Here is a 139,003-nt window from a genome sequence, read left to right as displayed (position 1 = left end):
GACGTCGATTTGGGCGGATGTAGGACCTGCATCACTAAAAGTATGGTGGGGTGCTTTCAAATAAAAATCTAACTCGCTTACCGATCCCATTGAGGTGTGCCTTAAGCTTGAGCCTGTGCCGTAGCCGTATAAGTCGGCTAATTGTGATTGAGCATCGGGGTCATCATAAGCAAAACCAAAACCGGTTTTCTGACACGAACCGGCGGTTAACCGTCCGTTTTCAGACCTACGCCTGCAACCCTACGAACCTACCGGCGAACGGCTACATATTCCCGGTTAACCGGCGGGCCAGTTCCGGTTGCTTATTTTTGAACCGTAACCGGCCCGTAACCGTAACCGTAACCGGATTTCGAACCGGAATCGTCGTCCGGTTCCGGTTCCGGTTCCGAACCACCGGTTGGAAAACGGCGGTTAACCGGCGGTCCGGTTTGGTTTGGCCACCTCTATCGAAAACCATGGGGAATCGACCGGAGTTGGAACGGGGGCGCATCAGGAGCCTCTACCAGCCGGCGGCAACGTGAGGGGCATCGGGAATCTGGCAGAATGGACGGAAATAAGAGGCGGCGCGTCTAAAGGAAGTAAAGGGTTTGGATTAAATCCAAACCCTAATTTAGAATGTTTGTTTTTAAAATTTCCCCCCCCCCAGAAGTATGTGAAATATAAAAAAAACCCCACTCTCCTTATATCTGCCCCCCCCCCCCCCAAAAAAAAACTTACCGAAAATTCGAAAAGGACCCCTATCTCTCCAAAAATCCGAGAATTACCCCAATTTTGAGTCAGAAAATAAATTTGCACCCCTACAAAAATTTTCCGTTGCATTTCATGTTTGTGATGTTACTAATAAAAATTCGAAGGGCTGGATATTTGACTGTGGGGCAACTGATACCATGACTCCAGATAAAAATGATTTTCTTGATTATAGTGAAGTTACTAGATCTTATATTCGAACTGTAAATGGGGATTTGATTACTGTTATGGGTCTGGCACTATTGAGATTTCACCTACACTCCGGCTTAAGAACTGTCTATATGTGCCTACGTTGTCACAAAGATTGATGTCCATAAGTCATGTGACGAAGGAGTTAAATTGCACACTTCTAATGCATCCCGACTTTTGTATTCTGCAGGATATTCAGACGAGGAGGATTCTTGGGCGTGGCACTGAGAAGCAAGGGCTCTACTACGTGGATGAGATAGCCCAACATGGAAATGCGATGATGGCTCACGGATCCACGAAACAGGAAACTTGGCTCTGGCACCGAAGACTAGGACACCCCTCTCCTGATTGCTTTATCCGAACCTTTCTATTTCCTCTGATTTTTCTTGTGAGACTTATGTTTTGGCCAAGACCCATAGACGGACTTTTAAACCCACGAATACTCGTATGCAATCTATGTTTTCTTTAGTGCACTCTGATGTTTGATGTTTGGGGCCCTGCGCCTTTTATTGGTAGAAATGGCTATCGATATTTTGTGATATTTGTTGATGATTGTATTAGGATGACATGTATTTATTTTTTGAAACACAAGTCGGAAGTCTTTGATAGATTTGCATCCTTTTTTAAATTAATCCAGACACAATTTCATACCACTATCCAAACCCTTAGGTCCGATAATGAGAGGGAATTCGTTAACAGTGCTATGACCCAGTTTTGTAAAAATAATGGAGTGATTCATCACACTTCTTGTGCCTATACACCTGGACAGAATGGCGTAGCCGAAAGAAATAATAGAGTTATTTTAGAAATGACCAGAGCCCTTATGATTGAATCCAAAGTTCCCAAACATTTTTGGCCCGAAGCTGTTGCTACATCCATTTTTCTCATCAATCGCCTTCCAACCAAAATCCTAAACATGAAAACCCCCCTCGATATTTTATCCAACAAGCCAAAATTCCAGAATACCTTAATCTTCCTCCGAAAGTCTTCGGTTGTACCGTTTACACTCATATACCTAAACATGAAAGAACAAAACTCTCACTGTGTGCAACCAAATGTGTTTTTGTGGGGTATGGGGTAAACCAAAAAGAGTACAGATGCTTTGATCCCAACACCAAAAAGATCACCACCATTATGAACTGTAATTTTTTGGAAACCGAATTTTTCTACCACACCCATCTTAGTAGTTAGGGGGAGAGTGATCCAGGTAGTTCTACGGACTATATAAGTTGGGTGGTGCCAGTTCCAAGCTCCTCGATTGAGGAACCAACAGATCCAGTTGTCACTTATGTCGGGCAGGTCTCACCACAAGAGCCATCTCACCCAAGTCCTTGTAATCCTTCTCCAATGATATCCAAGGTAATCTCTGAACCAAGTAGGGTTGAGATTCCAGTTACCACTGACACAGTTGAAACAAAACCTCTTGTGGAAGAAAACACAATTGATGGAGACACAGGAAGGTATGCACTTTCTTTTTGGAGTACGAGAGGAATTCCGCCAAAAAGATACTCCCCAGAGAAGATTGGGAAGAAGAGTCGATATGGGGTGGCGAATTTTGTGCAAGGAAACCTAACAAAAATGGCTCGAGCTTTTGAAGCTGCGCTGTATGAAGAAGAAGAGATCCCACGGTCAGCCGAAGAAGCAATGAAGCATAAGAAATGGAGGGAAGCAATGTTTGTCGAGATGAAGGCATTGATGAAAAACAACATGTGGGTACGAGGCAAGTTACCCGAAGGGGTGAAGACAGTTGGTTGCAGATGGGTGTTCACAATAAAAAGGAGACCGGATGGTACGATAGAGAGATACAAGGCTCGTCTCGTGGCGAAAGGATTCACCCAGACTTATGGTGTAGATTATGACGAGACTTTCTCACCAGTGGCGACACTGTCAGAGTGTTGTGCTCAATTGCCTCCAATAAGGAGTGACCACTTCATCAGTTTGATGTGACCAACGCATTCCTACATGGAGAGTTGCTGATAAGGCTAATTTCATGCATCGGTAATGTACAAAAAAATGTTATAAATTGCTGGGTCTAACATGTTTCCTAAGCCAGGTGTGTGAAGAAAATCGCTAGATCAATGAAGTAATGAAGGAGATGGTCTAGCGAGAGAAAGGACGAAATGAGCAGGATTTACAAGGAAAATTGGCGTGACGGGGGAGTCTACAGCTGAGGGCAACAAAGTCATTATCAATACCTCGCTGGACCCACTAAAGCGCCTATAAATAGAGAGGAGCATGCAGCGTAATAGATATAGTTTTTACTCTTCTTAGCTCATACATTTTACACACACACTTGGGAAAAATTCTGGGGATAATCGTGATAGGGGGGTACTTTCTTAAGATTTCGAGTTTGGTAACACCGTCCTAGTGAGGGCGAAGATACAATTGTTTTTAATTTCAGCTGTTTTTGCTAGTTTCCACCGTCGAACTTCACTTTTGGGAGTCGACTTTGATGTTGATGATGTTTAAATGCTTATCGCTCATGGATCTGAGTTTAGCTGTTTAATTTCAAGTTATTTTGCTTAGATCTCTCTGCTGTTAGCGTAATTCTTAAAATTGCTATGTCGATCTCTGTTTATTTTGTTATTGAGGAGTTTGATGTGGAATTTGGTGACAGATCTGTGGTTGATTGAGTGATCGGAGCTTAAATTTGTAAATCTGACGTGATGGAGAATTTCTTCTATTTCGAGTCCGTGTCGGACGCTTGGATCCGGAGTGGATTTAGCGTCTGAAGTTGGTTTTGGCGTGTGAAAGAAACAGTAGCTGATAGACTTGTTTTATTTCCTTTGTTTTCTATTTCACTTCGTCTAGGTATGCAGATCTGTTAAGTTCTTCGTTATTTATGCATAGATTTGATTTCAAGTTAGTAGCCCTGTTTTTTATTTGCTTATGTGTTTTCTCAAGAAGTTTTATGAGAATTTGGTTGTAGAAGACGATGTCACTGTCAGTTAGTACGAGAGTTAGTTATTCTGCCACTTTCCAGTCGTACTCTGCTTTTTCTTAGATGTGGGACCGTAGAATTATCTCCTAGGTCTAGCTGTTAGGTTAAGTTCTTTCTAATATTCCCAAGTCAAGTTAATTTTAATTTTCCTCAACCCAAGAAAATGCGTGGCAGCAGCCAACACCAAAAATACTCCCAAATCCCTGATTACGAGTCTTACGCATCCTTCTCTGTGGGATCGATCCCTACTTCCCTATACTAGGTTTAGTAAAGTGGTTGAGGGTTTTTGAAGCGGGGAAGTACTTGTGTGTCCGACGACCGGGATTCCGCACAACCTAAGAGTTCCTAGACCAAGTGATCTAGTGGACTTGCTGGATCTGGGGAACCTGCCTTATTTGAATTTCGCAACACTGCACACACACTACACTTGTACTATCACATCCCGACCAGCTTCAAGTGGCGCCGTTGCCGGGGATGGATGGCGTTTGCTGTATTAAGGATTTGGTGTAAATATCCTAATTTTTTTTGTATTTTCTTTCTCCCTGACAGTTTATGAAAGCGGGCTTCCAATCTGGAAGTTGGGCAAGTTCCTCTGGATCAGGGAGTGGCCAGTACGAGTGGCGAATCAAGCAATCTACATCTACCATCACTACTAGATCAGGATTGAGAACGGAAGATCCATTCCCGTTCGAGTCAGAAAGTGAAAAGGAGTGGAATTCATCGACAGAGGAGAATCCAGGGACATCAACCGAGCCAGAGCATTCCGAGACCGAGGAGGAGAAGGACCCAGATATGGCTCATCTACTAGACCCCGATCCGGAAATAAGGTCGCTCACCCCACATCTTGACGGTGAACCCGCTCATGCTATAGTCTCGAATCCACGACGGAGGTCGATCGACATCAAGACAAATGTGCTTGGAGTTCTACCTACTTTCTCTGGGCGCAGGAATGAATGCCCTTATGAATTTCTGAACGAGTTCAGTAAACTATGCAGCATTCAGAAGCGACCCGACGAGGCAACAGAAGAGGACTACCGTCTTCGAGCAATTCCGTTTGCTCTCAAAGGGGAGGCGAACACTTGGCTGCTGAGGCTTCCACCGGACTCGATCAACACGTGGAAGGATTTTAAACTGGAATTTTTGGATTACTTTTTTCCATCTAATAAGACGAATGCCTTGAAGAAGGAGATTCAGGAGTGCAAACAAGAATACGATGAGTCCCTAAGTTCTTATTGGTCCCGCTTCAAGGGGCTGCTGGATGCTTGTCCAAACCACAGGATGATAGAAGCGGAGACTTACTATTTGTTCTATGTAGGTGCAAACCCTGAGTCAAAGGACTTGATGAACTCCTTGAGCGTGGGAAATTTTACTAAGAACAAAGCAAGTGAAGCCAGGGAAACGCTGGGGAGATTGATTGAGGCAAAGAAGGCCTATGATAACCTGCGAAGCATATTGAGGAGAGGATCAGCTAATGCAGTGATGGATCAAGAAGACAAGAAGTTAGAAGATAGGATTGATAAACTGGAAAAGGCCTTGCTAAGTGCGATCGAGAAATGCAATCCGCATGCTCCAGTGGAAAATGAGAAATCCCTTGGTCAAGAGGAAAGGCAACTGTAACCATACTACAGTCAACCCTACGAAGGAGAGTGCCACGCTCAAGCAAGTTCGATGGGAAGTTGGAATCCCGATGGAAGTTGGAATCAAGGGAGACAGAGGGACACTCCATGGAGACTCACCCAAACTTCAGATGGACTGACCATGATCAAAGGCAGCCACCTCCCTTGCAGCTCACGAATTTTGCACACCCTCCGGAGAGGCAGTCCAATTGGCCAGGGAAGGGACAAGAAGGACAATTGCAGCTGGGATACAGGAATCAGGATCAAGCTAATTGGGGAAACAAAAATCAAAACAACCCAGGAAACTCTTATGTGCCACCTCACCAAAGGAATAACCAAGGCAATTTTCAGAATTCCCAACAGAACCATCAAGGGAATCAAGGGTCTGGTGGCCAGTACAACAATCAAGGGTCGAGTAACCAATACAACAATCATCAAGGAAATTTTCGACAGAACCAAGGTTAAGGACAAAATTTTGGTCAATTCAACTTCAGACCACAACGGAGTTTGGATGACATGGTCCATGATTTGGTAAATTCACAGCAGTTCATGCAAGGTAACCTACATTCCAACAATGACATGGTGCACAAGTTACAAGATGCTCAGTCAGAGCAAAAAGCCGCCATGGACATGATGGCAAAACAACTTTCCCAGATCGCAGTATCCTTGAACGAGATGCGAGGGAATGAAGGTAAACTTTCTGCTACCGTCAAACCGCCAGATCGGGCAAATATTAGTCAAATCACTTTGAGATCTGGGCGGGGTTACGAAGGGCCAACGTTGGGAGCTGATGAGGAAGCGCCTATGCAAGCCAAAGAAGGGAAACAGAGTCAGAAACAGCAAGAAGGAGGCGCTGAACCAAAGGAGATCATTGTTCAGAGAGACCCCCAGAAGGAAGATTTAGGGGGATCTCTACCTCGACCAAGGGACCCGTTCTTCCTAGACCCCGAACCTGAGGAAGTAAGTAAGGAAGGAAACAAGGGAGTTGATGAAACCCAGGCTGGGACTTCCACAAATGCAGTAAAGCGAGCAAAACCATTTCCATATCGAGGGGAGGCGAAGAAGAAAAAGGATGATACAGAGGATCTCATGGAGATTTTCAGCAAGTTGGAAATCAACTTGCCATTTTTGCAAGCCTTGAAAATGCCCACCTTCAGTAAGTTCATCAAGGAGTTTATTGCAGGGAAAACCAAACTAGATGGGAAGATTGTGATTGGAGAAATTGTGTCTGCTGTGATACAAAAAAGAAGGATGCCCTCAAAATGCACAGACCCAGGTATGTTTACATTACCCATTTCCTTAGGGGATATCAAGGTTGAGCATGCCATGTGTGATCTAGGGGCGTCAATAAATGTTTTGCCTCTTTCAATCTATAAAAGGTTAACTGGGGTAAGAATGGTTGATACCAAAGTAGTAATCCAGTTAGCAGATAGAACTTGCATTTGCCCGGAAGGAGTATTGGAAAATATTATAGTCAAAGTGCATGAGTTTCTATATCCTGCTGATTTTTACGTGATCAAAATGAATGATAATGAGTCTGCTGAGTCCAGTGGGGTACTTTTGGGGAGGCCGTTTTTGCGTACGGCTAAGACCATTATCGATGTGTTTGATGGAACAATTTGCTTGGACTATAATGGAGAAAAATATACCTTTAGCATAGATGAGGGGATGAAAAGACCTTTAGATGTTGAGAATATCTATGCTATTGATGTTATTAACCCTTTAGTCCAAGAATATCTTGAAACAAAATTGATACAGGAACAGATTGATAACTCGGAGTTGAGCCATTCGATTGACAAAGAAGTTGTGGGATGGTGTGCAGCAGTGAACACAGAGGAATTGACAGATGAAAAGCTCATGGAAGCCATTATGGAATTCTGCAGGAACCCGGAATCAGCTAGGTCCAAGGGATCGGCTTATGTGGCCAGTTTGGAAAAATCTCCTGGGTTAGGGAAAGAGACTTCACCAGAAAATTCAGAAAAAAATCCCTTGCCCCAGGAGACGAATGGAACGAAAAAAGAACTGAAAACACTTCCACCAGGCCTTAAGTACGCTTACTTGGAGAAGGACGAGACATTTCCAGTAATAGTCAACAGCAACTTGACCAAGGAACAGGAGAAAGAGTTGTTAGAGGTCATCAAAAGGAACAAGAAAGCAATAGGATGGACTCTCTCAGATTTGGTGGGAATAAGTCCAGATCTTTGCATGCACCACATCCGTCTGGAAGAAAGTGCAAAGGCTCATCGAGATGCACAACGGAAGCTGAACCCAAACATGCGAGAGGAAGTCTTGAAGGAGGTATTGAAGTTGCTTGCTCTAGGAATCATTTACTCCATTCCTGACAGTGAGTGGGTCAGTCCTGTCCATATGGTGCCAAAGAAGTCTGGGATACAAGTCATCAAAAATGAGAAGAATGAATTGGTACCCACCAGATTAGTGACAGGGTGGAGGATGTGCATCGACTACAGGAAGTTGAATGAAGCCACAAAGAAGGACCATTTTCCTTTGCCTTTCATTGATCAGATGCTGGAAAGATTGGCAGGCAAACAGTATTTTTGTTTCCTTGACGGATACAGCGGATATTTCCAAATCTACGTTAATCCGGAGGATCAAGAGAAGACCACTTTCACGTGCCCTTTTGGTACATATGCATACCGAAGAATGCCGTTTGGATTGTGTAATGCACCGGGGACTTTTCAACGATGTATGATGAGCATTTTTTCGGATCTGTTGGAAGTATGCATTGAGATATTCATGGACGATTTCACCGTCTATGGGAACTCATTTGATGCTTGTTTAGCCAGCCTGGATCTAGTGTTGCAGAGATGTCAGGAAAAGCATTTAGTGTTGAACTTCGAGAAGTGCCACTTCATGGTGACTGAAGGCATTGTCCTAGGTCACGTGGTTTCTGAGAGGGGTATCCAGGTAGACAAGACAAAGGTGGATGTGATATCAAAATTACCATACCCTACAAATCAAAAAGAGGTGAGAGGTTTCCTAGGCCATGCAGGGTTCTATAGGAGGTTCATAAGGGATTTTGCAAAAATCGTGCAACCACTCACTCGGTTGTTACAAAATGATGTTGAATTCGTCTTTGACGAAGGATGTGAGAGGGCGTTCCAGCTGCTTAAGGACAAGTTAATATCAGCACCAATAATCAGGGCACCAGACTGGAACCATCCCTTCGAGATAATGTGTGATGCGAGCGATTTCGCTGTGGGAGCTGTCTTAGGACAAAAAATTGATGGAAAAAGCTATGTGATCTTCTATGCTTCCAAAACACTAAATCAAGCTCAGAAGAATTATGACACCACGGAGAAGGAAATGTTAGCCATCGTGTATGCCTTTGAAAAATTCCGACCCTATCTTCTTGAGTCAAGGGTTATAGTTTTCACGGATCACGCAGCAATAAAGTACTTACTGGCTAAGAAGGAGTCGAAGCCAAGGTTAATTCGTTGGGTGTTACTTTTACAAGAATTTGATTGGGAAGTACGAGATAAAAGAGGAACGGAGAATAGGGTAGCAAATCATTTGAGCAGAATCTTCCAAGGAGAAACAGAAGAGGCTATACTCGATGCCTTTCCCGAGGAACATTTGTACCTTTTGGAGAAATTTCCTAGACCACCTGACTGGGAAGCAGTTTTGGCTCTGGCCGGTCTAGGGGAATCAGATAAAGGGAAGCGCACGCTGAATGCAGAACCATGGTTTGCTGATCTAGCCAACTACTTGGTCACAGGAGAGATGCCGGTTTCAGAAGAAGTTTCCCGGGCCCAGAGGATGAAGATTAGAAGCGAATCCAAATTTTATTTTTGGGATGATCCTTACCTGTGGAAAATGTGCTCAGATCAAGTGATTAGGCGCTGCATTCCCGAATGGGAACAAAGAGATGTGTTAAATCATTGCCACGCGTTAGCATGTGGAGGCCACTTTGGGCCAAGGAAAACAGCAAGGAAGGTTCTAGACAGCGGATTTTATTGGCCAACATTGAATAAGGATGCTTTCGAATTCTGCCAGTGTTGTGAGAGATGCCAACAGACAGGGGGAATTTCAAGGAGAGATGAAATGCCTCTGATCCCAGTGATCGTGTGCGAAATTTTTGATGTGTGGGGAATGGACTTTATGGGACCGTTTCCGTCATCCTGTGGGAATACCTACATATTGGTTGCAGTGGATTATGTATCTAAGTGGATAGAAGCCAAGGCCACCACAACTTGCGAAGCAAAGGAGGTGGCGAAATTTCTCAAGGATAACATTTTCAACAGATACGGAGTTCCTAGAGCCATCATCTCAGACCAAGGAACACATTTCTGTAATCGCACCATCGAGGCTTTGATGAAGAAATATGATGTACACCATCGAGTGTCAACTCCTTACCATCCTCAGTCTAATGGCCAAGCAGAGATTTCTAATCGCGAGATCAAGGCGATACTAGAAAAAACAGTTAATCCGTCAAGGAAAGACTGGAGCAAAAGACTCGGGGACGCATTGTGGGCCTACAGAACTGCTTTTAAAACACCTATTGGAATGTCACCCTACAGACTTGTGTTTGGTAAGATGTGTCACTTGCCTGTAGGAATTGAATACAAGGCATACTGGGCAGTGAAGGAAATGAACATGAAGCCGATAGCATGCGAAGAAGAGAGGAAGTTGCAACTGCGAGAGTTGGAGGAACTTCGGCTGGAGTCGTTTGAATCTGCCATGTGGTACAAAGAAAGAACGAAGTTATGGCACGATAAAAACCTCCGGGTCAAGGAACTTCATGTGGGACAGAAAGTGCTCCTTTTTCAGTCTCGGCTTAAACTCATGCCAGGGAAACTGAAGTCTAAATGGATTGGCCCATACACCATCGTTGGCATCCGAGCAAATGGAGCAGTAGAGATCCAGGGAAGTGCTCCAAACTCTGTTCCTTTCCTTGTAAACGGTCATAGAGTGAAAGTCTATATGGATAATTCTGAGTTGTGTGTTGTGGACGAGATTCCACTGCACACACTCCCTATTATTGCCTAAAAGGACGAGGGTAATTTCCGATGAATTCATGGGTCAAGGGGTAAGCTGATAATTTTGAAAATTCACAACTGAACCAGGGAATCTCGGAAATACAACATGTAAATAGTTTAATTTTTTCTCTAAAAAAAATAAAAAAAAATAATAAAAAAAAATTAATAAATGAAAAAATAAAATAAAAATATAAATAATAATAAGAATAATGCGCCTTATGTGTATATAATTTCGAAGCATCAGAATCCTAGGGAAACCCGTATTTTATGCCCTAACCTTGACCCAGGGGTCTGGAATCTTCAAATTTTATTTTGTAGGGCATGGTCGAGGGGATTCGCCAGGAGAGAGCCTGAAGGAAGGAGTCAAGGAGGGAAAGGATATTTTGAATTTCAAATTATGGCCGATAATTATGGGAGATGTACGGTTGCTTACATCACGCCTGCAACCGCACCATCTTTTCACCAGAAAAGGCAACCGTCGTCCTTCTCTCTCCATCATTCCTCACTAGACAAAAAAATTGTGTTTGCTCTTCCTTCTCTCTTCATTCACTCTCTTTCTAAAAGACAGACGAAACCCTAACAACAAAATCGCTCAGTTCTTTTCGTTTTCTTTCAGATCTATACCGATGGATTCGACCAAGGGAACTGAGTATGACCCCACTTTGTTGGCCGAATTAACACAGAAGGTGGGAAGCATAGAGAAAGCGAAGGAGGTGTACGCCCTATTCACCGCCAGTCTGATGCCGTCTGCGCCGACTGTACCATCACTGCCAATTCCGGCGGATTCGGCCGCAACACCGGCAAATCTCTCTGAAACAAGATCGCAAGTGGCGGAACTACCTCATGCAAGGGGCGTTTCGCAAATGGCGGAGTCTGAGGACGGTGAACAGACGCATGACGACACCTTGAAAGAGACAAAAGGTAATGTACTGGAGAACCCTAATCTTGAGGGTAGGGAAATGTATGAGGGGGAAACCCCTGCTGCTGATGAAATTCTAGAGGGGGAAACCCCTATTGTTGTTGAGATATGTGAGGGGGAAACCCCTGTTGTGTTTGAAGTTCGTGAGGGGGAAACCCCTGTTGTGCTTGAAGTTCGTGAGGGGGAAACCCCAGTTTCTGTTGAAATTGCTGAGGGGGAGACCCCTGTGTTTGAGAAGGCTGTTGAGGGGGAAACCCCTATGTTTGAAACAACTACTAAGGGGGAGAACCCCATCTATATCGAGGGGGAAACCCCGATGATGGTTGAAGAGGGGGAAACCCCAGAAAAGCTGTTGGCGGAGTCAGATCTACATTCGACGGCGGAACCGGAGCCCGAGGAAAGGCTAAAATTGATCGTGGACCTGGTTGATGACCAGGAAACAAGTGAGCCCAAGATTGATGAAAGGGCCGAAAGGAGGCGCACCAGGAGAAGCCTCCTTGACGAAGTTGATGACTTCATGCCTGAAGCGACAGAGACAGAGGCGCGCTTGGCCAAGGAGAAAGCAAGAAAAGGAAAGGCGTCGGCGACTGCATCCACCCGGTCAAGGAAAGCTCCCTCCGTCCAGGAGGTCGAGGAGACCCTTTCCCCTGAGACCGAGGAAACCCTTGTCGACGAGCACGAGGAGCCCATCCCTGAGCCAAGCTATAACTCTGAGGAGGTTGAGGAAGAGCCAATTCCCGGACGCCCCGTGATTTGGCTGACTAAGAGCTTGCTGGAGGAGATGACAGTTTGACGACCAGAAAAGAATCGCGGTGTACAAGGAACGATGCAGCGCAGGAAAGATGGCCAAGTCGGGAAAACAGTATAGCAAGAGGGAGCTCAAGATGATTGCATGTGACAAAGAATTCCGCGCCTATATCCAGGGAATAGGGTTTGAGTGGCTGTTGCAGCACAGCCAAGAGAGGGTACCAGTGGATTTGGCAAGGGAGTTTTTCTCCACTTTTCGTTTGAAGAATACCTCAGACCTGGATGCGGATTCCATCACATTCAGACTCTTCAATCAGGAACACGAGTTGAGCATTAGGGAGTGGTCCCTACGGATGGGGTTGTTCACTAAGGAGGAAGATGAAGAGGGGGCTTGGAACGACAGGATGGTGGGGATGCCAAAGAACACACCTGGGTTCAAAGTCCAGACAGCATGGGAACTGGTCACGCACTCTAAATCAGGGGCGTTTAAATCCAGCTACTCCAAGGCCTCCCACATCGAAGATCGGATCCTCCGTTTTGCTCAAACATTTATCAGTTACAATTTGATGGGCAGTGCGAATTCAGCCCTCACTACTACCGATCTCTACTTCACTTGGTGCATGGTAGAAGGTGTTAAGGTGCACCTCGGATATTGGATGGCGTAGGCGTGCCACCAGATGACGAGCAACCCAGGACGTCATATGTACACCTGCCACCTCATCGGCGCTTACCTCCAGAGGAATATAGAAATGAGGATTGCCAAGGCTGCTCCACTTGTAGTTATGTGCGACCCCCCAGAGGTGTTCAGTGTTGATTATTTCTTCAACAAAGGGTTGTTGCAGACTCAAGGCACCAAAACTCTCTTCTATTCTTTAGGAGACAAGGTGAAGGCGGAGCCGGAGGAAGCAGAAGAGGCCACGCTAAGTGAAGAGATCGAGGAGCTGCGGAAGGAAGTCCAGAACATGAAAAAGGAGATGCAGATAATGCGGAAGGATATGTTGAAGGAACTCGGTGGGATAAGGAACGAATTGATGGGGAATCGGGAGGCAGTGCAGACCCTGAGGGGAAATATTGCTGATTTGGCAGTGAAATGTGCCAAACAGAATGATAGGATGACGGAAGCGGTGGAGCTTTCAATGAAAATGTTGAAGTGGATGCAGCAGACGCTCCCCTTGACCCAGTTGAGGACAACTCCTGGGTCCAGCAGTGAAGTCAGGCAGCCCACCCATAGCAGTCCCTCCGTCAAGCGACCACAGCAGTCGCTTCAGATGATCTCCCCGGCCATTCTCGTGCAAGTTCCAGCCCCACCAAAATCAAAATTGATCGTGAGAAAGTCAGTACCGGAAATCCCAGAGCAGAAGGAAGAAGAGCTGGAGCAGCCAGCTAGGAAGAGGGTGAAAGTGACCCGCCCCGGAGTCCCACCCCAGTCTGGCTCCCGAGGGAGCCAGCCCCAGAAATGATCAAACATCTCTTGACCAAGTAACTTTTATTTTTCGTTCTTTTCTTTTTTTTATGGTCTACCTGTTATATATGTGTTTATCCCTTGTTATATCTTCTCCCATTTAGCCCACTGCGTGGTCTAAGTGTGAGAAGTTCGTGTTTTCTGTTGTTTTATTTGTTTTTCTATGTTTTTCTGTGTCTTTCTCACACTTAGCCCATTGCTTGGTCTAAGTGTGAGAAGTTTTATGATTTTAGTTTTGCATTGATCTCTTTGTTCCCCCGTTCACGACGATGGCTTAGAGACAAGCTTGAGTGAAGTGGGAGGGGGAGATGAGTCAATGCATTACCCGTATTATATGTTAAGAGTCTGTTAGTTTTAAGTATTGTCACATGAGCCAGTGGATTTAATACGGCATGATTCCCTTAGTGAAAGTAATTGAAGATAGGAGGCATTTCAACTTAGAAGCTTTTTCCTCAAACTTACTTAGTTGTGAAGCCCTACTATATAGTGAGTTATAAACCTCAGATAACTTTGAGCTAACAAATGTTTAAGGGTCACCACTAAATGCTTAGGGAAGAAGAGCTATAAAGGAGAAAAAAAAAAAAAAAAAAAAAGGGGGAATTGGGTTATGAAGGCATAAGCTGGACGAAGTCCAGGGTAAGGCGGTATAAGCTGGATGAAGTCCAGGAGAAAAAAATGGAGGAACAAGCTGGACAAAGTCCAGATATAAAAAAAAAAAAAAAAAAGAGAAAGAGAGAAGAAAATGAAAAAAAAAAGGGAGGAATAAGCTGGACGAAGTCCAGAGGGGGGAATGGTCTAAAACAGGAATAATGATAGCCTAACCCAGGAAGGAGAAAACTCTCATAACCCAACGCTTCAGTGGTGTAGCATTAACTTAAGAGAGAATCGATCCTAACATCCCTCGTAAGGAATGAGTGATCGAGTGAACCTAACAATTGGGTAAAGAGCTATCTTGACAAGCTGACAGATTGGCTAGGTAAAGGAAGGGAAATGGCCTATTTGGAGGAGTGCAAACTATTGGAATGACCTTAATCTTGTGGGGACAGATGCCTAAAATTGAAACTAGCTCATGTATATATGTGTTTTGCGTGTTTGTGTGGTTTTCTTATATTTCTTAGTTTTTTTTTCTTGTGTCTAGGTCTAGGAGTCGGTCAAGAGATAACCTTGCTTGAAATTTGCCTTATTCTTTTTCTTTTCTTGTCTTTATACTTGAGGACAAGTATGGTTTAAGTGTGAGCAGTTTGATAAGGCTAATTTCATGCATCGGTAATGTACAAAAAAATGTTATAAATTGTTGGGTCTAACATGTTTCCTAAGCCAGGTGTGTGAAGAAAATCGCTAGATCAAGGAAGTAATGAAGGAGATGGTCTAGCGAGAGAAAGGACGAAATGAGCAGGATTTACAAGGAAAATTGGCGTGACGGGGGAGTCTACAGCTGAGGGCAACAAAGTCATTATCAATACCTCGCTGGACCCACTAAAGCGCCTATAAATAGAGAGGAGCATGCAGCGTAATAGATATAGTTTTTACTCTTCTTAGCTCATACATTTTACACACACACTTGGGAAAAATTCTGGGGATAATCGTGATAGGGGGGGTACTTTCTTAAGATTTCGAGTTTGGTAACACCGTCCTAGTGAGGGCGAAGATACAATTGTTTTTAATTTCAGCTGTTTTTGCTAGTTTCCACCGTCGAACTTCACTTTTGGGAGTCGACTTTGATGTTGATGATGTTTAACTGCTTATCGCTCATGGATCTGAGTTTAGCTGTTTAATTTCAAGTTATTTTGCTTAGATCTCTCTGCTGTTAGCGTAATTCTTAAATTGCTATGTCGATCTCTGTTTATTTTGTTATTGAGGAGTTTGATGTGGAATTTGGTGACAGATCTGTGGTTGATTGAGTGATCGGAGCTTAAATTTGTAAATCTGACGTGATGGAGAATTTCTTCTGTTTCGAGTCCGTGTCGGACGCTTGGATCCGGAGTGGATTTAGCGTCTGAAGTTGGTTTTGGCGTGTGAAAGAAACAGTAGCTGATAGACTTGTTTTATTTCCTTTGTTTTCTATTTCACTTCGTCTAGGTATGCAGATCTGTTAAGTTCTTCGTTATTTATGCATAGATTTGATTTCAAGTTAGTAGCCCTGTTTTTGATTTGCTTATGTGTTTTCTCAAGAAGTTTTATGCAAATTTGGTTGTAGAAGACGATGTCACTGTCAGTTAGTACGAGAGTTAGTTATTCTGCCACTTTCCAGTCGTACTCTGCTTTTTCTTAGATGTGGTCCCACCGTAGAATTATCTCCTAGGTCTAGCTGTTAGGTTAAGTTCTTTCTAATATTCCCAAGTCAAGTTAATTTTAATTTTCCTCAACCCAAGAAAATGCGTGGCAGCAGCCAACACCAAAAATACTCCCAAATCCCTGATTACGAGTCTTACGCATCCTTCTCTGTGGGATCGATCCCTACTTCCCTATACTAGGTTTAGTAAAGTGGTTGAGGGTTTTTGAAGCGGGGAAGTACTTGTGTGTCCGACGACCGGGATTCCGCACAACCTAAGAGTTCCTAGACCAAGTGATCTAGTGGACTTGCTGGATTTGGGGAACCTGCCTTATTTGAAATTCGCAACACTGCACACACACTACACTTGTACTATCACATCCCGACCAGCTTCAAGTGGCGTCGTTGCCGGGGATGGATGGCGTTTGCTGTATTAAGGATTTGGTGTAAATATCCTAATTTTTTTTGTATTTTCTTTCTCCCTGACAGTTTATGAAAGCGGGCTTCCAATCTGGAAGTTGGGCAAGTTCCTCTGGATCAGGGAGTGGCCAGTACGAGTGGCGAATCAAGCAATCTACATCTACCATCACTACTAGATCAGGATTGAGAACGGAAGATCCATTCCCGTTCGAGTCAGAAAGTGAAAAGGAGTGGAATTCATCGACAGAGGAGAATCCAGGGACATCAACCGAGCCAGAGCATTCCGAGACCGAGGAGGAGAAGGACCCAGATATGGCTCATCTACTAGACCCCGATCTGGAAATAAGGTCGCTCACCGCACATCTTGACGGTGAACCCGCTCATGCTATAGTCTCGAATCCACGACGGAGGTCGATCGACATCAAGACAAATGTGCTTGGAGTTCTACTTACTTTCTCTGGGCGCAGGAATGAATGCCCTTATGAATTTCTGAACGAGTTCAGTAAACTATGCAGCATTCAGAAGCGACCCGACGAGGCAACAGAAAAGGACTACCGTCTTCGAGCAATTCCGTTTGCTCTCAAAGGGGAGGCGAACACTTGGCTGCTGAGGCTTCCACCGGACTCGATCAACACGTGGAAGGATTTTAAACTGGAATTTTTGGATTACTTTTTTCCATCTAATAAGACGAATGCCTTGAAGAAGGAGATTCAGGAGTGCAAACAAGAATACGATGAGTCCCTAAGTTCTTATTGGTCCCGCTTCAAGGGGCTGCTGGATGCTTGTCCAAACCACAGGATGATAGAAGCGGAGACTTACTATTTGTTCTATGAAGGTGCAAACCCTGAGTCAAAGGACTTGATGAACTCCTTGAGCGGGGGAAATTTTACTAAGAACAAAGCAAGTGAAGCCAGGGAAACGCTGGGGAGATTGATTGAGGCAAAGAAGGCCTATGATAACCCGCGAAGCATATTGAGGAGAGAATCAGCTAATGCAGTGATGGATCAAGAAGACAAGAAGGTGGAAGATAGGATTGAAATGAAGGATCTTGGTCTTCTCAAATATTTCTTGGGAATTGAAGTGCTAAGGTCAAAAAAGGGGATTTTCATAAATCAAAAGAAGTATGTCCTTGATCTATTGGCAGAAGTTGGGATGATCGACTGCAAACCCGTGGACACCCCGATGGTGCAAAATCATGGACTACAGATAAAAGAAGGGGCAAGACAGACCGACAGGGGGAGATACCAGAGATTGGTCGGGCAGTTTATTTATCTATCTCACACAAGACCAGATATTGCATACGCAGTAGGAGTGGTGAGCCAATTCATGCATGCACCTTAACAAGAACATTGGGAAGCAGTCTTAAGAATTGTCTGATACTTGAAGGGAACGGCAGAACACAGACTTATGTTTGAAAAACACGGACACATGGAAATACATGGCTTCACCGATGCTGACTGGGCGGGGAACCCCAATGACAGAAAATCAACTGCCGGGTATTTCACCTTTGTAGGAGGGAACCTTGTAACGTGGAGAAGCAAGAAGCAGAAGGTAGTGGCGCTTTCCAGCGCAGAAGCAGAGTTCAGAGGAATCAAAAGTGGACTAACAGAGATACTGTGGTTGCGAAGACTAATGACGGAATGGGACCTCCGACCGGCCCTTCCTTGCAGACTCTTTTGTGACCACAAGGCGGCTATTAGTATATCCGAAAATCCGGTGCAACATGATAGAACCAAACATGTAGACAGTGGCGTAGCCACATTGGAACAAGGGGGTACAACTGTACCCCCAAATTAGAATACTAATACCATGTATTGAGATTTATTTATTAAAAGGATTCTTTGGCCAAGTGGTTGTGATCCCCATTTCCAAAGCACAAATTCTGAGTTCGACTCTTCTCGGTTGCCCTTAACTCATTCCTTTTTGTTTTGATTTCTATACCTTTTTTTTTCTCAATTCTTTTAGTCTAACAATTAAAGTTTCTATATCATTTTAATTTCAAATCTTTTTCTGTTTTGTTTTGTTAATACAATTTGTTTACTTTTTTCATGTTTTATTTTATTCAAACAATTGAAAGTTCCATAGCCTTTTATTTCTATAAAATAGTTGGATTTACTTTTTCTTTGTTAGTTTTTTTCAAATAATTAAAAGAATAGATGTACTTTTTTTTGTTTGCTAAAACAATAGAAATAATAAGTTAATATAGTTTTTGATCAAATTCTCAACTAATTACTTATAAACTATTTTATCAATGGTGTAGCAATTATATTCATATCTATATGAAACATTTATAACTAATAAAATATCTATATTTTTTATTTTCTAAAATAATAGATAGTTTGCTTAAATTATTTATTTTCACAAGGTTCACTTCTAAAAACTAGTATTGTTATCTTATAAAAAGTGATTAAAACTTTACTCAAATATTTTATGTCCAAAAAATTTATTTTTGACTATATAATTTCTTGTTTAGTCGTTATATTCGCGTCTATACAAGACATTTGTATTTAAGACAATGAAAAAGATTGTTCAGATATTTTTTCGTACCTCCAAATCCAAAATCCTGGATACGCCACTGCATGTAGAGGTGGACAGGCACTTCATCAAGGAGAATATTGAAGCTAAGTTAGTAGAAATGCCTTATGTCAAATCTGAAGATCAATTGGCGGATATTTTCACAAAGGCAGTGAACTCAAAGTCGTTTCAACAGGTCCTATGCAAGCTAAGTATCGGGAACCCCACTACCTAGCTTGAGGGGGAGTGTCAGAATAAAATCGCATAAGATCAGGAGGATTATATGCAATTGATATAGAATATATTGTACCATATATAGCATAGCAATAATTGTAAATTAGGTTTCTCTCTAGCCTATATAAAGATGTAGTCTCTGTATTCATAATTATTGAATAAGAAGAACAATTTTCCCCCCTCGACTTCTAACAAACATAAATATACTTAAAAGTTAAAAATTATATGAAATTGTGGTTCTTATTTGGACCGATATTGGGCTTAGGACTGTGGCTCAACTTATTTTTAACACAAGTATACCCGCAAGTATACGGGGCTAATGTAGCAAATAGTAAGCAAAGAGTATCGTATCCACAGAGACAATGAGTGTCAACCTAATTACCACGAACCAACCTCAACTACTATCTAGATGAATCGGAATTTTGGTTTTTCTAAATCTATTTAAAAGTAAGGTAAAAACAATTAAAAACAACTAGAGAACTAAAAGCAAATAAGAAAACGGATGTAGATCAAGGATGAGAAGGGTAGAATCATACGGGATCGATAACAACTATCCTATGCTCAACTAACTTCCTAACTATGCCAACAAAGGGTCTCAAGGGTTATTAAGCTATCACTAAGGTAAAACTATATCTTTTCTCAAAGCATATAATTTGTAGATTGCTACCTAGAACCGAAGTCTCCTTCCTAGAACTAAGGCAACAACTCCTAATAGCTCCTAAGATACTTAGCTTCATTCAAAGGCTCAAATCTCTCGATTATATTGGCAAAGACGTCAATTTCTTCTCTTTCAAATTAAACTACTCACTTCTCAGTTCTTGTAGTAAAATCCTCATGCATTTATAAGGTGATCAGTCAAATAAACGTATAAGCATAGAAGAAATCAAAATAACTAGATGAGCCAAGGCATAGAAAAAGGAAATCAATTAAACATAAGAATCATTGTATCTCCCCCGTAGAACTCTACGAAGGATTTAGCTACTCATGTTCAACACAAAAGTCAAAGAAATATTCAAAAACATTGTTTAAACAAGAATAAAACTAAAAGTAGAAACTCCTAGAATTGGATTGGGCGGATTGGAGGCCTCGTCTTCAATCTTGCGATGAATACTCGTCCTCTGTTCGTTCTTCTCTTCTTCCTAGGTGAAAAAGTAGTATTTTTGGGGTAGGAGGCGTGTAAGTTGTGTTTGGAAGCGTTTCCTAGGCATATATATACCTAGGGTTGACTTTGGGCCCGAAATAAGCTGTCCGACGAAGCTGGCGGGTCGCCAGGTTGGGTGTGCGTCGAAGCTAGCGAGTCGCCAGCTGCTTACGGCGTTTTTTTCGTGTTTTGCTGGCGGGTCGCCAGCTATGTTACTGCTCTGCGCAGTCTTGGTAAAACGACCATAACTTCTTCTACCGAACTTCGATTAAGACGTTTAAGATATCCACACGAAGCTTTCGAAGACGAAGAGAATGGTATGCATTACATGCGAATCGGACTTCAAAATATCCAGATAAGCTGTCTCGAACATTGAGCAGCTGCACATCCACATATTTTGTACATTTTTCTACACATTCTTCACAAAATGGTCAAAATACCAACATAATAGAGAAGTAGCTATAACCATGTCTCAAAGTACACAATATATGATCAAAACCAAGTAAAACTACCCTCTAAAGTCATGTAAAATCCAAGTGAATCAGACTGTATTCGATTAGATTGAATTTTTGATGGATCTGGTATTGAATTGAAAAAAATGTATTAAAGCTCAATTTGATCAATGAACCCACATTTTTTGATGGATCGTACTGAACTAAGTAGGTATGACCCAGTTAATATTAGAGATCCCAAAATTAGAAAATAAAAGAATTGCTGAGGTAGAAGAAGTGCTAAGTAATTAAACGTAAAGAGAATATATATTTTTTTTAAAAATTTTATATGCTATATATATATATACTACTAGTATATAACTTCAGAAATTTAAAACTTTCATTAGTTGATACCAAATCTAAGAAGCAAGCAAATGGACTAATTAGCATCTTTTAGTATTATAGTTATAACTCTTTAATTTACTTAGTCGACAGTGCCGAATAGTAATAGTATAATTTTTCAATAAAGTCATAGAGTATTTGAATCCTTATCATCCTCTAGGATAAAGGTGCAGTGCAGACTTTGTTGCTTGAAATTAATTACTCATGTAACATACTTTTAATTTGGCAACAAGTTTTAGTACCTTACTCTTGGCATCTACTACAATATTTTATGGAGTAGTGTTATTTTAGAAATTGTATAACATATTTAATGCAGATTTATAATTTATCTCACTTGATGTTTAATCATCGTAATTTCGTAATCTTTAAATTTTTTATTTCCCATATGCGTACAGCTTTATAAATTTCATTAGTAGATACCAAATCTTCAGAAGCAAGCAAATGGACTAATTAACTTCTTTTGTTATTATATAAAACTTTACTTTTTAATGTTAACATTATAAGTATTATGGAATATTTCTTTCACTATAGAATAAAGGTGCATTCTTGAAATTAATTATTCATGTAACATACTTTTGAATTTGGAAACAAGTTTTAGTTCCTTACTTCTGGCATCTACTACAATCTTTTACTACTCCATATTATCAAGTTGTGATCAAAATATTCATATATATATTGGAAGTTGTTGCCATCTTCTCCTCACTCACATTCGATTGCATTCATCACTCAAGAGACAAAATATTCAAAGGCACTTCCACATTTCGTCGACTTCTCTTACCTTAGGTTGGTATTTTTGAGTTAATCTCTTTTTTTGTTCTAATTGAATATTCAGAGGCACTTCCTTCTCTAATTCTCTATTTTTGAAATGACAGTTGGCATGGAGGGTTATAGACATTTCAGTCATCCTCATCCATTGACTTCCTTGGTAGATGAGATGGAAGCGGATGTTTCTGATAACTTTCATTTTTGCAAAATTTGCGGATTGCCAATTCTATCCGCGCCATCATACACTTGCCCCTTTGTTGCTTGCGATTTTTTTCTGCACGAATCATGTGCGGGCAAAATCCAAGAAGAATTAATCCTTCCCAATCTTAAAGACCACACCCTTTCTCTCCAAGTAGGAAGTCCCAATTTCATCTACCAATGTGATGATTGCGACGTCAAAATGCATCCTTTGGATGCAGCAGCAGCAGCAGCAGCAGTGGATGGTGTTGAGATCAAAACCATACACAAGAGCCATCCACCTCACCCTCTCGTCGTTTTTTGTAGACAGATTTTGTCTCATTGCGATGCGTGTGGGGAGAGACATGATGGTTTCTTCTTCTCGTGCCAACAATGTAATTTTTGGATTCATCAAGACTGCACCATACTGCCTACCGCTCTCAATCTCCTCTCTATTCCTTGGCCTTTCCTCCTCGCACATTCTATTCGTACCAATTACGAGGAGATTGAGTGCGTTGTTTGCGACAAATCCTTGCTTCATACCCATAACGCCGTCTATTTATGTCCCCAAACCTTGAGAGTTTCTCATGTCAGATGTGCACTCGAGAAAATTCATTCCAGTAAGGATCATATACATATATATATGGATGTAATCAAATGCAAATTCTAAATATTGACCATTAGAAAATGTTAACAGATGACAAAATAACATCAACATAAATACTATATATTCATTCAGTCCGCTTCATATACTAATATCTATATATTCATTGCAGAAACAAGGCTAGAGTTGATCCAACTGCCAGATGACGAGTTTGACACATTTCCAAGTTTGGAGATTCGTACATACTCGCAGAGAAACCAGGCTGATATTATTGGTGATGATGAAGACAAGAAGCTTGCAATGGAGAATTTTCACGAGCATCCGTTGATCCTAGTTGGTGATGAGGCAGAGGATCACAGTTATAATCACAAAAAACTAGTGTGTGATATATGCATACAAACCATTACTATTCCATCTCCATTTTACAGATGCTCTCTACAAGGCGGCTGCTCTTTCCTCGCCCATAAAGTCTGTGCAGGCCTTTTCCCCATTATCAACTTTCAGATTCTAGATGACAGCATTGCATCAACGAAGGCAGAACCTTGTCCGTACCCGGACAAATGGTTCTTCAGTTCAATATTTCTCTGCGTTTTCTGCTGTCTTCCTAGCAATTCCCCTTGCTACTACTATCCTGAAGAAGAGTTAACTCCCTTGATGTTTGATCTGTCGTGCATGGCTGCTCCAAACATTATAAAGCACAGCTCACACAGCCAACACCTTCTCTTTCGCACCACCCGCACATTGCAGTTCTCCCTCATCAGTTGTTGTTCCCGCGGCTCCACAATTCATGACGTCTATAGGTGCACTATGTGCCATTTCCTCATTCATATAAGATGCGCCTTACTACCAAAAATGGTTCATTTTCGTAAATTTGATCAACATCCTCTGCATTTGATCACTACCAGTACTATTAATGGTAGTGATCACGACATCTGCGAGGTGTGTGAGGAAGATGTAGAGTGCAAGTATTGGTTCTACCACTGTGCTGAATGTGACTACTCTTTCCACGTAAACTGCATTCCCTCGCTTGGCTATTTGTCCAAAGTCAAGTTTGGAGGCAAATATAGTATGCCTTGTCACTCTCATCCTCTCACACTTAGAAGGATGCTTACTTATGGAAGAAATGAGAGGTGTGGGTATTGCAACCAAAAAATCCCCGGATTGGTAGATCAAGTGGCTTTCTTCTGCTCACAATGCGATTATTGGATTCATTTTTCTTGTGCAAGGGATTCATTCACATACTCTCAGAATTGTAAATCTTTGATTTTTGAGGAAATCGATGCACAGGAGTGGTATGATATGGCTGAAACTGAAGATTAATTGATAGGAATAGTATATATTGTAATTGTGGAAGAGATGAATGTACTGTGTAAAAGAAACTATAAGTGATGCTGGTGAGGTGTGTGTATTTAATGTATTGTCAATGTTTGAACACCATGTTTCTCTGTTTTTCGAATGACAGGTGATAGGCATTTCAGTCATCCTCATCCATTGACTTCCTTTGTAGATGATATGGAAGCGGACGATACTGATCAATCACATGTATTTTCGAATTGTATACGTATATGTATATGCCCTCTGTCCCTGAAAAGAAAAATTGGTAAAATAAGAAAGATAGAATGAAAAATTAATTAAAATATTGTTAGTGGAGAATTGGTCCCGCCTCATTAAAGATAAAAGAATTTCCAAGCTTAAAAATGTTCGTAATTTTTAGGGACGGACACAAAAAAAAGAAAATAATTCATACTTTTTAGGGACGGACACAAAAAAAAGAAAATAATTCATACTTTTTAGGGACGGAGGGAGTATAATGTAACTAGATGTCTTTAAATTGTGATGCTCTGTTCGTGATATATAATGCACACGGAATCAAAAAAATCTGGACCATCCATTTTTTTAATTTAATGGACTACATTTGATCTTAAATTAAGATTCTTAATTATGCATTTAAGGTGTGATTTCATCCTAATTTTGCATTAAAATTTTTTTACTTAGATCTAGTTTTGCATGGGTTGAAACCACTACCATATGTATACATATATATTCGAAGTTGTTGTCAATGTTTTAAGACTACCACTCTCTGTTTTGTTGAATCACAGGTGTGGAATAAGGATATGGAGGGTGATAGGCATTTCAGTCATCTTCATCCATTGATTTCCTTTCTAGTAGATGATAAGGAAGTGGATGACACTGACAACTTTCATTCTTGCAAACTTGGTGGTTTGCCAATTCTATCTGCTCCCTTTGCTGCTTGCGATTTTTTCCTGCACAAATCGTGTGCACACAAATTACTAGAAAAATTTATCCATTCCAATCATAGTTCGGAAGATGAGGACCACACCCTTCGTCTCCGAGAAGGAAGTCCAAATTTCACCTACGAATGTGAGGATTGCAATTTCAAAATGCATCCTCTCTCAGCAGTGGATGGTGTTGAGATCAAAAGCAAACACAAGTGCCATCCACCCCACCCTCTCGTGGCTCATTGTAGACAGTTTTGTCTCTGTGCGATGGTTGTGGGGAGAGACATGATGGTTTCTTCTTCTCGTGCCAACAATGTAATTTCTGGATTCACCAAGACTGCATCATACTGCCGACTGCTATCACGCTCCCCTCTAATCCTCAACCTTATATTCTCGCTTATTCTCTTCATGTCAGTCTCCGAGGTGATGAATGCATAGTTTGCAACCAACCCTTGCTTCTTACCCATAACTCCATCTATATCTGCCCCCAAACCTTTGATTTCTCTCATGTCAGATGTAAACTCGAGAAAATTCAATCAAGTACGTAAGGATCATATATAACTCATTCACTCGTCTTCATTACTAATACTAATATCTATTAACTCTATATTCATTGCAGAAACAAGGCTAGAGTTGATCCAACTGCCTGACGATGAGTTGGACACATTTCCAAGTTTGGAGATCCGTACACACTTGCAGAGAAACCAAGCTCCTAATATTGGTGATGATGAAGACAAGAAGCTTGCAATTGAGATCTTTCACAAGCATCCTTTGATTCTAATTGGTAATGAGGCACAAGATCGCAATTATAATTGCAAAAAACTAGTGTGTGATATATGCACACAAACCATTACTATTCCATCTCAATTTTACAGATGCTCTCAACAAGGCGGCTGCTTTTTCCTTGCTCATAAAGTCTGTGCATACCTCCCCATTATCAAGTTTGAGTTTCCAAATGATGAAGATAACAAGGCACGACCTTGTCCGTACCCAGACAAATGGTTCAGTTCAATATTTTTCTGCATTTTCTGCTGTCTTCCTAGCAATGCAGCCTGCTACTACTTTTCAAGTCCCGTGATGGTTGATATATCATGCATGGTTGCCCCAATGATTATAAAGCACAACTCACATAGCCAACACCTTCTTCTTTGCACCATCCCCCGTTTGTGGCCCTCCTCCATCAGTTGTTGTTCCTGCCTCTCAGCCCTTTTTGATGTCTATAGGTGCATTACCTGTGATTTCTACATTCATATAAGATGCGCCTTACTACCAAAAAGGGTTCATTTTCATAAATTCGATCAACATCCTCTGCATTTGATCACTACGGGTACTAGTAATAGTACAAGTAGTGATCATGACATCTGTGAGGTGTGTGAGGAAGGTATAGAGTGCAAGTATTGGTTCTACCACTGTGCTAAATGTGACTACTCTTTCCACGTAAACTGCATTCCCTCGCTTGGATATTTGTCGAAAGTCAAGTTTGGAGGCAAAAGTAGCATGCCTTGTCACTCTCATCCTCTCACACTTACGCGGATGCTTACTTATGGAAGAAATGAGAGGTGTGGGTATTGCAACCAAATCATTCGAGGATTGGTAGATCAAGCGGCTTTCTCATGTTCACAATGCGATTATTGGATTCATTTTTCTTGTGCGAGGGATTCATTCACATCCTCTCACAATTGTACATCCATGGCTTTCGAGAAAATCGATACACAGAAGTGGTATCAGATTCTATTGTTATGGTCGATGAGATGAATTTACTGTGTTTAAGAAACTGTAAGTGGTGCTGGTGAGGTGTGTGTATTTAATGAATTACTTAATTATTTACAATATTTGAATTGCCTCTTTACTTTTTATGTATTTTGACGACAATATTATTTATTGTGAGTTGACTATATCCTTTTTTAATGCACTTCCTCAGTTTTCTTTCAGTCTATCTATTCTCTTTGATCTAGTTTTCTTTGAGTTAGATTAATTAGACTGCTTTTTTATGGATTGTTGATTGGACATACGAGATAAGTCATGGACAATCTAATAATTAGTCATTCTTCTGTTTATCTCTTTCTCATTATCCAAAAATACATGAAAAATTGATCTTGAATGCAATTTCTGAATAATTTTACCGTTTTGAGTAGTTTAATCGCAAATACTCTAAATTTGCATTGCCGGAAACACAAAACATGGATCCGATCTTTTTAATTGAATATACATTTTCACTTTCATTTGTATTCGTATATCCAAGGTTTTCAGTGAAATTAATTCACAATCGTTGTATAATATTTAAATAGTGAAGAATTTTATGAAGATGGATTTTATTGTGTTTAATGTTAAATGTGTATATTTAATGAATTAGGTATTACTAATCTCTTGTGCTTATTATATGTCTCATATTGACTTGACACGAATTTTAAAAAAATCAGTAGAATAAAAGTCCAAATTTTGATTTGCAAATGCTCATCTAATTATTGTTCTGTTTAAGGGGGGGGGTTAAGCCGTTGTGTTGTTTGCTCCATCTTAAAATTAGTGTGAATCGAATCAATTTCTTAGTAGTATTATAGAGTAATAAATCAATTTCTCAATAAGATCCATTGTTGGGAGTTATAACTAATGTAGCATTTCATCCTTTAGAAAAATAAGTATTTATTATTTATGTGCTTCTTTTTCTTAACTTATAAATAAAATTTATTTATATATTCTCAATTGTATTTTTGTTATACTAAATCTTTTCCTATATTTCTATTTTAAGCACTTAAACTAAAATTAGTCTCTCTCTAATGATCAGAGTCTCATCTGCAACGCAGCCATTATCATCACAAGTGAGAGTGATGAGAAGTGGAGTTGATATAAGGCCATCTGAAATCCATCAAAGCCTTCAATTCTCTGCTAGAATTGGAAACATTAGATGCAACTACATTTATTATGATAAACAATGATCATAGCATTAGCAAATACATAATCCATGAATCCATCACGTATATAATCCACTTTGCATAATCTAGCTAGTATTTCTACCTCTAATATAATTTTGTCCCACATATTAATATATTGTATCAATTATCTATCTAACTATGCGTCTATGCCAATCGTAAAATATGGTTTTCAAATTGTGATGACAAAATATAAATGAATATGTGATGGAGCTAGATATGTTTTACAAATGTTATAATTGAAATTTGAGTATTGGATATTAAGGGATTGACTGACTTGGAAGTTGTAGTCATGTCACGACTACCCCAATTTCCAGCCCAATTTGCAAGTTACTTATTTCACAATTATTTGTAACTACTTATATTATTCCACAAAGCCCATTTTGAATATCGACGTGACACCATATTACACTCATATTCCCAAGTCAGGGTTCTCTTGTCAAGAACTATGATGTAATATTTTAATATTTTTAGAAAATACAAATCAAATGAGCCTAAATTGGACAATTACTTAGAGCTTTTTTTCATTCTTTTGTTAGTGTGTTATTTAACTTTTAAGTAGCGAAAAATAGAGACATTAATTTATAGTTACTGAACATCTGAAAACTTGTTACTCCACAACGGAAGCAATTGTGAGTTGTGAGCTCAGTCTGTGTGCATGAAATGAAGCACTGATATGAGCGGAATGGCATTGTCAACCGCGGTGGGCGCTTAGCGAGTTCCTGAGACACCTCCTTCATACATGGTCGCAACTTTGGGTCAGAGTTTATGCATTTCAATGCTGTTTTCACCACTCCAACCACTTCCCTCGACAATCTTACATCTTCGTCTGGTGATGGTAGCCTCTTGTCCAAGAGTTGTTGCACCATCATGTTTTGAGCAAACTGTGTGGATCTTTTAATCATCGTCATGGAGGAAACGAAATCCCCCGGATGATCTCCAAACATGACTTCCAATGCCAACACTCCGAAGCCATACACATCACATTTCTCTGTAACCACCATTGTGAAGGCCAACTCTGCATACAACATAACATGTCATCATTATGAAAAAATTACTACTTGCAACTGTGTTATGGTATGCATACCTGGTGCAATATATCCCCGAGTTCCCACAAGTAGAGTCTGATTGGAAGCATCTGGATCCAACAATCTAGCTGTCCCAAAATCAGATAAACAACCTTCAAACTCTGAATCCAAGAGTATGTTGCTGCTCGATACATCTCTGTGTAGAATAGGGGGGCTGCAATCGTGATGCATGTAAGATAGGGCATTTGCAATGCCCTTCACCACGTTTACTCTCTTCTTCCAGTTCAGCTCCACAGCTTCGTCTTCATCCTTCAACACATCAAGATGAGTTAGTTCTGATAAGGTTCCTATCTCAGGTGGAATGACCCCAGAAAAGATGTTCTAAGAAATGTCAAGCATCTCCAATTTAGTTAAATTTGGTAGTGAAACAGCCATGAATAGATTGTTAGACAAACTGAGATGAGTCAATCTCATGTGGAATGACACCGGAAAAGTCATTAGAAGAAATGTCAAGAACTTGTAATTTAGTTAGATTTGACGGTGAAAGAGGCAACTCACCGTCGAGTTGATTTCCAGATAAATCGAGATGAGTTAGTTCTGATAAGCTTCCTATCTTAGGTGGACTGACACCGGAAAACTGATTAAAAGAAATGCTGAGCACATGTAACTCACTCAAATTTGCAGGCAGCTCACCGTGGAGTTGATTACCAGACAAAATTGAGATATGTTAGCTTGGACAAGCTTCCCATTTGAGGTGGAATGACACCATAAATGCCATAGGTATTAGAAATGTCGAGCACGTGTAACTCACTCAGATTTGCCATTGAAAGAGGGAACATAGAATCAAGATTGTTATGAGAGAAATTGAGATGAGTAAGGTTGGATAAACTTCCTATGTCAGGTGGAATGGAACCATAAATGTAGTTATCTGAAATGTCTAGAACGCGTAACTCACTCAGATTTGCTAATGAAAGAGGCAGTTGAGAATTGAGTTGATTATGAGAGAAATTGAGATAAGATAGGTTGGAGAGGTAACCTATTTGTGGTGGGATAGCTCCATAGAGACCACATGCGGTGAGATGAATGCTAGTGAGTGATGTGAAAATAAGTGGATCCAAATAGCTAATATTAAGCCTCAAAGATCGAGACTGCAGGCTTATCTGTGCAACGCGGCCATGCTCATTACAAGTGATGTCTTTCCAGTTGCAGTGATGAGCTGTGGAATTGATATAAGGCCATCCAAAATCCGTCAACGCCTTCAATTCTCTGCTCGAGTTTGAAACATTTGCTGCAACTACATTATTGATCAACAATGAGCAGATGCTCACAATGATCATTGCATTAGCAACAAACACAACATCCATCACTTATATTTTCTAGTTTGCATATGTATGATTCTTTTTCCTAGTCCTCTACTTATGCCTCTAATACCACTTTATATATAACTTGTAGCATTATCGATACCATGCATTTCATTAATGAAAATCATAAGTCTTCCAAGTCAATGACTGAACTGTCTGCAGAGTATTCATTGTCTCCAAATTTTTCTTACTTTTTTCCACACGTTTGTTAGATATTTTTCCATTTCCCGCACTTTGAATAAAGTGTTACAAATTTACAAATCATGTTCCAATGTTGTTTGCTTCTTTATTCATTCAAGAGCGTTAGAAAAATTCTTTATTTTACATACGTGTGACTTGTACACGCACACTCGAGGTGGCCCGTGTATTCGACTATTAGCTAGAAGGGAAACGTCTTACTAATTATAGCATGTGTTTCGGCATTATAATGTACAAATACTTTATTAGGAAGATATGATATATATTTCGAATATTAGGTTAATTCATGACCACAATAGGAGTTTTCTAGAGACACATGGTCCACTCACAACCCAACCCAACTCTCCAACACATTATAGGATGAATCAACCAATTAATTTTGGACGACCAAACAACTTCGTTTTGAGCTTAAGAAGCTAAAAATTAAATAAATATGGTTAAAATGAGACAATTCAGGATTTTTGAAATTTTCTTATTTATCACTCAAATCGGATTTAATCATATTTCATGATTTTATATGCAACCAATCTTTAAATTCAAAGAAAATCACACACAATGCGAGTCTTTTGAGTCAACGCCTTGATTGTATTCCCACTCTCCTACCAATTTTCCACGAAATTCATTTTCCAACGTTCAAAGATATGAATACAAACCAAGCCTTGACTAGGACGATATGCTTTTTATATATGGTGCTCTTCTACTTTTATTTTGTTTAATAAAAGGCTGCACTGGGATGTGAACTGTTATTTTGTTTAATAAAAGGCTGCAGGGATGATGTGATCTGTTGCTAACTTTTTTTAAGTTGCTAACTTGCTAACTCATCAATGCACTATATTAAAAATGTCAACGCGATATATTGAAATGTCAACATAAACTTATGTTGATATTTTAATACATTATGTTGACATTGATATTTAAATATCAACACATATTAATGTGAACACAAATATGTTGACATTGACATTTTTAATACGCCACGTTGATGAATTAGCAATTTAAGAAAAATTAGCATTCTAACGCACCTCGGGCTGCACTTGTATAATTATGGACTACTAATGCAATTTGTATACACTAATCTAAGTAAAATAAATTAGTGTGTAAAAAACAGAGCAAAAGAACTAGGGGTGGCAATCTACCTAGGGGAGAAAAACATAATTTACGAATCACATAAATATGTTAAAAGCGGAGCTACTTAACAATACCCAATAGTATAAAGGGTTTTTGGCTTTTTAAACCAAAATCTTTCCCCGAATTCCGGTTTTTCCCATGAACTATGAGATTTGTTTTTAAAACCACGAACTTTCATTTCGTTAGGATTTTCCCCTGGCGGGTCAACGACGAAACCCGGGTTGTATACATGTCAATTTTAATCCTATTTGTCACTAAATTGATTACTTAGATACTATTTGGCACAATAATACATACGGTCACAATTATTACATAACAAATGACAACCTTTGAATAAACAAAACACAACTTTAACATTTTAAATTATGCTATTCGGGTCGGAAATGTGCTATTCGGGTCGGGTTGGGAAAATCCTAACGAAATGAAAGTTCGTGGTTTTAAAAACAAATCTCATAGTTCATGGGAAAAACCGGAATTCGGGGAAAGGTTTTGATTTTAAAAGCCAAAAACCCTAGTATAAATCCAAAGATACATATATTTAATCTTGATACGTAAACAGAGGAAATAGAGACATTTATGGCTGCTGAACATCTAAATACTTATTACAAAAGAAGCAATTGTGAGTTGTGAGCTCAGTCTGAGTGCATGAGATGAAGCACTGATATGGAGCGGAATGGCATTGGCAATCCTGGTGGATGCTTAGCAAGTTCTTGAGCCACCTCCTTCATTGGCGGCCTCGACTTCGGATCAGAGCTAATGCATTTCAGTGCTGTTTTAACCACTCCAGCCACTTCCCTCGACACTCTTACATCTTCATCCGGAGATGGTAGCCTCTTGTCCATGAGTTGTTGCACCATCATGTTTTGAGCAAACTGTGTCGATCTCTTCATCATCATCATGGAGGAAACGAAATCCCCTGGATGATCTCCAAACATGACTTCCAATGCCAAAACTCCAAAGCTGTACACATCACATTTTTCTGTAACCGCCATTGTGAAGGCCAACTCTGCACCCAACAAACATTTCATTGTTATAATAACAATTACTTGAAACTATGTTATGATGCATACCTGGTGCAATATAGCCCCGAGTTCCCACGAGTATTGTTTGATTGGATGAATCTGGATCCAACAATCTTGCTGTCCCAAAGTCAGATAAACATCCTTCAAACTCTGAATCCAAGAGTATGTTGCTGCTTGATACGTCTCTGTGTAGAATAGGAGGGCTGCAATCGTGATGCATGTAAAACAGTGCATTTGCAATGCCCTTCACCACATTTACCCTCTTCTTCCAGTTCAGTTCCACCGCTTCGTCTTCATCCTTCAACACACTGAAGAGGCTTCCTCTTTCCATGTAGTCGTAGATGAGAAACATGCTCCGTTGGTGCAGACAAAAGCCAAATAGCTTGACAATATGGCGATGGCGAATCTGAGAGAGAACCTTGGCTTCATTCTTAAATGAGGTGTCAAAGGTCGGATTATCACCTTCAAATCTGTGAAGCTTCTTAACAGCAACAACTTTTCCAGTAGGCAGTAGAGCTCTGTAGACGCTCCCATAGCCTCCAGTTCCAATGCAGTATCTCAAGTCAAAGTCTGCAGTTGCTTCGATGATGTCTTGATAGGCGATGTTGCCATCAAAGTTCCAAATCTTGAATATGTCACCATGTTGGAGATCAGGTGTGACTTTGGAGGTTTCTTTCCTTCCCATTTTGGAGAATATTAAATAGATCCCCCAGAATATAAAAACAACAACTACTGGGAGTAAATACCAAATAATTTTCACCTTAATGCTTGATCCCTTAGGAGCAACTGGAGGAATTAACTTCGGGTTTCCACTGAACGTGTATATTGGAAACTTATCCCATACGTTGGGTGGAATGTGGCCCTGTAAATTATTGTAGGACAAATCGAGTCCATCTAATCGTGAAATAGATTCAGGGACTTCACCAAAAAGATTGTTCCAAGAAAGATCGATATTGAGAAATTGTGCATTAGCAACATATCCAAACTGTAGAGGTATCTGTTCTTTGATTGAATTCCTACTGAGGCCTATGGTTGTTATACAAGAAAGCATGTGTATTCCTGCTCCAAAAGCACCTTCCAATCTATTGCCATCCAAATTCAAGATTTCCAATCTTGTTAATTGGCTCATATTTGCAGGCAGAGAGCCATTGATGTAATTAGAAGAAATGAGAAGCACCTCTAAGTTAATGAGATTTGATAGTGAACGAGGCAGCTCACTTTGGAGTTGATTGCGAGACAAATCGAGATGAGTAAGTTTGGATAAAGCTCCTATGTTATGTGGAATGACCCCATGAATGCCACGGTTATTAGATATGTCAAGAACCTCTAAGTTAGTGAGATTTGCCAGTGAAAGAGGCAGCTCACTTTGGAGTTGATTGTAAGACAGATCGAGATGAGTAAGTTTGGATAAACTTCCTATGTAAGGTGGAATGAGACCACTAATATCATAGCCATAAGAAATGTCAAGTACATGTAACTCACTCAGATTTGCTAATGAAAGAGGTAGCTCACTCATAAGGTAGTTGTGTGACAAATCGAGATGAGTAAGTTTGGATAAGCTACCTATTTCAGGTGGAATGACACCATTAATGTAATAGTTATCAGAAATGTCCAGAACGCGTAACTCCCTCAGAGTAGACAATGAAAGAGGCAGTTGGGAATTGAGTTGATTATTCGACAAATTGAGATAAGATAGATTAGAGAGGGAACCTATTTCTTCTGGGATAAATCCGTAGAGACCGCATGAGGTGAGATGAATGCTAGTGACTGATGTGAAAACAAGCGGATCCAAATAGCCAACATCGTGGCAGTTCCAAGGTTTATCATCGCATCCAACTTTAGATTGCAGGCTTATCTGTGCAACGCGGCCATGATCGTCACAGGTAATGCCTTTCCAGTGGCACTGATGAGCTGAGTTGATATAAGGCCATCCGAAATCCATCAACGCCTTCAATTCTCTGCTCGAATTTGAAACATTCATTGCTACTGCTTTACTCAACATTAGTTTGGTGATGAAGAGCATCCATAAAACACACATCTTTCTATATATATGATCTAGTAGTTGTAACTCCAATATCATCACTCTATATATAATATAATTATTTCTTTGTGCTAAATAATTGAGATGTCCACTTTTTATTTTTAAAGATTTTTATTCCTTTTACCTTTATATAAAAATAATCAATTATTATCTTTTCGTTTTCTTTATTCAACAATTTTACCTTATGTAATTAAAAAAAACATTCAATCTTGATTTGGATGGAAAGAGTATTCAATTAATTAGTAGCTTTGAATGAGCCGAATTGCAATTTGCTCAAATCAAGATAATTAAGTACGATAAGCTTCCTATCTCAAATCGGAAGGGCACTGGAAATGAAGTTATCAGAAATATCCAACACCAGTAGTTCAGGGGAAAATTCTATAAATGGGTGGCTCTGGAAAAATGCTCCCGTAATTGGGCCGGTTTATTTTTGTTTCTATCAATGGGTGTTATGCATTTTAAGAATATGTATCTCAACTGAAATTTTAAAATCGCGCAAACAGAACAGAACTCACAGACTCGCCGTTCTGTACTCCTCATTCTCGCGAACCCTAAGTTATCTCGCCGTTCTTGCATAAATTGCCTAAATTCGTCTAATTGTTTCTCCCTCAAGGTAAGTTACGTACTTTCTTCTTAATTTAACATTATATTCATAGTTTATGGTGAAAATTGTGATTTTAGGGTTTGTAGCCAAAAGTTAAAATTTTATGTTGTTGGTATATATTGTATGTTCAATGTGTGTTATTAACTACTAGGATTTGGTATGTAGTGTCTTTTGAATTGTTAATTTCTAAGACTTAGTATATAGTTTATTTGTAATTATTCAAGTTTTGATATAAAGTTATGTATGTATTGCAAGATTATGGACACATAATCTATTTGTGTCCTTTTATAATGGGATGGAAAAATAGTACAAATTGGAGGAATTGGTTTGTCTTATGAGCCTCCCGTGGCAAATGCATACCTTATGTTAGATAAGTTTTTCCATACAATGAGTTGATTAACAGAATATGTGATTGCATTGGAATAAATGTTAATGGGTATATGATTAGTTTGACATGGAAGCGTGCAATTCAAATGGGTAATGGATATAACTTTGTGGGCATTCGACATCTATTCAATCAGGTCAAATTGAATTATTTGTTGACTATCAAGCTAAGTTAGCACAACAACCTCGGGTTGAATATTGGGTATCCTCTCCCATGCCCACATCTGTAGAAGGGCTAATGGGCCACCGATATCTTTCCTATTTTGACACGAAGCTTCACAAAGGTAGTGAAATAAGGTGGCAAGCGCTGCTGCACCCCAACTAGGTTGTGAACACTGATTCTCGTCAGCTAATTAGAATGTGGTGGAAGGGAATTTTTTTCTCCCTAAAGTGTCTGGGATGATCAAATTATAAACAGATTTAGGGACTCTTCCGGAAAGATTGTTCCAAGAAAGATCAATAGTCAGAAAGTGTGCAATAGGAACATCTCCAAAATCAAAAGGTATCCGTTCTTTGATTAAGTTTCTACTTAGATTTATCTCCCAGATTGAAGGTAGCTTTTCTAGCCCCCCTACAAAAACACCTTCAACCTATTCATTTCCAATTTCAAGAATCGTAGTCTTGTTAGTTGGGTGATAGTTGAGGGAAGAGAGCCAGCGATGCTATTGTTGCTCAAATCAAGATCTACCAAGGATTGGAGGTTTCCTAATTCAGAGGGAATGGCACCAGTGATGCCATTGTTGCTCAAGTCAAGAACAACCAACAATTGGAGGTTTCCTAATTCAGAGGGAATGGAACCATGAATCAAGTTTTGATATATTTTAAGCATCTGTAGTTGAGTGGGATTTGCTACTGAAATAGGCAACTCACTGTAGAATCGATTTTGAGACATATGGAGATGAGTTAGTCTTGCTAAGCATCCTATCTCAGGTGGAATGGCACCGGAAAAGTCATTAGAAGAAATTTTAAGAACTTGTAATTTAGTCAGATTTAAGAGTGAAAGAGGCAACACACCCTTGAGTCGATTGTGAGACAAATCGAGGTAAGTTAGTTCAGATAAGGTTGCTATCCCAGATGGAATGACACCAGTAAAGATGTTGCGAGAAATGTCAAGCATCTCCAATTTAGTGAGGTTTGGAAGTGAAAGAGGCAACTCTCCCTTGAGTAGATTGTGAGACAAGTCGAGATAACTTAGTTCAGACAAGCTTCCAATCTCAGGAATGACACCAGAAAATTGGTTGTAAGAAAGCTCAAGCATATCCAATTTGATGAGATTTGACAGTGATAGAGGCAACTCACCCTCGAGTCGATTGTTTGACAAATCAAGATGAGTTAGTTCTGATAAGTTTCCTATCTCACGAGGGATGACACTGGAAAACTCATTATAAGAAATGTCGAGCGTATGTAACTCACGTAGATTTGCCAATGAAAGAGGAAGTATATATTCAAGATGATTATGAGACAAATTAAGATAAGAGAGGTTGGAGAGGTAACCTATGTGTGGTGGGATATCTCCATAGAGACCACATGAACTGAGATGAATGCTAGTGAGTGATGTGAAAACAAATGGATCCAAATGGCCAAGATCGTGACACCGAGGTTCATCATTGCAGCCTACTTGAGACTGCAGGCTTAACTCTGCAACGCGGCCATCATCATCACAAGTGATGCCTTTCCAGTGGCAGTGATGAGCAGTGGAGCTCATGTAAGGCCATCCAAAATCCAACAATGCCTTCAATTCTCGTCTGGAATATGAAACATCAGATGCAACTACATTATTGATCAACAATGAGCAGATGCTCACAATGATCATAGTATTAGCAACAAACACAACATCCATCACATATATTTTCATAGTTTGCACATAGATTTTGCAGTACATAAACATAATTTTTTATTCTAAAATTTGATTGCTATACATTCAGACACCTACACCCACAGCTTATTTCTTACGAATAAGTTAAAATAAATTGTGTGAAATTTTGGTTGACTTAGTTTGAAAGGCCAATTTTTGGCTTCAATTTGGGATTCTTGGTTTTAGAGTACTCCCTACGTCCCGCCACAAGTGATCAACTTTTCATTTCGAGTTGTCCCACCACAAGTGATCAATTTCCTTTTTTAGCTAAAAACAAAACTTCAATCATCTCTTACTTTATTTCATTATATCTTACTTTATTCTCTTTTTCTTACTTTATTCTCTACTTTTTCCTCTCTCATACTTTACTCTCTCCACTTTAACTTAATATAAAGAAATCCATCACTTGTAGTGGAAAGTCGGGAGTATAATTTTTTAAGATAAATATACTTAAAAGTTAAAAAATTAGATGAAATTGTGGATCTTATTTGGACCGATCTTGGGCTTGATTCACTTGGATTTTAAATGATTTTAGAGGGTAGTTTTACTTGGTTTTGATCATATATTGTGTACTCTGAGACATGGTTATAGCTACTTCTCTATTATGTTGGTATTTTGACCATTTTGTGAAGATTGTGTAGAAAAATGTACAAAATATGTGGATGTGCAGCAGCTTTAGTCCGAGACAGTTATTCTGGAGATTTTGAAGTCCGATTCACCTATAATGCATACCATTCTCTTCGTCTTCGAAAGAGCTTCGCGTGGATATCTTAAACATCTCAATCGGAATTCGGTAGAAGAAGTTATGGCCGTTTTACCAAGACTGCGCAGAGCAGTGACATACCTGGCGACCCGCCAGGTTCGCATGCAAATGAACCTGGCGACCCGCCAGCAAAAGACAAGAAAAATGCCGTAAGCAGCTGGCGACTCGCCAGCTTCGACGCACACCCAACCTGGCGATCCGCCAGCTTCGTCCAACAGTTTATTTTGGGCCCAAAGTCAACCCTAGGTATATATATGCCTAGGAAACGCCTCCAAACACAACTTACACGCCTCTTACCTCAAAAATACCACTTTTTCACCTACGAAAAAGAGAAGAACGAGCAGAGGACGAGTATTCATCGCAAGATTGAAGACGAGGCCTCCAATCCGCCCAATCAAATTCTAGGATCGTTTCTACTTTTAGTTTTATTCTTGTTCAAACAATGTTTTTGAATATTTATTTGAATATTTCTTTGATTTTTGTGATGAACATGAGTAGCTAAATTCTTCGTAGGGTTCTACGGGGGAGATACAATGATTCTTATGTTTAATTGATTTCCTTTTTATATGTTTTGGCTCATGTGGTTATTTTGACTTCTCTTGTGCTTATACATTTATTTAATTGATCACCTTATAAATGCATGTGAATTTTACTACAATACTCGGGAGATGAGTAGTTTAATTTGAAAGAAGAGAAGTTGACGTCTTTGCCAATATAATTGACAGATTTGAGTCTTTGAATGAAGTTAAGTATCTTAGGAGCTTTTAGGAGTTGTTACCTTAGTTCTAGGAAGGACACTTCGGTTCTAGGTAGCAATCTACAAATTATATGCTTTGAGAAAAGATATAGTTTTAGCTTAGTGATAGCTTAATAACCCTTGAGACCCTTTGTTGGCATAGTTAAGAAGTTAGTTGAGCATAGGATAGTTGTTATCGACCCCGTAGGATTCTACTCTTCCCATCCTTGTTCTACATCCGTTTTCTTATTTGCTTTTAGTTCTCTAGTTGTTTTTAATTGTTATTACCTTGCTTTTAAGTAGATTTAGAAAACCACTTTCCGATTCATCTAGATAGTAGTTGAGGTTGGTTCATGGTAATTAGGTTGACATTGATTGTCTTTGTGGATACGATACTCTTTGCTTATTATTTGCTACATTAGCCCCGTACACTTGCGGGTATACTTGTGTTAAAAATAAGTTGAGTCAGGGCTTAGGATTGTATTCGATTAGGTTGGATTTTTTATAGGTCTTGTATTGAATTGAAAAAAAAATGCGAAAAAAAATGTGTTAGAGCTCAATTTAACCAATGAACCCAAATTTCCTGATGGGTAGACGTCGTGCTGAACTAAGTAGGTCTGTTCTAGTTAATACTCCCTTCGTCCCACTTTAGGAGTCCCGGTTAAGTTCGGCACGAGTATTAAGAAATATAAAGAAAAGTTGGTGAAAAAAGATAGTGGAATGTGGGTCATAATACCATTTATGGAATATTCTAACCGGGACTCCTAAAATGGGACACCTAAAAATTGTAAACTGAGACTCCTAAAGTGGGACGGAGGGAGTATTAGAGACCATCCCAAAATTAACAAATTAAAAAAAAAAAAAGAATTGCTGAGGTGGAAGAAGTGCTAAGTAATTAAACATACATATAATATATTTTTAAAATTTTCTATTTGCTATCTATATATATATATATATATATATATATATATATATACACTAGTGATCAATTGCTAACTCATCATTTAATTGCTAACTACAACTAATTTAAGGTCATAGGATTTTAGAAAACGTGTGGTCTACAATTTGCCACGTGTAATTTTCGTTTTTATTAATAAAATAAAAAAAGATAAAAAAAATGTCAAATTAGGGTTTTAGATGAAAATGTCAATATAATGTTTCGGAAATATCAACACAATGCTTTGAGAATGTCAACACGATGTTTTAAGAATATTAACCCATTGCTTATATTGACATTCTACATGTATTATATTGACATATTTTATATAGTATGTTGACATTTCTGCTTTACGAAAAAATTGAAATTTTTTTTATTTTTTTTTCAAATTTTGACGTCGGAACATATGCATATATGATATCGTTGGAATCCTTATAAAATTATCTTTAATTTGATATATGTTATATGAATTTAAAGTTTTGGGATTTCTTTTAAAAGTTAGTTATAACTAAACATGTAGTTAATTGACATTAATACCCCTATTGATATTTTATGAAATTAATCCTCTGGCTTTATTGACGTTTTTTGTTGATCGTATTGATATTTCTTGGTTGATGATCTAGGCCCTTAATTTGAATATCTAATGGCTATTATTTAGTTGTAGTTAGCAATTAGGTATTGAGTTAGCAATATAACACTCACATGCTGGTATAACTTTAGAAATTAAAAATTCATTAGTGGATACCGAATTCTTGAAGCAAGCAAATAGACTACTAACATCTACTAAACATAAAGAGAAAAGTCATCAATATCTTTAAATTTTTTATCTGCCATATATAAACGTACAACTTGAAGTTTATTCATCAAAAAGAGAAAGTCACTAATATATTTAAATTTTTAATAGTTGATACCAAATCTAAGAAGCAAGCAAATGGACTAATTAGCATCTTTTAGTATTATAGTTATAACTCTTTAATTTACTTAGTAAAAAATGCCGAATAGTAACAGTATAATTTTTCTATAAGTCATAGTATTATAGTAATATTATGGAATCCAGTGGCGTATCCACTAAGGAAGGGGATACAACTGTGCCCTCAAAATGAAAGATTATCATTATATATTGTATTAATAACCAAGTTAGTTCCTTGGCCCAGCGGTGGAATCTTCCTTTACCAAGTTGGGAGCCCGAGTTCGATTCCCATTCAGTTCAGAATTTCAGTCCTTTTTTCTTGTTACTCCATTTTAGTTTCCTTCATTTTTTCCGTATTTTTCTCTTTCAGTTTTAAGTCTTTTATGTAACTATTTTAGCAATCTAATAAAAGATTATGCATTTATTTTATTTCTTTTCAAATTAGGTAATTCTCTTGAAAAGTATTTTAACTATTTTTAATGAATTTCATTTTCTCTTCTAATGCGTCTTATTTTGTACTACATATATTTCTATTTTAAATTCATCTTATACATTTTATGCATTTATATTTTTTTAAAATTTCTTATCTTATAAAGCATTATGCATTTAGTTATTTTCTAATGAATTTTAATATTAACTTTTTGTTTTAATTTATTCTATTGTATTTTATTTGTTTTATTTTCTATTTTTTTAAATATTTGAAACATTGCTCAAATAGCCAAATGATGATTTATTGGTAAAATAACCCAAAAAAAGATAAATTATTAAAAGATAACACACTATAAATGCTAAAACAATTTATCTATAATATATAAATATAAGAAAATAACGAATGTCATTTAAGTAGTAGTAACACTAATTTAAAAATAATTCACATCTATATACAAAAGTATAATCTTAATTGAAAATAAAAATAAAAATTTTGAGAGAACAAATTAAAAAGAAGAAAAAGGATCGGATATTGAAGATTTAAATCGCTATAATTATTTATTGTACCCCAAACCGAAATTCCTGGGTACGCCACTGATTGAATCTTATCTTCCTCTAGAATAAAGATACAGTGCAGACTTTGTTGCTTGAAATTAATTACTCATGTAACATACTTTTAATTTGGCAACAAGTTTTAGTACCTTACTCTTGGCATCTACTACAATATTTTATGGAGTTGTATTATTTTAGAAATTGTATAACATATTTAATGCAGATTTATAATTTATCTCACTTGATGTTTACTCATCGTAAAGACTAAAGAGATAGTAGGTCATTAATATCTTAAAAAATTTTATTTCCCATATCCGTACAGCTTTATAAATTTAAAAATTTCATTAGTAGATACCAAATCTTAAGAAGCATGGAAAATGACTAATTAACTTCTTTTGGTATTATATAAAACTTTACTTTTTAATGTTAACATCTTTTAGTATTATAAGTATTATAATACTAAAAATCCGAATTGTTATGCAACCAAAAAATCCTTATGCAACCAAAAAATATCCCAGGATTGGATCAAGTGGCTTTCTCTTAGATTATTGGATTCATTTTTCTTGTGCAAGGGATTCATTCACATACTCTCAGAATTGTAAATCCTTAGTTTTCGAGGAAGTCAATAAACAGGAGTGGTATGATTTGTATGAAAATGAAGATTAATTGATAGTAGTAGTATATATTGTCATTGTGAACGAGATGGATTTACTATGTTAAGTGATGCTGGTGAGGTGTGTGTATTTAATGAATTACTACTAAAGAGCTTGCTTTTACAATTGATTTGCCTATTTTACAATATTATTTATTGTGAACTGACTATATCCTTTTTAATGCACTTCTTTAGTTTTCTCTTTGATTCAGTTTTCATTGAGTTAGAAACGTAAAACTAAATTTTAATATAAAATAGTATTCTTTCGTCTCATCATAGATATCACACTTTTCATTTTAATTTGTCCCACAAAAGATGTCATATTTCTTCTTTTGGAAAAAGTTCTCTCTTACATCAATTATAAAATTATATTTTCTCTCACCACTTAACACACAAAATAACATCTCCTAAAATCATGGGCCATCTCCTAAGTGTGAAATCTATTATGAGACGGAGGGAGTACAAAACTAAATCACGAAGGTTATTTATAGATATAACAAAGGTCAATGTAATTCAGTTTTTAAGTCATTTAAAAATATGACATAAAATAATTTAAAAATAATCTCAAATCTGAATTTTATCAAATGACCTAATAACTAACTAACTAATAATGACATATAACATGCATTTTTATTAACCATAAGTTGGCAAAAGTTTGATACATGATAATTGATAGTAATAAATAAAGTGTATTGAAATTGGTTGGTAAGCTCTATTTTGATGGATTTTATGAGTTGCATATATGGAGTATTTTTTCAAAAAAAATTTCAGAGAATCCAAAATGATTGTGGACTTTGACCTACAGTATCAGTCACACACTTTAATAGAGTGGGCTCTGCTGGACCAGCCAAGCTGCATAAAAATTATTTTTTATGTACTTTTCAATTTTTCATTAGATATTCTAAGTTTGAAATGATTATATTTGGAGGATTAAACTAATCATAAGATTTTATACATTCATTTGTGGTCCAAATATATTATCATACTATAATTTTAGAATTACACAAAATAGTATTGTTATTATAAAATACTATATAGTAGTATTATAATTTTTTCAAGAATATACTTAAAAGTTAAAAATATGTTCAAATTAAATAAAATTGTGGATCGTATTTGGACCGATCTTGGGATTAGGACTGTATTCAATTAGGTTTGGATTTTGATGGGTCTGGTATTGAATTTAAAAAAATGTGTTAGAGGTCAATTTAATCAATGCATCCACATTTTTTGATGGATCGTGCGGAACTAAGTAGGTCTGTCCCAATTAATATTAGAGATCCCAAACTTAGCAAATAAAAGTTGCTGAGGTAAAAGAAGTGCCAAGTAATTAAACGTACAGAGACTATATTTTTTAAATTTTTTATTTGCTATATATATACTAGTACAACTTTAGAAATTAAAAATTCATTAGTGGACCTTGAAGCAAGCGAATAGACTGATTAACATCTACCAAACATAGAGAGAAAAGCCATTAATATCTTTAAATTTTTTATTTGCCATATATATATGTGCAACTTGAAGTTTATTCATCATAAAGAGAAAAGTCTTAATATCTTTAAACCTTTAATTTAACTTCATAAATAAAAATATCATTAGTTGATACCAAATCTAAGAAGCAAGCAAATGGGCTAACTAGCATCTTTTAGTATTATACTCCCTCCGTCCCAATAAATATGAAACATTTGATTTTCGGCACAAGATTTTATGCAGTGTTGTTTTGTAAGTTGATGAAGAGAGAGTAAAGTAGGAGAGAGGGAAAAGTAGAGAGAGTGATATTTCCATTTTAGAAAACGTTTCATTTTTAATGGGACAACTCAAAATGAAAAACGTTGCATTTCTAAGGGGACAGAGGGAGTAGTTATTACTCTTTAATTTACTTAGTCGACAATGCCGAAAAATAATATTTTTTTCAATAAAGTCATACAAAGTATTTATTACTTTATTGAATCCTTGTCTTCCACACTAGATAAAGGTGCAGACTTTCTTGCTTGAAATTAATTAATTACTCACGTAACATACTTTTAATTTGCAACAATTTTAGCACCTTGCTCTTGGCATCCACTACAATCTTTTAGAGCAGTACTTTCTATGTTTGTTAGTCCAGTTTTGTTATTTCGGTTCGTCCGCGAAATGTTGTCCATTTTATTTTTTACTATTTTTAGTAAATGAACTCCACTTTCAATTAACTCATTTCACTCACATTTTATTATAAAAATAATATATAAATATGAGACCCACATTCCGCTAACTAATTTTTAAACTCATTTTTCTTCACATTTTAAAAATCCGTGCAAAGTTAAACTTGGACAATATTTTGTGGATTGAGAGAGTATTATTTTAGAAATTGTATTCCATATTTAATACTTACCAATCCATATAGCTTGGGATCTGCTTAAGTTACTTCCGAACTTTTTTAAAACTGTTACATTTGTACTCTATATTTAGAAAAAGAGTCATTAAAAATTTCAAATTACTTTTTACTGGATTACATTGTCATTGTGTGTGTAAACTATGCTTTTCCTTACTTCTAAAACAAAACACAGCAAAGAAATGTTTTTAATGATATGCATTATTTATAATTTTTAATTTCCCCACAGAATTTCCATAATATTTTATTCAAGTTGCATTTTAGAAGTACATAAGGCAAAACAATAAGTTGGAAATTAAAAAATATAGAATATTATCAAAATTATAAATTCTTATATCTGCGCATGGAAACTTTTATAAATTATAAAGCTTATTTAAATAAAAAAAATTGTCATATATCCTTCTACATTATATCGAATACCATTGGTCATTAAATTCAAAAGAAATTATGTTGAAGTGTTACACGAAAAATAGATAAATAAAATAAAAATTAAGTTTTCGGTGCTAGGAACCGACATGAACCGACATGTTTGCCTAAGGAAATTAAAAGGAATTTGATGCAAGAATAACCTTTTTATTTAGATAATAACTAAAGCTGAAATAAATTATATGGAAGTGTGTCAGTTTAAAATTTTAAGTCACTAAAGGAAAAAAGAAACGGAGATGAAGGTAAGGGAATAAAGGAAAAAGGAGTTAGGGAATTAAGGGATGGACGATGTCGTTCTTGGTGCACAACGTCCTCAGTGTGGAGGCACGTCAGAGGATCCATCCCGCTTAAAGGTGATTAGTAGTAGTTCTCATCTATCCGCGTGATGACTTGAACCTCTGACTTTAAAATTCCATATTGTTTTTAGTTAAATTAATCCACACCACAAAACATAGAATAAGATTTAAAGACAGTGAGTGTAGTGATATTAGATTGATATACTTGGCCGACTAACCAAGTCCAGTATATACTTTACATGATTTTGTGAAAGTAGCACGCATCATTATTCCATCTAAAACATGAATCATATTATATATATAGGGGTGTGATCAATTGAGATTTTTTATGCTAATCGAGAAATGAGATGCAATATCAGCCACTCATTTTTATTAAATGAGTGGTTCAGATTTTTCCATATGGAAAATATCTTTAGATTAATTAATTATGAAAGGGCAGAATGGTAATATCATGATAAATTTTATTCAATAAATATTTTTTTTAATTTTTTTATCAATTTTTTTAAAAAATTTTAAATTATTTTTTATTTTTTTTTATTTTTTTTAATTTTTATAAATTTTTTTTTAAAATTTTTTATTTTTTATTTTTCAACTACATATACAATTCATGTCAACTACACACATATAATGTCAACTATGTGTACAATCCATGTCAACCACACACACAATTCATGTCAACTACACACATATAATGTCAACTACACATACAATTCATGTTAACTACACAATATAATGTCAACTACATGTACAATTCATGTCAAATAGTATTTATTGAATAAAGTTGTTGACATTTGATGTGTAGTTGACATGAATTGTATATGTAGCTGAAAAAAAAATTAAAAAAAATAAAAAATAAAAAAAAGCGAAAAAAATTAAAAAAAATTAAAAAAAAAATTTCAAAAAAATAAATTAAAAAAATTAATAAAATTACAATTATGCCCCTCTGTTGACATAAACTACATGTTGTTGACATTTCACAAATATTCTGGATGAGTGGCTGAGATTGCATCTCAATTGTATATATATATACTCCTTCCGTCCATGATTAAGAGTCTCATTTCTAAATGGCGCGAGTTTTAAGAAATGTTAAGAAAAGTGGATGAAAGAAAGTTAGTGGAATAGGGGTCCCACTAGTATATATTAGTTTTAAATGATATGTGAGTGGAATGAGTTAGTTGAATGTGGGGTTTCTTTACCATTTATGATAATTATGAACCGGGACTCTTATTCGCGGACGGGCCAAAATAGAAAAACGGGACTCTTATTCGTGGACGGAGGGAGTATATATTAGAAGTTGTTGGCATGTCTTAGCACATTTTCTCCTCACTCACATTCAATTGCATAAATGCATACACATTTAATTGCATTACCGAAGAGGGAAAATATTCACAAGCATTTCCGCATTTCGTCGACTTCTCTTGCCTTAGGTTGGTATTTTTGAGTTGATCTCTTTTACTCGAAGTTGTTGTTCATCTTTTAACACCATCTCTCTCCTTTTTTTTTTGAATCACAGTTGGTATGGAGGGTGATTGGCATTTCAGTCATGATCATCCGTTAACTTCCTTTGTAGTTTGTAGTAAATGATAAGGAAGTGGATGAGACTGATAACTTTCATTCTTGCAAAATTTGTGGTTTGCCAATTCTATCTGCTCCTTCCTACACTTGCATCTTTGTTGCTTGTGATTTTTTTCTGCACGAATCATGTGCTCACAAATTCCACCAAAAATTTATCCATCCCAATCATAGGCCGGGAAATAAAGACCACACGCTTCGTCTCAAAGAAGGAAGTCCCAATTTCACATTCAAATGTGAGGATTGCAATTTTGAAATGCATCCTCTAGTTGCAGTGGATGGTGTTGAGATCAAAACCAAACACAAGAGCCATCCACCTCACCCGCTTGTGGCTCTTTGTAGAAAGATTTTGTCTACATGCGATGGCTGTGGTGGGGAACATGGTGGTTTCTTCTTCTCGTGCCAACTCTGTAATTTCTGGATTCATCAAAACTGCACCATACTACCTACCGCTCTCAAACTCTTCTCTAATCCTGAACCTTACCTTCTCGCTTATTCTATTCCTACCCAAATCCGAAAAATTGAGTGCATAGTTTGCCATCAACCCTTGCTTCATTCCCATAATGCCATCTATTTTTGCCCACCAACTCTGAGATTTTCTCATGTCAGATGTGGACTCGAGAATAATCAATCCGGTACGTCAAAATAGTATATAACTCATTCAGTCAACTTCATATACTAATATTACTATCTATTAACTTTGTATTCATTCATTGTAGCAACAAGACTAAAGTTGATCCAACTTCCAGACGACGAGTTGGACACATTTCCAAGTTTGGAGTTCCGTGCATACTCGCAACCTGATGAGGGTCCTAGTGATGAAGATGTGAAGCTTGCATTGAGAATTTTCACAAACATCCTTTGATCCTAGTTGGTGATGAGGAAGATGACCAAAATTATAATTATAAAAAACTAATGTGTGATATATGCATACAGACCATTCCTATTCCATCTCAATTTTACAGATGCTCTCAACAAACTGGAGGCTGCTCTTTCCTTGCACATAAATGCTGTTCAGAAATTCTCCCTACTATCAAGTTTGGGATTCCATATGATGAGACCAGCGATCTATTATTAAAGGCACGACCATCTCCGTGCCCGAACAAATGGTTCTTCAATTCAATATTTTTCTGTTTTTTCTGCTCTCTTCCTTGCAATGGACCTTGCTATACTTCTTTTTTGAATTTCAACATCCTTTACATGATGTCCCCTTGATGACTATCTGTCGTGCATGGCTGCTCCAAGCATTATAAAGCACAGCTCACACAGCCAACACCTTCTCTTTCGCACTGCACGCCATTCGCGGGCCTCCTCCATCAGTTGTTGTTCCCGCGGCTCCACCCTACTTGATGTCTATAGGTGCACTACCTGCGATTTCTACATTCATATGAGGTGCGCCTTGCTACCAAAAAGGGTTCAGTTTCATAAATTTGATCAACATCCTCTGCATTTGATCACTAACGGTACTAGTAATAGTATTGGTAGAGATCACGACATCTTTGAGGTGTGTGAGGAAGGTATAGAGTGCAAGTATTGGTTCTACCGATGTGCTAAATGTGACTACTCTTTCCACATAAACTGCATTCCCTCGCTCGGCTATTTGTCCAAAGTCAAGTTCGGAGGCAAGTTTAGTATTGCTTCTCACTCTCATACTCTCACTCTTACGCGGATGCTTACTTACAGAAGAAATGAGAAGTGTGGGTATTGCCACAAAATCATCCCGGGATTGGTGGATCAAGCGGCTTTCTCATGTTCACAATGCGAATATTGGATTCATTTTTCTTGTGCGAGGGATTCACTCTCATCCTCTTATGATTTCCAGATCCATGGTTTTCGGGGAACTCGATGTACAGTCGATATATGATATTTTAAGTATGTTTCAATTTGAGTAATCTTTTGTCTTGTATATATGAGTGAATAAAATAATCCTTTCTTCACAAAGCTTTTTAACGGGGCATTCGGTTGTAACTTGTAAGTTGTAACTGTGGAGGAGATGTTACTGCGTTTTAGTAGTTGTATGCTATTGTTTGATGTTATTACGTACCATTGTTAATTCTTTGTCATCGAATACAAATATTACTTAGAGCATCTCCACCGGCGGACGTCACGGTCGGACGTCGTGGAAGTCCGACCAGACGTCCGCCATTGTGAAGGTTTAGGTCGGACACGGACGTCCCGTGAGGACGTCGGATATCCTCGGATATCTTCGTGACGTCCGACCGGACGTCCGCCATTGTGGCGTCAGTCGGACGTCACGGTCGGACGTCCGAGTTAAAATTTAATTTTTGTTTTTAAAAAAAAAACTCTATAAATACGGCTCGTTGAACTTCATTTCATTCACACACCACTTGTGTTGACAAGTTTTTCTCTCTAATCTACAAGTTTCATTTCTACTATAAATGAAGTACAATAGGAACTCCCCCACCACGAGCGGATCAAACACACCCACGTTTCCCGCCGGAACGGAGGGAAACTTTAATGCGGGGATGAATCCCCAAATGGCGGGGATGAATCCCCAAATGGCAGGGATGGCGGGGATGGCGGGGATTACTCCCCAAATGTTCTACAATATGTACAACCGGATGAGTCAGATAGGTGGGATGATGCCTGGGGCCTAGGCGATGGGGAGTATGACGCCAAATATGGCAGGGATGGGTGGGACGATGCAGCACAGGAGCCCTCAAACACCTAGGGAATCTGTCTATCGCCCATATATAGATTTGTTGTCCGATGATTCCCCTTGTACTATTCCAGAGACTCAGTACGCCTGCATCGAGACTTTCTCTTTTGAGGAGTTGGAGCTATCGCCGATCCGTGAGACTCCCGATGAGGCGGAGCCTGCTGCAAGGGGCAGCGGCAAAGGCAAGGGCAAGGCCAGGGGCGGGGGTAGGGGCAAGGGCAACGGGAAAGCCCCGACTCTTCCTCGCAAACGGGGGCAGAGGAGGAGGAGGGTGAGGAGGAGCGGGGGAAGAGGTCGATCTGGATCGTGTGGGAAAACGTCGGGCTTGCGAAGTCCTGGGCGAACCAGTATATTGACCGATAGTGGCATCGCATTAGTGACGCCTACCTCACACACAAACCGGCTGGGGCGAAGCCTCGCAGTCCCGAGCAATGCCGGAAACAGTGGGATCGGTTGAGGCCTAAGCTCAGTCGTTTTGTCAGCCTCTACCAAAACAACCTGCGCATGGCAACCAGCGGCATGTCTGAGGAGGATGTGAAGAACCGGGTCTTGTCCCAGTACCCCGACAAAGAATTGAAGTTCAAAGAGTTTGACCAATGGGAGGCCTTTCTCGTAGTCAGGGGTTCGCAAAAGTTTTGTGCGGGTGTCGACTCGGGTTGGAAGCGGACGAAGATCAACTCTTCCGGTGAGTACAACAGCAGTGCTGGTTCGCACGAGCTCCCCGAAGCCGAGGAAGTGTCCCCGCTACCACGATCAGACTCTCGCCGTCGTCGTCGCCCGATGGGGCAAAAGGTTGCGCAGCGGATGGCGAGGGGAAGCGGCAGCCGCAGCGGGTCCTTCAAGGTCAAATCGGAGGCCCCTGTAGCCCCAGATGAGTACTATCGTCTCGCCCGCGCGCAGCTAACGAAGACCCTGAGTCATAACATGCATAGGTGGTATAGCACGCACGATCCTGCGTACAAAAGGATGTGCAAGGATGTGATCGACGCATGTCGGCGCTATTTAGGAATGCCACCCATTGATGATTATGGCGTCGAGATTGTGGGGGGGGCATCGGAGGCGGCAGCGGTACGGGCGACGGGGATGAGGATGAGGATGAGGAGGAGTGAGAGCCGAGGGTTGTATTTCTCGACTTTTTATGATTTTTTTTTAATTATGTATTTTTTTTAAGTATTGTGTAATTTTTTTTAAATGAAGTATTCGAATTTTTCCGTATTCCGTGTCGATATTTTAATTCCGTAAATTTTAATTCCATAAATTGAGTAATTGTGAATTTATTTTATTGCGGGAAGTCCTAGTGGAAGTCCTACATTGTGCAGTGGGATGGGAAGTCCTAGTGGAAGTCCTAGTGACGTGGCAGGAGGTTTTTGTGGGAAGTTCTAGTGGGAAGTCCGCCACCGGAGATGCTCTTAGAGCATCCACAATAGGGCGGCGGATCCCGACGGACTAGCACTAGGACTAGCCAAAAAAACCTCCTGCCATGTCACTAGGACTAGCGCCACATCACTAGGACATCTCACTGCACAATAGTGGACAAGCATTAGGACATCCCAACAAACAAAATCACAATTTCACAAATCCGGACTTAAAATTTTGACACGAATACGGGGGAAATGCAACCATTTTATATAAATTAAAAAAAGTACAATTCAACAAAAAAAACAACGATTTCCACAAATTACATTATAAATATCAATGTGCACTCTTCCACGCCCATGACTCTTCAATTATATCCTGCTGAAGTCGAATATGAGCTTCTTGTTGGCGCATGTCGGCAAATGCACGGACCCGATCGGCATCCTCGTGAGGTATCCCATTAGTACATTGGCGGTGGCCACGCCGTGGCTTGGACCGGTATCCCCACAACTCTTTAATTATATCATGTTGGAGTCGAAATAGTCGTCATACTACCTGTCACACCTCAACCCTTATGACATATGTACTTACTATAAATAAATTTTAAATATTAAATAAATTAACCCACGCTTCAAGTACATAAAACGCACATATTATATCATTTCGAAAATCAACATTTATCAAGTACATATTTCAAAACATTCTAAACCGTAGTGGACCCTCTCACCACTCTATATACTACACATTTATCTACATGCAAAAATGATGAGGAGGAGAAGGTTGCCAAAACGCGTCAGCCGCCGACCCTTATAATAACTGTAACTGACATCAACCAACGCATCATTGATATCTTATTCCGGAAAAATATTAGTGGTTTATATGAGCCACAACTCAGTGCATATAAACCTTACCTTTAATTTCACACACAAATATCAAACACATTCTTTCATCAAAATATATCACCGGAAGTAATAAATATCATAAACAATTTTAATATTCATATGCATATGCCTCTCTGTTCTTTTTATTATTCTGTGACATATCAAGCCTGGTATCTGCTCGGGATTTTCATTGTAAACGACCCGAAGGTCCCTTTTCATTATTTGACCTTTCCACGAAGGCCTCACTTTGCATATTTTCTTTGACCCGTAGAACCCAGGGCAAGACTGTCACATATCCTCTTTAATCCAACGATTCAAGATATTCTAATGCCATATAAAAAACATATTAATTGCACCACTCACATATTCATTGCACCAATCACATATCCATATCACATTTCACCATCAATCTCAAATAACACATAACCATTTCAAGCTCACATCATATAATTCAAATATTCTCTCCAATTTAACACATAACAATCAATCACATAAAATATGTAAAATTAAAAGTGTGATTTATACACACTGATTATAACAGATATTTTTACCGAACTCATGATTCTGACTCCTAATTTAAAAGCTCCGATCCTTTCTTCTATTTGTATTTCCTCCCTCTATTTTTCATCTAAGTTTTTCCCCATGTTGGTTGGTGATCCTTTGATCCTAGTTGGTGATCAGGCAGAGCATCAGAATTATAATTGCAAACTAGTGTGTGATATATGCATACAAACCATTACCATTCCCTCTCCATTTTACAGATGCTCTCAACAAACTGACAGCTGCTCTTTCCTTGCCCATAATGTGTGTGCAGATCTTCTCCCCCTTCTCAAGTTTGCATTTACCACTAGAATTCAAGACATGAGGGCGCAACCATGTCCGGACCCGGCCAAATGGTTCTTCAAAGGAATATTTTACTGTTTGTTGTTGTCTTCCTTGCAATGGACTTTGCTACTACCTTGGTTTTCCTAGGTCTGTTGGTATTCCCTTGATGGTTGATCTGTCGTGCATGGCTGCACCAAGCATTGTAAAGCACAGCTCACACAGCCAACACCTTCTCTTCCGCACCTCCCGTCGTTCGCTAGCCTCCCCCATTAGTTGTTGCTCCCGCAGCTCCATTGCTTTTGATGTCTATAAGTGCACTATCTGCAATTTCTACATTCATATAAGGTGCTCCGTACTACCTAAAAAGACTAATTTCCATAAATTCGATCAACATCCTCTGGATTTGATCACTACCAATACTAGTAATAGTACTGGTATAAAGTGCAAGTATTGGTTTTACCACTGTGCTAAATGTGACTACTCTTTCCACGTAAATTGCATTCCCTCACTTGGCTATTTATCCAAAGTCAAGTTCGGAGGCAAAAGTAGCATGCCTTGTTGTTGGAAGGAAGATTCCCACAAATCAAGAATTGATCTCCTACAATCAAGGATTGATATTGTAATTAGTATTTTATTTTAATACCTTGTATAAAATATTAGGTTAGCATGATTAGAGCTTACCATATATGTCGGATGGTCTCCTAGCCTATAAAGAGGCGTGTAAATCTTCTCCAAAGATAAACCTAATATGATGAATATCATTCCAGAAACCAAATAGTCTTTTAACATGGCTTCAGAGCAGGCAAAAAATTAGGCTCAGAAACATCATCATCGCCCTACCAATCTCAACCAAAAGAACCAAAATCAAGTGAGAAAACCGACCCAAAATGGATGGCGAAAAACCAAGCACAGAATCATCATATAGCAAGATAAGATCGAGTAAGAGTGTAACAGTTGCATTCAAACTCAACGGAAAGAATTACCCGCTGTGGTCACGACTGATGAAGGTCGCAATCGGGAGTAGGGGAGGCTACTCCCACATCACCGGGAAACCAGAACCACCACTGCCGGGGAGCAAGAAGTACAAAGAATGGGAGGAGACAGATCTGATTGTCTTCTCCTGGATCGTGGACAACATCGAAATGGACATTATCGCCGACTTTTCCCACCATCAATCATCGAAAGCCATATGGGACAGCCTTGCCATCACGTACGAAAGCGAGGCAGATCTCTACCTCTTGTATGAACTGGAGGAAAAACCAGGGACGATTAAACAAGGAGACATGGATCTGGAGACTTACTATCGGCAAATTCACGGACTATGGATTAATGTCGATCGGTGCTAAAAACAGCCAATTGACTGCTGTGATAAAGGGGTCAGCCAATATCGGACCCATTCCAATACCAAAAGGCTGCTCAAGTTCCTGTCGGGACTTAATGGAGAGTACGAGAGCATCAAACGGGACATCCTCAAGGAGGTTCCGATTCCCTCAGTGGAGACCGCCTACAGCTTGGTCAAGAAGGAGGTGGCAAGGAGGAAGATCATGCCACCAACACCCTCGAGCCCGGCCGTCGACGGTCACGGCAGTGCCGACTCTTCATCGGGAGGAATTGGGCATGGTTTCGCAGTGCAAGGGCAGCGGCAGCCTCAGCGAAGCGGAACCCCACGATCAACAGCCACTCACCGCCCGGGAAACAAGCCGGCGGACAAGTCAAAATTGTGGTGTTCCCACTGTGGGATGCAAAAGCACACACGAGAGACGTCTTTTCAGCTTCATGGATACCCAGAGTGGTGGGAGGAACGACAAACAGCCAAAGCCAAGATGGTGGTCGAAATCCCCACCGGAAATGAGGCTGCAAATTCCCGACAACCGCCCACTGGAGGGGGAAGTTGGGAGATGGCGAATGGACGGGGAAGGCAGGGGAGTGCAGCGCCGGAAGTTTCCAGCGGAGGCGGGAGCGGCGGCGGAGTCGTCGGAGCGGGACACTTCGCAGAGAGGACAGATCTGAGGGGAGGCGGCGCTCAAATGAGTGGAGGTAAAGGGTTGGGAACTCACGTTCCTAATCCTAAATTTACTTTGGATTATTTGCAATCTGACCCCCCAGGAAACCTTTTATTATGCCAGAAACCCCACCTCTTGCATATGAGCCCTTTAATTTCACATAATTCAAATGATATATCCCATTTTGTTGATTATTGTGAACCCCCCCCCCCCCCCCCCCCCCCCCGATACTTCCAAAATTGAGCAGAATAGTCCCTGATCCTTAAAAATCGTTTCGAGCCTTTAAATATTTCCGCTGCATATACTGTAAAGGGTTATGAAAATGACAAGAAGGGATGGATTTTTTACTGTGGAGCTACAGATACCATGACACCCAATAAAGATGATTTTGTTAGTTTTAGTGATATTACTAAGACCTATATTTAGACTGCAAGTGGGGAACTTATTACTGTGGCCGAGGCTGGAACTATTGAAATATCCCCAACATTGAGATTGTCTAATTGTCTTTATGTTCCAACGTTATCTTAGAGATTGATGTCTATAAGTCATGTGACGAAAGAATTGAATTGTACTCTGCTGATGCATCCCGATTTTTGTATTCTGCAGGATATTCGGACGAGGAGGATACTTGGGCGTGGCACTGAGAACCAAGGACTCTACTACGTGGATGAGATAGCTCAACAAGGCAGTGTGATGTTGGCTCACGGATCCACAAAACGGGAAATTTGGCTCTGGCACCAACGACTAGGACACCCTTCCCCTGGTTATTTCAATTTATTGTTTCCTAAACTTTCTATCCCGAATGATTTTTCTTGTGAGACTTGTGTTTTGACCAAGAGCCACAGACAATCGTTTAAATCTACAAATACTCATATGGATTCTATTTTTTCCCTTGTTCATACTGATGTGTGGGGTCCTGCACCTGTGGTGGGTGGGAACGGCTTTAGATATTTTGTGATATTTGTAGATGATTGCTCTCGAATGACATGGGTATATTTTTGAAACATAAATCAGATGTATTTGATAAGTTTATCCTTTTCTTCACTCTAGTCCAAACCCAATACCAAACCACCATAAAAACCTTACGATCTGATAATGGAAGAGAATTTGTGAACCAAAAAATGATAGACTTTTTTACAGAAAAAGGCCTTCTTCATCAGACCACTTGCCCATATACACCTGAACAAAACGGGGTGGCCGAAAGAAAAAATAGGACCATCCTTGAAATGACCCGAGCCTTGATAATTGAATCCAAAGTTCCAAGCTCATTCTGGCCAGAAGCTATTGCCACCTCCATTTATCTTATAAACAGACTACCTACAAAAATCCTAAACAAAAAAACCCCTCTCGATACCCTATCCAAATTCACCAAAATCCCTAACCATCTCAACCTTCAACCCAAGGTCTTTGGATGTACTGTGTATGTCCATATCCCGAAACATGAACGATCTAAGTTTTCACCTTGTGCTACCAAATGTGTCTTTGTGGGGTATGGGCTAAACCAAAAGGGATATAGATGCTATGACCCGATCACCAGAAAAATAACAACCACAATGAACTGCAATTTTTTGGAAACTGAATTCTACTACCACACCCACCTTAGTAGTCAGGGGGAGAGTGAATCAGGACAAACTAAGGACTATCTAAGTTGGTTTGTGTCTCGGCCAAATTTCCCCAATGAGGACTCAACAGAACCAATTAGCACTACCGCCGAGCATGTCACTTCCACAGCAGAGTCGCCTCAACCGCCCCTAAGTATTCCTCCTCAACCGGTATCCGAGGTAATTCCTGATGACCCTGCAGAAGTTATTATTCTTACTGATGACCCTGTTGTCACAGAGACTACTGCAATAGATGAAAGTACGGGTCGGTATCTCCTTCCTTTTAGGAGCACTCGAGGAGTTCCACCGAAACGATACTCCCCAGAGAAGATCGGAAAGAAAAGTCAATATGGAGTAGCCAATTTCGTGAAGGGGAACTTGACCATGATGGCAAAAGCTTTTGAGGCTGCCCTCTATGAGGAAGAGGAAATTCCTTACACTGCTGAGGAAGCTTTGAAAGTCAAACACTGGAGAGATGCAATGTTAGTCGAGATGGATGCCCTCTTGAAGAATAAAACTTGGGAAGTCAGCAAACTACCCAAAGGAGCTACAACAGTGGGATGTAGATGGGTGTTCACCATCAAAAGGAGACCCGATGGATCGATTGATCGTTACAAGGCCAGATTGGTAGCAAAAGGGTATACCCAAACTTATGGTGTCGACTATGCTGAAACTTTTTCACCTGTCGCCAAGATCAATACAGTATCAATTGCAGCTAATAGGGACTGGCCATTACATCAGTTTGATGTAACCAATGCCTTCTTACATGGAGAATTGACTAAGCCCGTTTATATGGAGCCTCCACCGGGATTTACTGGAGACTTTCAGAATGGAGATGTATGTAAACTGAAGAAGACATTATATGGTCTGAAACAATCTCCCAGAGCTTGGTTTGGGAGGTTCACTGAAGTGATGAAGAAATATGAGTATCGTCAGAGCAATTCAGATCACACTCTCTTTCTCAAGAAAAGGAATGGTAAGATAACATGTCTTATTATTTATGTAGATGATATGATCATTACTGGGGATGACGAGGAGGAGATCATCCGTTTGAGACAGAATCTGTTCAAGGAATTTGAAATGAAAGATCTAGGGTCACTAAAGTACTTCTTGGGGATAGAGGTATTGAGATCAAAGCAGGGGATTTTTATTAACCAAAGGAAGTACGTACTTGACATACTTGCAGAAACTGGGATGATAGATTGCAAACCAGCAGACACTCCGATGGTTCAAAATCACGGATTGCAGATCCGTGAAGGAGCTAAACATGCCGATCGAGGAAGATACCAACGATTAGTGGGAAAACTGATTTATCTATCTCATACTAGGTCAGACCTTGCCTATGCCGTGGGAGTAGTAAGTCAGTTCATGCATGCACCTCAAGAAGATCATTGGGAGGCAGTCTTGAGAATAGTGAGATACTTAAAGGGAACAGTAGGACATGGAGTCTTATTCAAGAAACATGGGCATTTGGAGATACATGGGTACACTGATGCAGATTGGGCAGGAAACCCGAATGACAGAAAGTCCACAGCAGGATATTTTACCTTTGTAGGAGGCAATCTAGTAACGTGGAGAAGTAAGAAGCAGAATGGTAGCACTTTCAAGTGCTGAAGCAGAATTTCGAGGGATAAAGAGTGGACTGACAGAAATATTGTGGCTTAAGAGACTCATGACAGAGCTGGATCTCAAATCACCTCAGCCGTGTCGACTTTTGTGTGATAATAAAGCAGCTATCAGCATCTCGGAGAACCCAGTGCAACATGATCGAACCAAGCATGTGGAGGTCGATCGACATTTCATAAAAGATACACTTGAGGCAAAAATCGTGGAGTTACCCTATGTCAAGTCAGAAGATCAATTGGCAGACATCTTGACAAAGGCCGTGAATTCTCAATCTTTTCGACAAGTATTGGACAAGTTAAGCATCGGCAACCCCGTTACTTAACTAGAGGGGGAGTGTTGGAAGGAAGATTCCCACAAATCAAGAATTGATCTCCTGCAATCAAGGATTGATATTGTAATTAGTATTTTATTTTAATACCTTGCATAGAATATTAGGTTAGCATGATTAGAGCTTACCATATATGTCGGATGGTCTCCTAGCCTATAAAGAGGCGTGTAATTCTTCTCCAAAGATAAACCTAATATGATGAATATCATTCCAGAAACCAAATAGTCTTTTAACACTTGTCACTCTCATCCTCTCATACTTACTTACGGAAGAAATGAGAAGTGTGGGCAATGCCACAAAATCATTCCGGGATTGGTGGATAAACCGGCTTTCTCCTGTTCACAATGCGATTATTGGATTCAATATTTTTGTGCAGAGTGCAAGGATTCATTCAAAATGTAGACCCTTTCTTGGGGATTCGACGTACAGCGAATAAATGATTTGATGAGTACCCTTCTCATAGTAGATGAGTGTCTTCTATTAGTGAATGACATAAACCTTTTTTTATAGTGTTTCAGACTTTCAGTAGGTGTGTGCTATTGTTTTACTATGTTATTACGTACTGTACAATTGTTATTATTTGTCATTGAATACAAATGTTACTTATGCATCACATATCCTTAGATGTGTTTGATTATTAGTAATATTGTTTGCTAGCAGCAGATCCGGAACTCTGGAGATGAATTAAATATTCAAATATCAAATAGTATTATTTTTTATAATAAAATAAAGAGTAAGAGTAATGTATTAATATTCAAGACAACTACAACTTAATTACAGTATAAATAACACAGAATGTCAAACTATATTAAAAAAAATCGTCAATATGTACAATAAGAATAACATTTTCACACGTATACTCCCTCCGTCCCCATAAGAAGTCTCATTTTACCATTTACATCTGGTCCATGTTTCAAGTTCCATTTCATTTTTATTATTTTTGACAAGTGATGGACCTCAAAATTCACTAACTCATTTTGAATTTGGGAAAAATTATGTATGATTTGAGAGCCGTTATTCATATTTTTCTTTGCAATTTTGCATATCACTTATAAAAACCATTGATTTTAGAGATATTAAATTTAAGATTAGGCTAAAGTATTCTGCTTCCAAATCATATAATTTTCCTCAAATATAAATTAGTGAGATAATTTAGAAAAATGTCAAAAATGATATATTTGAAAATATATTGTATCCAGGTAATAAATATAACAAAATAAAATACGTAAAGTAGTAGAGATTTTATAAAGTAGTACTGCTACTATTTTAAGAGTTTATTTTGGTAATAAGAACTAACAGCATCCGCAGCGGTAAAGAGTCGCTGCTCGTCCGTCCGTGCCGCTGAGCACCGGCTCATCCGTCCGCTGATGGAGCTCGTCCGTCTATGCCAGCGGCACGCGCTGCTCTTAGTCCGTGCCGCTGAGCAGCACACGTGGCGTCGCCTTATTTGCCAACAGCATAGCCGTTGGCTAATTTAAATTTTTTTGTTTAAAAAATGCGAAATTAATTAAAAAAAATGTTTTTAAATAAAAAAAATATTTTCCCACTTCCCAAAAAAATATATCCGTTTTCTCCCCACTTTTAATTTACTTTTCAATTTTTTTCCCCCAAAATTCACATTTTCATCTATAAATACCCCCCACTTCAATACAAAAAAATCACATTCTCATCTATTCTATCATCATCAACATTCTCTCATCTTTTTTCCCCATACTCTCTCATCTAAATTCCCATCACACTACCGGCTCCGGCAATCACCCCTCCGGCAATCGCAGTTGGAACCACGATTGGTTCGACTCCGAGGCCGGATTTAGTCCGAAAACGCAATTTACGGCCCCTCCTCAAACCCAAGGTTCGCAAGCTCCGGGTGGCTACCGTCCTTACCCGGTGCACGACCTAAACGCCTCCGAGTTCGGGTGGGCACCCAAACCCGGATCGGGATGGAGCAGCAGCTCTACTCCTACTCCTACTCCTACTTCTGTTCCTACTCCTACTCCTCCTGTTCGTGGCACCCGCACCCCATACACTCCGGGTGAGATGATGGCGATGTTCAAAGCCTACTTGGCAGTCTCCGAAGATCCGGACGTCGGCACGAACCAAACCGAGGATACGTATTGGTGGCGCATCACTTGCCTCTACAATGAAACCCGGTCGGGGGGAACCATCTATCGCAATGATAGTATGGTGCACAATTGCCTCTTCAGATGCAACGAGACAATCGGTAAGTTCCAAGGGTATTACCTCCAGGAAAAGCGGTCGGCGGCGAGCGGCACGAGGGAGCTCGACATCATCACTGCCGCCTTGGCGACCTACCAACGCATGGAGTTCAAAGCGTTCAAGTACCTCGATTGTTGGCAGGAGGGGCGCCTACATCCGAAGTATATGGGCGGCATAGTAGCATCCTTCTCCAGCTCCTCTAGCAAACGGTCGAGGTTGGTAGGCCTATCCGACGGCGCCTCCGATGATGTGGCTACCCAGCTTGCCGGAACTAACTTGGGTAGCCCCGACGCTGGCCCGAGCAGTTCTCGCCGACCGCAAGGAAGGAAGAAGGCGACGACCACCCGCCGTCGCGCCCCGACTCCAGCCGCCCCCGCCCCCGCTCCGGCTCCCTTTGTGCCTCCTCCACCCCCCGAACAACACGTTGTGGACCCTCTTGGGTCGACTCTATTTGAACGACACGTCTAAGATGACTCTGGAGCAACTTGCAACACATGAGCAAATGATCTGGGGTCTCAAGAGACAATTGAGGTTAGAGGACTAGTCTTCCACGTGTGTAATTTTCATTTTCTAGGATTTTAATTATGTATTTTTATTTTTTAGTATTTTAATTATGTATTTTTTATTTTTTAGGATTTTAATTATGTAATATTTACTCCCTCCGTCCGCCATTAGGAGTCCCATTCATGGGCGGCACGGGTTTTAAGAAATGTTAAGAAAAATGGGTGGGAAAAAGTTAGTGAAGTAGAGGTCCGACTTGTATATATTAGTTTTAAATGAAATGTGAGTGGAAGGTGGGACCCTATTACCATTTATGGTAAAAGTGAACCGGGACTCTTATTCGCGGACGAACTAAAATGGAAAAACGGGACTCCTATTCGCGGAGGGTGGGAGTATTTTTTAGGATTTTAATTATGTAATTTTTTTTTTTAATTTTTTTTTTGATGTAGAAATGTTTTCAATAATTAGAGTATTTAAATTGAATAATAGAATGGTGGGACCCTTGAGCTTGTCCTTAGCTAAGAGCACGGATGTGAGTGTTGTGCTCTTAGCTAAGGATAAGGAGTAAAAGTGGGTCCGGACCCACTTCCGTGCTCTTAGCTAAGAGCACGAATGAGGATGCTATAAGAAGTATGGACTGATAAAATAAAATAAAAATATATATATAGAAAGCCGTGCACTAAACAAGTCGCCATTTCATTTTTAAATTTGAACTGAAAATAGCAACAAATCACATTTTCATTAATTTTCACCAAAAAAACCAACAAACTCACGTGTTTTTTTATCTTTTTAGAATAAAAACCAAGAATTTTTCGACAAAGCATATTTCTTAATTTGAATTAGAAACCCAAAGCTCTCTCTCATTCTCCCTCTCTCTCAAACAATCAATTGACAAGCATCAATGCTGGAATTCCTCATTTGCATGTAGAAATCTGGAATTACCGGTTGAAGAATTGCGAAAGAGGCTGTTCCTTTACCTTTCGGCACTTCAATTTTATTTGAATTTGAAAAAATGGCAGCAAATATAGGGATAATGGACAGTGCTTACTTCGTGGGGAGAAATGAGATTCTTAGCTGGATCAACGACAGGCTTCACCTCAATCTCTCTCGCATTGAAGAGGTAAAATGATATGTATTGGCAATGTATATAAAAACTTATTTAATTTTCGGTAGAAATTGTTTATTTCCAATGAATTTTCCTTTTTTCGTTCAATTTCTGCAATAATTTGTTGCAATTCGTAAATTAGGTCACGAGAAAATGTACATTTGGGGGAAATTTCTCGTGATTTTTGTTGCCATTTGGTTAATGTACTGTTTTGGGGGTTGTCCTGTGGTGCTGTTTGCTCCATCTTAAAATTTTGATTTTGAAATATGAATACAGTGAGTTTATTGGGGATTTTATTCTATTTGAAAGTGCATAGCCCATCAAAGAAACTAAACCATAGGTGTAGGGAGTATATGCAGGTTGAATTCGATTTGCTGTAATACACGATATCCTTCTTATCGGCCGTGTGTTTGAAGCAATAATTCCAATTCAGAGACATTTGGCTGCGTGAATTCATCTAATAAGCTAACTTTCTGTGCAGTTGGTCTACTTTCTAACCATTTAATTGTTGCCTTCGCAACTCGCAAGGGCTTCTATCTGGATTGGCACAGTTGAATCACGTTACACGCTAAATGAAATGAACTTCAACTGCATAGTATACATATTTGGATACTTGAAACTAGTATTTTGCACGTACCACAATCTATGTCAAAGTGTGGCAGTTAGTGGGAGTGAACAATTTGAACAAGTATTTTATTTATGCAAGGTGTCTCTCTCATATAAAAGATCAGCATTGTATTTATATTATAGACCATCCTATTAGTGACAGCTTCGTCTGTTTTTTATGTTGACTAAAACCTGAATCTTTTGGGGTAGGATGTTATGACTGTCGTTGAAACTTAAAGCAAATTTTACAGAACCAAAGAAAGAATAGCTACTAATTTGGATCATGTATATCTGTACATTTAGAAATAAGTAAAGAGGAGCATAAACATGTATTAAAATTATGCCTATCTCTATCATCTTGTGTGTCTGTGAATGCTTTATATCCCTTTTCGTTGACTATGCTCAGTTGATATTGTGCTATATTCTAACTATACGCATTCATTCAGGCTGCATCTGGGGCTGTGCAATGCCAGATGATGGACATGACTCACCCAGGAATCGTTCCCATGCACAAGGTGATGACTTCATTTTATTGCTTTTTCTTGTTTTGCTCATGCCTAATTTTTAGGTATTTCTGACATCATTCGATTGTAGGTGAACTTTGATGGTAAGACTGAATACGATTTCATCCAGAATTACAAAGTGCTTCAGGATGTTTTTACAAAACTCAAAATTGATAAGGTACTCCTTTGCTTTGTGCATATATTCTGTTAATTTTTGTTTATCATATATCTAGCATTACTGCTATGAGAATACTTCTCCCAACTTAATTTCCAACTAATAATAAGCTTTTTTCATACAACCTTTCTCGTCATGTTTATTGGAGTGTAAAGTCTTTGCATATGTTTTTGTTCTATTACCATAAAGTGCTACCACAATTCCAGCATAAAGTGCATTTCTTAATCCTCTTTTTAATTATTGCAGCATATTGAGGTCAACAGACTTGTCAAAGCAAGACCATTGGACAACTTGGAGTTCCTACAATGGCTGAAACGCTATTGTGATTCTGTAAATGGGGGTCTAATGAATGAGTAAGACCTCCTTTAACTGCTGATTTTGAATGTTCCTTAACTGAAATTAGTCACTGAATCACACATTCCTTTTCTTCTGCATTGGCTTTCCAGGAACTACAATCCCGTAGAGCGCAGAACTAAAGGTGGAAATAGAAGTATCAGGGGTCCACTGAAGAACCAGAAGTCATTACAGACGAACAACTCTGTTAACTCGGGCTCATGTGATGAAGATCCAGTGGTTCTTAGAAGAAGTAGAAGTAATATCTCTGTTCTTTTTCCCCGTTTTCTTTATTACATAAGCTTCCATGCTCAATAAATTTTGACCTTCAGGCATTGGCGCCAAGAATATGAAGCCAGGGCCCACCTTGTCTGAGTTCCAATCAATGACGAAGGAGGTATAATGCTGGACTTTTTGCTGTATGTTGTTATCTAGAATGACGCTATTGGCCTTATCAATTTCAATTTGTGTACCTTCTGTTTGCTATCAGTAAGAAACATCAAGAAATGTCTTTATTCGGCATTTTTCTGTCAGTCTCATCTGTTCTCGACATAGATAATCTTGCTCCATACATCTTTTGTGTAATCTGACAATCCTTATATTTCTTGGCCATCCATTTTCAATTTTTCTGCTTTTATGTTCCAACTTACAACCTTGTAAATCCAGTTTTATTTCATTGCTTTCTTAAACTTTGATGTTTTGCATTGTTTTGATGAGGTTCCATAATTTCAGATTACTGATCTCAAAGTTTCAGTCGATCTCCTGGAAAAGGAAAGAGACTTCTACTTCGCCAAATTGCGTGATGTAGAAGTGCTTTGTCAGACTCCCGAGTTAGAAAATCTTCCGGTAAGAACTCCTTAGCATAATCACATTTTCTGGAACTGGTACTAATGGTGTAACTGCTGCACGACACGGACTCATGCCTGTAGTCATTTCTGATCTTTCAATTCGTGTTGTATATGCTTAGGAAACGTAGACCAATACTAAACTCGTCGGTATATGTATCTTGCAGATGTCTGTGGCGATAAAGAAGATTTTATATGCTGCAGATGAGAACGAGGACGCTCTTGCAGAGGCTCAAGAAATAGTGTCTGAGTTGATAAATGCTGAGCAAACCGGGTTGTCCGATGATAGCTGAACACTAAACTCAGAGTAGAATCTAAATGTGCCATGGAAGAAAGGATGCCAAATCTCTTTATTGCATCATTTTAGTTCAGTACATCTGCTGAATTTGGAAAGCATTTGTTGGAAATTTGTGTGGCACTTTGTTTTAAAATTTGTGACAAATTTCTGGAATCTTGTGGTTTCATATTGAGGTGGTTTATGCCAAACTATTGATCATTTTTCAATTGTATTGTTAACTATCGACTTTGACCAATTAATTCTGATATATATGATCATCCAAATCATGAGTTTATTTTTTAGTGCTATAACAACTAATTCCTGTTTTGAATACTATTACTATCTTATAGTAATTGATATTTTCTTGTTTTGGATTATGAAATCCTAGTAGTAAAGTTTCATCAACCCTTGCGTTCAAAAAGGAATGCTATTAATGGTAGTGTGGTTAATCCCGATCCTAAAAGCATCCGCAATAGCGGACTAAAGCACAGACTAACGGTTAGGGCGTGAGGACGTCAACTACTGTGTTAGGTTAACGCAACGGACGTCCCGAAGTAAGATGAGCGCTCATCCGCGACCTAGCACCGTTAGCTTGATCGTTAGTCCGCTATTGCGCGGACACCGATCGGCTAGCCGATTTTTTATTTATTTAATTTTATCTATACTCTATATTTACAACTCATCGGACTTCATTTTTTTAATATTTGATAAACACCAACAATTAAAATGAATTAATCGTATTTGTCAATTTGTTTTATTGGCTAGGGCGTCGGCTAGTTCTAGTGTTAGACTATTATTGTGATGTGGTTAGTCCTGATGATGTGGCAGGTTGTGGTTAGTCATAGTGATATATCGGGAGGTGTTTTTGGTTAGTCATAGTGCTAGACTATTGGTTAATCTTACCTATTGTGGGTGCTCTAAAGATTTCGGGTTTGAGTTCATCACGATACGATACAGTCTTCAAAATTTTATGTCTATTTATTGAAAAAAAGTAATTATGCGAAAGTGCAATATTTAGTTTTTAAAGGGTTAAAAATGTAGTAAAGGAAAATTGCAATTTGCAGAGTAAAACATTAATTAAAAGATTCAAAATCAATCCGATTCCAAAAGGTCGCAACATCGAGAAATCGATCAATCTAGCTGAGGTTTGAGGTTCAATTGAGGAATAGATATGGAGAAATTGATGTTGATGAGATCCTTGAGCCGGTCAATTTTGCGCAGATCTCAAGTGTTTTCATCCTCCGCCTCCGTCGCCGCCAACCAAAAACTCCGTCACCTCCACTTCTCATCTCCATCGGTCCCCGCCTCTTCTCCAAACCAGGGTATTACTCTATTTATTTGATTTTTTTTTCTGGATTATCTGTGTTTAGACTGAGCTGTAGCTATGGTATGTGTAATTATGTATGTTCAACATTTCTTTTGTTTTTCCTTTTTGTGTTGCGATTATGGAAAAGAGATGATATATTTCTGAATTTTAGCTATAGGCCGCTGGATTGCTCTCATGTTTGAGTTTATCGGAATTGAAGAGTGAAATTGACAAAATTGTGAATTTTCTAGTCATTGTTCGTAATTTTGTTTTATAAGAAGCAAACAGAAATAGGAAATTCCTGGATTTTGTTTACTCCAAAATATGTATATGGACGGAAAGCTTTGTGAGCATTCTGGTTTGATTTTTTGAATGTGTTTTCATTCAATGGTTTATCTCAGCACTGAAAAGGACGTGGAACAATGGAATAATTTGCCTCTGTTTCATTCTGCAACATTAGATGTGGAACAATGGAATAATTTCTTCATATTTGTAGATATTAGTGGACATGGTGCACATGGATATAGTTTTATGGAAGAGGATGTAGGGCGATGAAATTAGGATATTTGTCAGGAATGGCCTGTAAAGTTGCAGATATTATGCATAGATGCATCTCTCTCTAATCGAAAGGATGCGTAGGAAAAAAAAAATTGATGCATATGTTGTGATTGTAGCTACCTACTGCTTAATTAGATCCTGGTAGGATTTATTTACCTGTATATTTCCTTTAAGCTGTGTTTTTGTAAGCTGTTTCATGGTTATCTTGACCTGGATGGTGCATGCCACTTATGTGCATTTGGTATTTCTCACCTATAGATTTCCGGCATCCTTTTGCACAACATCTTGGGGGTATTCGCTCTTTCAGTTACGATATTTCCAACTTTCCTGCTATCGAGGACCCACAGATTAAACGTGCCTTTAAAGACTTGATGGCTACAAACTGGGATGACCTCTCACCAGCAGTCGTCCATGACGTGAAGAAGGCATTATCCAAGAGTACTGAAGACAAATCTGCCCAGGATGCCCTGAGAGATGTTTTCCGAGCAGCAGAGGCTGTTGAGGAATTTACAGGGATCATCATGTCTCTGAAAATGGAACTGGATGATGCTATTGGACTTAGTGGCGAGGTAATATGAATCATGATGGTTTTGATTCCATAGTGTGTTTCCTGGTTGTATCTGATAATCAGGTTTTTGGCAGAACGTGAGACCACTGCCAGAAGACTATCAGAAGGCAATTAAGACACTCTTTAGCAGATATACTGAGTATTTGGCTGCGTTTGAGCCGAAAGAGATCTATTTGAAGAAGAAAGTTGAGACAGAGTTGGGATCAAAGATGATATACTTGAAAATGAGGTGTGGTGGCCTTGAAGCTGACTGGGGAAAGGTATAATTCCTCTTCATAATTATTGATGAAAAAACTTGAGCTCCCTCTCCCCAAAATAGATGGCATATAGTATTTCGTAATTTATCCAATTAACATTTCACCCCTTAGGGTGTTCTTGACGAGCATTGTAAACAACCGAATAACTTCCAAAATTCAAAGGAAAAAAAAAAGTAAAAACAAGCTGCTGATAGTGGAGCATACATCCATAAGCTTCTTATCTTTAGGACGTAAAACAACTTTTAAGCCTGAATGATTAGGTAAACCTGAAATCTGGAGTGAGCCACTTGTGAATTGTCACTGCAACCATTCTTGTCAATTAGCTCGAGGTTAAGGATTGTGTTTCTGATACAAACGGAGTATTTGTTTCCAGCAAATATTGTTACTGATCACAATTATCGGAACACTGTCACTGCTTAAAAACATGAAATTTTCACCACCTAATGATCTTATCGTTGCGCTTCTTTCCATCAAATTGCAGGTTACAGTCCTTGGGACTTCTGGACTCTCTGGTTCTTATGTTGAGCAACGGGCATGAACTTCAGAAGACAGGTCAAGGAATCTCTGCTTTATGTTTAGATCCAGTTTGTAGACAGTCTTCGTTGAAAGAGGTATCTTCTGCCATTTTTTCTGTTTGTAGTAGCGTGTATGCTGAAACTTGTCGTACCATCAAGTTAGTTTAATAAAAATTAAGGCAAACTTCTCTGCTCTCCGATGCTATTTTGATTAATCCAAGGTTGTCTTTAATTGGATTGTCAATTTTTTCTAGTTACCCATTTTTATATGGCTTAGTTGTATATGAAAATAACCATCTTTTATCCATTTGTCATATAAGTGAAAATATAATCATCACTGACAATTTTATGCATTTTTTTCTGGAGTTGCAATAGTAAAGATATTAACTATTACAATAAATTGATCAGATATAGATATATTGTTTGCATTCACTTTATTGTTTGTCTTGCAATTTATTGTTACAACAGCAGTAACCTCAAGATAAACAAACTGTCTGAATTAAACATTAAAATGAAACACTCTCATCCCTGAATCAACCAAATCTTAGTACCTGTAGTCATCCTCATATTTGTAGTTGTCTTCATACAACGAATGGTTATTGGTGAAATTGTCCATGCTCGGCATCGTCTCTTTCTTACTCTGCAATGAGGGAACCTATAAAAAAACGAGCATGCTACGTGTACGTTGATGATGTCATTTCTGCTAGTTATGTTTACATACCCTTTGGATGATCTTCTCGAATGCTTCGGGGCCATTTTGTCGGATGTATCCCTCAGCTGCGGCAACAATGTCGTCGGGCTTGGTGAAGGTGTCCTTCATGTTGGGGACGTACCATATATTGATTTTCTTCTGGCGCGTGACGATGTAGGGGCGCACCACGTTGTTGTACACAGACGCGGCTCCATTGAAGTATGGTATGACTAGCCAGCAGGTGAATATCAGCTTCGCATATGCCCAAAAGGGAAGCCTAACCATGTAGAAGGTTAATTTAGTTACGCATGTCATGTCAAATCGTGTGTGTCGGATCGTTATCGTGTTGACATAATAGCATCGTAGCATGGTAAGGCTAAATCCGAACACGACATGATAGGAAAATTTTTGACCTGAACACGGCACATATGTGATAGAAAATTCGTGTTGACAAGACGTTACGACCATAAGATCGTGTCAACATGATACCGATCGTATCGGTTCATACTGTCATGAACGTGATAGCAACACAAGTTAATTCATGTTGACAAGACATAATGACTCTGCATCAACATGATAAGGCTAAGCCCAAACATGGCACGATAAGAAAGCCCTTGACACGAACACGACACGGCTATGCATACACGAACACACACAAACGTCATAGCAACACGATTTAATTCGTGCTAACATGACCCGACACGATAAAACCCGATTTCACACGACATGGTAGATACATAAAGTCTATATGATATGAGAGATGAGAGAGATCATACCACTCAATAAGACTAGCAAAAGTGAGTTCAAAAAGAGTGATCATAGAGTAAAGAACCCAATATGTGAGCCATTGCTGATCATCACCAACTGATCTTGTCTCAATTGCCCTAATTGAAGCATAACTGCCCAATAATTCAAATATCAACCTCAAATATATCATAAAATCGTAACTAAATGCTAAAAATTAATAAATCCACAAATAAAAAATGGAAAAGGAAACTTACAGAGGATAAACCAGTGTAACCACAGGTCTGCAATATCCAACAACACAAATTCAAAATCATATATTCGTAAAAATTCTACTAGTATATCTGAGAATTGTTTGGAGAGAGAAGATTTTACCCAGCAACAATGTCGAGATTTTCGACGAGCAATTTGAAGAAGCTTTGGGCTGAAGATGAAGAGGCCCTCATTCTCCCAATTCAAGGCAGGATGTTATCTTCACACTCAAAAAATTGAAGAGGGTTTTGGGCAGATTCAAAAAGCTTAGATGGAATATTAGAAAGGGGAAGTAAAGAGAGATGGACGGTTTTGTCCTAAAGTTAAGATTCCATCATCTGTTACATAACTTCATAGACAAATTATGTATATGCATGCATTTTATGAGTATTTAAGATTTTATGTTTTGCTGCTTAGTTTGGAGATGCTATAATTTAGTTATGGATTCAACAAATAGAACTCGTGGGTTGAAGTTGTCGGATGTGGGGTCGACAATTACTCGAAAGGTTGCATTTAATAGAAATTTTCAGTACTTATGGGCGACCGTGGGTCAACCGATTTTGCACAAACCATCCAGTGTAGATTTTAGAGGTGGTCTAATATTCAAGGTTCTTTTCCCCTTTTCTTTTAAGATGCTTGTGGAGTAAAAAATTCTGAACAAAATAATCAAAATACAATAGCAAAATGAGGATCAAATAAATATGGGAAAGTTATGCTTTATACCCCAACTTATTGGCCATTAAATAAGAGTATCCAATGTTATTCATAAATCAATGAAATATACATTCATCTGAAATTAGCAAAATAATCTAGATAATTGTAATAATATCGACTAACCATCTTAAAATTACAAAAGTTATCCTAACTCATCAAAAGTTATCCTAACACAATGAGTGAGTCATTTCCTTTTTTTTTTAAGTAAAAAGTCTTCTCTCTTATTTTATTTTTCACCTATTTTATTCTCTTTTTATTTCTCTATTTTTCTCTCTCTCGTACTTTACTCTCTCTACTTGAACTCTTTAAATATCAATTTCTTAAATCTTGTATTTAGAAGAAATGTTTCGCTTATTTTAGGACGAAAGAAGTATTAAGTAATCATTTTTCACTTAACTCTTTAAATAAGTGCTTGTTTATGACGGGCGAATGGAGTAAAAAAAATAGAATGCTAATGTGGTGATTTTGAGGTAACGGGTTCAAATATTGCCGCCCACTGAGAGACTTTTGGTCCTAATCCGTAAATCTAATCAAGTAGACCAGATTCCGCCAAAAACGAATTCGGCAAATCTATAATCAATTAAAAAAATATATATGAATCAATTAATAGACTGAGTATTAACTATACTATTTCCATCATTATTTATTGAAATATTGAGCAACTTTTCCATAATAAAATTCCTTCACTTTTTTGAAATGCTGATGTGTAAAAATGATTCCAATTGGACTCCATCCCAATAAACGATAAGCATCACAGACCCTACTATCAGTCCACTCTCACTCCTCCCTCCACCACCACCATGGCCTCTCACCACCACCCCCACCTCCCCGCCGCCCCCTCCTGCCACTGCCACTGCTACCACCAACCCACCTACCCTCCCTGCAACCCCCCTCCCCCTCCAAATCCCCACATCCTCCCCATCTCCATCCACCCCTCTCCCTCCCCCCAAATCTACCTCAATACCCAAGAAAGCTACATTCAAGAACCAAGCCCCACCGCCATTTCCTCCCTCCTCCGCCGCATCGCCGCCCTCGAGTCCGCCTTCCTCCGCCGCTCCTCCTCCTCCCCCTCCCACTCCCTCCGCGACGCCGCCGCCCGCTCCATCCAGTCCCACTTCAGAGCCTTCCTCGTGCGCAGATCAATTACCCTCCGCCACCTCAAGGATTTGGCATCGATCAAATCCAGCCTCGGATTCCTCAAATCTAGGGTTTCTCACAAGACCCACTTCGATTACGACGCCGTTTACCGTAAAGCTACGAACTTGCTCCTCAAACTCGACGATATTCAGGTGGGATTTCAAATTTGTGTTAAAGTATTGATTTTTAGGTTTTGGGTATGTTTGATTTAATTTAATTCATCGTAAAGCTCCAAACTTTGCTCCTCAAACTCGAAGATATTGAGGTGGGATTTCAAATTTGTGTTGAAAGTATTGATTTTTAGGTTTTGGGTGTGTTTGATTTAATTCAATGTATTGTAAGGCTTCAAACTTTGCTCGTCAAACTCGTTGATTTTCAGGTGGGATTTCTAATTTGTATTGAAAGAATTGATTTTTAGGTTTTGGGTATGTTTAATTTAATTTAATTTATAGTAAAGCTTCAAACTTGCTCTTCAAACCCGACGATATTCTGGTTGAATTAAATTTTGTATCGAATTTTAGGTTTTGGGTAAGTTTGAATTGATGTGTGGTGGATCTGATCTGATTAATCGTTTTGTGTTTGTTTTGATTTTTTGAAGGGTGGTGATCCCATGATTAGAAATGGGAAAATTTCTTTGAGCAGAGAGTTGTATAAATTTTTGGATTTTATTGAAGGGGCTTGTGTGCAGAGGAGGTTTGTGAAGCAGAATTTGAGATCTAGGGTTTCCAATATTGAGAATAAACTAGGCAATGTCGAATCCGGGTTTTCGAAAAGGGAGAAGCTTAGGGGTTTGGTCGAAAGAATTGATAGATTAGCTGAGGAGCTAGAAGATGAGGAGGAGGTGGAGATTGAAAAGCCTAAGGGTGAATTGATCATGAGAAAATACAGTGTTTCTGCGAACCCGAGCAGTGGTGGTGGTGGTTTGGTGAAGCAACGCGGTGGGGTTGGGCCAAAGGTGAAGAAAAACGTGACCTTTGCAGAGAATGGGAAGGTTTATCGAGTCTTGAGTAGACCTTATCTAGAGGATGGTTTGGATGATGATGAGGAGGATGAGGAAGAGCTTGTGGATGATCTTAGTCGGGAGATTGAAGAGATTGGGGTGTCATCGAAGGATGAAGTCGAGGATGGTTCCTTGAGCAGTGAGGGTGAGAAAGAGTTCAGACATTCTTCGACGAAGCTTGATGAGGACGAACGTGGTGAATCCTCCATGTTCTCTGCGCCATTGCCTGCGAAGATGGATAGGCGAAGCGGCTGAGGTTGAGGTGAGGTACAAGGTAGATTAACATTTTGATGAGATGGTGAGTGTTGTGACTTTAAAATTAGTAGGCCAAGTTGGATTGGTGTTGTGATACTATGTTAGTTTAATGAGACATTGAGTGAAAGTTGGGTAGGGATATGACCATTTATTTTTATTGTGTAGAGGTGATGAATTGTATTAACTTTTTGATGTTATTATTGTTGAAATTGGTGATGATGAAGTGCTTTTTTTGCTTCGTGAAAAATGTGTTTTTGCAGTTTTGCAGTTGTGTTTTGATGCTCATAGTAATGTTGAATGGTTTGGTAGTGTACTGCTAAAATGATGTCACTTTACCATTGATAGAATAGTGACATCCTAATGCTAAAAAATGAAGAGGTGGGAAAAATTGGGCCTCAATTGAAATTGAGAGAGAGACACAAAAAAAAGGCCATGCCAAGTTTCATACTCTTTTTCCATAAAAATAGTTACTCTTTAAAAATAGTTATTTCTATTTCAATTTTTTCAAGTTTCATACTCTTTTCCATAAAAACAGTTATTTCTATTTCAATTTTTTCTCTAATAAGGTGAGCACATTTTTCCCTAATAATATTTTATTTAGTTTTATTTTTATCTTTCTCATATTTAAGTTGTGAGCATTTTTTTCGTACCATTATTACGTGAACCTTTCTTTTTTTTGGTACTACCTAGATTAAATTAGTCTAATTGGGTTCTTGTTAAAAATTTTAGAGTTTGGCTATTTTTAATGAACGACTAATTGAACAGTTGTAATCCCTCGGTTTGTGTAGTAATCGAACTTTAGATGAATTCGGTTATGCTTCTTCAATTAGGGTGTATTTTCAATTGGTTAACCAATGATTTTGGTTTGATTATAACCGAACCAATCAATTAAACTAGTTCAGTTATGATTCTTCAATTAGAGTGCATTATCAATCAATTAACCAGTCATTTTGGTTCGATAATAACCGAACCAACCAATTAAACTAGTATTAATCTTAGATCAAAGTTCAAGTTAATTTTTCAAATAATAAAACAAACAATTCCAAAAAACATTATTTTAATAAATTGAAGGGGGCATTTTAGGAAATTAAAAATTATTTCCCGGCAAAGAAACTCTTTTTTAGGCGGGAATTTTGCCATTCATTTTCTCCTCAAAACACTCCAACTTCTGCTTCTGCTTCCGCTTCCGCCGCCATCGCCGGAAAAGGTGAAGCTTCTTCCTCCGGTTCTGTTTCTACTTAAGCCCCAAGCTTCTATTCTTTACTTTATTATTCTTAGTTGCTTACTTGTATAGCGTCGGACAATGCGAATCAATTAAATCACTCTACTATTTAGGGTTTTCGTATTAAATAAATCTCAATTAAATGATGAATCAGAATACGATTTCGTAGCCATTTGTAGAGATTCAAGTGCTGATTTGTTTAATGCGTGTGTGTGGTTTTACTTTATTTCCCTTTTAGTTTTACTTTTTCAATTGCAGTGAAGTTTATTGTGAAGGGGAAGTGAAAATTGTGCATCTACAACCCCCAAAAATTAACTGATTGATGTTTGTTGAACTTACACAAGGTTTGATTCCATTCCATTTCATAAATTAAATAGTGAATAAACCAATTCAATGAAGGCCTTAAAATCTAGCTATTTATGGATTATTGATGATTATCAAAGGCTTGTGACTGTGATTTTGCTATAATCTCTTGAAGAAAAGCTGTCAAAAATCCTAATTTGTGAGTATTTTTTAGAGTTGGCATGCTTTCTCCAGCATTTCAAGTTTGAGAAATCTGTTTCTTGAGTTTTTATAGTTAGAGATTATCTCTGTGTGTTTGTGGGTGTGTTTCTGTATTTTAATTTATTTATTCATCATATTTTGTTCTGTTTTTTTTTTTTAATCTGTTGATCAATGTGAAATTTCATTCAGATGGATGGGGATAAAGTTATTTTGGCTTATCACGGGCAATGGCAGGGGCACACATACCGTACTAAGACGGAGTCACTCATCTTCTGGCCGGTGCTGAAGACGTCTCTCGATGAATTCATGGATTTCGTGCATAGCATTGTCGAGGCTGATCTGACCAAATACAAGTATGTTCTGTATTGTCTGGTCTCTCTTGAGGACTCTCAAGTGAAATCGAGAATCTTTTCGACACGAGATTTGCACCGTGCTGCCAAGATGTTAGCAACGCCTAAATTCTTCGTGAATCTTGATTGGAAGAAGCCCCCTGAATCATCCCCTCCTTGTGATGATCAGCTTCCAACTGTCCATCGTTTGCAAACTAGCATTGTTTCTAGGAACAAAAACCCTCGTCCACCTTCGTATCGTCCACCATCTACGTATTATCCACCATCATACTTCCATGGACCAAGGCCTAGCTCAGAACCGGTGGCCAAATCAAAGGCTGTCAACCAGCCTAACAACGTGGCAAAGGTTTTTGAAGGTCAAACTGCAAGGAAAAACATTGATGGAGGTAATCACGACGAGGTGCGCTCAGATGATGAGGATAAAGTTATTGTGGCTCATCAGGGGTGTTGGCGGGGACAAATATACAAATCTGCGATGGAGTCACTCATCTTCTTGCCGTTGCGGAAGACATCTCTCGATGAATTCGTGGATCTCGTGCATAGAATTGTCGAGGCTGATCAGACCAGATTCAAATATGTTCTGCATTGTCTGCTCTCTCATGTGAAATGGAGAATCTTATCGACACAAGATTTGCACCGTGCTGCCAAGATGTTCAAAACGCCTAAATTCTTCGTTACTCTTGGTGACAATCAAATTCCAACTGTCCATCGTTTTCCTACTTGTGATGATGAGGATAAAGTTATTCTTGCTCATCACGGGGATTGGAAGGGACAGCTATACCAATCTGGGACGGAGTCACTTATCTTCTGGCCGTTGCTGAAGACATCTTTTGATGAATTCGTGGATCTCGTGCATAGAATTGTCGAGGTTGATCAGACCAGATTCAGTTATGTTCTGACTTGTGTGGTCTCTCATGAGGACTCTCAAGTGAAATGGAGAATCGTATCGACACAAGATTTGCATCGTGCTTCCAAGATGTTCAAAACGCCTAAATTCTTCGTGAGCCTTGATTGGAGTCACCCCACGCCATCCCCTCCTCCTGATGAGGCCAAGTCGAAGGCTTCTCAAGGTGCATTTCGTGATGATCAAATTTCAGCTGTCCACTGTTTTCAAACCGGTGATGGTGAGGATAAAATTATGGTGGCTTATCACGGGGATTGGGTGGGACGGAAATACCAATCCGGGAAGGAGACACTCGTCTTCTGGCCGTTGCTGAAGACATCTTTCGACGAATTCATGGATCTCGTGCATAGAATTGTCGGGTTTGATCAGACCAGCTTCAAGTATGTCCTGCATTGTCTGGTCTCTCATGAGGACTCTCTAGTGAAATGGAGAATGTTATCGATGCAAGATTTGCACCGTGCTGCCAAAGTGTTCAAAACGCCAAAATTCTTCGTGACTAGTGATTGGAGGCTCCCCACGCCATCCCCTCCTTCTAATGAGGTCAAGTCAATGGCTTCCCAAGGTGCATTTGGTGATGACCAAATGGCTGTCAATCAGCCTAACAAAGTGGCAAAGGTTTTTGAAGGTCAAACTGCAGGGAAAAACTTATGTGGCATTGATGAAGGTAATCACGACGAGGAGAGCTCAGATGATGAGGATAAAGTTATTGTTGCTTATAACGGGGAATGGTCGGGATGGAAATACCAATATGGGACGGAGTCACTATTCTTCTTGCCGTCGTTGCTGAAAACATCTTTAGATGAATTCATGGATTTCGTGCATAGAATTGTCGAGGCTGATCAGACCACCTTCAAATATGTTCTGCATTGTCAGGTCTCTCATGAGGACTCTCAAGTGAAATCGAGAATCCTATCGACACAAGATTTGCACCGTGCTGCCAAGATGTTCAAAACGCCTAAATTCTTCGTGACTCTTGATCGGCTCCCTACACCATCCCCTCCTCGTGAGGTCAAGTCGAAGGCTTCTCAAGGTGCATTTGGTGATCGAATTCCACCCGGCCATCGTTTTCCAACTAGTAGCCGTGGACTCAACTATGGGAAAGGTAATCACGATGAGGTGAGCTCAGATGATGATCGAATTCCAACTGGCTATCATCGTGTTCCAGCTAATGGTCATGGACTCAACTATGGGAAACGTAATCACCACAAGGTGAGCTCAGATGATGATCGAATTCCAACTGGCTATCGTGTTCCAGCTAATGGTCATGGACTCAACTATGGGAAAGGTAATCACAATGAGGTGAGCTCAAATAATGAGGTCAGATCGATAGCTTCTCAAGGTGCGTATGGTGATCGAATTCCAACTGGCCATCGTTTTCCAACGAGTGGTTGTGGACTCAACTATGGGAAAGGTAACCACGACGAGGTGAGCTCAGATGATGAGGACTACAAGAATGATAGTAGGGTGGAGGTGGTGCGTAAAACTATATACGATAATTTAGGGTGGGAGGAGGACGAGTTCTTCATCCCGGAGGATGTGCCATGGGGCGGACTCAGGACTCCGGTGGAAGCTATCATTGGTGGTTTAAACGAGCGAGTCCTGAGGAGCAGAAGGATTCCAATGGAACAGACATACGAAGATTGGTGGCCGAGGGTGTTGTCTCGCCTGCTCGGGTGTGGGGTTGCACCGGCTGGTGAGACGGTTGCGGAGGTGGATGATGAGACAGTTGTGGAGGTGGTTGATAGTTGGTCTTCATGTCTAAATAAGTCTAGCGTTTAGTGCTGCACAAATATGTGATGTTGGATTTCCTCCTATTTTGAGTAAGCATTTTTGTACTAGTGTTTGGGGAGGGAAAATATTTTCTAGTGTTTCTTGTCACTTTTGAAATAGTGATTTTTTGGGGGTTCATTTCTACTCAATTCTCCTCTCAAAATTATTTAATGAAAAGACTCAAAGAAAAGCCCTAACTCCTAAGTGCGGATCACGTGGTAAAAAATGATAAATTAGTATATTAAGAAAAATATATTGTGGGTTAATGTTTATAGTGGTGGATTAAGAACATAATTGTAGGATGAGAATCTTATGATTAAAAATTAAATGTAGTATTCCAATTGTAGATGGTAGAGAAGAACTAACTTTTCCTTGCAATTATAAATTGGGCGTCTATGATATATTAGAATTTAATTAATAAATTTTATTTTATAATCCTTTTGTTTCATAAATATATAAAATTTTTAAAGGATACGAGTTTAACTGCAAAATTAATAAAAGCAAGAGAGAAATAGAACTGAACTAATTTAGGAAGATAGATCAAAATAGTAAAAGTGGACTAATTTTTTTAGGACGATGGTAGTATATAGGGCTTGTTTGGTAGACTATACATGTCATGACTAGATAGAATAATAATGATCATGATATATATCATTGTTCATGCGTGTTGAAATTTAAGCTATCTTTAATTTATATTTGGTGCAAACATAAAATAAAATGTTAAATTTTGTGTGATTAAATTAGTCTCATTAATATATATGCACAAATTGAAAGTGAGAAAAATAAAGGACAATTTAGTAAATTTATTCATGTATCTTGGTTTAATTTTCAAAGTTGTTAGTATAATCTATCATACTTATGTCTAGTTGGATCTATTTTATTCAGAAAGTTAAACAATTTCTAAAATCAGTCTCATTTGACAAAGAGGCATTTACTCTCAGGCGGTTTTAGATAATCGTCTTAATATCCTCGAAATTGAAGCTTGCAATAAAAAAATAGTTCTTGGACAGCTTATCACTATATCCCACTCCACTCACAACTCTTCCATGAAATCGCTATACCATCGCAACATAATCTAGTAATAACTGCACTCCACCTGTTCGATAAAAAACCCAAGAGAATCCCTAAAACTGTTACAGCGATGCAGCGATTGTTCTTGAACTCTGTTTCCTCTCTGAAGCATTACTCTTCATCAGCATCAAACGTGCTTAAACCCGGTGACATTTTGAAGCAATCCAGAATATTTTCCATAGCCGAAGTCGAGGATTACTCGAAGCTAACACACGATCATAATCCACTCCACTTTGATTTGGAATGCGCCACGAAAGCCGGATACAAAGACACTCCTATCCCGGGATTGCTCGTTGCTTCCCTGTTTCCGAGGATCATCGCTTCCCATTTCGTAAGCGTTTCTTCTTCTTCAATTGCACATTTTGTTTTAGAATTGATTCCAAGTATATGTGATTGATGATCATTGCATCCTTGCTTAGCCAGGGGCGATTTACGTGAAGCAAACGCTGGAGTTTAGGGCGCCGGTTTTCGTAGGAGATGATGTTGTTGGTGAAGTGCAGGCAAACAGCATTAGACAGCTCAAAGATAAGTTCATGTAAGAAATTGACAAACTTGCCTTTGCTTCCTGTCATGTGAAGTTGTTTCTTTGTTGAATGGTGCGTTGTTTCTTTGGCCGATAGGGTGAAATTTGCGACTACTTGCCGGAGAGATGGTGGCGAGGTCGTGATTGGTGGTGAGGCTACGGCAATTCTACCCTCGCTGGCAGTGAATGGAGTCGGCCAGGGGTGACCGGAGACTGCGTTTCGACCTGCTTTTTCTTGATTGTTATGAGTTTGCTTTTGCTTGTGTTGTTTGATTTTATTTTCCATCCATTGATTTTGAAGGGATATTTGATTGTGTTGTTACTATGCATTTTTGTCTTTCTATTTAGACTATCAAGTTCCTTTCTGAGTCAAAAAATGAAGTTCGAAAAAACTAGAAAATGTTGAAAGTTTACGTATCTAAAGGCAATTAACTCAATCAATTATTAATAGGTTTTCCGGTGAACTTTAAAGTTGGCGAAGAAACCCATAAACTTGGCGACAGTAGCCAATTTCCCACAAAATTGATTTTCCCCGAGTTAGATCTGATGTGGCACATCATGAAATGACGTCGCTTAGAGTACCTCTAAGTGACGTTGTTAGGTGAAACAGTCAGCTAAATCCATGTATACATTTCGATGTGCCACATTAGATCTAATTCGAGGGAAATTATTTTATGAGAAATTGTCTACTATCCCAAATTTCATAGATTTTTTTGTCAACTTTGAAGTTAATAGGAAACACCCAAAAGTGACATAGTTGATGATATTACACATTAGTATTAATTAACATCCCTGTTTTAACATAATACACCACCTTTTCGATTAATCCTATGATTCCCACCAACCTAATTTAACTCTAATTAAAAACTAGTATATATTAACACAAACACCATTTCTAGACAAAGCTGTGGATAGTAACTACCCCTATTTTTACCAAAACAAAACAAAAATCTCAGGCAAAACTGATGAAAACCAAACAAGAAATATCATTTTTCAATTCCATATAAAACATTTCCAAAAAAATCGGATTGCACAATGCCTAATGTAGCTTGTATATAAAATCCCAAGATTCTACAATCTTGATAACATTTTAATCCAAAATCTAGGGAGGATGAAAGACGCCGTCGACCGACGTCCAGACACAATGTTCGACATTGTGAAGGCCGTGAACTTCGCCGGGGGGCTCGAGTTTTCCAACCTCACATACACTGTGATCAAGAAGGTGAAAAATTCCAATGGAAATTGGATGAAGCAAGAAGTTGACTTGCTGCATAATATAACTGGCTATGCAGCAAAAGGCTGCATCACCGCAGTCATGGGCCCGAGCGGAGCTGGAAAGTCGACATTTTTGGACGGTCTGGCCGGCCGGATCGCGGCCGGGAGCCTCATGGGACGCGTGTCACTAGACGGTGCCGATGTTAACCCGAACCTGATCAAGAGGATTTCAGCATACATAATGCAGGATGATAGGCTGTTTCCTATGCTCACTGTTTACGAGACACTGATGTTCGCTGCTGATTTCAGGCTCGGATCGATGTCCGCGGCCGACAAAAGGCTGTGCGTTGAGCAGCTGATCGAGAAGCTCGGTTTATCGGTATGTCACGTGAAGATCCAAATTCTTGAAATCACATAGTTTAGAGACTAACTATTGAGTTCTTGTGTTAAGTAAGCAGTCGTCGAGGAATACTTACATAGGCGACGAAGGGAGGAGGGGCGTCTCGGGTGGGGAGCGCCGGAGGGTGACGATCGGAGTGGACATCATCCACAGACCTTCTCTCTTGTTCTTGGACGAGCCCACTTCGGGTTTGGACTCCACCAGTGCTCACAGTGTGATGGAGAAGGTTCACGACATAGCGCGATCCGGGAGCACTGTGGTGCTCACAATCCACCAGCCCTCGTCTCGGATACAGCTGCTGCTGGAGCACGTCATCATCCTGGCTCGAGGGCAGCTCGTGTACCAGGGTGCTCCTAAGGGCATCGTTGCCCACCTAGGCCGGATCGGGCGCAAGGTCTCCAAGGGCGAGAACCCCATGGAGTATTTCATCGATGTGGTGCAAGAGTATGATAGGTCGGATATAGGTGTCGAGGTGTTGGCTGAATTCGCACTCACCGGAGTTAGGCCGCCGCAGCTGGTGGCCTATGAAGAGATGCCGGCTTCAACGGAACTCCCGGGCAGCCACAAGACGGCAGCAGACGGGTCTCAAGCTTTAGAAAAAAGGTAAAGCTATAATCTTGAATGTCGCATAAAAATAGGTTATTTTTACCATTTTGGATGGTCCCTTAAAATTAAACTAGTTCAAAAACTACATTTTCCCATTCTCTTTGTTACTTTATGAATGGTACATTAAAACACGTGTTTATATACATACCTCTCATTCTATACCTGCAGCCCGACTCAGGGATACTGCGCCTACTCGAGCGAGATGCTACAAGGGACGCCGACTCCTCACAGCAGCGACCACACTCTCAACAAAGACGACTACATGACCCACAGTACCATCACCATGGAATCATACCGGAAACATAACTCAAAGTTCGCCAATTCCTTCCTCCCCGAGACATGGATACTGATGCGCCGCAACTTCCTCACCATCATAAGAACGCCCGAGCTCTTCGTGTCCCGCCTTTTCGTCCTCACCATTATGGGATTCATGATGGCAACCATGTTCTGGCACCCCAAAGACAACCCTCAGGGCATCACCGACCGCGTCAGCTTCTTCATCTTCACCGTCTGCCTCTTCTTCTTCTCCTCCAACGACGCTGTCCCAGCATTCATCCAGGAGCGCTTCGTCTTCATCCGCGAGACATCCCACAACGCCTATCGCGCGTCTTCCTACACTGTCGCTGGCCTCATCACGTACCTCCCTTTCCTTGCCCTGCAGGCGGCCCTGTATGCATCGATCGTGTGGCTCCCGTTAAAACTCGATGGAGCGTTCGGCTACTTCCTCCTTGTACTCTACGTATCGCTAATCTCCACCAACTCCTTCGTGTTCTTCGTCAGCTCAGTAGTGCCAAACTACATCCTCGGCTACGCAGCTGTGATTGCATTCACCGCGCTCTTCTTCCTCTTCTGTGGCTACTTCCTCAGCAGCAACGCAATGCCGCGTTACTGGAGGTGGATGTACTACGTCTCTACAATGACTTATCCATACGAAGGGCTGCTAATGAATGAGTATCAGAAAGACAAAACCTTCGGAAACGTACCTGGGAACAGCATCCTTGAATCACTCGGCATAGGAATCGAACACAATCTCAAGTGGCATAAGGTTTATGCTATTCTCGGATGGGCTGTTCTTTACAGAGTCCTCTTCTACATCGTTCTTCGTTTCTTCTCCAAGAATCAAAGAAAATAGGATGCGTTTACAAGAAAACATTCGAAAAAAATTAGAACGTGACGAATAAGAGAGTGCTTTCAGAGGCATCATTGACAAAGATATAATTCGATTCATCATATCAATCTCGAAACAGAATGAGAGAATGGAGAAACATATACGACTTTCTAATCCCCTGTTCTACGTGCCATGGTTGCATCGGGATAGTCTAAAATTTGCGAAGACAGCTTACTAATCAGAAACCGAAATATACATAAAGTAAGTACTAACTCCTCATTATCATTTGGTGTTTCTATAACTTCGAGGAACTGCTCTTCCTAACTCGGGCTGCTTTTCTAGATCTTGAGACGGCCATCTGTCGGCTGGAGTGAGATATCTGGCATGTGGTTTGCTCACTAGAGAACTATGCTTGGCTGCAAGATGTTCAATTAATACCGAGCTCTGGAGGATTCGAGCAGAATGTGGCAAGATGTGAAGGAGTTACGATTTGCCCTCGTGGTCCATGATGCACGACAGGAAAGACAAAAGGACTATCACGATTGTGGGATGCACGATCTTCGTTTTGACATTCAGGAGGGGCCATGTTTAGATCGAGCTGCAACTTGGTCTTTGATTCGATATCTGTCCGAAGTTTACCAATCTCACCCATCAAAGCAGTGTTTTCATCCTTTAGCTCGGTCGTCTCAACATTAACCTTCAATATATGCGATATACAATTAGGCCAAAAGCAAGTCGTTAGAAAACGAGAAAAAAAATGAGTTAAGATGAATTACATATTTGGATTCGGACAATAAGGTGGCGTTGTCTTTACGGAGACGTTCAATCTGATCGAGCATGTCTTTCACTGTTCGCGTGGCTGCAACCAACATGGAAGTCTTGCCGTTGTTCTGATCAGATAGTTCTGAGAGAATACGTTCGCCCAAAAAATCATCAGTCGTTACTCATTGAGGAATCTGCTTTTGAAGTTAGAGGTAGAAAACTTCAAACCTTACAAATTCTCGCGTTTCCTCTTCTCCCTCTCAGATTTGTGAATTCTTTTAGGAATCTTTCCATTGTTCTTGCTAGAAATGTCACTGGAGAAGTGAGCTTTAATGATCAGATGAAACGAAGAACGAGAAACGCTCTTTTTGCTAATCAAATGCATTTTACAAATTCATCTCTCTCCATTTCTCATGACTTTCACCCTGTGAGTTTCATCGTGTGAATAAAACAGATGGACTCTGTTTCTCAGCTCCATCCAACTGCAACCCCCACTCTTCTTGATCCCTTTCCGGCTCATCATGTCTCTCGTCTTCATTGCATTGACCCATTGCCCTCCCGATTCGACAGCAGAACATACTCCCCTGGCTTCTCACACGCCCTCGAGCCCAACTCCTCGTCCCCAAGGTTCTGCAGCCACTGAGCAAAGCAGACCAAGCGTTTGCCTCGGGTTCACACTGCATACTCGCTAAGAACTCCTCCGCCCCACGGAGACGCCCTGCTCGAGAGAGCATGCTCACCACGCACGTGTAGTGCCTCTGATTCGGCCTGATGTTGTGTATTTTCTCCATCGAGTCGAAGTAAGCAAGCCCTTTTTCGAGCAAGCAACAACACTGACAGAAATAAGAGCTCATATGCAAATCCAATATTTATAAAATGAAAAAAGATTGAAAACAAATTACATGGAATCACAATGCATGCTCTTACAGTAGAGCATAAGTAAGAAACCCAATGCTTGCTCTTAAAAATTACAACTCTAATACACGGTCTTGACGGTTTTCGGCATCTTCTAACCTTAAAAACGAAGGTCTAATTGCTCTCCATATAGATCCTCACGTTCTTCTACAATCTTTTTCGCTGATGCCACAGCTGCTTCACTGCAACCATACAATGAAGTCGATTTCAGCGTTGCTATTTCTCCAACTTCAGATGGGATTTCCTCGAGTTCAGATAAACAATCGAGACTAAGCTTCTCGAGAAGTGGAAAGTGGGAGCTGTCTGACACAATCCAATTTACTAGACCTTCACAATTCCTCAACTTTAGAAACTTGAGGTTCTGGAACTGGCCTTCAATTGTTTCCCACTTGCCTGTTGCGAAGACACCATTTCTTAATACGAGCTTCACAAGAAGAGGTAACGAACCGATTTTAGGCAATATTTCTTCCAACTTTGTGCTAAACCCACTGCCATAATTGCCAACAACATCCAACTTCTTGATAGAGTTAGGGAAATTAATCCTCAGCAAAAAGTCACCACAGCGATCAAAGGTGCGGCAGCATAAGCTTTCCAATTTACTGAAGCATTGAAGATAGCTTAGACAGTTTTCTCCCTCCATTTGATCCGAAGTGTATGTTAAATACAATTTCTTCACATTGGGAATTCTTTTAACCACCTCCTCATTCAATAACAAATCCTTAACACCTCTTAGTGTTTGTAGATTCTCCATAATGACAATGTCACTATCGTCACTAGGAGGATTTGGGAGAATCAATTCGTTCCCCGGAAATTCAAGATGCCGAAGTTGATGCAATTTCCATATTTCATTTGGTACATGAAGAGAGTCCACAAAATATGAATAAATAATCAATGTCTGTAGATTCCAAAGTAGATCAATTGAACTAGAGAATTTGGAATCAGCATAAACATTGATAGCAAGGTACCATGAGTTCACCAATTCCAACACATTTTCTAGGAAATAACTATCAGAATCACATGCTTTGAATGTCCTCAACAATCGAAGATCCTGAGACGGTAGAACCTTGCCATCCTCATGTGTTGCTTTGTCGTAATCACATATTATGGAACGAGCATGTGACCAAGATCCTAACAACCCTCCCGTTTTAAGAACGGCTCGACGTTCGCTAATACTGGCCGGAGGACCATCTCTTATGAATTGGTAAAATCTTTCCCTTTCAACTTCTTTTAAACACAAATCTCTCAACAAATCATGAATTTTACAAAACTTAACGTTTCCAGTAGATCCCAATTCATCAACTAAAACGAGATTTCGATCAACCAATTCCTTAAAATACTCTCGTGCAAGTGTTTCCAAACATTTTCCACTCCTTGGTTTTAAAAATCCTTCAGAAACCCATAACTTCTCAAGCATTGACACACAGATACGGTCATCTTCGTCAAAAATACCCATATACAAAAAGCATGGCTTTAAATAGTTCGGCAGTAAGATATAACTCATCCTCAATATTTTCAAGCAAAATCCGTCGTTACTGTTAATAACAATTGAATTTATATTTTGCTCTATACGCTCCCAACATTCTTTTGTACGCTCAGATTTTGCCAAAAGACCTCCTATCGTAGCAATTGATAAAGGAAGTCATTTACAATTTCCTACAACATTCTTTCCAATCTTCTCCAACTCAATTGGACAACTTTCTTTCCCGAACACGGTCTTACAAAATAAATCCCAACTACTAGCCTTGTCTAGAAATTTCATGCCAATTATACATGATTCGTTCAATTGAGAACTCAAGTCAGACAGCCTAGTTGTTACGATTATTCGACTCCTATTTTGGTTATCAGGAAAGAAATTTTTCATCTTCTCCCATGCCTCTATGCTCCACATATCATCCATTATTACGAGATATCTCCTACCAAACAGAAACTTGTGTAATTTTTCTCCCAACTTATTCTCACTCAGATCACTACTTGAATCTCCTCCACTTGCTCGAAAAAGAACTTCTCTAAGTGTTTCTCTAACATTATAAGTTTGAGAAATTGTAGTCCAAGCACGAATATCAAAACGCTCCTTAACAAGTGCGTTCTCAAATAGATTCATTGCAAGAGTGGTCTTACCAATGCCACCCATCCCGGTGATGGGGATGATTTGGCGTTTGGGTTGATCTCCGGTGAGCTTATCCAAAACTTCAAGAAACACTTCGTCAGAGCCTACGATCACTCTTTTTTTCACAGTGGGAGAAGGCGTCGACAAGGCAGCAACGGGCTTCTGCTTGGTCTGAGCTTCAACTGCAATGCTCTTCACCACTTTGTTGATCAGATCCATTTCTTCAATCACTTTCTGTAGATTGTGATAGAAGTCATGATCTGCAACGATTGTGGATCCACTGTGAATTTGATCCACAATATGGGATTCGATAACATCCTCAGCCGCGTAAACTGCATCAGCAATGCGACGCTCCAATGGATCAGCTTCGTGGCTATCAGCAAAAGGGGAAATATAGCCATCAAGAAACTCCTGCAAGAAGGTAATGTTTTGAGTGAGGGATTGAACTTGTTTTTCGTCGATAGAAATGGGAGGAGAAGGATGTTTCTTGAGGGTATCTATGATATGCATAAGAGAAACCAGAGCTCCATAAGCAGCCATGATTAACAACTCTCTCTACGAATGCACACACAGAATGAAAATGATAATGCCAGAAAATGGGTCTGAGAAAACTAAGTTAAAGAGTTTATACAGGGAACTTCAAAGTCAATGATGGCTATTGCGATATACCTAACTGTGGAGCCCTAAATGAGTCTTATTCACCTAACATTTATAAATATCAATATATTCATCTGTCATACTCCCTCCATCCCACACCCACAAGTGATTTATTTACTTTTTTCGCAAAAAACAACATATTTTCTCTCTTACTCTATTCTATCTTTATTACTTATTTTCTCTTTAACTTTCCTACTTTTTCATCTCTCACTTTATAATCCTCACTTAACTAAATAGTATCATTTTTCTTAAATTCTGTCTCCGACGGAAATCAATTACTTATGGCGGGACGGATGAAATATCAGTTTTTCAAATTAGACCTCAAATATCCACATTAGTCGAGTCACAAATTACCGGATTGGGCTTCGTCGTGTGGCTTGGACTGGCAGTCCACGCAGGCGGCCCATCCACAGCCATTCCCTCGGCCATGCCTCGGGTCTGGCCATATAAAGTGCACCGTTTTGCTTACCCTAAAAATGACATTTCAAAACAAATTGGTATGCCTTATCCAAGAATAACAACTCTTAATAATGTACTAGAATATATAGCTCTCAACTCCAAAATTCCATTTTCTTTACTACAAAAGGATGTTCAAATTCACAATTTTCACTCAAAACTCTGCAATTTCTTGATTTACAAACAATACTAGCTTAATTCACCTCAAGATATATGTATATCACAAAAAGGGATATTCAAAAATATGATTCTCTTTCAGTATTCAACAGCTGCAAAATCAATTCCATTTCTCTCCATTGATCATGAGTTTCATCTTGTGACTAAAACAGATGCACTCTGTTTCTCAGCTCCATCCAACTGCAGCCCCCACTCTTCTTGATCCCCTTCCGGCTCATCACGTCTCTCGTCTTCATCGCATCGACCCATCGCCCTCCCGAGGCATAGGACATACGCCCCAGGCTTCGCCTCCGCATGTTCTGCGAGCTTCACAGACGCCCTTGACCCCAACTCCTCATCCCCGTAGGTTCTGCAGCCGCTGAGCAGAGCAGACCGCGCGTTCGCCTCAGGTTCACATGGCATGTCCACCACGCATGTGTAGTGCCTCTGATTCAGCCTGATGACGTAAATCCTCGCCATCGAGTCGAAGTAAGCAAGCCCTTTTTCGACAAGAGCACAATGAGAGCAAGCAAACAACACTGACAAAAATATGAGCTCATTTGGTGCAATAGATGAGGTGTTTCCCATTTCATCGAAGCGTTGAAGTGACTCCTCAGAAAATCCATTCTCAGCAAGCCCTTGGATCATAGCTGTCAAGACGACATCGTTCTTGTTCTGCATCCAATTAAAGATCTTCACAGAGCTCTTGATTTCTCCAGATTTCGCATACATGTCTAGGAGCGCGGTGTCAATAAAAATATCACACTGAAAGCCAAGCTTAAGAGCTTTCGCATGTGCATACTTGCCTCTCTCCAACGAGGCTAAGCTCGCTCAAGCTCTCAATAGACCGTTGTCTCCCGATTTTCCGGCATCTACGAAAACAACACCCGCATGATAACCAGCGGCCAGACCATGGAGGATGTGAAGACGATTACATGACCGACAGTAACATCACCATGGAATCATACCGGAAACTTAACCCAAAGTTCGCCAATTCATTCCTCCCCGAGACATGGATACTGATGCGCCGCAACTTCATAACCATCATGAGGACGCCGAGCTCTTCGTGTCCCGCCTTTTCGTCCTAACAACGCTCAGGGCATCACCGACTGCGTCAGCTTCTTCATCTTCATCGTCTGCCTCTTCTTCTTATCCTCCAACGACGCTGTCCCAGCCTTCATCCAGGAGCACTTTGTCTTCATCCGTGAGACATCCCACAACGCCTACCGCGCGTCTTCCTACACCGTCGCCGGCCTCATCACGCCGGCCTCATCACGTACCTCCCTTTCCTGGCCCTGCAGGCAGCCCTGTATGCATCGATCGTGTGGCTCCCGCTGAAACTTGATGGATCGTTCGGATACTTCCTCCTCGTACTCTACGTATCGCTGATCTCCACCAACTCCTTCGTGTTCTTCGTCAGCTCAGCAGTGCCAAACTACATCCTCGGCTACGCAGCTGTGATTGCATTCACCGCGCTCTTCTTCCTCTTCTGTGGATACTTCCTGAGCAGCAACGCAATGCCGCGTTACTGGAAGTGGATGTATTACGTCTCTACAATGACTTATCCGTACGAAGGGCTGCTAATGAATGAGTATCAGAAAAACAAGACCTTCGGAAACGTACCTGGGAACAGCATCCTTGAATCACTCGGCATAGGAATCGACACAATCTCAAGTGGCATAAGGTTTATGCTATTCTCGGATGGGCTGTTCTTTACAGAGTCCTCTTCTACATCGTTCTTCGTTTCTTCTCGAAGAATCAAAGAAAATAGGATGCGTTTACAAGAAAACATTCGAAAAAAATTAGAACGTGACGAATAAGAGAGTGCTTTCAGAGGCATCATTGACAAAGATATAATTCGATTCATCATATCAATCTCGAAACAGAATGAGAGAATGGAGAAACATATACGACTTTCTAATCCCCTGTTCTACATGCCATGGTTGCGTCGGGATAGCCTAAAATTTGCGAAGACAGCTCTACTAATCAGAAACCGAAATATACATAAAGTAAGTACTAACTCCTCATTATCATTTGGTGTTTCTATAACTTCGAGGAACTGCTCTTCCTAACTCGGTCTGTTTATCTAGAACTTGAGACGGCCATCTGTCGGCTGGAGTGAGATACCGAGCATGTGGTTTGCTCACTAGAGAAACATGCTTGGTAGCTAGTTGTTCAATACCGACCTCCGGGGGATCTTGGATGTTCGAGCATAATGTGGTGAAATGTGAAGGACTTACGATTTGCCCTCGTGGTCCATGTTGCACGACGGGAAAGACGAGAGGACTATCATGATTGTGATTCGCCTGATCTTGGTTATGACATTCAGGAGGGGCTATGTTTAGATCGAGCTGCAACTTGGTCTTTGACTCAATCTCTGTCCGAAGCTTACCAATCTCGGCCTCCAAAGCAGTGTTTTCATCCTTTAACTCACTCGTCTCAACATTAACCTTCAATATATGCGATAGACAGTTAGTTATCATGTAATTAGGCCAGAAGCAAGTCGCTAGAAAACGAAAAAAACGAGTTAAGATGAGTTACATATTTGGATTCGGACAACAAGGTGGCGTTCTCTTTTCTGAGTCGTTCAATCTGATCCAGCATGTCTTTCACTGTTCGCGTGGCTGCAACCAACATGGAAGCCTTGCCGTTGTTCTGATCAGATACTTCTGCGAGAATACGTTCACCAAGAAATCATCAGTTGTTACTCATTGAGGAATCTGGCGTTGAAGCTAGAGGTAGGAAACTTCAAACCTTACCTAAAGAATTTGCTAGAGCAAGAAACAGCTCGTTCAAATTCTCGCGTTTCATCTTCTCCCTCTCGGATTTGTGAATTCTTTTATGAATCTTTCCATTGTTCTTGCTAGAAATGTCACTGGAGAAGTGAGTTTCATTGATCAGATGAAACAACAAAATCCCACAGCACGATTAAAGAATGCTAATTCACCTAGCCACTCGATCTACCATAAGATGCCTTTACTCATAATCAAATGCATTTGACTAAACGAGAAACGATAAAAAGAAGAAAGTGACAGCTTTATTTTTTATCCTTGTAAGTTGAAATACAGAAGAACCACATGATCTATGTATAGAGCTTACTGGAGCCTTTAATAGTCAAACAAAAAACCGATCATACATAGAACTTACCCACTCGTTGACGTCTCCAGTGCCATTTTAAACTTAACTATAGGGGCAATATGGGGTTGCATCTAAGTTCCTGCCACAAATTATGATAAACCAAACAAACAGTCAGAGACTCAACAAAGTAGTCTACTGTTTGAATAAAGCAATCAATAAAGAATCGAAGTTTCGTATTGTCTACCACATATCAAGATTTAAACGGAATAACAATTTTTCTTAGCTTATGAAAAGCTCAATCAAAGAGGGAATTGGGTAAAGGATAAAGTATAGTTAGAAGCAGATTCCACAACTAAAAGAGAAACAGAAGCATAGTTAGAAGCTAAAAGGGTTAAATTCATTACAATCCTCTAACAAGAAGAAAAATTCCTAATCTCAATCTCATATAGCATAGCAAAAGACACAATTTCAACATAATCCTATTTTCTCCATGGGATTTTTTTGTTTTAAAATAGTTATTCAACAAGAATTGAATCCAAAGCCACTGCTTACATATCATAACCAAAGTGAAACACAAGATGGCAAGATCACAGCTTTTGTCACATAAGAGAGAAACAAAAGCATAATTGGGAGCTAAAAGGCCAAATTCACCAAAAAAGACCCTTATTATCCATAGAGATTCCATAACTAAAAGAGAGATTTGGAAGCTAAAAAGGTTAAATTCATCAGAATCTTATAACAAGAAGACAAATTCCTAATCTCAATCTCATTGAGTATAGCAAGACACACAAATTCAACACATATTCCTATTTTCTCCATGGGAATTTTTTCTTTTGAAAATAGCTATTCAACAAGAACCCAAAGCCACTGTTTACATATCATTCCCAAAGTGAAACACAAGAGGGCAAGATCACATCTTTAAAAGGCCAAAATCATCAAAATCTTCTAACAAGAATAAAAAACCTCAATCTCCAAATCATAGAACAACAAATTCAATGCATAAATAAAAGTTTGAGAATAGCAATTCAACAAGAATACAAAGCCACTGTTTACATATCATTACCAAAGTGAAACACAAGAGGGCAAGATCACATCTTTAAAAGGCCAAATTCATCAAAATCTTCCAACAAGAATAAAAATTCTCAATCTCCATTTCATAGAACAACAAATTCAATGCATAAATAAAATTTGAGAATAGCAATTCAACAAGAATTCAAAGCCACTGTTTACATATCAATTACTACCAAAGATCAAAACTTTTCACGAAAGAGAGAGAAACCGAGGTTGATTTGCAAGAGAGTAATGAAACAAGAGCTCACCCACATAAATAGAACTTGTGGGGAAGTCAAAGATGGGGAAAATGAGAGGATTCTTGCTTGTTGCAGCAATTTGGAGGTGTGGTTGGTTTAGAGAGAGAGAGAGAGAGCGTGTGGCGAGCACTGGGAAAAGGAGTCATCAATTGAAGATGGAGGCCACGGTGGCAGTGTGTGTTGTCGTGTAGTGTGTGGCAAGCACGTTCCGGCAACAGTTATTCCACATGCTTTCAATGCTCTATCCATTCATCTCAACTCATCTTTCTTGCATCAATTGGCTTATTTGTTTTAATAATTGCAAATTAATTGATTAATTTACTCGTTTTTATAATTGCAAATTATCAAAAAGTCATGAAGTTTGGCTACACCTTAATTGTCTATTTAAAGATATCATAAAATTGGAACATACATAGAAGTTTAGCATGGGCACACATAAACTAAGAACTAGTCATATAATGGTTTGTCCCGTAATTTCAAAATCAGTTGAAAAAATCATAAAAATTGAATTCGTTCGTCATCATCCATCCAATGGCAAAAAAAAATTGATTGCATGTGATATTTTTCAACCAAAAAATTTCGTTTATTATGTATAAACATATTTTAACTCAACAACCATGCCCGTGCAATATGGTTTCTCAGCCATCATAAATCATAGTATATGATTTCACAAAGAGAAGTCGTCATGGTAGAAATTCAAATTTTGTGGTTTTTGTGATTGATTTCTAAAATTGTAGGACAATCGAATTTGACCAAATTGCATGATTTTTCAACAATTTAACCTTTATAAGTATGTGGAGTATACTAGTTATTTATATATAAAAAAAACTATAGGCAAACGAATAGGACATTGGACTTGAGCATGAAATCATCAGATAATAATTTAAGATAGTGCAATGTTATTTGAAGTAGACCTATGTTTTCATTATTATATAATAATGTAAAAGATTTAAACACACGAATGTAAAAAAAAAAATGAAGCCACATAATCTAATTTGTCTTTACCAAATTGTACAATTAACATAAGTACATAACATATATAATGACTAATATACCCTTATATGGATGTCCACATTATGGACATATAACAACACTCGAATACTTATTTTACTCATTATATTATTATAATATGGTTGGCTACTTGGCTATGTAGAACGTGGTACGGCCTTCCGAGATAAACAACACACGGCGGAATGAAGCATGCCGTTTTTACATAGTCAATTTCTCAAATACTATCAATTTCTCAAATACTATCTCCTACTTTTCTATGTTTTAATTTTTCAAGGGAAATAAGCCAATTATTGATTAACATATCCTATGGTGTCAACTTCCACACATATATAATAATATCTAAAACGTAGATTAAAATCAAAAAGTCAAGCTTGACAACAAATATATTGAAAGGAACCTTTGTTGATTTATACTTGTATACAAGGGATTGCAATACACATTAGTGTGCACTCGCACGACATTTTTTATTATTTTCTCTTTTATACTACTAATCTTGCTAATCCAAATAAGCATATCATTGGTTTACATCATAAACTTTTAGTAAAAAACAATTAGTATTTCTTATATTCAACCGTACCCCCATGGCTCATACCAACAATCCTGACAAGGGCATAACTGTCAAGAAAAAAAAGTAAAAGCTAGACATAAAAGCAATAAAATGTAATAGTAGTAGTACTACTATAGTATAATAAAATATCCTTAATTAGTTTAGTTTGGTAAGTAATTTTCATAGTTTCATGCATATATTTTTGTTTTTTATAAAATGTAAAGAGTATAGTTGGTATATATTTTACTTAATACATATACTTTTCTACGTTACTCTCTCTTAAATATGTGAAGAAATCCCGAAGATAAACAAAACTACATTAGGCTTCTGAACAACCAAAACTGAAATCGTGAATCTTCATGTTTCCATTCAAGGCGAGTGCAAGCAAATCGAACTCTTCAACATACCAGAGTTCCGAAACTGTGGCCTGCGATAATCAAAACAAAGATAATCGCAATTTCATATGATATTTAACGTGCTACTACATAGCATACGCGATACATCTCACACATACTCCTGTGCACGACGTTTTTGTGATGCTATGTTGTGAGCATAAAATTTCACATAAAATGTCATCGTGATTGGAGCTTTCGACTAACCTTCAGTCCAGCAATCTTGCGGTTTAGTCTGCTTACAAGCTCATGGAAAACTTGGAGATCTGACATTTTCTTTTCCTCCTGTAAGATTCGACAGAATAATGAGGATTTGTATTACACAACATTTTTCGTTTTCTTAGTGAGATCTACAGTCAAAGTTAATTTAGCAGTGGTGCAAACAATGGAAAGATAAGGAATCAAAACATCATGCATTAGACAGTGATAACAGCACGTCGTACCTCAGACAACTTTTTAGGGGGGGCGAGAAGTCGTGCAAATGAAGTATGAAGCATTGCCTCGTTATACTGTCCCAAGCATATAAACAGTATCAAAAATATTGTCAATCCTGAAAATCCACATCCAACGACAATTCAAAATAGAACTGTTCCTATCATGGCAATTCACCCTTCCTACATTAACATGATTAGTAGGAAAGATAAAACTGGAAGATATGTGAAGTTGGTTCTTACGAGCTGCTTTTGTGGAGCGCGGGGAAGAGCTGATCTTAGTTTAGCACGAACGGTTACAGGATCTGTACCAGAGACCACCTGAGCAGAATAAGTATGAGTTATCACCATTACTAAGAAAATGAGACAAGCAGTTAATATATATTTTCCACCAAAACTACAAGCCCATTGGCTGCAAACTAGGCATAGCTGGCACATGCTTTATTAAGAGGGCTCGCATAGAAAACAAATAATAGCACCAATGCCACCGTATTAAACCTCCAAGATCAAATATGCCATAGTTGCAAACCCCTCAAAATTCCTTTAACTCTTTCTCACCCTCTTTTTCTTTATTTTGGTATTTCTTTTACGCACCCATATATAAATAAAAGAAAAGGAGCAAAATTTGTTGTATATGGAGTTCATCTTAAACTGGAAATGGTCATGGAAGAAAACATGAAAAAGCATACCTGCCAACAACCTAGTAATACACCAGTCGAGGTCAAAACAACCTTATCTAGGACAATATGCATTGGGCAGATCGACTTCGAAACTTCTTTTACGGCAAGAGCTTCAGCTTCTATCTGAGAATCGAGATGTTTAGAGCAAGCAATGAAATAAAACAAGAGAATAAAAGAACAAAATCTATGGATTAGGACCAAAAATATCAGTACCTCCTTTTCTGAGGCAGGGACAGGAGTTATGTGATGTGAGGCGTGGAACATGCTAAAGTGATACATACTCGAGTTCTGAAACCAGATTGCTAAGCAAAAATCTGATCAATATCTTCAAAATATACAGAATTGCACATGCAATATGTTTTTAGATGCACCTATAAGCTATAAAATAACATCTTACCTTCTCCAAAGTATGGCAAAAGTATGTTCTTTACGGCCTCCCTGCATCAATAGCAAGCAAATATAGCATTTATAAACCCAAAACATATAGCACAATCTAAACTCTGATTGATTTTATGTATTTCAAACATCTGAAAACAGGAAAGTTATCAGTTTTATGAATTCGGGAAGAGAGAGAAAGCTTGTTACATGGCCGCACATTAATTTTTCAGCAACAATTCAACATGTACCCCAATCTTCCAAGCATTCAGTTGTGTTAACTTAGAACTCACAATTCAATAGTAGTTTTAGGATGTGGGAATAATAAGATAAAATGTAGGATTAGTAAGAGATTATGTACTCAACGGAAAACATAAGAATAGATCTCCCTCAACTAAAATTCTGATGCACACAAATACATTATGAGGTTTCTTATATCTGAAAATCTGATTTTAACAAATATTGGATCCCATAGTCAATCCAGTCGGAAAGACCGATTCCGCTTCAGTTCTCACAAATCGTTTAACACCTATTAAACTTCGAATAAATCTATTTCAAGCTGCATAAGTACATCTCTATACTCTACAGATAACAATCCCTCAGAATACGTAATTATAAGTATGATAACTCACGAGATTGGAATGGAAAACTCAGTACTTAAATGCAATACATTTGCTCGGACTGGAGGTTCCGCAACCTACATTATTGTAAACAATAACCATCCAGTGAGAAAAAGCACCATTGGACTTGCTTGGAAAATTCGATCCATTCTCGTAGTACTATTACCTTAAGAACAGGGGTCAGTGTTCCATCCTTTATAGTAAAAAGATCGGATAGGGATAATGACTGAGAAGTCTGTCCTTGTTTGAGAAAAACTGCTCCTTTCTCATCCAGCTCTTTCGCCAATTGTGTATATAGTATCGATCGTTGCTCAGCATTCGCAATAGCATTACCCGCTGCACGCCAAAATGCTAGTTACATAATCTTTATACACACAAATTCTTCGTATCAAGTGCAGAAGAACCAGGACGCCAAATTGAAGAAATTTAACCATAGGCAGTGAACAACGAAGCATCATCATTAACTGCTCTAGAACCCTAACCGAAATCCAGTAAATGAATTAAATTTAACTTCACAAACCAAACATTTCATTAATAATAGTCATTTCTAATTAGGGGATACAAAACCTAGAATGCAGAAACATAGCTAATTTCACGGCGCTTAATTGCAAAACCTAATTTCACAGTGCTTAATTGCAAATTCCAATCAATTGTAAACTGCAGCGAGATTCTGGCTTCAATCAACAAACTTCGAAAACACAATCGCTCACAAAAGTTAGCAAAATGAGAAATTATACATACTTGACTGTGTGATCCGACTAGAGCGAGCTGACGAGTTGCGTAGAGCCATCTGAAACAAACAGAAGAATGTGAGAGCGCAGATTAACCAGACTGCAGCGATCTTCAGTGACCGACGCCACCAGTGCTTGATTATCCCTCTAGCCATCACAATTTGCATATATTGAACTGTTAATCATCAACACATTGAAGATTTTGCACAGTAATCAATAGTTGTTTGGAATTTCATGCGTGAATTGGACGATTTCTGCAGCTGAAATCAGTTCAGAAGCTTCACCAAATTTGCGTGGGCTTTTACCTTCTTTTCCTTTTTTTTAATCTTTTTTCAATTAAAAGTTATTAAGAGCTTAAAAACCAAACATTTTTATTTTTTTTAAATGATTCTAACAATATTTTTTTGTTAATTTAAGAGATAATAGTAATTTATTAATAAATATTGAATAGTAATATGATGACAAATGGAAATTTCAAAAACTAAAATAGTCCCATGTTAATTTTTTGGGTTATTTAAAATTTGGTGATATTAATAAATAGTGACTGTATTAATGTGACGACTAAACGAGGTTGTTTTGAGCATAGAAAACTAGAAGTGTATAGAACAAAACTAAACAAATTCAGTACGATGGAATAATTACAAAATTTTCATAATTTCACATTTAAATTTTGAAAAATATAAAAAAAAAATCATAATTCAATTAAATTTCCATAGACAGTTTAGAATAAAATTTAACTAAAAGTTTATATTCCATTCGTCCCATTAAAAATGAAACGTTTCCAAAAATGGAAGCACTACTATCTCTATTTTTTCTTCTCTCTTACTTTAACCTCTCTTCACTAACTCATAAAACAACACTACTTAAAATCATGTGCCGAAAAACAAATGTTGCATATTTAATGGGACGGAGGGATTACAAATTAGTAAGTAACTACAATTGTATACTATTTTTTAAGAGTTTGGACATTATTGTCCACCGCATAATAATTAAGGTTGAAGTTGAATTGGGCTACTCATAGTTTTAAGGGTCGACATTAGTGGGCTATTTATGCTAGATGGGTTTGGGCCTAAATGGATCATCTATTTTGCTAACATAACAATAATCAATACAAGATTAAAGTTTAATAATTTAAATAAATTTTAAATTAAAATGTATAAACTCAAAATTACATAATAATCCTATTGATCTTCTTTATTACAAAAAATAACATATACTAATCTTAGATCAATAATTTATTTGATATATATCATTATCGAAAAGAAACTTGAATTAGGTATAAGGTGATATTTAGCAATAAATAAATCAATAAATGTCCCACATGTATCAATTATCATATATATGTAAAAACAAACAAAGTTTCTTGTGACTTAGATTGGCATTGAATACTTGCACTTTCTACAATACTTGCCACATGTTCATTATTTATTTCATACAGTATTAATTAATTTAATATTATTATTGTTATCTCTTCTTTTTCACATTACGTTGATGAGTTGTTTTTCAATTTTATCCAAATAGAAAATTCATAAGTAGTATAGAAAACTATGAGATGAAAAGGACAAAGATCATAAGTTCACCATGTGTTCGGGAGAATGCCCACATAAGAAAAATACATGTCTACAAACTGATTAACTAAAATATCTTCTTCATCTCTCATTACCGTTATATTAAACTCGGTTTGTTGAGATGGTCTCACCGGTATTACACTTTTCAATCGTTTTTCAGAAAGTTGGATAATTATATAACAAAACTAGTCGGATCGGATAAAGCGAAGGACGTTGTTGACATCGAAAGGAAAACACGGTGCGACAAACCATCATTCCTAATGGATGGCGGATCAAGAATGGTATTGTACATTTACACTATGAGGGTGTTCGGTTTGCAAGATTGTATCCGAAATTAAATTTGTAGTGTGTTTAGTTCATGAGATTCAACCCCACAACTCAATTCTAGATGAATAATCATGAGATAATTAGTCATAGCTAACCCCGTATGATTAAAATAATCTCACAACTCAATCCTAGATTGTATTTCGGTATTATTTTATCTTGGAAACCGAACATCACCTATTAGTATTGATTTGCAACATACGGAGTATATATTGAATGGTGTATTCAATAATTAACAATCAATTAATGTAGACATGACAAAGCATAGTTCATGCCAAATAATTAAAACAACATTGGTACCCTTTATTATTCTTAAACCATAAATATACAAATATTCAAACAATTTCTTCTTAAAAACAAATACTCTTATACAAATGTATTAAGTTCATAATTCGACATGTTATATGTATGCATATATATGTAACATTATTAGTTACACAATTTATAAACTAAACAAAACCATTAAATGAATAATCAAGATCGAGCCACAAAGCAATCATATGTGGACCAAACATAGAAGACAATCAATAAACTCCAACTACTAAATAATCATTAAGATGAAGAAGTATGATTAGTGGGCTTAAATTTAAGAAGCCAAATTTAGCAACAAAAAAATTGTACGTGTTAGCAACTTAAGACACAACAATTTGGCCCCAAAAATCTTCGACGTGGACTAGTTAATTAGGGTTTAGTTTCCTAAAAGAAGACAAAAAAACAGATAAAATACTAATTTTGAGGTTACAAGATCTCTAGAAATGGGACCAAAATTGGTTGTACAAAAATTGGTCCCAACCCCATGTGACATTTTGGTACGATCATATGACAAATTGTATGCCAAAGTATTATGATGTTGTGACATCAAACATCAATCCCAATTAAACATTGAACAATGAAAAGGCTGTTGAAATAGATGGTGTTTAATGGATCCCAAAGCCAACTTGCATGAAAATAACCAACTTCTTTTCTTGGATGTTGCACCACTTGGTAATGGATTTATTTTCATTTCCTATTTGGAAAAAAACAAAATAGGGGAGGACTTCTTTTTATGTCAATATATTAGGTTCATACTTTATGGAATTATGCTAAAAAAAGAATAAATATGTTGAAGATGGCTATTGAAAAGAGAAGAAAATAGTCCTTATAAAATAAGTATACATAACTCCTATGTTATTGTTATAATCTGCATAAATACTCTAGACACATCACATACTGCCATGTATTCACTATGTAAGTCTTTCTAGTCTTGTTTGCAGGGATGAACATTCATATTTGAGATCAGATTTTTAAACCGATCAAAAAAACATCCAATTGGAATAAAACATATTATTTAAATACAATTCGGGTTTTGTAACTAAAAAAAACGCTATGGTTAATTTCAATTACTCTGATGAAAGTACACGAGTCATGAATATTTCAAAGCCGACCATATTTATTTCCCAAACAGAGAGGTTTGGAGATGCCAGCAAATGTAAGCACTTTAGTCTTGGAATATAGTTAGTTTTAGGACAAGTAGAAATAGATAGGTCGAAGGGTGTGACATGTTTCAATGAAAACGTACGTGAAGCTAGTTTGAGTAACTATATATGGTGGTCCATATATGACTTTTCTTTTGCATGTTTGAGTCTTATCTCATTCTAGTGCATGCCCCACTCTTGAAATGGACGGTTATTACTTTGTACAAACAAAGTAATTACTAGTGTTCGGTTTCCAAGATTAAATAATACCAACATATAATCTAGGATTGAGTTGTGAGATTATTTTAGTCATAGGAGATTAGCTATGACTAATTATCTCATGATTATTTATCTAGGATTGAACTGTGGGGTTGAATCTCATTAACCAAACACACTACAAATTTAATTCCAAATACAATCTTGCAAACCGAAGAAAATATGTAATTATATTGTCATTATACAATGCATATGGCGGCTTTGGGGTCGAGATCGGCGATTCCATTGACAGTTTGTTAGGATAAAAAAACTCCATTATCTTCTGTCATTAAAGTTGTCAAACCTTATAATGGTGTGACAAGTTTGTTCTAACCTCGTCAAATCCAAACCTGAGGTTAAGTAGTAGTGAATCCATATGCAAGCCCAATGACCTAGAGAGAATTCTACTACTACTACTACTACTATGTAATTGTACAATATTCTACTACAAACTACTCCTATAAGTTATCTAGTCATTCTACTACTATATAATTAAAGAAATTCTTCGACAAACTCTCACTACAAAATCAAGTTTATTTTATTATTCAAACATGCATGCCCAGTAGACATATCTAAAACCTACACTTTCTTTCTTTCTTTCCTCCTTCTTCTTCTTCTTCTATTATTATTTTATTAATTATTATTATTAGTATTACTATTATTATTAAGAAAGAATTGTTAGAAAAACTATGGAGTTTGGTCAATTACTCGCAATTTTAGTAATCAATCAAAAAAATTAGTATGAAGTTTGAAGTTCTCAATTATCCATCAGCAAAAAAGTGGTGACATTATATCATATATAAAGTTGTGAAATTATATATGGACGTCAGTAAGTCAAACAAAAACAAATTTTAACAAAGAAAACAACATCAGTTAATTAAAATATATCAATAATATTGTACTAATACAATCAGATTTTTTTTTTATGAACAAATTCAAACTTCATAACTTTTTCCAACTAATTTTTGTAGGTTGGGAACGGACCAAAAATTTATTAAATTTCACTATTCGTATGACAATTTACTCAAATAATATTTATAATACTAATATTTTACTATAAAAGAAGATACTCTATTTTACTATGGCAAAATATCCAGCCTGTGGGCCCGCTACCTGAGCCAACACCTGGAAGCAGAAGATAAGGTATGGGGTCCCACGAAGCCTAATTACTATGGCCCATCCTTCTCCAACAATTTGAAATGAAAAAAGGAAATTTCATTTAATCATACACTTCAGTAAAAATTGTTTTGTAAAATATATAAGGACACTAAGATTTCATCACATAGAGATTGGTTTCCCATGCTATGCAATATGTGTTGTAATGTCAAACTTTCATTTCCCCTAGCACACTATTAGCAATTAAAGTGTACTACTAAAAATAAACTCAAGACTATGCAATGTGGGAAATATTAGAAAATTTACTATATTTACTAATTATATGGGAAACTTTCATTTCCCCTAGTATTGATCGTTATATTTGCCTAGTATATAAAATATGACAAATATATAGCCATTAATATCACGAGCTTATGACATTTTTCCGGTTTCTCCTATAAACTTCAATATTTGCTGCTAAATTCGTAAACATGAACGGGTTTTACCAATTTTTAACCCGACCTTATAAATAATTATCTAGTGAAATTTGACAAACGTGACACACCGTCAAATCTTACATGCATCCCGCCCAATTCAAAATTACGGATTGAATATGCATTTGGCCAGTTATTGTGGTGATGCAAGACTACTTCAATTGATACAAGAAACTAAAAGTAATTCCATGTATCTAGCTAGTAGTATTATTAAAGAAGAATGCTTTTTTTCCCATTTGGCCTAGGTATATTTGGGGATCACTAGTGAGCTCAAATTCTTCACCACTTATAGGTGGTCACTTAGAAGTTTATTTATTCAAGAACTCAATTTTCCACTTCCCACAATCGATCAAGTGAAATGTGGGAGACTAATAAATTAGAAATATTATTTGTTTCTATGTAAGCGTAACATGAAATAATCAAACCATACAATTATGTACATCTCTAGCTAGTGCAATTAAATACTCCATCATCAAATTAACCTTATATATAGTGATTAAAATCGAATTGTGATCATTACTACTTCACAAAAAAAAAATCAGCTCAATAATCCCAATTGTTAAAAACATGGCCTTCCCAAAACCCTAGAATTCCTCTATTTTCATCATCACTCACACCACTTCAAAAAGCAAAAAATTAAATTGAAAAAAAAAAACAAACTCATGAATAATTTTGAAAGACAAAATAAATTACTCAAACCTCACGTGTATGTGTTTTACATATCTCCACCTCACGATTGGTGGCTGTTTTCGTCTCCGCCGCCGCCGTGGGACCCACTCGCCTGAGAATCCGACATCCCTCCGCCCCGATAATGACTCAATCCGCCCAGCGTACCCAATTGCGCCTCTCCTCCGCCCAATTGCTGGCTCGGTAGCAGCGCGATTGGCCCCGGAAAGTTCATGAAATGCAAGCCGCTCGAAGCGCCGCCTCGATACAAGGCGGCGGCGCTGCTGCTGTTGACGCTCGGAAACGTCCAAATCGGATCCACTCCGGCCACGTTGCTCGAATTCGCCACCATCCAGAAATTCGCCGGCACGGCGGCGTGGCTCGCCGCCGCCGCCGCCATGGCGGAGGCGTTGCTCGACTGCAGCAGGTAATTCCCCAGCTCCTGCTCCTGCTCCGCCCGCCGCTTCCGCCCAATTCCGCCGCCGTCTTCCATTTCCCCCAAATCGATCGAATTTTCCCGCGCTTCCTGCTTCGCCGGCGGAAAAAAGCTAGGGTTCAGGCCGCCGCCGGCCGCCGGAAAATTGAGAATCGCGGCGGAGGGGGAGGGATCGCCGGGGAAGTAGCTTCCGCGGCGGTGGTGGTGGAGCGGCGACGACGCCGGCATGGCGTAGCTAGGGTTGAAGTAGGTGGACCGGAGCTGGGACGGCACCGACATGCTGGAGCCGGAGCTGCGGAGGGAGATGTTTAGCGAGGTGAAGTTGGCCGGGATGGTGCCGGTCCCTGTGGCCGCGATCACGGACGGCTCGGCCTGCTGTAGGAGCCACTCGATGGTCTCTCCGTCCGATTTGTGGCCGAGCTCCCGCGTCAGCTGGAAAACCCTAGCTGCGCAGAGGGCCGGCATCCGGATGCGACGGCCGCGGCCGTCCACCTTCGTGTGCCGGTCCTTCGTGGACGTCCGCTTAGGTGGAGGCTTCTTGGACGCCTCGGGGGTCGTGATGATTTGGAGCGAAGAGGCAGAGGCGGAGGCGGATGCCGAGTAGTTGTAATTAGGGTTTGAGGGGGCCGAGGCCGAGATGGCGAGGGAGGGGTAGGGGGAGCTAGTCGATTCGTCTTCTTTCTTTTCGAGTAATTGGAACGGGAAATTGAGGCGGCCGTGGTGGTGGTCGTGGTCGTGGTGGAGGTGGAAATGGTCATCACCTCCTTCCATGATCACATTTAGGTATAGTAACAAAACATGAATTTTTTTTAACTATAATCCCACTTCTTGAAAAATGAATACAAGTAGAGCTTAATTGAATTTAATGAGTGTGTGTGACATAAGAAGAAATTAGAATGAAAATGCTTGATTCTATATTGTGAAGCAATTCCTCTTCAACAATGGAGGGAGAGAGAGAGGGAGAAGAGATGAGGACAAGCTTTAAGCAACAAAGATAATGAGTGGGAATTATATGGGGTGTGAGCTTTAAAAAGCAAAATAAAAAAGAAAAATAAATTGCAAAGGGGAAAAAGAAAATACACGCTTTTGTTGGGGCTCTTTTTTTATTGTCTTTTTGACAAAAAACCCTTTATTGAAATGCACCAGAAAGAAGAATAACGAGATTTTGTGATCATTCTTAATTTTTTTTCAATCCATTTATTCATTCTCCTCTTTTTCGTTTTGGTGATAATTATGGTATTTAAAGTGATTATAATATAATATATACCCTTTTCTCTTTTTATCTTTTTCTTTCTTGCCAACTCAAATCCCAAAACTTCTTCTATTTAATTAACGAATAATCAATAATGATCTTACACCTTTAATCAACAATTTTTCTCCATAATTATATATAGGATAAAATAGTTTTCTTGAGTTATATAAATTAGTTATTTTCAATTATTTTATTTTTTATTTTTTTATATTATTGTGGTTGGACAGTAGCTTTGGTTCAGAGTCCACGTGAGGTGCTCTTTTTATCATTCAATCCATAAAGACAATGGTGTCCAAAATGGGACCCAATCTCAAGTCAAAAAAATTGAGAGAGACTTAGGGGAAAAATATTGATTTAATGAAAAATTGGGGTTGTGTGCGGGGGGGTATGTGTGACCCTCTAATTCATGTAATCATTTCATTTTGCCTTTGGTTCTTTGCCTTTTTTTTCTGCTGGAATTTTGCTTTTTGGGCACTTGTTAATTAAGTAGCCTTAACCAATGTTTTGCTTGCCACATCAAGCCTAAGATATTTTAAATTTTATTGTGATGCTGTCACACCAATCTTTTGGGGAAGCAAAATGATGTAGTTCAGTTTTAAATTATCAGATATTGTTGAATATTTGTGACTGTGTATTAAAGAAAGATTGATTTTTATGAAACATTATGGAGAAGTTGAGAAATTATTTATTTCTGGGACTGGAGTATGAATTCAATGCAGGTGTGCAGAAGATAACTGAATGATTATTATATACCGATATAAATAGTAATTTGCTCATGTTTTATTTTGATGTTTTGTTTTTTTGGTGGCATCTTTAAATATTATTCAAAACAGCTTTGGTTCTTTATTGTGGAAACAAATTAAATAGTGTTGCAAATTACATGTTTCGGGGAAAAAAGGTTAATTTTGTTAAATGCTGAAAATTTCATGAGAAAATTGATGTCCTTGCATGTTCTTTCTAAAATAGTTAATGATTTGTATAGTACCCCTTGATATAATTGTAATTTTAAAAGGAAATAAAAGAATTGTTTTTTGAGAAAAATGGATAAATACTTAATTACATTCTTATTTAAGGTAATTGGTCTAGTTTAGGTCATGACTTTGATTTAGTAGTAATAAAAGATGTCTGACATGAATTGGAAAGAAAAAGTATAATTAGTTTATACAAAGCTGAGTTAAGACTAAACCGATTTTTTTAAGATAGAAAGTAGACCTAATTAATTACTTAATTAGGTTTCGGACTTCATATAGCTCATTAAAATAAGTTATTTATACATTTATTTTTTAATCTTATATTTTACTCAATTTACATATAAATATCTTGCACCCTTAGTTAATTGACAAAATAAAATATTTACTTTACACAATAAAACTATGATACTACAAACTTGGCGTTTAAAACTATATTTAGAGAAAACAATTAGTGTGCATATATTCTAGAATAGCAATATTCCTAAATCTGTCGATGTATATAATAATATATAAAAATTGATGAAATTTAACATCATAATTACAGTGTGTGGGGAAATCTTAAATAGGTTGGATCATGCCACATATTTTATTTGTACACACCTTTTTGGGTGACTTGGGATAAGAAATGGTATGGCTGCAAGACTGTCACCTCTTCAATTTTAGAAATATATAATGCGGGGTATTTTAGGGTGCCACCACCTCTTAAAATAACACCATACCACCATTTCTAGCCAATAATTTGTACATATGGACGAATAATAAGCTGCTACGTGGCAAAAAAAAAATTTGAAAAAAGACGGGCAGCAATATGCTGGTCTTTGTACAACAATTTTTCTTGAACAGCAATATCCGACCACTATACAGCAATCTATACTGTATAGCGTTTGTAATATTGCTGTGTGGCGTTTATAATATTGATGTATAAGCATTGTCATGTTGTCATTTTAAGAGGAGTTGTCATTTTAACACAAACTTATATAATGCACCTTCAATTACTTGTTTATTTGCTTCATCAGACCTCAAGTTTATTTTACTAGCATTTCATTTTTTTTTTCCAAATATTAATATATATCAAGAATAAGCATAGGTATTTAGGTACATGTTTGTATGCGCATTGGTAGTTAGTACACTTCCGATTATATTCGTGTAATTGATGGCTTCTAGTCTTGTAACGCCCCACTTTTTCAAATCCTAATTTTTGGGTTATGAAATTTTTGCATTAAATGCCTTAAATGCTATGATATGTGAATTATTTGATGAGTAATTAATTGCATGGTGTCTTTGTGACCTAATTGCGTATGAGAATTGAGATTGAGTTGAATAGTCAACTTGTTGAAATTATGACGTGGCTATTGAATAGTCAAAGATGTGGAAAATATGACGTGGCCGTTGAAAGGTCAATGCGTTGAGAAAATGAAGTGAAAGTGAAGAAATGATTGATTTGGTGTGAATATTTGATGCGGAGAAATATAATTGTGGGTGAATTATTTTCCTAAGGGATGAGTGAGAATTAAATAGGAGCATTATTTAAATGTGTGGAAATTTTCGGCCATCATTATTATTGGAGAAGGAATCCTATTTTTTCTTGGATTTAATTATTTGTTTGGGATGATTATCCAAATTAAATCCAAAGTCCAATTATACGTTAATTCCATCATGGAATTTTTGAAAACACCACCTTTGATATCCATGAGATTTTCGAAAATCTCATCTAGAAGGGAGGGAGAAATTATTTATTATACTATTTGATCTCTTATTTATTCTATTCCATGAATAAATATAAATATGCTAGAATATCCTAGCATATCTTGCCAAATCTAAGAAGATATTGCCATATCCTAATTAAATTAGGTTTTGAAATTAAATCCCTTGTGAGATAGGCATAAAAATCGCCTACTACTATTATTTGAAGAGGATTTAATTATTTATTTTGCTCCGTGATATATTATTCTACTCCGTGAAATATTTGAATTTAATTATAGGCTAATTAAATAGCCTATAATTTTCGAATCCCCCTTATTTCTCTCTACTTCACGCCAACATCCAACCAACAAATCTTCCAAATCTTGATTTATTTAATTATTGGATATTATTTTGGCACTCTATAAATACATGAGAGATCCTAAACCCTAGCATTCACAAAACCGGCGCCCCACTCCCCCATAATTTTGAAAATCTCTCTCCCCACTCTCTTCAAGATTTCTTCTACTTTTCTTCAAGATTTCTTCATCAATTGAGAAGAATCCAAGTTGAAATTCAAGAGTTTATTGAAGAATCAAGGCTATAACTTGTTTCTACCGTTCGTTCTTTTGGTAAAGGTACTTTAATTTTGATCTCCTCTTCTTCTACCGATTAATCGGTGTTCTTGAGTCCACATGCATTTAGATTGAGTGGAGGGGAACTAAATTGATGAATTTTGGGATGCATGGATGTGTGTGTGTGTGGCCGTGTGTGTGTGGCCGTGTATGCGTGTGCGTGCATGCCTCGGGAGGCGTGCACATGTGGAGTGTTCGTGTGCGTGTGTTGGGTGTGTGGAGCACTCATACGTGACACGATTTGATGGTGAATCTGGAGTTGTTATTTGAATAAAAACGATATGATAATCATACTTTGATTTCGATTGATGATTGTGAAAATAATCGAGGGGAAAAAGGGAAATATGGGAGACATGCATGATTTGAGATCATTGATTGAAACTGATTTGTGATACGCCTAATTTAAAGGTGATACTTCGCGCTCTCAGCGTGATAAACGAGGAGAAGAGAATACTTTCGAGCTAAGCCGACGAGGTGGGCTTTCTTTTAAAATAAGGACATTGTCCTAAACTGATATTGATGAGAATGAGATATGTGTTATCATGCCTTGATTTGTTTTGTCGTGCCTATCCCTCGTGGCTATGCCACTATTGATTTAATCGAATTCGGATCCTTGTAGAGCTGCAAACTCTACTTGGGTTAGTGTACACCAATGTTAGACCGAGAGTCAGCGTACGGGTTGGCCGGTCTAGTGACCTGGATTGCGGCCGCATTCCTTGTCATGTAGAATGAGGATATGGTAAAAGTCGATGTGAAAAATGGTTGCGCGACCGTGATATTTGATAAAGAATATATTTTGGTGCCTCGGGTCTTTCTAAAGTTAAAACCCCGATGGACACTTGAAAATGGCATGATAATAACTATATTTGTGATAAAACTGTTTTCGGCAATGAGTCCACTGAGTATGATTATAAGTACTCAGCCCTGCATGTGTTTTCCCTATGTGCAGGTTGAGCGGTGGCGAGCGGGCGGCGGTGTTGAGTAGGAAATAATAATATGATCTGTTGGAACTTTAAGTGTCGTTGTGTCTCCATACATAGCTTAACTTCTCTCTTGATCGCTTCCGCTATATTATGAAAACTTGTGATCTTTTGGTTGGGTATAAACTCTTTTATTTCGGGAAATATTTTGGATATGGAACAGTTGGAATTATTTTTGGAAACTTTGATAAGCATTTATTATGATAGCCTTTTGTTGGATTTCTTGGCTAAGGCATTATTCTTATCCCATTTAATTGTTTATTAAATGCTTTGGCTAAATCCCTTTTTAAATGGAACCGTAGCCTATGATCTTTGATGCATTTAAGTCTTCCTAAATAGCGGCCATTATTATTGAACCCTAGAATGGCGGGTCGTTACAAGTCTTGTCCTTATTTGGTATTTGGTCTACATTCGATTAAAAAAACGTACTATTATAAAAAAATATTCTAACTTTAGCTATTAAGTGAAGAGTTGACACAATTACAAACGAACTTAATTTGTGATAATTATATTTGGACTAAAAACTCACTCTATTAGGAAAATTCGGTTATAATAGTATATAACCATTATATAATCTTACACAAATTTTTTTATTTAATTTTTTTTTACCAGAATTACCTAGCTTGTGGCCTACTACTTATAGGTGCTTTGTGTAGCTCAACTTAGAAATATCGATATGATTGAATTTAACAATTTAAGATTGTGTCGGGCCAAACCATATATATATGACCTAATTTTACCGATTCTAATTCTCTATACCTACATAGGTAGCTAGAATAACATTAAATTTCTTGTAAATATTTTTTCGATGATATTGATGTAGAGAATTAAAAACAATGGTACGTAGGTTTTGATATGATAGTTGCAACTAATAATAATTTAATAGCATGTTTTATAATCATTTAAATCATAAAATAAATGCTCGTAATGATAATATGATCCTTTTGAAGGTCTTATTTAATTCGAACATGTACACATTCTCTATCTCTTTGAATTTGGATATTTGAATATTAATTTTTTCAGTGTGGGCGCAATATTTATTTTCTATCAATAAATTGAGATGTATATTTGCTTAATGTATCAATAAAATTGAGATATATTTTCTTTTTTAGGGAAAGAGTAAAAATTACAATTTGATTAGCTAAACAAATGCAAAATAAATTGATATTGAGGTGGAAATATATATGAATAAGATTCTACTTTTATCATGATATTTGAAACTTTACAACCTAAGTTTGTATTAAAAGGTGTGTCACATAACAAACACCGGCTTCTAGTGGGCTTGTTTTTACCTTTGATGGTGATATGAGATATCTAAGCAACAATATCAATAATTAACTTTATATAAATGATAAAGAATTTATGGATTTTCGTGTTTTATGTCGTTTCATGATTTAATTATTTGAAACATTTGTTTTGATTGTTCATGATTTTGTTGCAAACTTAGAGTTGGAGAGAAAAAATATTGATATGGCAACTATGCTCGTGGATTAAAGGTTGGTGTAGTATTTGACAGAGGCGAAACCGGAGTTGGAAAAAACAATAGTTTTCTCACCGGAGAGAATTATCCGTGGTCAATAATCTAGGTGTGTTCACTTCGATTTGGTGTATGTCTTCCCCAATTATGATATGTGATGGAAACCAGAAGTATGCTATTTTTTCAAAGTATTTTTTTATCCTATTCAAAACATTCAAGCTAAAAAAATGGCAAACTTAGCATTGCAAGAGAAATTCAAAAAAAAAAAAAATACTAACAAAAAGTAAAAAAATATACAGAAATAAGGAGTCAGCAACAATATATTAACTTCATTATTTTATGTGCCAACAACAAGTATATTTTTTTTCTTTTACAATTTATAAAAGTCAAACACGTGTGCTAATTTCATTTTTTCTTGGGATATTAAATACTAGTACTAAGTAAGGAAAAAATATAATTACTTACCATATTATGGTATGTATCACAAGGGGAGCACTATAGTGTTACTATAGATTGGATAACACCATATCACCAATATAGTTCATTAGATCTCATTTATGGACGCCTAAGATTAAATTTCGTGAACAGAACAAGGGTTGTAGTCTATTGTATTAGATATTGCAGTCTTGGTAAACTGCAATACTGTTGTGGTAAGACTGCAATATTCAATGAATAACACTGCAATCTGGTAACGTAAAATTAGAAATTTCCTATTTTACTTCTCCGCATTTTTACACGTGGCAGCATGACAAATACACGATTTTCAGATCTAATAACCTAAAATGGTGGTTGTCAACTTAATATATCCCTATATCACAATGTACTATATCTATATACTTAATACAGTACCTTCTTTTTTTCTATCTGTATTTCAGAAACTGTCTGTAAATCGTTGTACAAATCAACAGTGTAACACCTAGATTTCAGGCTTGAAAATTTTAAAGAAATTAATTATGAATATTAATTTTCATAAAACCATGTCAGTATTAATTGCTACCAATCGAGAAAAAACTAATCGATGGAATAAAATATAATATATCATTGACACTACACAACCGTATACGAATAAGACAACTCATAATATTAAAACACACACCTATAATTCAGGTCTAATAATTAACGGTGCTGGAAGAATTTAACAGAATTTAGTAATTTTCATCTATATATAGATAGCGACCTATGTATTAGTGTAGGTATAAGTAGTAGCTGATTGAAATGTAAGGATGAAATTATACTCCCTTCCTCCACAAACAATAGATCTATTGTTGTTCGGCACGGGCTTTAGAGCATCTCCAATGGTCGGCTAGCGACCGGCTAGCCGATTCGTCGCGCTAGCCGATCGGCTAGCCGAACCATTGCAATCGGCGAGCGCGATTTCGGCGAGCGGATCGGCGTGGGCTGGCCGATCGCTCGTCGCTGGCCGAAGCGCTGGCCGATCGGCTAGCCGCCATTGTGGAGGCCCGATCGGCCAGCGACCGGCGAGCGCCGATTTTCCGTTTTTTTTTAAATCATATATAAACGCGATTTTCGTTCCATTTTCATTTGCACCACTTGTTTTAACGAGTTTTCTCTCTCTCTCTATCTTTCTGTTCAAGAGCATCATCGAGTAATGGATCACAACAACGAGTCCAGTCCGGCGACGAGCGGCTCTCAGACTCCCACAGTACCCGTGGGATCTGGATGGGGGCAGATGGGCCCGGGGTTTAACATCCCTTGGAATCAGATGATGGGGATGATGGCTGGTGCGCCGGGGGGGCGATGGGGGGGAACCAGGGGGGTATGCCGTGGGGGATGCCGGGCGGCGGGAAGGGAAGCGGCGGGCAGTCAGCGCCCGGGTGGGGGGGTATGCCCCAGATGCAGCAGCAGATGATGGGGATGATGTGGCAAGGGGGGATGCCGCACGGTATGCATCCCGGGATGCCGGGGGGGGGGGGGTGGGGGTGCAGGGGTCACCGGGCGGGGACGCGGTATATCGGCCCTCGCTTGATTTTTTGACGGCTTCGTCTCACACGTCGACCCCGGTGGAGACGCAGTTCTCTGGCGATGACCTTCTGTCATTGCATGATATGGGGATCGATCTCGGGGACGACGATACTCCCATTCCAGCCACGCCGGCCGCGCCGAAGAAGAAGACGAGGGGGAAGGGGAAGGGCAAGGCGGTCGGCGAGTCATCGCAACCCGCTGCCACTGGCCGGAGGAAGTGGACGGAGGATGAGTACGTCGCGGTGGCCAAGGGGTTGTTGGAGGTGTGCGACGATCCACTGGTTGCGAACAACCAGTGGGTCGTCATCATGTGGGCGAAGATCAAAGCTGCCTATAAGAGGCACTGCCCGCGTGGGAAGGACTTCAGCAACGAGGAGGTCCGGAAGGGGTGGGAGCGCACCAGGACCGCGGTTGGCCGTTTTTCGAATTTGTACGCCAACGCCCTCCGTCAGCTCAGAAGTGGGCAGACTGAGGACGACGCCCGGAGGATAGCCGCGAGTCAGTTCCCCTTGGAGGGGAGGTATAAGGAGTTCACCTTCTGGGAGTGCTTCTTGTTGTTGAAGGACTCCGAGAAGTTCCGGGCGGGGTGCGACGCTGGGTGGCCGAAGAAGCAGCGACTGAACTATAGCGGCGACTACAGCGGCAGCAGCGGCGGATCCCACGACCTCCCCCCAGATGCTGAGGAGTTTCCACCCACTCCTTCATTTACTGGTCGCCCCCGCCCGGTTGGACAGAAGCGGGCGCAGCGGGCGGCGAGGGGCGGATCCCCCTATCGCCCCGCGAGGTCCAGTCCTCCGCCCTCCCAGCCGCCCCACTCGAGTACACTCTCCATTCGCGTAACCAAACGCGGGCTCAGATGTTACAGGTCTTCCGAGAGTGGAAGAACGCCACTGACCCCACGGAGAAGAGGTTTCTTTACGAGATGCTCGAGAGCATGCGTGCTGATTTAGAGATCGCGAGGTCACGGCTGGGGGGTTCCGACGTGGGCTCAGATACCACGGGTGGCGGCAGCGGCGGCGACGACGAGGACGACGGCGACGCCGATGAGGAGTAGAGAGTGGCGGGGCTCGTGTGTTGAAACCCATTTATTTTTTTAAAAAATCATGTATTTTTTTTTAAATCTCTGTACTTTTTTTTTTATGAAATGGATTATTTTTCCGTATATGCGTCGTAAATTTAATTCCGTATATCGCAATTTTTTAATTCCGTAAATGTAGTATTTTTTGAATTATTTTTATTGCGGCTGGCCTATGGCTGGCCTAAATCTGACGTGGCAGGTGGTTTTTTTAGTGTTGTTGACGTGGCAGGGAAGAGAATGGCTGGCCTATTTGCCATTGCGGATGCTCTTAATGTAGAATTAGTAAAATAAGAGAGATGAGGAGAAAAAATAGGTAAAGTAAGAGAGATATGGAGAAAAAATGAGTAAAGTATGAGAGAGGGAAGAAAAAGTGAGTAAAGTATGAGAGATAAACTTTTCATTTTTAGAAAGTGATCTATTTTTTGTGGACGTCTAAAAATGGCAAAAATGATCTATTTTTTGTGGACTGAGGGAGTATATGGCATGTGAAAGAAAGGGCATTATAAATATTATATTTTTTATTCTTATATAATTTATTTTTTAACATGGTAGTCTTTTGCAAAAATATCTTCCGTCAGAATTTTTAACCTATCTAAACATTATGTTATTTTTTTATATAATAATTTCCGTAAAAAATTGTAAAAATAAGTTATGGTATAATTTTTTTATTTGGAAGTATGACAAATGAGTTATATCTAATCGTCATAATTTCATTCACAGTGATTCACCTAGATAATTATTGTATAAAGGTGTACAAAAAAAGCAAGAAAAGAAAATAAATGAGAAATACTCCCTCCGTTCCATAAAAGATGTCTCACTTTTCTTTTTACTTTGTCCCATTAAAAATGCCACATTTCCATTTATGGAAAAAGTCTTCTCTCACATTAATATAAATATTATATTTTCTCTTTCCATTTAACTCACAAAACAGAATCTCTTAAAATCTTGTGTCGTCCCACAAGTGTGATATCTTTTGTGGGACAGAGGGAGTACTAACAGTAAGATGAGTTAGTTAGCAAGAAAAGCAAATAAATAAGAGTAAGCTCTATTTTTCTAATTTTGATTTGGAAAATTATAGTTTGTCTTTCTATTGAACAATGCATGTGTACAAAATTTATTCTATACATTAGTATTTAACTGAAAAATTCATGATAACTTGCAAACTTTCATATAAAAGAGAATGAAATCACAAATATCATGTTCATTCATTTTCCAATTTTATCTTTGAGAGACCTCGTTTTCATTCACTAATCACTTTATGATTTAATATTCCATTTTTAAACCCTTGGAACTAACCAAAATTAAATTGATTACGATTTACCTTTAAACTATCTCTCTTCTAACAAGAAAAAAGAAGGCGTTAAGAGACCCTCCTGGCCCAACCCTAGACACTCTAAGATCCTTTTTCAAACCTGCTCCCATTTCGAATCAAGAGATAGATAAATAGACACATCCCATTGCATTGATCGGAGGCGTTCATAGTGACTGAGGGGGTCGAAGACCAAGAAGTGAGTTATTTATACCAGAAATAAGTCAAATATCGATCGCAAGTACTCTTCTTCTCTAACTTGAAATTCCTCTGAGACCGCTAGTCTCTGATGTGGATGAGGTTGACAGATAATATCGGGATGTGTACCGCTCCTTTGCTTATGTTATCTTATGTTCGTCCGTTGCTTTTCTTCTCTAGTAGTTTTGATTAGAGCGTTTGTTTTTATTTATATCTTGTTTGCATATCACAAACACCACATGTAAAAGAAATTGATGGAAAGGAATTTTGGAAATTGAAATGCTAATAGTAGTTGGCAATGTTGAAATAAGTAAAAATGAGACAAAATAATATAGATACATAAATGATGTTGCAAGAGCATATAACACATGATAAGTTGTTTGTCTAATCAAGTAACCATAAGATTGCTAAGCAGTGAGGGAAATCAAAGGTGACTGTTGCCATGTGAATTGGGACCAGTTTCCTTTTGCTGCTTCTTTTCAGACCACAATCCCTAAACATCACAACCTCCCATTTATTTTACTTTCATTTCTGTCTCCAATGATTTTGGTTTTGGTTCAATAGTGAGTGAGGCCCCAATTTTTCATTTTAGTTTGTATGGATGTATATTAGGAAAAAAATTACGATTATTTCATTTGATTGTCTACTTGTCTCACCAGTACTTAACTCACTAAACACTTGCAAATTCTGAGTGGATGGCTTGGAGAATTTTAATTCCAAGATCATCTCAATACCAAAGATGGTTCTTCAGAATAGGCGTGACTGTGATAGACGATGATCGATGCACTTTTTGCAACGAGGGATTAAATGTGATTGAACACATTTTCTTCAATTGTAACATATAACATGATACATATGACATGAAAGATAAATTAGTGTGCTCAAATAAAGTAATCGATGATACATATAACATGAAAGATATACTATTGATTATAGTAGTATATTGTTATTTCCCTTTTTATTAGAATGCTTAATTTGAACTATTTTCTCTGTAAACATATATACTAGTAGATAAATTAAAGAGCGTGCCATACTTTCTTTTCATGCCTCGAAAATCGGCCAATTTGATTGACACAACTATGTAAATAATTCAAACGTGCTTTTTAATAAATTCATGATAGGCTCATGAATGATTATTCCGTCCCACTTTATTTGGACTACTATTTCTTTTTGATACACAGATTTTATGTGGATATTAAAATTATAGTGCAAAAATATGTATATAATCAACATATTTAATGTAGTATAAAATGATTAAGCAACAAATGAAAACTGGTTAATTTTAATGTGATACGTCGACAAAGAATACAAATCATTCCTTCCTTTATAGGAATGTGATCAAATGAAAACTTTAAATATGCTACAAACTCAAAATTATGATCTGCACCACTGAAAAATGTCAACAGATCAAAAAAAAACATCAATAGGAAAATGTCAACAGAATTTCAACGATAGTCAATGATTGATGTTGTGTTGATACTGTGTTGACATTAAAATCTTAAAATTTTATATTGTGTTAATATTGTATTGAAACTGTGTTGAAGCTGTGTTGAGGAGTTTTGAGTTTGTACAATATATAAGTTTGCATTTTATCACTATCCTTCCTTTATATATATATATATAGGGGCGCACTATGGTCCATAAGGCAAATTCTATCAAAAACCAAAGCAAATCTCAGCCCTTGAATCCTTAGATTGGATGGTTGTGATCATAATATCCGAGATACATTATTACACTAAAAGCGTTACATTATTAACTGGGTTATTAGACTACACAATCTACATTATTAGACTAAGGCGCGTTACATTATTAGCCGAGCTACATTATTAGACTACACAATCTACATTATTAGATGACACGTGGCATTAATCTAACGGTTACATCACAAGATCCAATGGCTGAGATTTGCTTTGATTTTTGACAGAATTTCACTTATGGACCTGATCACATCCCTATATATATATATATATATATATATATATATATAGGGTAGTGATAAAATGCAAACTCATATATTGTACAAACTCCAAACTTTTTCAACACAATATCAACATAATGTCAACACAGTATAAAATTTCAAGATTCTGATATCAACACAATATCAATACAATGTCAACACAACATCAACCGTTGACATTGTGTTGACATTTTTTGTTGCTATTGTTTCATGATCTGTTGATATTTTCTAACGGTCCAGATCATAGTTTGGAGTTTGTACGATATTTAGAGTTTGCATTTGATCACGTCCCTATATATATATATAGGGGTGCACTAGGGTGCCACCATAGATTGGATAACACCATACCACCAATATAGTCAGTTAGATCTCGTTTATGGACGCCTAGGATTAAGTTTCGTGAAAAAACACGGGTTTGCAGTCTATTGCAGTCTACTGTATTAGATATTGCAGTCGTGGTAAACTGCAATATTGTTGTGGTAAGACTGCGATATTCAATGAACAACACTGCAATCTGGTAACGTAAAATTAGAAATTTCCTATTTTACCCCTCCGTGTTTTTACACGTGGCAGCATGACAAGCACACGATTTTCAGATCCAATGGCCTAAAATGGTGGTATGATGTTACAATAAAGAAAGTTGTCATCTTAGTACATCCATATATATATAATTGTCATGCTGCCACGTGTAAAAACACGGAGGGGTAAAATAGGAAATTTCTAATTTTACGTTACCAGATTGCAGTGTTGTTCATTGAATATTGCAGTCTTACCACAACAATATTGTAGTTTACCACGACTGCAATATCTAATACAGTAGACTGCAAACCCGTGTTTTTTCACGAAACTTAATCCTAGGCGTCTATAAATGAGATCTAACGTTCTATATTGGTGGTATGGTGTTATCCTATCTATGGTGGCACCATAGTGCACCCCTATATATATATATATATATATATATATATATATATATATATATATATAATTTATTTCCAGAAAATGCATTAGTACATAAAAATATTTATACGTTTATATGCAGGCAACCACTCAAATGTGCTTACTCTAACGCCAATGTGTTACGTATTTTTAGTTAACAAAAAAAATACTCAACTACCAAATCGAATAAGCATGTATTCAGAAAAAGCAGTGTGTTACGTATTTTTAGTTAACAAAAAAAATACTCAACTACCAAATCGAATAAGCATGTATTCAGAAAAAGCAGTCAAATCTGTTAGGGAGATTTAGAATATTGAACAAAACCGATAATCTGAAAGTCGTGATAAAATCTTTCAGATCAAATCAATTTTGATGGTTCTACCAAAATATTTGATCGGATACAATTCAGAGAATCAGAACTTTTGTATGTTGATATTAGAGAAAGAAGAGTAGAACCAAAAAGAATCGATCAGATTTAACAAGATGAACTAGTGCATCTGTAGATGAACCAATGCATCTGTTGAGGGGGAAAACCAAAATAACTGTTTTTCAAAAGGTTTCCGAAATTGCAAACTAGTCCTTTGACTTCCAGAAATTACATTTTCGGATGAATTTCTTACGCAGCAACTTCGTTGGAAATAAAAAATTTCCAAGCTGACCTGGCAGCTCGACCCCGCCAGGGGCTGCCGCCCCTTGGACCCCGCTGCCCCCGAACCCTCGTCCATCATAATGAATTCAAATAAGCGTACACTCCGCACTTCCATACTTATATGATGTATCATTATGATAATACTGATCAATCAAGTTAACCCAATTACACTAAAATATCCAACAAAATCTAATGAGCGTGAGTTCAACAAAGCAGTCGACAAGGATTTGTCACAAAAATAAATATCAATTGATGCATAAAATACTTTTCTTTACGTCGCCAACAAATCATTACAGAAATCTACTAACAACCGAATATACAAATTCTACCAGCAATCTAAACCAAAGGTAGAACTCAGCACATCCCCTATACAACATAGAGAAAGACGATCATACCCATGAACTCACGTATGTCGTGCTAATATCAACGTAGGGAAAGAAAGTTGAAGCAGTAAGTAATTTTATCATCGGTAGCCGGTTTGAAATTTTCATCAACGTGTCGTGTAATTATTCGTCACACTCCAAATAAAAAAAATCACATAATATCATTTTACAATGCTACCTACAGATGGGAATCTACCTAAGCTAGGGCCCATACACATATACATGATCCATATGTAGAGGAACATATTAGTTGGTGCATAATGAGGGGATTAGGTTATATTGCTAGAAGATGTGAAAAGTGAGACAGTTGGAATCTTTGGGCGTTGGGTGGAAGAGAAAGAGCTGACGCCATGACAACTATAAAACTGTTGCCTCCACACACACACACACATTTTTGTATATATATACATACAAATTACAGAGACATATACAAATTACAGAGACATACCAAAATCAATTATTTGGAGTCACATCACCTAACTTTAATTTACCTCCAAAAACAGTAGCACGCACCCCAAATAATTCTCCACTTTACCCATCAATCTCTGCGTTTTGGAAATCTCATGTCTCATGTACAATAATTTTATAATAAAAGTAGGCCGGGCCGGGCGGGGCTGATTTTATATTGCCTGCGGGCCATACACGGGCTAATTTTTATTGCAGCCGGTCTGGTCTGATTTGATTTTATTCGTGGTGGACAATATTATTATTGCTCCATTATAATCTGACTCGACTCGGTCCAATTGAACATGACGTGAAAAGAGCTCAATTTTTATTGCATCCGGTCTGGTCTGATTTGATTTTATTCGTTGTGGACAATATTATTATTGCTCCATTATAATCTGACTCGACTCTGTCCAATTGAACATGACGTGAAAAGAGCTCAATTTTTATTGCATTCGGTCTGGTCTGATTTGATTTTATTCGTTGTGGACAATATTATTATTGCTCCATTATAATCTGACTCGACTCGGTCCAATTGAACATGACGTGAAAAGAGCTCAATTTTTATTGCATCCGGTCTGGTCTGATTTGATTTTATTCGTTATGGGCAATATTATTATTGCTCCATTATAATCCGACTCGACTCAAATCCAATTGAACATGACGTGACAAGAGCTCAATTTTTTTTGTTCGGGTTTGAGTATGAAGTTTTTGGTACGATAAGTCGGGCTGATAGCAAAAGATGCTCAAGCTATGCATAAGGCCAGTAGAAGCTGGCAAGAAAACAAAACACAGAGAAGAAAATAGAACCCAGAAAGAGCTAGTCCTACCACATGGACTATTATACAAACTCATTATTTATGCCTATGTGGCATCAGTCATCACCATTTTTCTTCTTATTCAATTTAAGAATAAATTGAGGGATATAATCAAATGCAAAACAAACTCTATACAGGGGTTGTTCGGTTCATAAACTCTATATTGTACAAACTTTAAAATATGATCTGTATTATTAAAAAATATCAATACATAACAAAATAACATCAACAGAAAATATTAACTGATAAAAAAAATTTAATAATGCCCCTTATCATTTTGTACTCTGGTGAAGTTTATAAAAATGAATATTTATATCTGCTACCAGTAGAATTACTCTGAAACAATAAAAGGAACTGTTATTTGGGCCATATAAATTAAAAATAATTGGCAACCACTGTGTGAAGCCCAATTTGAATTATAGTGGAGTAGTATGAAGCCCAAATTTATCTCATTCATATATTTGGACAAATGCCCAAAATTTATCCGTACACGTTCCATACTACCTCCATATTTGAAAAACAGAAACATTTAAAACGATACGAATTTTATTGTACAGTTGATGAAGTAAAAGGTAAAAATTAGTAAAATAAAAAAGAAAATGAAAAAAATAAATAAATTATGAAAGATGAAAAAAAAGTAGTGAAAATAGTATTAGTGGATCGTGAAATATTTGTAAGAGACTGTGCAAAATAGAAAGGTACTAATACTATTTAAACCTCTAACCCAAATTTGAAAATAAAAAAAAATAAATTGATATGACTAAAAAGGAAAAGAGGAAGACGAATGAGCTGAAAACAGTTATGGCGAACTGAAATTCTCATCACTATCGAAATGCTATGCTCTTCCACCATTCTCATTTCCTCCACACCCACACTCACACCTTCCTCCGCCGCCTCTCTATCCTCTCCCCTTCCACTCCCCAATGCCCCAACCTCCTCCCCCTCCTCGCCGCCTCCCGCTCCCTCCCCTCCACCCAGCGCCTCCACGCCCTCGCCCTCCTCCACGGCCTCCTCCCCTCCAGCGTCTCCCTCGCCGCCGCCCTCATCCTCTCCTACGCCGCCCACGCCTCCTCCCCCCCTCCCCCCCTCCTCTCCCTCTTCTCCCCCTCCGCCCCCTTCTCCACCTCCAGCTTCCTCCACAACACCCTAATCCGCGCCTCCACGCTCCTCCCCGCCGCCTCCCATCTCGGATTCGCCGCCTATAACCATTTACTCGCCGCAACTCCTTTTTCTCCAGACGATTACACCTTCCCCTTCGCGCTCAAGCTCTGCGCCGATTCCCGCCGCGTGTCGAAGGGGATGGAAATCCACGCGAGGTTAATCAAGGCCGGACTTGATGGGGATTTGTTTGTGAATAACACCCTGATTTTATTCTACGGTAGCTATGGCGAATTGAGGAGTGCGGATAAGGTGTTTGATGAAATGCCGGTGAGAGATTTGATATCTTGGAATACAGTTATTCGCGTTTTTTCGGATGATAACTGTTTTTCAAAATCAATTGGTTTGTTTAGGGATATGTTTCAATCTGCATTCTTGCCTAATGTGATTAGCGTTGTGAGTGTTTTGCCGGCGTGTGCTGCGTTGGAGGACGAGAGGTTTGTCCGTTTGATCCATTGTTACGCGATCAAGGCGTGTTTGGGTGGTGAGACGAAGGTTGGTAACGCGTTGGTTGATGCATATGGCAAGTGCGGGAATGTGAGGGCTTCGGAGAGAGTTTTTCGTGAGATGGATGAGAGAAATGAGGTTTCTTGGAATTCGATTATTGGTGGTTTTTCGTATAGGGGTTTAACGAGAGAGGCGTTGGATTGTTTTAGATCGATGCTCGTTGAGGGTGTGAGATTGAACACTGTGACTATTGCTACGATCTTGCCGTTGATATCGGAGCTGAATCTGTTTGATGAGGGCTCACAGCTTCACGGATTCAGTGTGAAATCGAACATGGATTGCGATGTCTTCGTTGCTAATGCGTTGATTGACATGTATGGAAAATGGAAGCGTATGAGTGAGGCTTGGGAGGTCTTCTACGCGGTTGATGCAAGGAACATAGTGTCGTGGAACACGATGATCGGGAACTTGACACAGAACGGGCTTGCAACGGAAGCTATAGAGCTAGTTAGAGAAATGCAAGCTCGTGGTGAAGTTCCTAATTCCATTACTCTGACCAATGTTCTCCCTGCTTGTGGGAGAGTCGGCTCTCTTCGTCGTGGCAGAGAATTGCACGCTAGGTGTGTCCGTTTCGGGCAAGTGTATGAGCTCTTCTCGTTGAATGCTTTGACAGACATGTATGCCAAGTGTGGTCGCCTCGATCTTGCTCAGGCTATGTTCGATATATCGCCCAGGGATGAGGTGTCGTACAACATCCTCATCGCTGGCTACTCGCAGACGAGCCAGAGCTCGAAATCTATAACCTTATTCCGAGAGATGGAAATGGTGGGGATGAGTCATGACACTGTTTCCTACACCGGAGTTTTGGCTGCCTGCGCGAACATGTCCGCGTCCGAGGCAGGGAGGCAAATCCACGCGCTGGCAGTGATTAGGACATTTGACAAGCATCTCTTCGTTGCAAACTCGCTGTTAGACATGTACACCAAGTGTGGGCGGATTGACATTGCGATGAAGGTGTTTGATCGGATCCCGGTCAAGGATACTGCTTCGTGGAACACAGTGATTTTAGGGTTTGGGATGCTCGGGGAGTTCGAAACCGCAGTCGAACTTTTCAAATCCATGAAGGAGGATGGCGTCCGACACGACTCTGTTTCTTACATAGCAGTGCTGTCGGCCTGCAGCCACGGCGGCCTAGTCGGGACAGGGAGGGAGATCTTCGACGATATGTTGGCACAAGGCGTGGCGCCATCGGAGATGCATTATTCTTGCGTGGTGGATCTTCTAGGGCGCAATGGGCTTATGGAGGAGGCAGTGGGGGTTGTTAGGGGAATGCCGGTCGAGCCAGGGGTGAACACGTGGGGGGCGTTGCTCGGGGCTAGTCGGGTTCATGGGAACGTGGAGGTGGGGTGCTGGGCTGCGGAGAGGCTTCTTGAGCTGCAGCCCGATCATCCCGGGTACTATGTGGTGCTGTCGAACATGTACGCAGAGGCCGGGAGGTGGGACGAAGCGGATCGGGTTAGGAAGGTGATGAGTTTGAGGAGAGTGAAGAAGAAAGCAGGGTGCAGTTGGGTTGAGAGTGAAGATCAGATGCATGGTTTTGTTGCTGGAGACAGATTTGATCCATATTTAGTATTCAATGAGTGAACATTTTTTTTTTCTAAATCAAGATTAAGATATTGCTTTGTAGTTTGTTTTTTAATCAATTTTGGATGTATAGTATAGTAAAGGCCTTTTTTGGCCATATTCCAAGTGTGCAACGGTGAAAATGATAGAAAAATATTGAGAAAATGAAAATGAGAGCATATTATAATTATGCTACCTTAAACCTGGTTGTTATTTATGCGAAATTCAATCTTAATACAAAACGCACGATGTCATTTTTAAATCACCGTTAATTTATTTTTAAGTCATTTTCGTAATGATAATTTAAAATGGTCTAAAAATGACCTCAAATCTGAATTTTATAAAATGATTTAAAACTGATTAATAATGACATTATGTATTTTTGGTTAATGATTTAAAATGGCCTAGTTTTGTATCGACTATCAATATTTGTTTCAATCACTTTCAAATCAAACCTAATTATATTCTAATCAAATTGCTCAGGTGGCCTATAAGGCTGAGCCTTAAAATCTAAGGTGCTAAATTGAAAATAAAATACATCACGCCCAAAAGTATATGTTGTGACAAAGAACTAGAATAATAAATCAATATAACCATAAATACTACTCCCTCCGTCCCCGATTAAGAGTCACACTTGCATTTCTGCACTTGTTTCGTAAAAATGATAATAAATAGTTAAATTGGAAAAATGATAAAGTAAGATAGAGAATGATGTAAAGAAGACTTCTCCACCTTATTCTCTATCTTATTTTACTATATATCGACTTTAACCATTTATTATTATTTTTACAAAACGAGTGCAGAAATGCAAGTGTGGCTTTTAATCGGGGACGGAGGGAGTAGTTCCTAATGAAACAAACTTACAAAAATCAATAAAAGTACATAAACATTCCTAGTAAATACATAATAACTGAACATTGAGAATTCCCAATGTTTTGAGTGAAAAAAAACTTGGGATGTAATTAGTGATGCTAGACAAGTAATAATAGGCATATAGTGGCAGAAAATTAGTTAGCTTATAAGCTTTGGTGTCAGTGGCGGAACCAGAAATATGAACAAGCCGGTGCTGAAATATAACAATTAATAATATTAAAATAATTTAAAATTTGATACTCCCTCCGTTTTTTAAAAATATGGAGGATTGAAACGGCACGAGTTTTAATGCACAATTTGATAAAGTAAGAGAGAGAGGAAGAAAAATTGGTAAAGTAAGAGAGAGGAAGAGAAAAAAGTCATAGAATTAATGTTAGTTGATCATGGAGTCCAATTTTAAGTTGTTAATTGTAGTGGTATAAGTGGTAAATAAATTGATGTATATGAGTGTAAAGATTTCTTAAAACAGAAAGTTTGAAAGTTGCAATTTTTAAAGAACGGACTAAAATGAAAAGAGTTGCTATTTTTAAAAAATGGAGGGAGTAATACTTATAAGCTTTTACAAAATTTAAATAGAATAACATTATCTCAAGAAAAACTATACACCAAAATTCTAAGACAATTTGATAACAAATTTTTTTATATAATTTTTCACCATAAAATTATAAAGATTAATTTTTTTAAAAATATTTCTCCCCATTTTCTGTAAGAAACCATATCCCCTAAACTCATACTCTCATTAGCAATGACTAAAAAATAAAAATAAAAAATAAAGTAAACTGAAAAAAAATAAAGAGAACACCATCCCATACGGAGTAATACAAATAATAGATAGAGGAACTAAATTCATGCACCAAGTATAATTGATACATGAAATAGAATTTATAAATTGATAGGAATAAATTGATAGGAATTTAAATAAATGAGTTAGAGTTATAAAACTAATGACTACCGATTTATCTAGTGAGAGATATTTGGTCAGGAATTAAATAAGAGTATTAATAGCATCTACTACTAAATACTAATGGCCCAATTGATTTTATTATACATTCCAGCCCAATAGCAAAACCTAAGCCTGTAAACTTCATCTTCTTTCTAAAGCATTCAACAGATGCTGCAACTGGGCGGCGCCGCGCCCTTACAATTTCCGGTGGACGGTGGTAATAGTGATCAGGAACCAGCAAGCCCCCGCTCCAGCGGGGGCTTGGCCTATGCTGGTTCCGCCACTGTTTGGTGTTTTTGGAGTAGATATATATTCCACCACGGCAACTAAACAACAAGTCACCATTCATTAAAACTTTGAGCAGAATGTTATAGTATGTTGGTGATTCGAAGGTATATTCCATTATCCAAGAACTTGCATCTCCATAGTTGTACATCTTTCAAAATTGTAGAAGTGAGTCTAGATGATGATGTATTCAATAAACATAGTCGATCCTCTAAAATGCAAAGCTGATATCTCACATATAATGAATGAAGGCGTGTTTTCTCAGGATAGATCAAGATATCCTCGTTAAGTGACTGAAGAGAAGAGGAAAACTTGTAAAAAGCTCAGTCTCAAGATCAAAGCAACAAACCAAAAAATTATTCTCAAAATCACATGCAACCCAATGAATATTTCCGTTAAAAAATATAGCATTATCGAATAACGGCCTAGGTGTAAATGAGTCCCACAATGGCACTGTAAGCAATCTAGTTGTCGGTGGTGTTGGAATCCTTCTCCACGAACATTCTCCTCCTAGAATTAATTACACGTGACAAAACCTAGATTCATCGACACATAAAATCTTATATTGTCCACTTATTTTGATCATTCCAAATCCATATACACACCTACATGTAGGTAGAGGAGGAGGCTCAGTATATTCACAAGTCATTGGATTGAATACGAAAAGAATATCATGATTGTCATCCAATCCATCCCACAGCAAAAACAAACCATTAACCGAACTAATTATCAAACGATGGTGAGGAGTTGAATAAGGAGGGGGCAATTCGAATTGGAAAAGTGGCCGTACTCATCAGCGACTGCATACCCCTTCTTGTCGTTACGAACGAAAGCCATGAATTGTTTCGCAAGCATACCATCCTCTTCTATTAGATCGCGCCATGACTTACAAACGCACCCACACCTCATGATGCATCTGATCGGGAGTCTTGTAAAGATCTCTCTCCATATTTCTTGCGGTATACATATTTGCAGATCTTTCTTGGAAGCATCTCTCTCCATATTACTTTAACGGCGGCTTATGAAAAGTAAGAATAAATTAGGAATAGATACATGATAGAATAGATACATGATAATAATTCTTTTCGTACATATTTATAGTAGAATTTGGGAGATATTCCTATATCAAATCCTAATCAACGTCGAAATAATTAGGATATAAACATGATAATTCTTTTCCGTATTTATTTATACTAAGATATGGGAGACATTTATACGATAGAGGGAGACATTTATACTATAGGATGTATCCTATATCAACATGGAAATAAATTAATTCCTGAGTATAATTAAGGAAGATAATATTTTATAATATAGTATTTGGGAGATATTCCTAATTTCCTATATCAAATCTAATCACCATAAAAATAAATTAAATATTGAGTACAATACACACTAAGTGGTTGATATCATAGTTAACCTATTATGTCAACCTGTGGTTTTCTCTATGGCCCATTCAAATCCGCAAATTTTTCCTTAAAATACAAAGATATGTATCTCACAAATTTGGTCGGAAAGCATTTCTACCTCATTTATTATGATTTATTAATACAAAATTTAGATAATTTCTTGTCTACCAAACAACAATGAAAAAACCTTCATCCGAGCTTATCTTGACATAAAGCCCGCATTTCTTATCTTATTTAACAAATCTTGTTATATCTCATCTTTCTTATCAAACGAGCCCTAAGGGCTGAAGAAGAAAATTTGTAAAAAAAACTCTGATTCAAGATCAAAGCAACAAATCAAAAAATTATTCACAAAATCACATGCAACCCCATAAATATTTCTCGTTAAAAAATGCATACCATAATCAAATGATGGTCTAATTGTAAATTTTATTTAGGGTTGGCACTATGAAATTGATAAAGTAAAAGAGAAGGTAAAAAGTATATGAAATTGATAAAGTAAAAGAGAAGGTAAAAAGTAGTTGAAATTGTGTAGTGGATGGTAGGCCTAAAATGATAAAATAAAAGTGAAGTAAAAAAAATTACCATGAATGAATAGAGACTATTACTATGAGACCGATGAAAAAAAAAATATAGTCTATTTCTATGGGACGGAGGGAATAGTTTTTTTTTACAATATCCAGCTAAATAAAATATGATAATTTTTTTTTATGCAGATATCTTTCGTATAACAAATAACTACACATTGTATATCTTAGTAGAGAGGTGACAGCTTTAACTGGTGACAGAAGAAACTCTACTAAATTCCATATCTTGGGAGAAGAATGTGATTCATTTTATCAAAATAGATGAGAGGATGCACGGATCGACAGAGACGGTTCTTACAGTAGATAACGCGAGCTAGCTATACTTTCCGGTGGGGCCATCAATGCCACGAGAAATAATGAAACAAAATTAGAAGTTCGAATACCCAACGCCACAAATTCAAGCAGAGATGATTAGGTTCAAATCCTCTCTTGTAGAAACCTATAAACCTGTTTAGTTGACGAAAACCAAACTTTCTGGAGACGCCTTGGTAGCCTTTCTCGTTTAATCTTCACCTTCGTCGTCTTCTTCATCGTCATCTTCAGAGCCATCACTGTCCTTGTCCTGCTATGGCGTTAAAATTGAACTGCTTAATAATTTTCATAAACGCTTCAAAATCTAGATTGAGAAGAGAGATATGGAAGCCGATGTGTGATAAAAAAAAATGATAGAATCGCAAGAAAAGAAAGTAGCCACAGAAAATAGTCAGATCTGACAAACATATAAGTTAGGGAGCCCTAATTTTAGTTGGAACTTTCTTAACATGCTTTATAAAATTGATAGCATTCTGCTTATAGATCAACTGACCAATATTAGAAGTTATAATGGCTGAACTTAAATCAAGTAATCGTCTAAGAAAAATGCTCTGTACTCAACAGAGTGCAGAAATTAGGGTAACCGGAGAAATGGGACTTAACTAAGCAAGGAATGAGTTATCGGGAGACTAACACATATTTCATGTGTATCTAGACAAGCAAGAGCTGAAGATTTATCAAGGATTAAGCAATAATTAAAGGAATCTAGTTCGATAAAGGCAATAGTTGCAAGAATTAAGCAAAATTTTTAAGGAATTATATACAAAACCTCCTTTGGAAGTAGCAAGTCATGTAAGGGTATCCTCTTACCTCGTCATCATCCATTACGAATTCCTCTTCATCAGCGTCCTCCTAAAGCAAGATCGTTTAGGAAAGTGCAGAGTAAGAAAGTGGACCATAGAAAGCATGAGTCGGAATAATTTGTAGAAAGTACATCGAAGGAAGTTAGGGAATAATGCATACATTGTTAAAATAATTGAGGGGATTTGGCCATAAATCCTCCTTGATAATTTCAGCAATCTGCTTTAGACGATGGCAAGACAAAAAAATACATAAAAATTTATTCTTTGTTCTGAAAAAGGATGCGTAAAATGTAAATAAAGCCTAAGCTCATTTGACAATAAGCCTGAGAAGTTTACCTCATCGTCAATCTCTCCCATTTCACCAGTATGCTGGCTTTCGTTGAACCAGGAAAAGAAGCTGCATTTCAAAGTGTATTTAGTCTAAAAATAATTATCACAGTAAATACAAGACTTTAGATGAATCATGATCATACGCCAATTTCTACCAGCTCCCGTAAGAATCGGAGGGAAAAAATGAATAGCAGAAGAGGAGAATGGAAGGTACCAACCTCTCCTCAGTTTGAGGTCGCTTGTTTCCTTTCTTCTCTTCAGCAGCAACACCATTAGCAATACCCTTCAAATGCCAGAGAGGCACAATAGACTCAATCTCCATTCAAAGTATTGGGATGTATTCTTAAACTATAAATTGAAGCTTACCATGCCTTCTTTCCATTTTATCGATGTTGATGAGATTTTGGTTGTACCTTCCTCAAGAAACGTAAAGGTCTTTGTGAGCTTCGTCTCTTCAAAGTAAGGGTTGGGTTTAAATTCCTGATATAAAAAAACCAAGGGATTTTCGAATGAGATCAAAACTTCAAATGGACTAGACGTAAATCATACTTCCAACAACAGACATCATCCAGAATTAGCATAGATAAAAACTCACAAACGTGATGGAGTAACCGCATTTCACATCTTTGCAATCCTCGACTTCCAGGTTAATCAAATACTTAAATATCTGGCATAAGAAAAAGGAAATAACTTAAACATCAATGTTTAAAATAATTAATGTCGTCTATTTTTAATAAACGATATAAAAAAATGAAAACCTTCTGGTCCTCGTCACTCAAAAGTTCGCTGAGAGCAGGGTGACTCATAAACTGCCAGAGCAAATGGGAATGTTAAGTAGGAAAAGAACAAATTTTAAGCAACGGAAGGATTTACCAAGAAAAGTCATAATGCATAATTAATCTATTAAATGTGATAAACCACTCACAGCAGTCAGCCAGAAATCAGGAATGGATTTAATTATTTCATTTCGCTTATCATAGACAGGCTTCCGTATTTCATTGTACTTCTGTTCCAGTTCCAGGACCTTTTCACTTGCTTCTTCATTGATCTGGAAGCACATAGAAAACAGAAAATCTCGTTACTATCGCAACAACTTTGGGCTGTATCTGAATTTAGCAGATCAACAAATTCAAGTGATCGAATATGAAATTAATGACTATTGAGTAAATAAAATGAAAGAACAAGATCAATCCCAAGAAAATCATGTCATGTAGCACAGAGCAATAAATGTGATGAAGGCAAATGTTACCTTCTTCATACGAAAAAACTGGCTTTGCAGTTTCTGACAAGAACGAGAATAAGCCAGCATACATACGAAAGCCTAAATTCTAGATCCATGATTGATGATTCAAAAATATAAAAGTAATCTCTTATAAACCTTATATCATCATAAATAAATAAAGGTACGTATAACTTTAGCATCGATCTCCATTCTCAACCATAATGGTCATAACACATGAGCATCACTCGAGTATTGAACAGTAACCCATCAGCTACAATTTCAAGTTTGATAAATGTCCCCTTTCCTCGCAGAAAACCAAAAGAACAACATAATGTCACGTCTCTTTTCACAACTTTTACATTTGATATTCAGCTCGACATCGCCAAAAATGAACGAAAACCGAAGTTTTACCTTGCTGGAGCCCAAGCTAAAACCGAAGTGTTTAATTGCATATGCTACAAGCCTAGTTAATTCTATGGTGTATAACCACTTTTCGGAAAGGTATTTGTCACGCCCTGCCCTACACCTTGCCCGTTAAACAAGTACACCTTAAAAGCGAGCAAATTGCTAGAGCCTGAAACATCCACTCATCAGCCTCTAAAATACACCCAAAATTAGAAATCCAATCACAAAACCAATCTCATTGCACAAAAGAATCACACAACGCCTTATATAGAAAAACACTACACTCAATCTTCTGTAAAGCATTTCCAATTATACAATAATTTCAAATTCACAAACAAAAGATGAAGAATTTCCCTTTGATTCAATCCATATTCCAAAATCAGCAATGACTCACTCAATTCCCACTCACTCTCAAACACTTCAAATTGTTCAATTCCGTTTCCCTTTTCCTCTCTAAACAATAAAACAACCATTAAATCAACACAGAAAATCACAATTCCCTCAATTCCCTCAATTCCCAACAAAATCAAAGTGAGAAATCAGACTCACCTTGTCAAGCTCGTCTTGAAATTCCTGAAGCTTCTCGATTGAGATTACGAGCTCGCCGTCAATCTGCTCGGTGCCATTGCTCTCTTCATCAGCTCCTCCCACTTTCTGCTTCTTCTCAGCTCCCATATCTCTCCGCAAAATTTACACAAAATTAAAAAGAATCTGTCTTTGGATTCCGATTGATGATTTGAGGGAAGGCCTTAAACCCTAAATAAACCCAAAGAGGGAGAAGATGGAAATTTAGGGATTAGGGTTCCGATTGATATTTTGATGCACTGAATTATCAGAATTCGGTAATGAGAAAATACTAATAAAGTGAGAATTGTGATAATCCAAAGAATCTCATCATTAATTTTGTCTAAGCCCAATCTAATCTTTCCATTTTTTCTTAATTGCCATAATTTCTAATTAATGTCATCAATTTTATGTGAAATTATAGGTGGCATAATTATTAATGACAATTGTGTCAGCCAAATATCAGTATTTCATAATGTGATTAACTGTTTAAGAGTATTTTGAATATTGAATTCGGGTGGAGTTTGTTATGTTGAAGTAATTAAAGTTTGACCTTTTTTTAATTTTACGTTTTATAATATTTGGTGAGTGAATGTCATATTCGACTAATTTATTTTATTATATAATTAATAAATAAAAATATAATTAACATTGGTTCACGAATAAGATACTCGTAATTAAGCATTTCTTGACAATAATGAATTCGCATAAGACCGAGGGTCAACCAGCTCACCATTGAATGCATCTAACCCAGATGAAATCCATTCTAAGCACTATTGGTTATATGCCTTAGAGTAGTACCCCCGTCCCATAATAGATGTCATACTTTTTTTATATGCTTTAGAATGATACCATCGCATCCCATAATAGATGTCACACTTTTCTTTTAGTTTATCTCACAAAAGATATCACATTTCTTTTCCATATAAAAGTTCTCTTTCACATTAATATAAATATACTTCATTTCTTAATCATTTCTTAGTGAGATTAAACTTGATGATATGTTAAATTTTAAAATCTTGAACTTTTTTTTCTAATGTTAGATTGTGATTGTTCTCTTAAGAGTTAAGACCTTATATTTTTGAGTGAACTACAAAAATGGTCCTTGGACTATGGATTTATCTCGTCCATAGTCCCTGGACTTTAAAAATATCGCCAGTAGTCCCTGGACTAAGGATTTATCTCGAAATTGGTCCTTTTTGCTTTTTTTTGGTACGAAAATGCCCTTTTGAGGGATTTTGGGTAGTTTGGGCAATTTGGTCTTTTTACACTTTTAACATTTTAAATCTGATATTATTTCAGTCATGTACTAAATCTGATATTATTTCAAAATTATCATTATTCTTCCTTTTTGTCATCCTTCACTTTGTTTCTTTATTTCAATATTAGATTTAATTTTACAAAATGAGATTTTAAATTTCAATTTTTAAATATCAATAAATTTTTTTAATTATAAAAATTATTAAAAAAACAAAAATTAATGGTCATAATCAATATTTGATAGTGTCTAATATTTAATCAATAAGGTACGACGACGACTTAGTTTTAATCAATATTTAATAGCTTTAATCATAAATAGATCATATAACATGATTTATTCTGAAATATATATGCATCTAATGTAAGACTAATATAATTTTCGTTTATTAGTTTGAAAACAATCAAAATTTACTAGAAAATTTCAACAAAAATACTCCTATATAAAATTTTTAGTATGATCAAATTTTAGTCAACTTCATAATATTCAATCTCAAGCAATTATAACAACCGAACGAAGGCTAAATAGAATAGCTCTTATTTTTTCATCATGATTAATACTATTATTTTTCTGTACTTCTTCAATTCAGCTGAATATTATATTAATTAACAAAAATTAATAGTTTTAATCAATATATATAATGTCCATGAATTAATAATTTTAGTTAATTTTTTTTTTATATTTAAAAATTGAAATTTAAAATTTAATTATAAAATTAAATCTAATATTGAAATAAAAAAAAAGTGAAGGATGACAAAAGGGAAGAAGAATGATAATTTTGAAATAATATCAGATTTAGTACATGACTGAAATAATATTATATTTAAAATGTTAAAAGTGTAAAATGAACAAATTGCCCAAACTACCCAAAATCCCCAAAAGGGCATTTTCGTAACAAAAAAAAGCCAAAAGGACCAATTTCGAGATAAACCCTTAGTCCAGGGACTACTGGTGATATTTTTAAAGTTCAAGGACTATGAGCGGTATAAACCCATATTCCAGAGACCATTTTCGTAGCTCACTATGTATTTTTTCAAACACACACAGACACATTTCAAGTTACTACTCTTGGCATAATTAAAATTCATCTAAATATTAGGAGTAGTAAATACCAATATGAATAAATTGGAGGTTTGGGCTTGTCTGTTTATTGCAGCAGATTAATGGGCCAAAATTGGTTTGGGTCAAGATAGAAGTTATTAGTACTACTCCTACTATATTTTGCAATCATGTATATATGGCATTCAACTATTTTATACACAAGAGTATTATTTTATACATACAACCATAATATTTCTGACACATTATCAAGAGATCTAGGTATTGGTTATTTAATTCGACGTGGTCCAATTTTATTTATTTTTAGTGTATTTTGTTCAAACCTATAACTATTATACTATAATTACATATGAAATTGACGTTCCACCTATATTTGGTCCCATGGAGAAACATTCCATTCCGGGACCTCTTCCTTGAGTTAATACGCCTATGAAAAATAATTAAATATCTAAATAAAAAAATAGGAGTAACGTACAACCAATTGAAATTTAATAGAAAATAATTTTACGATTAAATCGCATGCACTAGAGTGTGTGAATTCAAGACGACATCGCTAGAGTTTCAAAACCCTAGCATGACGAAGAAGATGGTCTGGCGGTGGCAAATCCGACTTGCGGGAGCTAGGGTTAATGTGTGATAGTCTATGTTTTGTTTAATACACGTAGTCAACCACGTCTTTAGTTTTGCATAGGTATGCGTGACATTAATAAATTCAGACACATAGTACGCTGCAATTTTCGCCTTGAGAAAAAAGATGCCATAGTTACGATATAATCAACCATTTTTTAAAGTTTTGAAACTGTTTAGAAATTGACCAAACTCGGTGGTTTTTCTGACAATTTACCAAATAATTTTCACGGTAACCTAATCATGTATGTGATCCTAAGAATAATAGGCTCACTAGAGACCCTACGAATTTCTACCCATTGAATTATACATTACATAAGTGCAAACATTTTATTGAACATGAAATTATTAACCTATGTAGGACCTTCAACTGCTAAGAAACACATGCATGTCAACATGCAAATAATAGAATTGTTGGTATTTATGTCACAAAAGCAAACATTCTTGGTGACCCCAACTCAAGAATCTCCACAATATTTAATCACACAACAAACACACACACAACAATTAGTGCTTCAAACTTTCGATTCCCTCAGACAAGAAACGCCCACCTCAACATATATACACAATCTTTTTAGGGTTTTCAACACACTCATGTTCTACCTTTGGATGACACAAAAAACACACAAATTGCAAAACAAAAAGCCTTGTTACACGGCCTCCTCAATCATCATGTACTATAACATAATCATAATCATCAAAATTAATTAATAATATCATGAAATGGGTTATGGAATCACAAATTTTTAAAAATTCTCAATTGTCTCGTCCAACCAAATACGAAGTGGTTTAGTTGTACACATCGTCACATTCATACACGTTTGTGTCACAGTTCATCCAATGAGAATCGACGTGAGACCAATGAGAATTTTAAAACTTTGTGATTTATCATTCAAATTTGGACCGAAATGTACAGAACAGAACAAACCGTAATTTGATCAAACTTTGTAAATTTACATACAATTAACCCTTAATAGTATTGAAACTATAATCTCACACACATACATAAACAACAAATTGATGATTGATTGATTAATTGATTGACTAATTAATTAGGGTTTTGTTCTTAACCTTAACACACACATTCTCATTAGCAACATCCACAGCTTTAACACTCTTGCACCCTAGCAATCCATGAGAAGGCCTACTCTTCTGCCCTTGGTTGCTATTAGCCCTCGGTTTCGCCGCCGCAGCGGCGGTGACACTGACGCTGTCGAACTCCGACAGCGCGGATGAGAAATCAGCCGCGCTGGCGGTGACGACGCTCCACTGGATGGAGGCCTCGCTCGGCGCGTACAGCGACGTGGCGGGGCTCATCACACAGCTCGGCTCGTCGTCGTCGTCGTCGTCGTCCACGCCTTCTAGAACCGAGTAGATGCTTCCGGAAACGTCCTCGATCTCGAACAAATCCGAGCTGCCGTCGCTCTCCGCGCCATCGCCGCCACCGCCACCGCCACCGCCGCCGCTGCTGCTTCCGACGGTTGAGGTCGGGAGGTTGCTGCTCCCGGCCACCGGAATCGCGTCCCACGTCAGCATCGACAGTTTCCTCTCCATGTTCGTGGCCACGTCATTTCCCCCTTTTGAAACCCTAATTTTGCGCGACGATCCGAAGACTTCAATTGATCGCCGCGACTCTTCGATCTTCTCAATTAGCTGATTCTTAGCCGGAGCGGCGACGAATTCGCTGATTTGGACGGATTTATTGCCGAAGCAGGGGGTTCTGCAGTTGAATCCGGTGAAGAGGCGGGCGGCGGTGACGACGGCGGCGGCGGCGGCTTTCTTCTGCTTCAGTTGAATCGATTGATTTGATCGGAGGAGAGTGGATTGGCTGTTCCACGATGTAGCAACGGACGATTCCGACTCCGATCCTGACCCCGAGGTCGTGGCGGCGCGGCGGGGGGGTGCGGCGGCGGTGGGGTATTGAAGCTTCCTAGTATTAAAGTAGCGGTCGGCGCCGAAGACGCCGATCTCGGCGGATTGGTGGGAGAAGGAGAAGGCGGCGGTGGGGTCCGGGACGGGGGCGGGGACTTGGAAGAGGAGGTTGTGGTCGGAGGCGCGGGAGAGCGAGTCGACTCGGAGGCCGCTGGCGGCGGCGGCGGCGGAGAATTTGATGGTCATGTTGTTGTGGTCTTGGGCGGAGACGCGGTGGACGAGGCTCTCCTTGGCTTTATCGAGGTAGCACGAGAATGAAGCAACGCGGAGGCTACCGTTGCTGCCGTCTTGAGTCTCCATTGGTATGTGTCGAATAATGATACGGAGTTTATCAGCTTACTTCCGGAATAAAATAAATGTGAAGATGTTAATAGAGAGAGAGAGGGAGATTGGATTGGGGTGAAGGTTTTGAAGAGGAGGTGGGGATTAAGTAGGAATGGGGAGGGGAAAATAAGAGCAAAGACAGAGGGAGCCTACATGGTTGTGAGTTGTAGTCACTTTACTAGTTAAATCATATTTGGGTTGTAGTAATGGTTTTAGGGTTTGGGATGTTGTTTTTATTTAATGTTTTAAGTGTAGTAATTATTTTTGTGTTGTGTTATGTGAAGAAATGATTAAAGTGTGTATTTTGTTGATTGATTGATTGATTCTAATTTAGTGGATTTAGTTTATGGTTGGATGAGGTTAAAGTTAGGTTATTGGTTTGTAAGTGTATGCATGTGTTATGAAATGATAGATTTAAGCCTTATTCTTCAAGTCTCCTTTACAATAATGTAAGGATTTTAAGTTAAAAAGGACTAATAGTTTTATAATAAAATGTGAGTTTATAAGATTTGAAGTCTATTTGCCAAAAATTTAAAAAAGTAAAAGAAAACATTTAATAATGCATATTTAAAAATTACAATATAAGACCGTTAATGACGAATAGAAAGAGTATATGACGTATCAATTGACCAAATAAAAAAGAACGCCATTGCCATGCGTGTACATAAGAATTGTCCTTTTATTATAATTCAAACCCGGTAAATAAACCATAATTTTACCATAAGAAAACTGTCATTTGAATCATAACTTTCAAACAATGCAAATTAAACGGGTATAATTTTATTAGGTTTGTAATTGTCCTTAGAAAAATTCCAAATCACGGATATCCGAATGTGTAAATGCTTGGATTGCGGTTTCAGGAGTCGCGAATCCCGACTTCCTTTTGCAAAAAAGTGAGTTACGTACTAATACAATCGTCAATCAAATCTGGGAACCACAAATAGCACAGCCCTCAAATTTAAACATTAATGATTCAAATTACGAAAAATTCCTAATATTGATCAGAATTATGAAAACAATGTCCTAGATGATAACATTAGGAAGAACCAATGATTTGTATAGGGCCGAAATTCGGCTACAATAAACCATAGTAAAGCTATGATGTAATTCACAGGGCAAGAAAGTCATGGGATTGGCCTAACAATGAACTAAAAGTAATAACTAAATGACAATTTAATAAATTTTAATTTGTTCATAACTTTTTTTTCCACAAAGAGCCAATTATTTTTATTCATGACAAGTGACAACCCACTCTTAGCTAGTTTAATAAAAATGTCAATTTCAAACCTCATATATATACCGTATGTGTATATAATATGATTAATATTTCAGTAATTAAATTGATATGCACGTCCCATTTAATCCATTTATACCATCACAGCTTGCTAAGACCTCTCTCACCCAAGTTGCAGAAATATCGACATCAAACAAATACAAACTTTGGAAAACAGGATTAATTTCAAGAATAAATTAAATGGAGGCATGTGTACGAGTCACTATAGTAGTTATAAATTAAATGAATATGATATATAAATATATTTATGAGTATTTATCACATTCTATTGAGTTTAGAGTCATTTAATAGGAGGGGCTGAAAATTCTGAGCTAGAGAGTTTTGTATTAAGTTGAAGTGGTGGCTGAAATACAAGGCTCAAGGGCATCCATTCATTCAACAATGTGTAGGGACAAACATTGTCCATTTCACACTAATATTTTTCCATTTAAATCGCCAAATATTTTATGCTCCAAGTAAGTTGTGCACATAATTTGGTGGATGGTATGTGATCATGCATTAATAGGAAAGACCATATATTAATTCGAATTGTATATGAACGTCGGAGCAAAAGTAGGGAGTTATCGCCAGTGCATAGGCACATACAAGAAGCGAACTCCTACATCTGAAGTGGGGCAATGAATCAATCAAAACGCACCAGAATAACAGAGATTATGAGAATATGCAGATACGAAACTTTATATTCAAGAGAGCTTAACAGATTTGATAGGTGTTAATTACTCATACTAACAAGATGCATCTTTTTTGAGAAACATAGAGTTGCGAGTGTAGATTAGGTTCGTGAATCACTACCGTATCCAATCGTGCTAATTGTGGTGATGTTTGGTTTGATGATTTAGATAAGAATGAGCCTTATAAATGTTGTTCGATTAGGTAATAAGAGTTTGGTACTTTATTTTATGACGTAAGATCAGTTTTGATTTATGAGCCTTATCATTCTCTTTGTGATAACGTTTAATTTTAGATAATCTAATATTGTTTTCAATATCGGGGGACAAACTAATGTTAAGCAACCTATGATATATACTATATAGTTTGGGATTGAAAACATAGTAGGTCCATTTGAGAATGGGGCTATAGACATTGAGGGCCAATTCGTTTGGGCCTTGGTTAGATGTGTTCTACATGTTGGGCTTTCCTTCATATTTTTATAATTAATAATTAATCAAAAATCACAATTATTTTATAAAATTATAATTAATGCCTAATTAACTACTCTCACCATTCACTTAAAAATATGCAGCATTTGCTAAACAGGATATGTAGTTTTCCCTTTCGAACACACCCCACAATTTATTTTATATATTTTTAAAGAACATCCAAGAAAATAAAAGAATGAATAAACATAATTCTATACCCGTCACAAATTTCTAATTAATGAAAGTGAAATGATGTCCCAACAAAACAATTCATCAATTTGAAAACAAAATACACGCCAAAGTATATATTGTGATTTATTTGGACTGTATCTGAAAGAAATGGCAGTACAATAAATCTATAAATTAAAAAAATGCTCACAATGAAACAAACATACAAAAGATCTATAAAAAGTATACCAAAAATATTCCTAATGTAAACCTAATGAGTGAACATTGTGAATTCCCAATGTTTTGAGCGAAAAAAAACTTGGGGTGTAGATAGTGATGCTAGGAAATTGACAATAGGCATATGGCTGAATAAAATCAGGTGTCGGAATTTCGATCGGATTGGCATGTACACGTATCGGTGGTTCGACGATA

The 139,003-nt window shown here is 38.1% G+C and overlaps 19 protein-coding genes, 2 long non-coding RNA genes and 2 pseudogenes across 37 annotated transcripts; 10 read left to right on the top strand and 13 right to left on the bottom strand.

Moving 5' to 3' along the window:
- The first annotated feature begins 21,909 nt into the window (after nt 1–21,909).
- LOC125217161 (uncharacterized) lies at nt 21,910–23,978 on the top strand. The gene is made up of 2 exons (XM_048118996.2): nt 21,910–22,594; nt 22,751–23,978. The coding sequence occupies exons 1-2, from the start codon at nt 21,910–21,912 to the stop codon at nt 23,896–23,898; spliced, it is 1,833 nt and encodes a 610-aa protein (XP_047974953.2). The 3' UTR covers nt 23,899–23,978.
- Nucleotides 23,939–26,650, top strand: LOC148930778 (uncharacterized). Its single transcript, XM_089066613.1, has 5 exons — nt 23,939–23,972; nt 24,041–24,120; nt 24,678–24,960; nt 25,071–25,358; nt 25,438–26,650. The coding sequence occupies exons 1-5, from the start codon at nt 23,939–23,941 to the stop codon at nt 26,571–26,573; spliced, it is 1,821 nt and encodes a 606-aa protein (XP_088922739.1). The 3' UTR covers nt 26,574–26,650.
- Nucleotides 26,651–28,090: 1,440 nt separating this feature from the next.
- On the bottom strand, nt 28,091–30,169 carry LOC125216722 (MDIS1-interacting receptor like kinase 2-like). Of its 3 annotated transcripts, none has more exons than XM_048118486.2 (3): nt 29,332–30,169; nt 28,833–29,082; nt 28,091–28,763 (listed from the first exon to the last, which is right to left on the bottom strand). In XM_048118486.2, the coding sequence occupies exons 2-3, from the start codon at nt 29,002–29,004 to the stop codon at nt 28,300–28,302; spliced, it is 636 nt and encodes a 211-aa protein (XP_047974443.1). In that variant the 5' UTR covers nt 29,005–29,082; nt 29,332–30,169; the 3' UTR covers nt 28,091–28,299. The 3 variants fall into 3 exon arrangements, with proteins under 3 accessions (XP_047974443.1, XP_047974444.1, XP_047974445.1); XM_048118487.2 differs by having other exon boundaries at nt 29,446–30,169; XM_048118488.2 differs by having other exon boundaries at nt 29,810–30,169.
- A 1,766-nt stretch (nt 30,170–31,935) lies between these two features.
- On the bottom strand, nt 31,936–37,351 carry LOC125216094 (cysteine-rich receptor-like protein kinase 7). 2 transcript variants are annotated; one of them, XM_089067741.1, is made up of 3 exons: nt 36,339–37,351; nt 32,531–34,242; nt 31,936–32,466 (listed from the first exon to the last, which is right to left on the bottom strand). In XM_089067741.1, exons 1-3 carry the CDS (start codon nt 37,349–37,351, stop codon nt 32,093–32,095), a joined length of 3,099 nt encoding a protein of 1,032 aa, XP_088923867.1. In that variant the 3' UTR covers nt 31,936–32,092. The 2 variants fall into 2 exon arrangements, with proteins under 2 accessions (XP_088923867.1, XP_047973676.1); XM_048117719.1 differs by lacking the exon at nt 36,339–37,351 and having other exon boundaries at nt 32,531–34,486.
- Nucleotides 37,352–46,761: 9,410 nt separating this feature from the next.
- On the top strand, nt 46,762–49,015 carry LOC125216839 (uncharacterized). Its single transcript, XR_007175463.2, has 3 exons — nt 46,762–46,862; nt 46,949–47,642; nt 47,727–49,015. It is a non-coding gene; the product is annotated as an uncharacterized LOC125216839 (long non-coding RNA).
- Nucleotides 49,016–52,361: 3,346 nt separating this feature from the next.
- LOC148930777 (uncharacterized) lies at nt 52,362–54,767 on the bottom strand. The gene is made up of 3 exons (XR_016136289.1): nt 53,431–54,767; nt 53,210–53,347; nt 52,362–53,070 (listed from the first exon to the last, which is right to left on the bottom strand). It is a non-coding gene; the product is annotated as an uncharacterized LOC148930777 (long non-coding RNA).
- A 7,080-nt stretch (nt 54,768–61,847) lies between these two features.
- LOC125211500 (microtubule-associated protein RP/EB family member 1A-like) lies at nt 61,848–65,171 on the top strand. The gene is made up of 8 exons (XM_048111327.2): nt 61,848–62,145; nt 63,183–63,251; nt 63,331–63,417; nt 63,661–63,767; nt 63,861–64,006; nt 64,080–64,144; nt 64,480–64,593; nt 64,760–65,171. The coding sequence occupies exons 1-8, from the start codon at nt 62,038–62,040 to the stop codon at nt 64,883–64,885; spliced, it is 822 nt and encodes a 273-aa protein (XP_047967284.1). The 5' UTR covers nt 61,848–62,037; the 3' UTR covers nt 64,886–65,171.
- A 762-nt stretch (nt 65,172–65,933) lies between these two features.
- LOC125211502 (succinate dehydrogenase subunit 5, mitochondrial-like) lies at nt 65,934–68,288 on the top strand. The gene is made up of 4 exons (XM_048111328.2): nt 65,934–66,191; nt 66,992–67,302; nt 67,376–67,561; nt 68,040–68,288. The coding sequence occupies exons 1-4, from the start codon at nt 66,041–66,043 to the stop codon at nt 68,094–68,096; spliced, it is 705 nt and encodes a 234-aa protein (XP_047967285.1). The 5' UTR covers nt 65,934–66,040; the 3' UTR covers nt 68,097–68,288.
- Nucleotides 68,289–68,473: 185 nt separating this feature from the next.
- On the bottom strand, nt 68,474–70,050 carry LOC125211503 (HVA22-like protein a). The gene is made up of 5 exons (XM_048111329.1): nt 69,884–70,050; nt 69,766–69,792; nt 69,541–69,663; nt 68,795–69,041; nt 68,474–68,713 (listed from the first exon to the last, which is right to left on the bottom strand). Exons 1-5 carry the CDS (start codon nt 69,952–69,954, stop codon nt 68,618–68,620), a joined length of 564 nt encoding a protein of 187 aa, XP_047967286.1. The 5' UTR covers nt 69,955–70,050; the 3' UTR covers nt 68,474–68,617.
- Nucleotides 70,051–71,259: 1,209 nt separating this feature from the next.
- On the top strand, nt 71,260–73,113 carry LOC125211499 (BAG family molecular chaperone regulator 8, chloroplastic). The gene is made up of 2 exons (XM_048111326.2): nt 71,260–71,763; nt 72,210–73,113. The coding sequence occupies exons 1-2, from the start codon at nt 71,275–71,277 to the stop codon at nt 72,864–72,866; spliced, it is 1,146 nt and encodes a 381-aa protein (XP_047967283.1). The 5' UTR covers nt 71,260–71,274; the 3' UTR covers nt 72,867–73,113.
- Nucleotides 73,114–73,238: 125 nt separating this feature from the next.
- LOC148930776 (uncharacterized) lies at nt 73,239–77,752 on the top strand. The gene is made up of 2 exons (XM_089067573.1): nt 73,239–74,073; nt 74,782–77,752. The coding sequence occupies exon 2, from the start codon at nt 74,782–74,784 to the stop codon at nt 77,623–77,625; it is 2,844 nt and encodes a 947-aa protein (XP_088923699.1). The 5' UTR covers nt 73,239–74,073; the 3' UTR covers nt 77,626–77,752.
- A 747-nt stretch (nt 77,753–78,499) lies between these two features.
- LOC125216401 (hydroxyacyl-thioester dehydratase type-like protein) lies at nt 78,500–79,562 on the top strand. Of its 2 annotated transcripts, none has more exons than XM_048118102.2 (3): nt 78,500–79,018; nt 79,107–79,222; nt 79,308–79,562. In XM_048118102.2, the coding sequence occupies exons 1-3, from the start codon at nt 78,758–78,760 to the stop codon at nt 79,414–79,416; spliced, it is 486 nt and encodes a 161-aa protein (XP_047974059.1). In that variant the 5' UTR covers nt 78,500–78,757; the 3' UTR covers nt 79,417–79,562. The 2 variants fall into 2 exon arrangements, with proteins under 2 accessions (XP_047974059.1, XP_088923700.1); XM_089067574.1 differs by having other exon boundaries at nt 78,788–79,018; nt 79,111–79,222.
- A 759-nt stretch (nt 79,563–80,321) lies between these two features.
- Nucleotides 80,322–82,563, top strand: LOC125210928 (ABC transporter G family member STR2-like; annotated as a pseudogene).
- Nucleotides 82,564–82,616: 53 nt separating this feature from the next.
- On the bottom strand, nt 82,617–83,595 carry LOC125210926 (uncharacterized; annotated as a pseudogene). The gene is made up of 3 exons (XR_016137093.1): nt 83,500–83,595; nt 83,316–83,443; nt 82,617–83,236 (listed from the first exon to the last, which is right to left on the bottom strand). The product of XR_016137093.1 is annotated as an uncharacterized LOC125210926 (transcript).
- An 86-nt stretch (nt 83,596–83,681) lies between these two features.
- Nucleotides 83,682–85,717, bottom strand: LOC148930775 (putative late blight resistance protein homolog R1B-16). Of its 3 annotated transcripts, none has more exons than XR_016137092.1 (2): nt 84,204–85,717; nt 83,682–84,112 (listed from the first exon to the last, which is right to left on the bottom strand). XR_016137092.1 is itself a non-coding variant. In XM_089068352.1 (2 exons), the coding sequence occupies exon 1, from the start codon at nt 85,715–85,717 to the stop codon at nt 84,317–84,319; it is 1,401 nt and encodes a 466-aa protein (XP_088924478.1). In that variant the 3' UTR covers nt 83,682–84,134; nt 84,316. The 3 variants fall into 3 exon arrangements, 2 of the variants coding, with proteins under 2 accessions (XP_088924478.1, XP_088924479.1); XM_089068352.1 differs by having other exon boundaries at nt 83,682–84,134; nt 84,316–85,717; XM_089068353.1 differs by having other exon boundaries at nt 84,316–85,717.
- Nucleotides 85,074–86,863, bottom strand: LOC148930774 (putative late blight resistance protein homolog R1A-3). The gene has a single exon (XM_089068355.1). It carries the CDS (start codon nt 86,861–86,863, stop codon nt 85,856–85,858), a length of 1,008 nt encoding a protein of 335 aa, XP_088924481.1. The 3' UTR covers nt 85,074–85,855.
- Nucleotides 86,864–87,495: 632 nt separating this feature from the next.
- LOC125209982 (pentatricopeptide repeat-containing protein At2g03880, mitochondrial-like) lies at nt 87,496–89,356 on the bottom strand. Its single transcript, XM_089068357.1, has 2 exons — nt 89,216–89,356; nt 87,496–89,094 (listed from the first exon to the last, which is right to left on the bottom strand). The coding sequence occupies exon 2, from the start codon at nt 88,322–88,324 to the stop codon at nt 87,746–87,748; it is 579 nt and encodes a 192-aa protein (XP_088924483.1). The 5' UTR covers nt 88,325–89,094; nt 89,216–89,356; the 3' UTR covers nt 87,496–87,745.
- Nucleotides 89,357–89,434: 78 nt separating this feature from the next.
- LOC125210927 (transcription factor bHLH47-like) lies at nt 89,435–92,235 on the bottom strand. 6 transcript variants are annotated; one of them, XM_048110567.2, is made up of 5 exons: nt 91,994–92,235; nt 90,740–90,809; nt 90,352–90,455; nt 90,134–90,261; nt 89,435–90,042 (listed from the first exon to the last, which is right to left on the bottom strand). In XM_048110567.2, exons 2-5 carry the CDS (start codon nt 90,799–90,801, stop codon nt 89,623–89,625), a joined length of 714 nt encoding a protein of 237 aa, XP_047966524.1. In that variant the 5' UTR covers nt 90,802–90,809; nt 91,994–92,235; the 3' UTR covers nt 89,435–89,622. The 6 variants fall into 6 exon arrangements, with proteins under 6 accessions (XP_047966524.1, XP_047966523.1, XP_047966522.1 ...); XM_048110566.2 differs by having other exon boundaries at nt 91,990–92,234; XM_048110565.2 differs by having other exon boundaries at nt 90,352–90,467; nt 91,994–92,233.
- Nucleotides 92,236–93,677: 1,442 nt separating this feature from the next.
- Nucleotides 93,678–97,082, bottom strand: LOC125215183 (uncharacterized). Its single transcript, XM_048116523.2, has 10 exons — nt 96,778–97,082; nt 96,203–96,372; nt 96,049–96,113; nt 95,439–95,479; nt 95,255–95,343; nt 95,051–95,164; nt 94,605–94,682; nt 94,374–94,439; nt 94,138–94,215; nt 93,678–93,965 (listed from the first exon to the last, which is right to left on the bottom strand). The coding sequence occupies exons 1-10, from the start codon at nt 96,932–96,934 to the stop codon at nt 93,858–93,860; spliced, it is 966 nt and encodes a 321-aa protein (XP_047972480.1). The 5' UTR covers nt 96,935–97,082; the 3' UTR covers nt 93,678–93,857.
- Nucleotides 97,083–102,431: 5,349 nt separating this feature from the next.
- On the bottom strand, nt 102,432–104,040 carry LOC125212243 (transcription factor TCP14-like). Its single transcript, XM_048112351.2, has one exon. It carries the CDS (start codon nt 103,828–103,830, stop codon nt 102,688–102,690), a length of 1,143 nt encoding a protein of 380 aa, XP_047968308.1. The 5' UTR covers nt 103,831–104,040; the 3' UTR covers nt 102,432–102,687.
- A 16,247-nt stretch (nt 104,041–120,287) lies between these two features.
- Nucleotides 120,288–123,239, top strand: OTP87 (pentatricopeptide (PPR) repeat-containing protein). 2 transcript variants are annotated; one of them, XM_089068354.1, is made up of 2 exons: nt 121,110–121,237; nt 121,321–123,239. In XM_089068354.1, exons 1-2 carry the CDS (start codon nt 121,227–121,229, stop codon nt 123,056–123,058), a joined length of 1,749 nt encoding a protein of 582 aa, XP_088924480.1. In that variant the 5' UTR covers nt 121,110–121,226; the 3' UTR covers nt 123,059–123,239. The 2 variants fall into 2 exon arrangements, with proteins under 2 accessions (XP_047970165.2, XP_088924480.1); XM_048114208.2 differs by having other exon boundaries at nt 120,288–123,239.
- Nucleotides 123,240–127,360: 4,121 nt separating this feature from the next.
- Nucleotides 127,361–131,079, bottom strand: LOC125213585 (NAP1-related protein 2). 4 transcript variants are annotated; one of them, XM_048114209.2, is made up of 10 exons: nt 130,756–131,079; nt 129,505–129,627; nt 129,338–129,388; nt 129,175–129,246; nt 128,946–129,059; nt 128,798–128,862; nt 128,586–128,646; nt 128,410–128,469; nt 128,257–128,298; nt 127,361–127,699 (listed from the first exon to the last, which is right to left on the bottom strand). In XM_048114209.2, exons 1-10 carry the CDS (start codon nt 130,879–130,881, stop codon nt 127,637–127,639), a joined length of 777 nt encoding a protein of 258 aa, XP_047970166.1. In that variant the 5' UTR covers nt 130,882–131,079; the 3' UTR covers nt 127,361–127,636. The 4 variants fall into 4 exon arrangements, with proteins under 4 accessions (XP_047970166.1, XP_047970169.1, XP_047970167.1 ...); XM_048114212.2 differs by having other exon boundaries at nt 127,361–127,696; nt 130,756–131,074; XM_048114210.2 differs by having other exon boundaries at nt 128,410–128,466; nt 130,756–131,074.
- Nucleotides 131,080–134,578: 3,499 nt separating this feature from the next.
- On the bottom strand, nt 134,579–136,097 carry LOC125212839 (protein PHYTOCHROME KINASE SUBSTRATE 3-like). The gene has a single exon (XM_048113110.2). The coding sequence runs from the start codon at nt 135,944–135,946 to the stop codon at nt 134,759–134,761; it is 1,188 nt and encodes a 395-aa protein (XP_047969067.1). The 5' UTR covers nt 135,947–136,097; the 3' UTR covers nt 134,579–134,758.
- Between the last annotated feature and the right edge of the window lie 2,906 nt (nt 136,098–139,003).

The sequence above is a fragment of the Salvia hispanica genome, chromosome 3 (genome assembly GCF_029641045.1).
Source record: "Salvia hispanica isolate PSC_SH4W2 chromosome 3, Shi_PSC_v1, whole genome shotgun sequence".
NCBI lineage: Eukaryota > Viridiplantae > Streptophyta > Magnoliopsida > Lamiales > Lamiaceae > Salvia > Salvia hispanica.
The sequence above is the reverse complement of the archived record's forward strand: the minus strand, read 5'-3'. Positions and strand labels throughout refer to the sequence as shown.

What these genes read in the sequence shown, in the direction of transcription:
- LOC125211500 (XM_048111327.2), top strand. Translation starts at nt 62,038, where the DNA reads ATGGCAGCAAATATAGGGATAATGGACAGTGCTTACTTCGTGGGGAGA. An exon ending in GAATCGTTCCCATGCACAAG is followed by an intron (nt 63,252 to 63,330) that starts GTGATGACTTCA and finishes ATTCGATTGTAG; the next exon opens with GTGAACTTTGATGGTAAGAC. An exon ending in AATGGGGGTCTAATGAATGA is followed by an intron (nt 63,768 to 63,860) that starts GTAAGACCTCCT and finishes TTGGCTTTCCAG; the next exon opens with GAACTACAATCCCGTAGAGC.
- LOC125212839 (XM_048113110.2), bottom strand. Translation starts at nt 135,946, where the DNA reads ATGGAGACTCAAGACGGCAGCAACGGTAGCCTCCGCGTTGCTTCATTC.
- LOC125216094 (XM_089067741.1), bottom strand. Translation starts at nt 37,351, where the DNA reads ATGGATGTTGTGTTTGTTGCTAATACTATGATCATTGTGAGCATCTGC. An exon ending in AATCCCACTCAACTACAGAT is followed by an intron (nt 34,243 to 36,338) that starts GCTTAAAATATA and finishes ATCAGTCACTAG; the next exon opens with CATTCATCTCACCTCATGCG. An exon ending in TCGGGGCTATATTGCACCAG is followed by an intron (nt 32,467 to 32,530) that starts GTATGCATCATA and finishes TGTTGGGTGCAG; the next exon opens with AGTTGGCCTTCACAATGGCG.
- LOC125210927 (XM_048110565.2), bottom strand. Translation starts at nt 90,801, where the DNA reads ATGCAACCCCATATTGCCCCTATAGTTAAGTTTAAAATGGCACTGGAG. An exon ending in CTGGAGACGTCAACGAGTGG is followed by an intron (nt 90,468 to 90,739) that starts GTAAGTTCTATG and finishes TCACTTCTCCAG; the next exon opens with TGACATTTCTAGCAAGAACA. An exon ending in TGCTCTAGCAAATTCTTTAG is followed by an intron (nt 90,262 to 90,351) that starts GTAAGGTTTGAA and finishes GTATTCTCGCAG; the next exon opens with AAGTATCTGATCAGAACAAC.
- LOC148930774 (XM_089068355.1), bottom strand. Translation starts at nt 86,863, where the DNA reads ATGGCTGCTTATGGAGCTCTGGTTTCTCTTATGCATATCATAGATACC.
- OTP87 (XM_048114208.2), top strand. Translation starts at nt 120,647, where the DNA reads ATGCTCTTCCACCATTCTCATTTCCTCCACACCCACACTCACACCTTC.
- LOC125209982 (XM_089068357.1), bottom strand. Translation starts at nt 88,324, where the DNA reads ATGTATGCGAAATCTGGAGAAATCAAGAGCTCTGTGAAGATCTTTAAT.
- LOC125212243 (XM_048112351.2), bottom strand. Translation starts at nt 103,830, where the DNA reads ATGGAAGGAGGTGATGACCATTTCCACCTCCACCACGACCACGACCAC.
- LOC148930775 (XM_089068352.1), bottom strand. Translation starts at nt 85,717, where the DNA reads ATGAGTTATATCTTACTGCCGAACTATTTAAAGCCATGCTTTTTGTAT.
- LOC125211502 (XM_048111328.2), top strand. Translation starts at nt 66,041, where the DNA reads ATGGAGAAATTGATGTTGATGAGATCCTTGAGCCGGTCAATTTTGCGC. An exon ending in CGCCTCTTCTCCAAACCAGG is followed by an intron (nt 66,192 to 66,991) that starts GTATTACTCTAT and finishes TCTCACCTATAG; the next exon opens with ATTTCCGGCATCCTTTTGCA. An exon ending in TTGAAGCTGACTGGGGAAAG is followed by an intron (nt 67,562 to 68,039) that starts GTATAATTCCTC and finishes ATCAAATTGCAG; the next exon opens with GTTACAGTCCTTGGGACTTC.
- LOC148930778 (XM_089066613.1), top strand. Translation starts at nt 23,939, where the DNA reads ATGTACTGTGTAAAAGAAACTATAAGTGATGCTG. An exon ending in ACGATACTGATCAATCACAT is followed by an intron (nt 24,121 to 24,677) that starts GTATTTTCGAAT and finishes GTTGAATCACAG; the next exon opens with GTGTGGAATAAGGATATGGA. An exon ending in ACTCGAGAAAATTCAATCAA is followed by an intron (nt 25,359 to 25,437) that starts GTACGTAAGGAT and finishes TATTCATTGCAG; the next exon opens with AAACAAGGCTAGAGTTGATC.
- LOC125216722 (XM_048118486.2), bottom strand. Translation starts at nt 29,004, where the DNA reads ATGCATCACGATTGCAGCCCCCCTATTCTACACAGAGATGTATCGAGC. An exon ending in TCGGGGATATATTGCACCAG is followed by an intron (nt 28,764 to 28,832) that starts GTATGCATACCA and finishes TGTTGTATGCAG; the next exon opens with AGTTGGCCTTCACAATGGTG.
- LOC125213585 (XM_048114209.2), bottom strand. Translation starts at nt 130,881, where the DNA reads ATGGGAGCTGAGAAGAAGCAGAAAGTGGGAGGAGCTGATGAAGAGAGC. An exon ending in TGGGAGAGATTGACGATGAG is followed by an intron (nt 128,470 to 128,585) that starts GTAAACTTCTCA and finishes CATCGTCTAAAG; the next exon opens with CAGATTGCTGAAATTATCAA. An exon ending in CCCTCAATTATTTTAACAAT is followed by an intron (nt 128,299 to 128,409) that starts GTATGCATTATT and finishes ATCTTGCTTTAG; the next exon opens with GAGGACGCTGATGAAGAGGA.
- LOC125217161 (XM_048118996.2), top strand. Translation starts at nt 21,910, where the DNA reads ATGGAGGGTTATAGACATTTCAGTCATCCTCATCCATTGACTTCCTTG. An exon ending in ACTCGAGAAAATTCATTCCA is followed by an intron (nt 22,595 to 22,750) that starts GTAAGGATCATA and finishes TATTCATTGCAG; the next exon opens with AAACAAGGCTAGAGTTGATC.
- LOC125216401 (XM_048118102.2), top strand. Translation starts at nt 78,758, where the DNA reads ATGCAGCGATTGTTCTTGAACTCTGTTTCCTCTCTGAAGCATTACTCT. An exon ending in GGATCATCGCTTCCCATTTC is followed by an intron (nt 79,019 to 79,106) that starts GTAAGCGTTTCT and finishes ATCCTTGCTTAG; the next exon opens with CCAGGGGCGATTTACGTGAA. An exon ending in CAGCTCAAAGATAAGTTCAT is followed by an intron (nt 79,223 to 79,307) that starts GTAAGAAATTGA and finishes TTTGGCCGATAG; the next exon opens with GGTGAAATTTGCGACTACTT.
- LOC125211503 (XM_048111329.1), bottom strand. Translation starts at nt 69,954, where the DNA reads ATGAGGGCCTCTTCATCTTCAGCCCAAAGCTTCTTCAAATTGCTCGTC. An exon ending in AATCTCGACATTGTTGCTGG is followed by an intron (nt 69,793 to 69,883) that starts GTAAAATCTTCT and finishes TGGATATTGCAG; the next exon opens with ACCTGTGGTTACACTGGTTT. An exon ending in TCGAGAAGATCATCCAAAGG is followed by an intron (nt 68,714 to 68,794) that starts GTATGTAAACAT and finishes CCCTCATTGCAG; the next exon opens with AGTAAGAAAGAGACGATGCC.
- LOC125211499 (XM_048111326.2), top strand. Translation starts at nt 71,275, where the DNA reads ATGGCCTCTCACCACCACCCCCACCTCCCCGCCGCCCCCTCCTGCCAC. An exon ending in TCAAACTCGACGATATTCAG is followed by an intron (nt 71,764 to 72,209) that starts GTGGGATTTCAA and finishes GATTTTTTGAAG; the next exon opens with GGTGGTGATCCCATGATTAG.
- LOC148930776 (XM_089067573.1), top strand. Translation starts at nt 74,782, where the DNA reads ATGGATGGGGATAAAGTTATTTTGGCTTATCACGGGCAATGGCAGGGG.
- LOC125215183 (XM_048116523.2), bottom strand. Translation starts at nt 96,934, where the DNA reads ATGCAAATTGTGATGGCTAGAGGGATAATCAAGCACTGGTGGCGTCGG. An exon ending in CACTGACCCCTGTTCTTAAG is followed by an intron (nt 96,114 to 96,202) that starts GTAATAGTACTA and finishes ACAATAATGTAG; the next exon opens with GTTGCGGAACCTCCAGTCCG. An exon ending in TCCCTGCCTCAGAAAAGGAG is followed by an intron (nt 95,165 to 95,254) that starts GTACTGATATTT and finishes CTCGATTCTCAG; the next exon opens with ATAGAAGCTGAAGCTCTTGC.